General features: G+C 42.2%; 1 protein-coding gene across 1 annotated transcript; it reads left to right on the forward strand.

Moving 5' to 3' along the window:
* Positions 1-28,997: 28,997 nt before the first annotated feature.
* PRSS38 (serine protease 38) lies at positions 28,998-93,955 on the forward strand (the record flags this gene model as incomplete). The annotated part of the gene is made up of 5 exons (XM_080675485.1): positions 28,998-29,184; positions 29,514-29,676; positions 30,441-30,712; positions 93,114-93,256; positions 93,701-93,955. The coding sequence occupies 5 exons, from the start codon at positions 28,998-29,000 to the stop codon at positions 93,953-93,955; spliced, it is 1,020 nt and encodes a 339-aa protein (XP_080531611.1).
* Positions 93,956-144,179: the final 50,224 nt, after the last annotated feature.

Genomic DNA, 144,179 nt, shown 5'->3' on the forward strand with positions numbered 1-144,179 from the left:
TATCGAAGCTGCATGTATGTAAGGATCTAAACCTGGGCTCTCTTCCATTCTTGCATATGTACAACTATGCTTTAATTACTATAGCATCATAATAAAATTTGGTATTTTTCTTTATTGATTAAGGTATTACATATGTGTCCTTATCCTCCCATTGTCTCCCCACTCCCCTGCTCATGCCCTCTCCCCTCCCCCCGGTGTCTGTGTCTGCATGCATATAAATCCTTTGATTGATCTCTCTCCCTTATCCCCACCCTTCCCTACCTTCCCTCTGAGGTTTGATGGTCTGTTCGATGTTTCTCTGTCTCTGAATCTGTTTTTGTTCATCAGTTTATGTTGTTCATTATATTTCACAAATGAGTAGGATCATGTGATATTTATTTTTCTCCGGCTGACTTACTTAGCTTAGCATAATGCTCTCCAGGTCCATTCATGCTGTTGCAAATGGTAGGAGTTCCTTTCTTTTTACAGCAGTGTAGTATTCCATGTAGATGTACCACTGTTTTTAAATCCACTCATCTGCTGATGGGCATTTAGGCTGTTTCCAAATCTTAGCTATGGTAAATTGTGCTGCTATGAACATAGGAGTGCATATATCCTTTCTGACTGGTATTTCTAGTTTCTTGGGATATATTCCTAGAAGTGGGATCACTGGGTCAAATGGGAGTTCCATTTTTAGTTTTTTTGAGGAAACTCCATACTGTTCTCCACAGTGGCCGCACCAGTCTGCATTCCCACCAACAGTGCATGAGGGTTCCTTTTTCTCCGCATCCTCGCCAGCACTTGTTGTTTGTTGATTTGTTGATGATAGCCATTCTGACAGGTGTGAGATGGTACCTCATTGTCATTTTGATCTTCATCTCTCAGATGATTAGTGACTTTGAGCATGTTTTCATATGTCTCTTGGCCTTCTGTACTTCCTCTTTCAAAAAGTACCTATTTAGGTCCATTGCCCATTTTTTGATTGGGTTGTTTATCTTCCTTTTGTTAAGTTGTATGAGTTCCCTGTAAATGTTGGAGATTAAACCCTTATCGGAGGTAACATTGGCAAATACGTTCTCCTATGCAGTGGTCTGTCTTGTTTTGATGATGGTTTCTTTTGCTGTGCAGAAAAAATTTGGTATCTTGAAGGGAAAATTTATCTTCTGCATTCTCCTTATATTTTACCTTTCCATAAGAATTGTAACATTTAAAACAAGTTTTTATTGTACATTTAAAAACTATGTAAAGATTTTTAAAAAATAGTACTTTCTAGTCAATTTAAAAATCACACAAAGCTACCTTAGGAACACATGTTAAGGGCTGATTAGTGGGACAGGAATATTCCAAACTTAGCATACAGGCTTAGCTCTTATATTTTCTTATTCAGTTTCTATTCTAAATAATGAAAATTGAGATATAGATTGTTGCCAGCCATATGGGTGGGTCAGTATGGCTTTGCAATTTTCGTCCTGTCTGCCAGCTGCACCCAACCCAAAGAGAATGCAGGTCTTGGCACTGCAGGCAAGCTCAGCCTCTGGAGACAGCACTTCCCTCTTCATCAAGAATTGAGAGGCTCACCCACCTCCCTCATGACCCTCATTCCGGAGCCACTTTACCACCCATTTTCTCCTCACCTTTTCAAAGGACAGCTTTCTTCTCCAAGCACTCTTTACCTTCTGCCAGTTACATACACTATCTGAGGGCCATCCACAGGCATGAGGCTCCAGCCAGGGGGTTTAGGAGGGTTCAGCAAGCAAGTTCAGGGTGTCAGAGCTGCAGAGGGCAAGACATGGGTGTGACAAGCCTCAAAGGGCAGTGGTCCTAAAGTCTGTTGATGGGATGCAAGACATTCAAGGGTTGCATGCAAAGAGAACAGTCTTACTGGACAGTGGTTACCTTTGAAATACTGATAGAATCCTGCATAGTTTATGAAATGAGAGACCCTAGGAATTTTGCATTTGACCTGCACCAACAGGACACCATGGGTCTCTGCATATATGAGTGGAGCCACAGGAGCCATGTGAGAACTGAACAATGCATCTTGAGATAAGAAGAGGGCTCTAAATGACACCACAGTGTGTTAGAATGGCAGCACTGGCTTTCTCTCTTGACTTAAAAGGAGGAACCAGAGATGATTTTCTCTCACATTGAAAGGGTGAAAGAATAAATACCAACCAAAGCTAATCACTATAGAAATAAAGATAATGAGACACTGCATCAAATGCACAATCCATTTCTCATTAAAACACTTAAAATAGGAATTTATAGATGCATAATATTTGTGATGAATATATACATTCCACCCCCAATTCATCATTCTCCATGAGCAACTAAGCCTCTGTATCAGCCAGTATTGAAATTATTAGCCCAACATCAGGAGAAAATAACCTGAAGAAATGAGAAAGAATTATATTGAACTATCATTTGCTGTTTTTTAAAAAATATATTTTTATTGATTTCAGAGAGAGGGAGAGAGAGATAGAAACATAAATTATGAGAGAGAATCATTGATTGGCTGCCTCTTGCATGCTCCACACTGGGGATTGAGCCTGCAACCCATGCATGTGCCTTGACTGGGAATCGAACCTTGACCTCCTGGTTCATAGGTCAATGCTCAACCACTGAGCCAAAATGGCCCAGGTGAACTTTCATTTGTTGATGCTTTAAATATATAGTTCAATCCTAAGGAATCAATGTGGTTTAACTGGACTGGCAAAACAAACAAACAAACAACAACAACAACAAAACCACCAAAAAACAAAATAAAGAACATTCAAATTACTAAATGCAGAATGAAAGTGGAGTTACCACTATTAACTCTAACAATAAAAAGGATGAAAGAGAAACTAAAAGCAACTACACCAACAAATGAGATAACTTAGATACACTGGACAAATTCTTAAAATTGACTAAAAATGAAATACAAAATATTAATAGACCCACAACAAGTAAAGAAATTTAATTAATACTTTAGAAACTTCCCATTAATAAATGCCCAGGCCCAGATGGCTTTGATGGTAAATTCACCAGGCACCTAAAGAAAAAATACCAACACTTCACAAGCTCTTCATAAGAATACAAGAGAAGGGAATACCTCTCACCTTATTCTTTGAGACTAGTATTTCCATGACACCAAACCAGAAAAAAAAAACAACACAAGAAAACTATAGATATTATCTTTTATAATACAGACACAAAAATCCTCAACAAAATACTATCAAAGTGAATCCCATAAAATACTAACATGACCAAGTAGGGGATTTGTTCTAGGAATGCAAGGTTGAGTTAACATCCAAAAATTAACCAATGTAGTTAACTATATTAATGGGCAAAACCCACACATGATTATCTCACTGATGCAGAAAAAGTATTTGAAAAAATCTAACACCCTTTCATGATTGAAAATAAAAAACCTTCCAATGAATTAGGAATATAATAAAATTCCCTCAACCTGATAAAAAGCATGTAGGAAAAACCCACAGTTCACATCATAGTTAATGATAAAATATTGGAAGCTTTCAAACTAAGATCAGGAATAAGACATGGATGCCTGTTCTTATTAGATGAGGAAAAGCAATGAAAGAAAGTTAAGGACTTTCAAGATGGCGGTGGAGTAGGTGGATCTTGTACTCACCTCCCCTCAGGACAAAACTGGAAGCACAACTAAATTGGGGAATAATCACCCTGAATAACCAACTGAGGCTAGCTGAAGAGGAGTCTTATAATCAAGGATTTGCAGAACAAGCCATGTTAAGACTAGTAAGGGTGGAGATGCAATGAGCTGGGAGCAGTCCCATGGGTGGCAGCTGAGGTGCCAGAGGGATATCTCAGCTATAGAAGGTTTCTCCTGAAAGGTGGGACCTAAACACCAGGCCGGGCTCCCCATCCCAGAGCACCAGAGCAAGGAAGAGATGTCTACATAGCCTCCGGATGTGAAAAGTGACAAGATTTTTCTGTCCACCAAGGAGAGGTGGAGTCTGCTGGAGACACAGCCACCCTCTTAGAGGGCTATCATGCAAAATTTTGTTCACAGACACTCACCCTAAACGTCAGTGGAAGGAGACCAGTGCAGGCTGGAGTAACTTGAGGAGACTCTGGGATTTGTGGCTCTGGGGAGAAACATGGGTGGACAGCTGCCAGGATCCCTGTACTGAGTCATTCTTGGATACTAAAGTTGCCATCTTTCTTGGGTGGTGCAATCTCCTCTGAGCAGCATCAGCCTGGGGGAAAACAATTATCCCATCTTCAGGAATCCCTCTGGCCCCACCCTGCAGATCTTAAGTCCTGCTGAGTAGTCAGCAGCATAGGCTGTAGTGTTGAAGTTTTGGCATACTCAAGGGGTATCAGTGACTGGCTTTGGGGTGGGGTCATTCCCCCCACTTTTCTGTGAACCCAATTGATTCTTCTCCCTCACAGGAGATATGATAGAAACACCCTCCCAGCTTCTGGCAGACCCAACCTCTGGGCTCGAGAGGCCCCATCTACCTGACTATTAGGGGTTCTGCCTGCTGAGGTCAGGGCAAAACCTAGGACAGACTCAATTGTGTGGCTCTGGGGCAAGAGATCACATCCACCATCTTCCCTGAAGTCTGGATGGCACTGTCCCTTTACAGGAGATCAACTAGCCCCATCCTCCCAATTCTGCCAGAGGCTCTTTCAATGACTGAGCCTAATATGCAGCCAGCAAGCAGAGGCAGGTGGAGGCAGATCCTGGGGTACCTTATGACATTTTTTACCTGCCCTGGGCCTGGTGCTAATAAAACCCAGTCTTGGCACGCTAACCGGTTTGGCTCAGTGGATAGAGCATCGGCCTGCAGACTGAAAGGTCCCAGGTTTGATTCTGGTCAAGGGCATGTACCTTGGTTGTGGGCACATCCCCAGTAGGAGGTGTTCAGGAGGTGGCTAATCAATGTTTCTCTCTAATTGATGTTTCTGACTCTCTGTCCCTCTCCCTTCCACTCTGTAAAAAATCTGTAAAATATATTAAAAAACAAACAAATAAACAAACAAAAACCCCAGTCTTGGAGTGTAGCTTGGTCCTTCTTGTGCACAGCCAACCCCAGCAGAGGCAGCTACAAACTGTGGCTCACTTGTAGCTTCACACAGGTTGCTGAGAGCCAGGCACAGACAGCATCTGACATTGGCCTGCACCAGAGTTCCTCCAAAGAGGCCCAAAACCAGCACACCAAGTGGCCAGTTTCAAACAACATTGAAGCAGGATCCAACAAACTTCACAAACAACATATCCAATGGGAGATTGCAGCAGGCACTAAACTGATGAGGGAAATTCCTCCTTATTCTTTTTTAATATTTAAATTTTTTTTTATTTAATTTACTTACTAGAGGCCTAGTGCATGAAATTCTTTTTTCTTTTCTTTTTTTTAATTTTTTTTCTTTTTTATTTTTTTATTTTAATAAATCTTTATTCAGATTATTACAATTGTTTCTCCTTTTTCCCCCCATAGCTCCCCTCCACCCAGTTCCCATCCCTCCTTCTGCCCTTACCTCCCCCCCCCCCCACTGTCCTCATCCATAGGTGTATGATTTTTGTCCAGTCTCTTTATGAACCCCCAATACCCCTTTCCCCCTGAGAATTATCAATCCACTCCCTTTCTATGCCCCTGATTCTATTATATTCACCAGATTATTCTGTTCCTCAGGTTTTTAATTCACTTGATTTTTAGGTTCACTTGTTGATAGATATGTATTTGTTGTTCATAATTTTTATCTTTACTTTTTTCTTCTTCCTCTTCTTTAAGAATACCTTTCAGCATTTCATATAATACTGGTTTGGTGGTGATGAACTCCTTTAGCTTTTTCTTGTCTGTGAAGCTCTTTATCTGCCCTTCAATTCTGAATGATAGCTTTGCTGGGTAGAGTAATCTTGGTTGTAGGTTCTTGCTATTCATCACTTTGAAAATTTCTTGCCACTCCCGTCTGGCCTGCATAGTTTCTGTTGAGAAATCAACTGACAGTCGTATGGGTGCTCCCTTGTAGGTAACTAACTGTTTTTCTCTTGCTGCTTTTAATATTTTCTCTTTGTCTTTTGCTCTTGGCATTTTAATTATGATGTGTCTTGGTGTGGTCCTCTTTGGATTCCTTTTGTTTGGGGTTCTGTGTGCTTCCTGGACTTGTAAGTCTATTTCTTTCACCAGGTGGGGGAAGTTTACGGTCATTATTTCTTCAAATAGGTTTTCAGTATCTTGCTCTCTCTCTTTTTCTGGCACCCCCATAATTCTGATGTTGGTACGCTTGAAGTTGTCCCAGAGTCTTCTTACACTATCTTCAACTTTTTGGATTTTTTTTTTTTTGCTTTTTGCTTTTTCGGTTGAGTGTTTTTTGCTTCTTTGTATTTCAATTCTTTGACTTGATTTTTGTGTTCCTCTAGTCTGTTTTTGGGTCTCTGTATAATATTTTTTATTTCAGTCAGTGTATGTTTAATTTCTAGTTGGTCCTTTTTCATATCTTCGAGGGTCTCGTTATATTTATCGGCCTTTTCTAGGATATTCTTGAAAAGCCTTATAACCATGGTTTTGAATTCTATATCCAGTCGTTTGTTTTCCTCCATTTCTTTCGTTTGTGATCTGATTCTTTGACGCCGCATTTTCACTGCTTCCCTGAGTTGGTAAGGTAGATTTGTGTGCTAGGTTTCCAATACGGCCCAGTGGGTCGGCCTCCCCAGTTAACCTGAGGTGGACACTCTTGGTGCACCCCTTTGTGGACTGTGTGTACAGCCTTGTTGTAATTATGTCTTTGTTGTTGTTGGTATCACTGGGAAGAATTGACCTCCAGGCCAGTTGGCTATAAGGATCAGCTGTGTCTACGCTGGCAGAAGTTCGGTGCTGGAGACAGCCTTATAGGATTAGACTTGCCAAATTGCAAAAGCCTCTGTGCTCAGCTTGGATGGGGTGGAGTCTCAGTCTTGGCTTCCAGTCAGCCTTGCCCTTGCGTGCACGTGTGTGCCCTCAGACCTCTGCCTTCCCGGCTCCCGAGTCTCCACCCTAGAGTCCAGACTCCCCCCACAAGAGCGTGGGTCCCCAGGGGCTTGCCTGGAACTGGGGTTCACCGCAGTCAGAACTGGGGCTCAGTGCAGTCAGGAGCCTCCGACTCCCTTCCACTAGGGAAAGCCTGTGGCAACCTCCACAGCCTTTGTGCGCACTGGCACATGCGCACCTTCAGACCTCTGCCTTCCCCGGCTCCCGAGTCTCCGCCTGAGATTCCAGACTTCCCCCACAAGAGCGTGGGTCCCCAGGGGCTCGCCTGGAACCGGGGTTCAGTGCAGTCAGAACTGGGGCCCAGTGCAGTCAGGAGCCTCCGACTCCCTTCCACCAGGAAAGCCTGTGGCAACCTCCGCAGCCTTTGTGCGCACTGGCGCGCGCGTGCCTTCAGACTTCTGCCTTCCCCAGCTCCCGAGTCTCCACCCGAGAGTCCAGACTCCCCCCGTAAGAGCGTGGGTCCCCAGGGGCTCGCCCGGAGCTGGGGTTCAGTGCAGTCAGAACTGGGGTTCAGTGCGGTTGGGGGCTTCCTTCCCCCTCCTGCCAGAGAAAGTCAGCCAGGCACTCAGCCGCCCTTCCTCTCTGCGCGCACAAAGACCCTTTGCCGTACCTCCAATTCTCTGTGAGCTTTTCTCTTTTCTTCTAGTTGTAGAATTTTCACTCAGCCAGCTTTCCTGTGGTTCTGGATGGTGTCCGTTCTGTCTTTTAGTTGTAGTTTTGAAATTGTTGTGCAAGGCAGCAGTTTAGGTGCTTACCTATGCCACCATCTTGGTTTCCCCCCCCCCCTTTTTTTTTTAGAAAGATGGAGTTACATTTACTATGCATGGGTCCAGAGGAAAATGTCTCTGAAATTCTGGGCCCCAACATGGAGGAATTTTCCCTATTTATATGTTTTTACCTTCTTTGTCTCCCAAATATGGGGTGTTTCCAGCCCCCTTTTGCAAGTTCTTAAAGAGCCCCTATGTGCTGGGGCCTTGAGACCTCAACCAAAGGCCTGGCCTGGTGCCAGCACTGATAATTTTGTCCGGGGAAGGTTTAATCGCCTCTCTGAAGTGGGAGTAGTCTTATTTTCCTTATTATTTAAGCAAGCAAGCATTTACAGAAACCAACTAGCAGGTCTAAAATTTCAAACAGCAGTTTTTATATAAGATGGATGCTTCATTCCCCACTGGTTTTATGTACATGAGTCAAATCATTGACTCTTAGTCATTGTCAGGGATGGAGTTATATTTACCCCTGAGGACTATAATCTTAATTTTCTGCCTAATAAAGTTAGTGCTTATAAGATAAAGGCCTGGAATGAGGGCCAGGAGTAATCTTTAGAGAGTCTGAAAAGTCCTGGACTCTCTATTTTTCCTGGGCTGTCTTAAGCCGGGTGTGATGAAACTACATTGGGATTTCGTCGACCTTGACTGCTGTGGAGGTGGTCCTTTCCAGGTAGGAGTCAGTCCTTAGGTGGCAAATTTCTTTATCCAAAGAGAGTCACCAGGGTGGAAGGGATGAACCGGATCAGAAGTTGGTACAGGCAGAGCATCTCAGATGTGCTTCTGGATTGCTTCCTGGGTAGACTGTAAAGCAGGGGTCCTCAAACTTTTTAAACAGGGGGCCAGTTCACTGTCCCTCAGACCGTTGGAGGGCCGGACTATAGTTAAATAAAAACAAAAAAAAACTATGAAAAAATTCCTATGCGCACTGCGGGCCCGGGACGAGTCGGCTGCTAAGCAGGACAGGCAGCAGCACCCGGCGGGCCGGATAAATGTCCTCAGCGGGCTGCTTGTGGCCCATGAGCCATAGTTTGAGGACGTCTGCTGTAAAGCCTGTAAGAACTTGAATAAAGACTGGTTATGGATTTCAGCTTTTCTAGATTGGATAGATCAGGGTCTGGAAGAGTCAATAGAATCTGTAGAGGCCCCACTGGTTTTAGGGCAGCCTCCCGGGCAGCTTCATCTGTGGCCCAGTTCTCTCTTGCTTCTGTGGAGACCCCTTACCTTGTAAATAGCACTATGTACGTGAGCCATTGTAAATGCGTACCTGCTATCAGTATAAATTGTTACTGATTTTTCTTTTGTCCACCGGAGAGCCTGAAACTGGGTGACTCAAGTGTTTGACATCCAGCACTTCAGTGTGTTTCAGAGTAAAGCCTCGACCTCATGTGGGGCAGTTAGCATTAGTTCCTTCCCTAGGGTTAACTTATTTGCTTTTTCAATAAGCATAGCTGTGGCTGCTACAGCCTGGATGCAAGTAGGTCACCCAAATGCAAAGGGGTCCAGTCTTTTGGACAAAAAGGCTAACAGCCTTTTCTAGGGGCTGAGACTCTGGGTGAGTACCTCTTTGGCGATGCCCCTTGTCTCACATACGTAGAGGTGGAAAGACTTAGTTACATCTGGTAGCGCTAGTTGGCTCATCGTCCTTGCTCTGCTCATGTCTGTCTAACTGCCTAATATATTACCTCAAGGATCCTGGCTCTGGATTCTTTTAGGGAAAATGGACGTTGAATTTCTTCTGTAGCTGCTTCGTGCTGAGGAGGGAGGGAGTTTTCTCTCAGAGCCAAGAGATCCTTGCTGTCTGTCAGAGGGACGATGAGGCCTGGGCACAGAAGGAGGTGGGCTTGAGACCTGGCAGAGATAAACTGTAACAAATGGTCCAGTGGAAGGGAAAGAAAACATTTCAGCTTTAGTAACCTCTATTGAAATAGAATTTTTTCTCCTCAAAATTACCTCTATGTTTATTAAAAGAGCCAGATCAAGACCAATTTATCTATTGTATTTAATTTGGCCTGATGGTTTGCATAAACACAACAAGAATGGTAACTGACCCCTTTTGCTGGAATTTCATGATTGAATCTTAGTGTGCCCCATAGGGCCAGGAAGCCAAGCCATCCAGCTGCCGTCTGGCCTGCCTGCAGTATCTGCTGAGTTAGGTGAATCCCTCACCTGCAGCGACTCCACCTGGGCCCACGCCCTAGGTTTTAAAGCTCATCTCAGTAGCCCTCCTACTCATCGCGGCCTAGAGTGTGTGGGGGTTCTGCAGGGATTCAGAGGCGTCCTTATTGCTCCCCTTCTACTCTGACCAACCGCCAGTGATGGTAGGGCATGGGCCTGATGCTCCAGCACCAGCCATTTTCAGGGATCCCAAGCGGGATACCAGGCTTTTCCTTGGCACTCTTATTAGCTTCAAGTCTTCAGAGTTCAGACAGGACTCTTTAAAATATGACACTCCAGTCAAAGTTTTCAGTTATTAAAACCACTATTAGAAACCAGTCTTATTGAATTTATGCAAAGAAATGTATTGCCATGATTTATTAAGAATTGCCAAATTTCAGAGGAATTATATAAGGAGAAAAATATACTGACCTGCTTTAAGATCTTCTGCTTTTCCTTGTCAGTCCTTTCTATGGATTCTTCAGAGTAACATAACTGTCTTCAAATGGCAAGAAGAAATTCAAAATGTGTCTATATTCAAGTAGACAATTACAGCTGTCCTTGTAATAGGGTTCCCCCTACTTGACTTGTAGTCTTACGTGTCACAGGACCTCACGGGGTCTGTAATTCCTGTAAACAGGGGGATAGTACTTGCCATTTCACTACTTCCCTCTGTTCCAAACAGGCCTCCCCCAGTTTCCTAAAGTTGAGGTTTGTGCCACACCTGACATGGGCATGGTCACACAGGCCTTCAAGACAGTATACAGGCTGCCAACTGTCTTTCAATAGAGACCAAAACCAGATGGGTATTTTCCTTGCCCATTTGGGCACCTGCCCTTTTGGCAATTGCATTCAAATCTGTAAGGTTAATGCAATATTATTAACACAATGAAGTACAATATTGGCACTGTGGCCACCTTAGGTAGCCAAATCTTCTGCTATCATATATGACACATGGTAGGGCTATACAAATATCTTAGGGAGGTGACTAAAGTCTATTCTTGACCTTCCCACACAAAGCAAAATTGTCCTTGTCTTTATGGAGTCATGTCCATGAAGACGCAGGCATCATCTAAGTCTATTATACAGTAGTTTTCTGCAGGCCACTGTCAGGGCTGTGCATGGTGGCCAGTTCTTCTTTCTAGCCACAAACACAGCCTGCCTAATTTCCCTAAAATTTATTCTGGCATGGGAGAAAGTTGTTTTGCTGTATACAGGCAGCTTAACCCCTACACAACTGGGCCCGGACCTCTGCCTTCAAAGCCATAATTTATAAGTTTAACAGGTGCATGAAATTCTGACATGGGGGTGGGGATGGGGTCCCTTAGCCCAGCCTGTGCCCTCGGGGGATGTCTGACTGCTGGTTTAGGCCCGATCCCTGCATGTCGGACATCCCTCTTGCAATCTGGGATGCTGCATGCACCAGTGACCATACTGTTCATGCAGGTGAAAGGCATCTTGCTGTTGTATGGGCAGCTACATTTTTTTGCCCTGATTATAATAAATAGTACATAACATGAACCTTCTGAGGCAATAGTACCATTTTCCCCATCTTGGAAAAATTGAAGCAGAGAGAAGTTAATTGGCTTTGTCACACAGTTGTATGTGTCAGAATCAGGGCTGACCACAAAATGTGCAAACCAGAGTCCATGCATGTCATCCTGTTTTTTCATTGTTAGAGTAGCCTTGCCAGGTTTTAATTTTTAAATCTAAGAGACTGTTCCCAATATATAGGGTCCCTAGGCGTGGCTGGCGATCAGGGCTGATCTGTGGGGCAACTGGCAGGTGGGGCAATCGGGGGCCCCCGCTTGCACCTGCCTTGGCATACTACCCCCTGGTGGTCAGTGTGCATCATTGTGACTGGTCGTTCTGCCATTCGGTCGATTTGCATATTAGGGTTTTATTATATAGGATTCTTTTTTTTTCTTTCTTATCCCTTTTTCTTTTTTCTTATTCTTTAGTCCTCTTATCTTTTCTTATTCTTTCCTTCTCTCTTTTTTTGGGCAGCACCTGCAGCTAGTATGGTGTGGTTGGGGTTGAGCCTCACAGTCAGACAGCCTGAAGGTTAATTCCATGTAGGAAGGAGCCAAAGGCAATCAACACTCAATTGCAACAAGAGGACTGACATAACTCACACACAAGGGACATTCCTAGAGCACCTACCTCAGCAGATCAAGGAGACCGCAGGACTAGGTCCCCCAGGATACCTACTACATAAGACTTGGAGTCAAAGCAGATCTATATAATACATAGAAACAAATACAAAGAGACATCCCAAATGGGGAAAAAAGAAACATGTCCCAAATGAAAGGAAGAATCTCCAGAAAAAAGAGCTAAGTAAAATGGGGGCAAGCAAACGATCAGATATAGAGTTCAAAGAAATGGTTATAAGGATGATCAAGAAACTTAGTGAGAACTGCAACAGCATGTAAAAGAACATAGAAACCATGAAAAAGAACCAGTCAGAAATGAAGAATACAATATCTGACATCAAGAACACTGGAAGATCCCAGGCCAGTGTGGCTCAGTCGTTGGAGCATCAGCCCATGCACTGAAGGGTCACCATTTAATTCCCGGTCAAGGGCACATACCTGGTATACAGATTCAATATGAGGCCCTGGTCAGGGTGCATGCAGGAGGCAACCAATTGATGTGTCTCTCTCACATCAATGTTTTTCTCTCTCCCCCTTTTTCCTTCCATCCTTCCACTCTCTCTAAAAATCAATGGAAAAAATATCCTTGGATGAGGATTAATAACAACAAAAAGGAATACACTGGAAGGCAAAAAAGAATACATTGGAATGAATAAAAGTAGTTGGATGAAGCAGATGATGGAATCAACAATTTGGAATACAAGGTAGAAAAGAACACCCAATCAGAGCAGGAAAATGAAACAAAACAACGAGGATATGGAAACTTTGGGACAATATAAAGTCTAACAACATCCACATCATACAGCTACCAGAGGAGAAGAGAGAGAGCAAGGGACCAAGAACCTATTTGAAGAAATAATGACCCAAAACTTCTCTAACCTAGTGAAGAAAAAGATCCACAAGTCAGGAAGCACAGAGAGTGCCAGAAAGATGAACCCTAGAGGCCCAAACCAATAAACATCATAATTAAAATGGCAAAGGCAAATGACAAGGAGAGAATCTTAAAACTGCAAGAGAAAAGCAGTTACTTACTTAAAAGGGAGTGCCCATAACACTGCCACCTGATCTTTCAACAGAAATCTTTCAGGCCAGAAGGGATTGGCATGAAATATTCACAGTAATGATAAGCAAGCAGTAACAACCAAGAATACTTTAACCAGCAAGCCTATTATCTAAAATTAAAGGAGAAATAAAAAGTTTCCCGGACATGAAAAAGCTAAAGGAGTTTGTTACCCCAAACCAGTTTTATGAGAAATGTAAAAAAGCCTGCTTTAAGAAGGAGAAAAAACAGGGGAATGTAGTTTTTTTAAATTTTATTAAGGTATTATATGTGTACATATCTTACCATTGCCACCCCCCACCCCACTCCCATACATGCCCTCACCCCCCAATGTTTTGCATCCATTGGTTACTCTTATTTACATGCATATAAGTCCTTCAGTTGATCTCTTATTTCCCCCACCTCTCCCTAACCTTACTGCTGTAATTTGACAGTCTGTTTGATGCTTTACTGCCTCTGTATCTATCTTTTTGTTCATCAGTTTATAATGTTTTTCATTATCCCCAAATGAGTGAGATCATGTGGTATTTTTCTTTCATTGACTGGCTTATTTCACTTAGCATAATGTTCTCTAATTCCATCCAGGTGCTTACAAATGGTAGTAATTCCTTCTTTTTTATGGCAGCATAGTATTCCATTGTGTAGATGTACCATAGTTTTCTGATCCAGTCATCTGCTGACGGGCACCTAGGCTGTTTCCAAATCTTAGCTATTGTAAATTGTGCTGCTATGAACATAGGGGTGCATATATCCTTTCTGACTGGTGTTTCTGGTTTCTTAGGATATATTCCTAGGAGTGGGATTACTGGGTCAAATGGGAGTTCCATTTTCAGTTTTTTGAGGAAACTCCATACTGTTCTCCACAGTGGCTGCACCAGTCTGCATTCCCACCAGCAGTGCACGAGGGTTCCTTTTTCTCCGCATCCTCGCCAACACTTGTCGTTTGTTGATTTGTTGATGATAGCCATTCTGATAGGTGTGAGATGGTATCGCATTGTCGTTTTGATTTGCATCTCTCGGATAATTAGTGACTTTGAGCATGTTTTCATGTGTCTCTTGGCCTTCCTTTTGTCTTCTTTCGAAAAGATTCTATTTAGGTCCTTTGCCCATTTTTTTTATTGGATCATTTATCTTCCTTTTACTAAGTTGTATAAGCTGCTTGTAGATGTTGGAAATTAAACCTTTATCAGTGATGCCATTTGCAAATATGTTCTCCCATACAGTGGGGTTTCTTGTTGTTTTGTTGATGGTTTCTTTTGCTGTGCAAAAGCTTTTTATTTTGATGTAGTCCCATTTGTTTATTTTCTCTTTGGCTTCCATTGCCCTAGGGGCAGTATTGCTGAAAAAGTTCTTTTGGCATATGTCTGAGATTTTGCTGCCTGTGGATTCCTCTAATATTTTTATGGTTTCCCGTCTTATATTTAAGTCCTGTATCCATTTTGAGTTTATTTTTGTGTATGGTGTAAGTTGGTGATCTAGTTTCATTTTTTTGCATGTATCTGTCCAATTTTCCCAACACCATTTATTGAAGAGACTGTCTTGACTCCATTGTATGCTCATGCCTCCTTTGTCAAATATTAATTGCGCATAGTGGTTTGGGTCGATATCTGGGTTCTCTATTCTATTCCATTGATCTATATGTCTGTTCTTGTGCCAGTACCAGGCTGTTTTGAGGACAGTGGCTTTGAAATACAGCTTGAAATCTGGTATTGAGATCCCTCCTACTTTATTCTTCTTTCTCAGGATTGCTGTGGCTATTCGGGGTCTTTTTTTATTCCAGATGAATTTTTGGAGAGTTCTTTCTAGGTCTGTGAAATATGCTGTTGGTATTTTAATGGGGAGTGCATTGAATCTATAGATTGCTTTGGGTAGTATGGACATTTTGATGATGTTGATTCTACCAATCCATGAACATGGTATGTTCTTCCGTCTGTTTACATCTTCCTCTATCTCTTTTTTTCAGTGTCCTGTAGTTTTCCGCATATAGGTCTTTTACCTCCTTGGTTAAGTTTATTCCTAAGTATCTTAATTTTTTTGGTGCGATGGAAAATGGGGTTGCTTTTTCAGTCTCTCTTTCTGTAAGTTCACTGTTGGTGTATAGAAATGCCATAGATTTCTTGGCATTAATTTTGTATCCTGCTACATTGCAGAATTCATTTATTAAGTCTGTTAGTTTTTTGATGGAGTCTTTCGGTTTTTTTATGTACAATATCATGTCATCTGCAAATAAGGACAGCTTTACTTCTTCTTTTCCAATTTGGATGCCTTTTATTTCTTCTTCTTGTCTAATTGCAATGGCTAATACTTCCAGTACTATGTCAAACAGGAGTGGTGAGAGTGGGCATCCTTGTCTTGTTCCTGTTCTTAGGGGAAATGGTTTTAGTTTTTGCCCATTGAGTATGATGTTAGCTGTGGGTTTATCATATATAGCTTTTATTATGTTGAGGTATGATCCTTCTATTCCCACCTTGTTGAGAGTTTTTATCAAGAAAGGGTGTTGGATTTTGTCAAATGCTTTTTCTGCATCAATTGATATGACTATGTGATTTTTATCTTTCAATTTGTTTATGTGATGTATCACATTTATTGATTTTTGGATATTGTACCATCCTTGCATTCCTGGGATAAACCCTACTTGGTCATGGTGTATGATCTTTCTAATGTACTGCTGGATCCGATTTGCTAGAATTTTGTTGAGGATTTCGGCATCTACATTCATGAGGGATATTGGCCTGTAATTCTTCAGGGTGATGCTGGCTTCATAGAAGGAGCTTGGAAGTGTTCCTTCCTCTTGAATTTTTTGGAATAGTCTGAGGAGGATAGGTTTTAGTTCTTCCTTGAATGTTTGGTAAAACTCTCCTGTGAAGCCGTCTGGCCCCGGGCTTTTGTTTGCTGGAAGTTCTTTGATGACTGCTTCAATTTCTTCCATAGTTACTGGCATATTGAGCTGTTTAGATTCTTCTTGATTGAGTTTTGGAAGGTTATATTTTTCTAGGAATATGTCCATTTCCTCCAGGTTGTGAAGTTTGTTGGAATAGAGTTGTTCGTAGTAATTTTTAACAATCCTTTGTATTTCGGCGGGATCTGTTGTTATTTCACCTCTTTCATTTCTGATTTTGTTTATTTGGGTCCTTCTCTCTTTGCTTCTTGGTGAGCCTGGCTAGAGGTTCATCAATCTTGTTTATCCTTTCAAAGAACCAGCTCTTGGTTTTGTTGATCTTTTGTATTGTTTTTTTGGTCTCAATGTCGTTTATCTCTGCTCTGATCTTTATTATTTCCTTCCTTATGCTTATACTGGGCTTTTCTTGTTGCTCTTTTTCTAACTCTTTGAGTTGTTGGGTTAGGTAATTTATTACCATTGTTTCTTGTTTTTTGCAGTAGGTTTGTAGAGCTATGAACTTCCCTCTCAAGACTGCTTTCGCTGTGTTCCATAGATTTTGGATTGTAGTGTTTTCATTGTCATTTGTTGCCATGATGTTTTTTATTTCTTCTTTGATCTCTCTGGTAACCCAGTCATGGTTTAATAGCATGTTGTTTAGCCTCCATGTGTTTGATTTCTTTGGGTTGTTTTTATTTATTGTAGTTGATTTCCAGTTTTATGCCACTGTGGTCTGAGAAGATGCTTGATATGATTTCTATCTTCTTGAATTTGAAGAGACTTTGCCTATGTCCCAACATATGGTCTATCTTTGAAAATGACCCATGTGCACTTGAGAAGAATGTATATTCTGTGGCTTTGGGGTGAAATGTTCTGAAGATGTCAATTAATTCCATCTGGTCTAGTGAGTCATTTAGGATTGATGTTTCTTTGCTGATTTTTTGTTTAGAGGATTTGTCCAATGGTGATAGTGGGGTATTAAAGTCTCCTACTATGATTGTATTGCTGTCAATCTCTCCCTTGATATCCTCCAGGAGTTTTTTTTATGTATTTGGGTGCTCCTGTATTGGGTGCATATATGTTTACCAGAGTTATTTCTTCTTGTTGGATTGCTCCCTTTAGTATTATGAAGTGGCCTTCCTTATCTCTTGTTATGTCCTTCACTTTGAGATCTAATTTGTCAGATATAAGTATTGCTACCCCAGCTTTTTTTTCAGTTCCATTTGCCTGGAAAACCTTTTTCCATCCCTTCACCCTCAGTCTGTGTGCATCTTTTTTTCTGAGGTGGGTTTCTTGTAGACAGCAGATATACGGGTCGTGCTTTCTTATCCAATCTGTTACCCTATGTCTTTTGATTGGGGCATTTAATCCATTTACATTTAAAGTTATTATTGATAGGTACTTATTTGTCGCCATTCCTATTCTTTACCCCTGTGTTATTTCTTCGCTTCCTATTTCTTGGAATGTAGTTTAAAGAATAAAATGGCAATAAATACATACCTATCAATAATCATTTTAAATGTAAATAGATTAAATGCTCCAATCAAAAGACATAGAGTATGGTTTCATGACTTATATTTAAGTCTTTTATTCATTTTGAGTTTATTGTTGTGTACGGTGTAAGTTGATATCTAGTTTCGTTTTTTTGGCATGTACCTGTCCAATATTCCCAACACCATTTATTGAAGAGACTGTCTTTACTCCATTGTATGTTCTTGCCTCCTTCATAAAATACTAATTGATCATAATGGCTTGGGTCGATTTCTGGGTTCTCTGTTCTGTTCCATTGATCTATATGCCTGTTCTTGTGCCAGTACCAGGCAGTTTTATTTTTTAATCTTTATTGTTGAAAGTATTACATATGTCCCCTTTCCACCCCCCCAAATCACCCCCTTGGGGTCATCCCCTCCCCCTACCCCAGGCTTTCAACACCCTATTGTCTGTGTCCATGGGCCATGCATATATGCATACAAGTTCTTTGGTTGATCACTTTCTATCCACCCACCCTCCCCTGCCTTCCCACTGAGATTCTGCACTCTGTTTCATGCTTCCATGTCTCTAGATCCACTCTATTCATCATTTTATTTTGTTACTTAGATTCTACATATGAGTGAGATCATGTGATACTTGTCTTTCTCTGACTGACTTATTTCATTAGCATAATACTCTCCAGGTCCCTGAAGATCCTTCTTTACCACTGTGGCATATGATTCCATGGTATAAATGTACCACAGCTTGTTTATCTACTCATCTACTGATGGGCACTTGGGCTGTTTCCAGATCTTAGCTATTGTAGATAGTATTGCTATGAACATAGGGGTGAGGACTTGTTTTATCATGAAAAAATTTGAGCTAACATTTGAAAAGTTAAGTGGCCTCACTACAGATAGAGCTCCAGCCATGGTTGGCTCCCAAAAAAGGGTTAAATGAATTTGTCAAGAAAGACCTGAATCATCTCAGTCTTGATCCAAGTGATTTAATTATATGCCACTGCATCATACACCAAGAAAGTCTCTGTGCACAGTCATTGTGGCTCAACAATGGTGACAGCAATAGTGTCATGCATAAATTTTGTCAAAAGCAGAGAGTTAAATAGCTTCCAGTTTAAGGAGTTCCTGAATGATCTTTACTCTGAGTACGGTAATCTTGTTTAACAATGTGCAGTGTGGTGGCTGAGTCGTGGAAACTTGCTCATGAGGTTTTATCAACTGCAGATGAAGTCAAGCAGCTCATGGAGATGAAGGGAAAACCTGTCAGGGAACTCAGTGATAGCAAGTGGCTGTGTGATCTAGCGTTCATGGTGGACATTACCTCTCAGAGCTGAACAAGTTGCCGGGCCCCAACCAGCTTTTCAGCTCCTTGCTTTCCAATGTGAAATCATTTGAAGCTAAATTAAGGCTATGGAAAGTGCAACTTGAAAGGAATAACACAGTGCATTTCCAACTCAGGAAGGACAAAAGCCTTTTGCAACACGTGAATATGCTGATGAACGTGGGAAACTGATTGAGACATATAATGAAAGATTCAAGTATGTGAAAAGTAAACTAATGGAATTGAACATCTTTGTACACCGTTCAATGTGGAACCAGCTGATGTGGCTGATAACCTACAACATGAAATCATTCAGCTGCACAGTGATGATGAGCTGAAAGCTGGGTACAACCACTTCACTACTTGAGTTCTAAAAATGTTACACAAGCAGTGATGAATTTCACACTTTGAGGAGACATGCATTGAAATATGCATCTGTGAGCAGTTCTTTTCAAAACTTGCCAACTCAAAGAGTCAACTTCACTCCCAACGGATGGACGCAAACCTGGAAAAGCAGTCACAAGTAGCAACATCATCAATACCAGCTAACATCACACGCCTCACTAAAGAGAAGCAGTTCCAGCCATCTCATTAGGGGTAAGTTAATGAAATGTTTGACCAAATATAGCAGGCTAATTTTTAAAAAATTTTTCTTTATTGATTAATGTATTACATATGTGTCCTTATCCTCCCATTGTTGCCCCCCCCCCCCCCCATTCCCCACTCATGCTCTCACCCCCACCCCTGCCCCCGGTGTCTGCATCAATTGGTTAGGCTTATATACATGCATACAAGTCCTTTGGTTGATCTCGCCCCCTTACCCCCACCCTCCCCTACCTTCCCTCTGAGGTTTGATGGTCTGATTGATGCTTCTCTGTCTCTGGATCTATTTTTGTATCTCTCAGATGATTAGTGACTTCGAGCATGTTTTCATATGTCTCTTGGCCTTCTGCATGTCTTCTTTCAAAAAGTATCTATTTAGGTCTGTTGCCCATTTTTTGATTGGGTTGTTTATCTTCCTTTTGTTAAGTTGTATGAGTTCCCTGTAAATATTGGAGATTAAACCCTTATCAGAGATAACACTGGCAAATACGTTTTCCCATGCAGTGGGTTTTCTTGTTGTTTTGTTGATGGTTTCTTTTGCTATGCAAAAGCTTTTTATTTTGATGTAGTCCCATTTGTTTATTTTCTCTTTAGTTTCCATTGCCCTAGGAGCTGTATCGGTGAAGAAATTGTTTTCGGCATATGTCTGAGATTTTGCTGCCTATGGATTCCTCTAATATTTTTATGGTTTCCCATCTTATGTTTAAGTCCTGTATCCATTTTGAGTTTATTTTTGTGTATGGTGTAAGTTGGTGATCTAGTTTCATTTTTTTGCATGTATCTGTCCAATTTTCCCAACACCATTTATTGAAGAGACTGTCTTGATTCTATTGTATGTTCTTGCCTCCTTTTTCAAATATTAATTGAGCATACTGATTTGGGTCGATTTCTGGGTTCTCTATTCTATTCCATTGATCTATATGTCTGTTCTTGTGCCAGTACCAGGCTGTTTTGAGGACAGTGGCTTTGTAATACAGCTTGATATGTGGTGTTGAGATCCCTCCTATTTTGTTCTTCTTTCTCAGGATTGCTGCAGCTATTCGGGGTCTTTTTTTTATTCCAGATGGATTTTTGGAGAGTTTGTTCTAGGTCTGTGAAATATGCCGTTGGTATTTTAATGGGGAGTGCATTGAATCTATAGATTGCTTTGGGTAGTATGGACATTTTAATGATGTTGATTCTATCAATCCATGAACACGGTATGTTCTTCCATCTGTTTACATCTTCCTCTATCTCTTTTTTCCAGTGTCCTGTAGTTTTCCAAGTACAGATCTTTTACCTCCTTAGTTAAGTTTATTCCTAGGTATCTGAATTTTTTTGGTGTGATGGTAAATGGGATTGTTTTTTTAGTCTCTCTTTCTTTTTTTTTTTTTAAATATATTTTATTGATATTTCACAGAGAGGAAGGGATAGGGATAGAGGGTTAGAAACATCGATGAGAGAGAAACATCGATCAGCTGCCTCCTGCACACCTCCCACTGGGGATGTGCCCGCAACCAAGGTACATGCCCTTGACCGGAATCGAACCCGGGACCCTTCAGTCCGCAGGCCGACGCTCTATCCACTGAGCCAAACCGGTTTCGGCTAATCTCTCTTTCTATAAGTTCATTATTGGTGCATAGAAATGCCATAGATTTCTTGGCATTGATTTTGTATCCTGCTACCTTGCCAAATTCATTTATTAAGTCTAATAATTTTTTGATGGAGTGTTTAGGGTTTTCTATGTACAGTATCATGTCATCTGGGAATAATGACAGTTTTACGTCTTCTTTTCCAATTTGGATACCTTTTATTTCTTCTTCTTGTCTAATTGCTATGGCTAGCACTTCCAGAACTATGTTGAACAGGAGTGGTGAAAGTGGGCATCCCTGTCTCATTCCTGTTCTTAAGTGAAATGGTTTTAGTTTTTGCCCATTGAATATAATGTTTGCTGTAGGTTTGTCATATATAGCTTTTATTATGTTAAGGTATGTTCCATCTATTCCCATTTTGCTGAGGGTTTTTATCAAGAAAGTGTGTTGGATTTTGTCAAATGCTTTTTCTGCATCAATTGATATGACTATGTGATTTTTATCTCTCAAGTACAGGCCCGGTGCATGGGTTCGTGCACTGGTGGGGTCCCTCCACCTGGCCTTCTGGGATCAGGCTGAAACTGGCCAGGTGCACAGATTCATCCAGGGCATGTCCAGCCCGTCTTGGCCAGTCCTGATCGGCTAGACCCCAGCAGGAAGTTAACCTACTGGTCAGAGAATCTGCCCCCTGGTTGTCAGTGCTCATCATAGCGACTGGTCGAATGGTTGAACAAATGGTCGGACACTTAGCACATTAGGCTTTTATTATATAGGATTTGTTTATGTGATGTATCACGTTAATTGATTCGTGGATATTGTACCATCCTTGCATCCCCAGAATAAATCCTACTTGGTCATGGTGTCTGATTTTTCTGATGTAATGCTGGATCCAATTTGCTAGAATTTTGTTGAGGATTTGGCATCTATGTTCATGAGAGATATTGGCCTATAATTCTCTTTCTTTGTAGTGTCTTTATCTGGTTTTGGTATTAGGATAATGCTGGCTTCATAGAATGAGCTTGGAAGTGTTCCTTCCTCTTAAATTTTTTGGAATAGTCTGAGGAGGATTGGTTTTAGTTCTTCCTTGAATGTTTGGTAAAACTCCCCTGTGAAGCCATCTGGCCCTGGGCTTTTGTTTGCTAGAAGCTTTTTGATGACTGCTTCAATTTCTTCCATAGTTATCAGCCTACTGAGATTTTTAGATTCTTCCTGATTGAGTTTTGGAAGGTTATATTTTTCTAGGAATATGTCCATTTCCTACAGGTATCTAGTTTGTTGAAATAGAGTTGCTCATAGTATTTTTTAAACAATCCTTTGTATTTCTGTGGGGTCTGTTGTTATTTCACCTCTTTCATTTCTGATTTTGTTTATTTGGGTCCTCTCTCTTTGCTTCTTGGTGAGCCTGGCTAGAGGTTCATCAATCTTGTTTATCCTTTCAAAGAACCAGCTCTTGGTTTCATTGATCTTTTGTATTGTTTTTTTGGTCTCTATGTCATTTATTTTTAGCAGGCTAATTTTTAAGTTGATAATTCTGTATGGTCGCAAATGATGTTATAAATATCCAAATGGGCACTGGCAGGAAAAAGTTTCCCACCCCTGCCTTATAGTGTCTCTAAGTATCACCATGCCCTGTGACAAAAATCATTGGAAAACTGCAATATCCCAATTCAGGCAGGACTGCTGATGGTGCAGATCCTTCAGGAAAGAAGTAAAAACCACAATCAGCTGAGTTGCTTGCTGAGGGCAAAGGCAATATGTAATGAGTAGTGGAAGAGAAAAGCTATAAATCCCTGCTAGGATCATTTGAAGAAACTTGGACTATAATAGTTATGAGTATTTTTCCTCACTTTTCTATGAATATGTATGTGTACATGTGTATATGTGTGTGTGTGCACATGCAAGCATGTATGTGTGAATGTGTTATAGGACATCAAGAAAAAGATCACCCATCACCCAAGGAGTCTGCAGCCTCTCCTGGGGAAAGAGCTAGTGCATTTTCAGTTGTTCAGGATGGCTGTATCATAAAATACAGAAGAATGACAGTTATTGTCTTTATCTGAACATTAGGTATGGATTGGGAGACCTTGAAAAGAGAGAACTGTCATGGTTAAGTTTATGTATCAACTTGACTAGGCCATGGTGCCCAGCTGTTTTTTTAGATGTTGTTCTGAAGGTATTTTGTAGAAATGATTAACAAATACAATCAATTGACTTTAAGTAAAGGATATTCCCCTTGATTTGTGAGTGTGCACCATCCAGACAGTTGAAGGCATCAAGAGTAAAAGCTGAAGTTTCCTGGAGAAGAAGAAGGCCTCACTCAAGACTCGCACAGAAACTGTCTGAGTTTCCAGCATGCCAACCTGCCCTACCAATTTCAGACTCAAGACTGAAACCTCAACTCTTGCCAGAATTTCCAGACTACTGCCTGCCCTATAGATTTTGGACTTGTCAGACTCCATTTCTGTTACCAAAATATGTAATAGTTTCCTAGGGCTGCCATAACAAATTGCCACAAACTTGGTGACTTAAAGTCACAGAAATTTATTCTCTCACAGTTCAGGAGGCCAGAAGTCCGAAACCACGGATCACTCCAGTCCCAACAGCCACGGATTTTTCTAGGTGCAGACTTCCCCCGGTCCTCGAGCTCCTGCAGTGTGCGTTTCTCTCTCCTGCTGGGACCAGAGACCTCACTTATCCCAGGCGAAATCTGACCTTTCTGTGGTGGAGTGTAGAGCTCCTCTGAACCTGCGTGTTTGCGCCAATTGGGGACCGGTGCTCTGGGGTTCACAGCTGTTCGGTGGGTGCCGCAGTTGTAGATTTTCAGGCTTCTGATAACATCCACTTTCCCCTTCAAGATGGCGCAGTCTCCGTGTCTGAGCTGGTAGCTCTGGGAGGGAACCCAGCAGCAGTGGGGGCTGCCTGGTCAGGGGAGCCCCATCCAGCAGTCCCACCGTCTCCTGGAGTATAGCTGTCCCTCAACTCACCAACAAACACTCCCTGTGCGACCCTCAGCTGTTCTTTCTATCTGCTCCAGGACAAGGCTCAGGACAGGTCTGTCTATTCCGCTGCCATTTTTTCCTCTCCCATTATTCCAATTTCTACCTCCATCTTCATATAGTGCTCTCCATATATCTCTCTGTCTTCACAAGGCCATCTTCTCCCTGTATGCTTCTCTCTCCTTTTCTTATAAAGGTACCAGTTATATTGGATTATGGGCCCACCCTATTCCAGTTTGATTTCATCTTCAATCTAAGTATATCTAGAATGACTTTATTTGCAAATAAGTTCACATTCATAGTACTGGGATTAGGACTTCAACATATTTGTTGAGGGGACACAATCCAACCCATAGTGGATGGTAATACTCTCCAAGTTTACCTACAGATTCATTACAATCTTTTTCAAAATTTCTGCTCGATTTCCTCCAGAAATTAACAAACTGATCAAAAAGTCATGTGAAAAAGGACTCAGAAAAGTCAGAACAATCTTGAAAAAGACCAAAGTTGGAAGACTTACATTTCTGATCACACAATTATTACAAAACTATGTAACCGACACAGTGTAGAACTGGAATGAGGACAGAAACATACATCAATAGAATAGAACTAAGAGTCCAGAAATAAATCTATACCTTTATGGTCAATTGTTTTTTGACAAAGGTTCCAAGACAGTCAATAGGAAAAGATTACTCTTTTCAACAAATGATGCTGAGACAAACAGATATTCACACACAAAATTTAACTAAAAATCAATCATGGACCTAAATGTAAGCGCTAACATGATAAAACACTTAGAAGAAAACATAGGAGTAAATCTTCATGATCTTAGGTTAAGCAATGGTTCCTTAGATATAAATTCCAAAGTATAAATGGCAAAAAAGGGAGATAAATTGGACTTCTTTAAAATTAAAACTTTTGTGTGTCATAGAACACATTCAGGAAAGTAAAAAAGCAGCATACTACTGTGAGAAGATATTTGTACACCATATATCTGATGAGACTTGTATCAAGAATTTATAAAAATCTTACAACTCAATAACAAAAAGAGAATCAGTGTGAAACTATCACAAATTGAAAGAAAATTCAGTAAAGTAGCATACAAAAACAAACAATAGTCTTCACATATAAAACAATAATCAGTTAGAAGCTAACAATATTAGGAATGAAGGAGGGTCATTACTACAGGAATTGAGAGGGAATATTTACTAATAACTTTATGCCCATAAATTCAACAATTCAAGTGAAAAGGATATTTTTCTTGAAGATACAAAGTATCAAAACTCACCCAAGAAGAAATCTATAACCTGAGCACTCCTACATATGTTACAGAAGTTGAATTCATAGTTAAAAAACCCTTCAGAAAATAAAATTCCAGGCCAAGTTGGTTTTACAGGCCATTCTATAGATGAATCTCAAATGTAGTATGCTAATAGAAGAGGTCAGACTCTAAAGACTACATATATGATACTCTGGAAAAGGCAAAATTATGTGGATGGAAAACTACCTCAATTGTTTCAAGGGGCTGGAGGTAGGAGGGCTTGATTATATGGGGGGCAGAGGAGACTGGGAAGGGTAGTGGAACTCTTTTATATCTTGGCTGTCAAAACCTGCATGATTGGATCAATTTTACTGTGTGTAAGTTACACCTTAACAGAAAAGATTTTATGGCTGAATGGCAGGTCTATAAATAGTAATTGACCTAATAGAATTGAATGGGCCATAAAGAAAGCTATAAACATCATGATCTATATATTACAGAATTCTCAAAAAGAAGCAGTATGTCTAGATCTGACTATGGGATGGAATGCTAACCCTAGGGGGGAACTATTTGAAAGCAATTACTATAAAGCTAAGTCTTCTCCCCACTCCATACCTCTGGACTAATGTAGCTTACTATTGCAGAAATCTGGAATTTTGGTTTCTGCAGAGAGTAAAAGAGATAATCCACATTGGGGAATCCCAGGCACAGTTTAGGGCCCTGGATGTCAACAATGGAAGGTTAGGGGATGATGAACATACTTAATGCAGAATGTTTAGACACAGGCACCTTCTACCCAAGCTGCCAGAACCCTGCAATAAGATCCTCACCATTCAAGAAAGAATTTTTTATTATCTGTGAAGCTAACAAGCCCAAGAGAGATGTTATAAAGATACTGTTATCAGCAGCTTCCCATGACTCACCCAGTTCTCTCACTGAGAAGATCAAAGTAAATAAGCCACATCCACAGCCCAGAGTTTCCAATCACTTCTTATTCTAGCAGTCTTAATTTCAAATTGAAGACAAAGAAATACCAGACATCTAAGGAGGGCCTCTAACATGAAAAATAAACACCAAGTCAATCAAGCTGAAAACTGCAATTAGTGAGAAACAAACTCAGCTAGGAGAAGGAAAATAAAGTTATGAAGTACTTCCAGTTCTTTAAGGTTTAAGACAGAAATGATGAACACATTCCATTTTATTTCTGCCACTAATCACAACACCATAAGTCACTTACCAAAAGATTCTGTGAGGTGGACAAAAGGAGGTAGTCTAGGGATCTCAGGACTGAAAGGAGAATCCAATGGGGAGCTCCCTGGGGGTGTTTCTTTCCCCTGTGTGCCCAACTTGGGGTTATTTGTGGGGTTACACACACCAGCCATAAGAAAAGCCAAGGGCCAGGAAAGGGTGGGACAACATGACAGACACCTTCTCACCATTATGCCTGCTCTGAGGGAAGCCACACTCCTCTGTCCTCCAAAATTCACTGAAGAAGCTGGCTTCATTGATGGGAGGCTATGTGCAAGCCCTTTCCCCGGGGTAAGGTGGCCCCTGTTGAGCATATGGGCCAAGATATCTCAACTCAGCATTGCTGACATTTAGGGCTGGGAAATTCATTGTTTTGGAAGGGGTCCTGTGCATTATAGAATGTTTAGCAGCATCCCTCTCCAGAGACTTTATAAACTCAACTGCTATTGGAACTGCAGTCCACTAAAGTGAGCCAGATAAGCATTCTGACTTGACAGGTTGACTACCTGCTAAGTTAGACTTAAGTGGGAACCAGAGCCTTCAAAAGTTATACTCAAAATGCACAGGATACAGTCCCAAATTACTTGTCACATTAAGAACTAGGAAAACCTCAACTCCAATAAGAAAAGACAATCAATAGACATCACGCTAACACATTCTTTGAATTCTTGGACAAAGATTTTAAAGCAGCTATCATAAAACTTCCCCATTGAGCAATTATGAACACACTTGAAACATATTTAACATATTAAAGTGCAAGTAACCATGAAGGAAAAGAAATTATTGGCAATATATTACAGATGTTCCTCAACTTACAATGAGATTACATGTCAATAAACCCATCATAAGTTGAAAATATAAGTAAAAAATGCATTTAATATACCTAACCTACCAAACATCATAGCCTAACTTAAACATGCTCAACATGTAACACTTACATTAGCCTAGAATTGGGCAAAATCATCAAACACAGAGTCTATTTTATATTGAAGTTAAACATGCTCAACATGTAACACTTACATTAGCCTAGAATTGGGCAAAATCATCAAACACAGAGTCTATTTTATATTGAAGTGTTGAATACCTCATGTATTTATTGAATACTGTACTGAAAGTGAAAAACAGAATGTTGTATAGGTATCACTTTCACATGGCTGTAAAGTAAAAAAGTCATTAGGTCAAACCATTATAAGTCAGAGACCATCTGTGAAAGACAAAGGGTTACTATCAAGAAATATAAAGATTTCCTAATACCACACATTCATAGCTTCCCCCATTGTAGACCTCAGTACCTTCTAATTAATTTTGCTGTGATCCTAAAACTTCTTTTAAAAAAGTAAAACCTATTTAAATTTATGTATGGAGGAAAGGGGTGAGGGGAGGTAGAAGAGGGTAAATAAATAGTGACAGAAGGAGACTTGACTTGGGGTGGTAAACACACAATACAATATACAGATGATGTATTGTAGAATTGTACAAATGCAACCTATATAATTTTATTAATCAATATCACCCCAATAAATCCAATTAAAAAATAAAATCCTGGGGAAAATAATTTTATGGAAAAGGACCACATCCAAATAAAGGATTAAACAACAACAAATATACTGTATATCCCCCCCAAATGGATACACACTTTGAGTAATTATAAAGGCAGTGTTTATTAAAAAATACATTTTATTTTCAGAGTGTAATAGAATCAGCTGGTAAAGTGTGTATACATCTTTGAGGGGGGGTACCCTGTATATACATGAAACACCTAGAGACTGGCAAACTACCTGTTTCTACGTAACTCATGAACTAAGAATGATTTTTACATTTTTTTACGCTTGAGGGAAAACAAAAGAATGTTGTGAGATGTAAACTTCACAGGAAAGTCAAATTTGTATCTGGAAATGAGATTTTCTTGGAACGCAGTGCTGTTCATTTGTGCACATACTGTGACGGCAGCAGGGCTCTGAGGCCTTCAGGGGCCTAGGTGGTAAAGCGTACCTTCCCCACCCTTTCTTCGCTGATGGTAATATAACTTGCTTCGTTCAATGTCACATTAGTAAATAGGTAAGGAATTGTGCTTGCACTTTCCATAATACTGCGTCCTATGACCAAACCCGGACCTGCTGGCTAGATGTTGGGAGACACGGTATGAACTGATCCCCATTGTATCAGCCAAGAACCAGCCAGCTGACCCGGAGCGAGACCACTGGAGACCACTGACCACAGCTGCCCCTGGGGTGGGACCACTGGAGACCACAACCGCAGCTGACCCGGGTGTGAGGACACCAAGAGTCTATCACCCAGGAGGCAGGCCGCTGAGAGCTGCCTCCACGTGCAAGTAAGCGCGTGGTGACCTGCCAGGGCCCCAGGGGCGTCCAAATAGCGGGCAGAGAGGAGCACCGACTGGTGCCTGAGACGCAGGGGCAAAACCACGTGTTTAGGGTTCCAGCACGTGCGCGAGGCGCTGGCGTTGGTGCTGTCAAGTGCCGCGTGCGCTGCCGCCATCACACATCGCGCGTCCCCAGCCATGGTGAGTCCAGCGGGCTCCAGCCACTGCACCCCGGGGGCCTTCAGCCTCATGGCCACCCCGCCCTCCTGCCGTGGTGCTGGGCCTGGAGCTTCCAGTAAAGCCTCGGGCCTCCTCCTGCTGCTGCTGCTCCTTCTGCCCCACAGGCACCCCGACAGCGAAGGGATCACCTTGAGCCAGGACATGGGTAGGACCCCAGCCGGTTGGGAGTGGTTCTGGAGGCTCATCCTCCCTCCCCTTCCCTTCTGTGTTGGAGACCCCTTTCCCTTGCCTTACCTTCCCTCCTTGCCTCCTTGCCCTCCCCTGTTCTCTCCTATCCTTCTCTCCACTTCCCTATTATCCCAGCCGCCCCTACCCTCCCCCTCGACCCCCCCCTTTCTCCCTCCCCCCCCCCCCCCCCCGCAACACACACACGCACTTCTTGCGCACTGCCAGATCCTCCCTCCCTCCCCTCTGCTCATGGCCTGGCCTGCTCCTGCATAGCTGCACTCATACGCTCTGTATCTCTCCACTCAGCCTGTGGCCAGCGTCACATGCAGGGGAAGATTGTAGGGGGCATGGACGCCCCTGAGGAGAAGTGGCCGTGGCAGGTCAGCGTGCACTATGGGGGCTTCCACATCTGCGGTGGGTCCATCCTCAATGAGTACTGGATCCTGTCAGCAGCTCACTGCTTTAGCAAGTGAGTAGTGCTGGATGCCATTCCCTGGAGGTCCAGGGACCTTGAGGCTGACCATGCAAGACAGGTGGAGGGGCACTACTTGGAATTGGAGAGAGAGTGGGCCCAGCACACAGCTCCATCCTCTATAGCTTCTCCTGACACAGGGCGGGCGAGGGGAGAGGGGGGATTGTCATTAGGCCCATCTGTTCTTTGAGATAGGTGTGGAGCCAAATCATAGGATGAGAGGTGAGGAGAGGTGACACACCATAGGACAGCTGAGACACTCACAGTAGAGATGGAGGGGCCACATCATAGTATGAAAGGAGAGAAAACACATCATAGGATGGGAGGAGAGGAGATAGTCATAGGAGGAGAGGGAATGCATCACAGGATAAGATGGGAGGAGAGGAGACTCAGAGCATGAGAGGAGAGGGGACATGTCATAGGAGGGGAGGAGAAGAGGCACATCACAGGGTGAGAGCTGAGGAGAGACTTACCTCTGGACAGGCCACTTTACACCTGACAAGCTCATCCTGGGCTGTTGGTGGCCAGCAGATCCTGATGGTTTCCGTTGGGCCCAGGTCAAGACTTCTTTGGGGGGAAATTTTCCCAAACAACCAAGTCCCCATTGTCCTGCAAGGGATTACTTTTCCACATCTTGGCTGAGAGCCTGAATACCAAGCTGCCATGCTCCCAGGCCTCCCTGTGTCGGTGAGCTAATGGTGGCTCCTCTCCCCAGGTTCAAGGTGCTTGAGCCACTGTGCCTTTGTTCTCTGTCCCCACAGGGACAGGAGCACTGAGGCATTTGATATGTACGTGGGCCTTGTGGACCTCAAGCTCGCAGGCAATCATACCCAGTGGTTTGAGGTGAATAAGGTTATTATGCATCATACATATGAAGTGTACCACCCTCTTGGAGGTGACGTCGCTCTGGTGCAGCTGAAAAGTCCAATTGTATTTTCTGACTCTGTACTCCCCATCTGCATTGCAACCCCAGACATGAACCTTGAGAACCTTACCTGCTGGGTGACAGGATGGGGACTCATCTCCCAAACAGGTAAGAGAACAAAGTGCAGCATCAATCCCTTTTTTGGAGTTTGTGGAAGGATGGTGGCTCTATGGCACTAAGGAAAGAAAGTGTTCTGTCAGTTACGGAGTTGCAGGTATCTGAGAACTGCAATCCCAACCTATTTCTCTGTCAGTGTGGAGTTTTGTTTCATCCCTGGCTGACTTTGTTGTATACAAAGAAATAGTTACTTCTACTTTGAGTGTGGATTTAATATTTAGTTTATCAAGACCAAAATTTTCAAAGTAAAGTTTCCTAAGATAATAAATTTAACTTAATCTTTTTAGCCTATTAAAAAACCTACTAGTTATTCTCATTTTGTGCCTAAAAACCTTGTATTTTCTTTGTAGGTTTGTACTTAGAATTTTTATGGCTAAGTAAAAGATGCTTTTAAATTGCATTTGCTAATCAGTCATAGTTTTGATTTTTGCACATTGACCTTGTTTCTAGCCACTTCATAGAACTAATTTTTAATAGCTGGTCAATTGATTATTGGCTATTGTATATATTATTTTTCCTTTGAGATTTTTCCATTTTCTTTATTTTTAAAAAAATATTGTTGAGAGTATTATAGATGTCCCCTTCTCCCCCCTCCCCATCCCTCATTGTCCCATCCACCCAGTTCCTGCCCCAGGCCCAGGCCTTCACCACCATATTGTCTGTGTCCAAAAGTAATGCATGTATGTATACAAGTTCTTTGGTTAATCACTCTCCCCTCCCTTCCCTCTGAGATTCATTGGTCTGTTCCATATCTCTGGTTCTATTTTATTCATCAGTTTATTTTGTTCATTAGATTCCTTGTTCATTTTTTTAGATTCAATTGTTGATAGATATGTATTTATTGCCTTTTTATTGTTCATATTTTTTATCTTTTTTCTTTTGTTGCTGCTGCTTCTTTTTCTTCTTCTTCTTACTAACTGCTTTTTTCCTGCTGCTTTTAAGATTTTTCTCTTTGTTTTTAACCTTTGTCATTTTAATCATGACATGTCTTGGTGTAGGCCTCTTTGGGTTCCTCTTGTTTGGGTTCCTGGACTTGTAAGTCTATTTCTTTCATCAGTTAGGAGAAGATTACTGTCATTATTTCTTCAAATAGGTTTTCAATATCTTGCTCTCTCTCTTCTCCTGGCATCCCCATAATGTGAATGTTAGTATGCTTGAAGTTGTCCCAGAGGCTCCTTACACTATCTTCATATTTTTTAATTCTTTTTTCTTTTTGCTCTTCTGATTGGGTGTTTTTTGCTTCCTCATATTTTAAATCATTGATTTGATTTTCAAAATCCTCTACTCTATTGTTGAATCCCTGTAAATTATTCTTTATTTCAGTTAGTGTATGCTTAATATTTGACTGGTCCTTTTTCACGTCTCGAAATTCTCACTAAGATCCTTGAAATTCTCACTAAGTCCCTTGAAACTCTCATTATTAAGATCTTTGAGCAACCTTATAACCATGGTTTTGAATTCTGTATCTAGTAGTTTGCTTGCTTCCATTTCATTTAGTTATTTTTCTGGAGATTTCTTTTGTTCTTTCATTTGTGGCATGTTTCTTTTTCCCTGCATTTTGACTGCTTCCATGTGTTTGTTTCTATGTATAAGGTAGAGCTGCTGTGTCTCCTGGAATTGGTAGAGTGGCTTTGTGTAATAGGTGTCCTGTAGAGCCCAGTGGTTCAGTCTCCTCAGTAACCTGAGCTGGGCACTCTAGATACACCCCTGTATGGGCTGTGTGCACAGTCTTGTTGTAGTTGAGCCTTGATTGCTATTGGGTCACTGGGAGAAGTTGACCCCTCAGGCCAATTGGCTGTGAGGACCAGCCCTATGCAGGAGACACCCCTATGGAGCAGGACTTGCTTCAGTGGGGCTTTGGTGCTCACTGAGTTTGCCCCTTGAGTGTGTCACTTGTGGATGTGAAGAGTTGTAATCTGGTGTGATCTGAAGCTGTCCACCAGGTGCACTGGCTCTGGGGCCTCCCAGTAGGTGCAAAGTTAGTCACTACCTGAGGCCACCCATCAGGAGCTACAGAGCAATCTGCATATGGCTGTTACTTGTGTTGGGCTTGGAAGTGCCCAGGCGAGGCCAAGCCGTCTTGGACCTTTTATTGATAGGTATGGGACATGCTGACGCCAGCTTGTTTGAGAGATTTTAGAAAAGCCTGAAGCCTGAGCCAGGATAGGTCATTCAAATGGAAAAGCCTCTGAAAACAGCTTGGGTGGGGCTGCAAATTGAATGGGACAGGGCCTCAGGGAATAACTAGGGCTGAGCAGACAGTATGAATCAGGCAGATGGAAACTCAATATGGCTGCCAGTAAGCTCTTCGATAGGGGAGGCCTTTGCATAGGAACAATCACCCCTGAAAGCACCTCTGTATGGAAGAACGCTGCTCCTGAGTTCTTGCTCTGATGCCAGACAGTCCAGTTCCTCCCCATATGTACATAGATCCTAAGCCATTGCCCCAGTGCTAGAGCTCAGAGGGAGCAGGACTGTGTAAGTTCATGCACTGGCCCTTTAAGAGGAACTGCCTGGGACTTCAGCAGCCTCCATATCACTGAACCACAATCCCCACTGGTTTTCACAGCCTGAAGTTACAGGGGCTTCTCTTCCCAGCACTGGGACCCTAGGCTGAGGGGTCTGGTGTGGTGCTGAAACCCCTTACTCCTCATGGGAGGAGCTTAGATATACCTCCAAATTAAAAGCATGCCACACATGAGTGTAGGACCAGCCCATTCCATGCCTTCACCCCTCCTACAAGTCTTGGCATGCTTTCTTCTTTACTTCTCTAGTTGCAAGACTCCCATTCAGCCAGATTTCAGGTGGTTCTGAATGATGGTCATTCTGTATTTTAGTTGTAATTTTGATGTGTTTGTGGAAGGCTAGGAGTACCAGCATTTACCTACACTGCCATCTTGGTTCTCTGTCCTATGTATATATTTTAAAGCTTTTTTAAAAAATTAAGATTGCTTCATCTCTAGTTTTCCTATCTTTTGTCTTTTTCTTTTTTCTTATTGCAGTGGCTGGAAACTTCAGTAGAAATTATGCTAGGTCTCATTTTATTTTAATGGAAATGCTTAGTTTACTATTAAGTTTATGGTTTGGTCTGGAAATTTTAGATTGATATCTTATATGAGGTTAAGAAAGTTCAAAATCTGATATATATATATTAAGCTGCTATAAAGTATAAATTAAAATTAGAATGTTTTAACATTAAAATTAAATGTGATCCCCATGGCTACCACAAAAAATAGATGTAGAATATACACAAAAGGAAATTAACATTTCACTACAAAAAAATCAACTAAACACAACATAAAACAGAATGCTAAAAATGAGGGACAAAAAAGTTTTAGAGCATATAGAAAACAAATTTCATAATGACAGGAGTAAGTCCCTCTTTGTCAGTAATTACTTTAAATGCAAATGGATTAAAGTCTCCAGTCAGAAAACAGAGACTGGCAGAACAAACTATATCCTGTCTACAAGAGACTCAATTGAGATCCAAAGACACAAAAACATTGAAAGAGAAGGATGGAAAAAGTTATTTCATGCAAATTATAACCAAAAGAGAGCAGGAGTGGCTATACTAATATCAGACAAAACAGACTTTAAATAAAAAAGAGGTTACAAGAGACAAAGACATTATATATTAATAAAGGGCTTACTACATAAAGAATATATGACAATTACAAACATTTACACACGTAATAGCAGACCATTAAAATATATGAAAGAAAAACTGACAGAATTGGAGAGAACTTTCTAGAAAAACAATTGAAGACTTAAATACCCCATTCATAAGAATAAATAGAACAGAAGATAAATAAGGATGGCAAGAATTTAAACATCACAATAAACCAGTTAGTATAACACACATATACAGAACACTTCGCCCAAAACCAACAGCATACAAATTATCTCAAGTGCATATGGGGCATTATCCAAAATAGATCATGTTAGGTCACAGAGTAAGTTTCAATATATTTTAAAAGATAGGTATACAGAGTATTTTCTCTGATCACAATGGGATGAAGTTATAAATCAACTAGAGGCCTAGTGCACGAATTCGTGCACCAGTGGGGTCCCTTGGTCTGGCCTGCAGGATCAGGCCAAAACTGGCTCTCCGACATCCCCTAAGGGGTCCCGGATTGCGAGAAGGTGCAGGCCAGGCCAAGGGACCCCATCGGTGCATGATAGGGGCCAGGGAGGGACGTGAGAGGTTGGCCAGCCAGGGAGGGACCACGGGAAGGCTCCAGGGCATGTCTGGCCAGTCTCGCTCAGTCCCAATTGGCTGGCCAGATCCCAGCAGCAAACTAACCTACCAGTTGGAGTGTCTTCCCCCAGTGGTCAGTGCACATCATTGCAAGCAGTTGAGCAGCTTTAGCATATCATTAGCATATTACGATAACATAAAACTGGAAAATTCACAAAATTGTGGAAACTAAACAACAAACTTTTAAAAATATATATTTTTCCCTAGCTGTTTTGGCTCAGTGGATAGAGCATTGGCCTGTAGACTGAAGAGTCCTGGGTTAGATTCAGGTCAAGGGCACATGCCCGGGTTGCGGGCTGAATCCCCAGTAGGGATTGATGTTTCTATTTCTTCCTTCCTCTCCCTTCCTCTCTGAAATCAATAAATATATATTTAAAAGGAGCAAGAGATGGAAACATCAGTGATGAGAGAGAATCATTGATCAGCTGCTTTTTGCATGCCCCATATTGGGGATCAAGCCCACAACCCTGGCATGTGCCCCTACTAGGAATTGAACCATTATTTCCTGGTTCATAGGTTGACGCTCAACCACTGAGCCACACTGGATGAGCTAACCAATACACTTTTAAACAACCAATGTATCAAAGAAAAATATCACAAGGGAAATTGTAAGATACTTAGAGGTAAATAACAATGAAAACACAATATGCCATAATTTATAGGACACAGTAAAAGTGGTGCTAACAAGAAAATTTATAACTATAAATGTTTACATTGAAAAATAAGAAATAACTTGCCCTGACTGGTTTGGCTCAGTGGATGGAGCATCGGCCTGCAGACTGAAGGGACCCAGGTTTGATTCCGGTCAAGGACATGTGCCTTGGTTGCGGGCACATCCCCAGTGGGAGGTGTGCAGGAGGCAGCTGATTGATGTTTCTCTCCCATCAATGTTTCTAGCTCTCTGTCCCTCTGCCTTCCTCTCTGTAAAAAAAATCAATAAAATATATTTTAAAAAAAAATAAGAAATAACTTAAACCAGTAATCTAACTTTACAACTTAAGAAGCTAGAAAAAGAAGAAACTAAACTCAAAGTTAGCAGAAGGAAACAAATAATAGAGATTAGAGTAGAGATAAATGAAATAATGAATAGAAAACAATGGAGAAAATCAATGAAATAAAAAGTTGGTTCTTTGAAAAGATCAACAAAATTGACAAACATTTAGCTAGATGGACTAATTAAAAAAGATAAAATTCAAATTACTAAAATCAGAAATGAAAGTGGGGCACTATTACCAATTCTACAGAAATAGAAATTATTTTAGAGAGGACTATGAACAATTGTACTTCAACAAGTTGGACAAATTCCAACTAGTTGAAGTGGACAAATTTCTAGAAACATAAAACATAAAGCCAAGACTAAATTATGAAGAAATAGAAAATCTGACTAGACCTGTAACTAGTAAGGAGTTTGAGTAAGCAATCAAAAATCTTTCAACAAAAGGAAGCCCTGGACCTAATGGCTTCACTGGTGAATTCTACCAAACATTTAGAGAAGAACTGATCCCAATCTTTTTCAGATTTTTCCAAAAAATGAAGAGGAAGGAACACTTCCTAACACATTCTATAAGACCAGCATTACCTTGAAACCAAAGCCAGACAAAGAGACTACCAGAGAAGAAAACTTCAAATCAATATATTTTATGAACATTGATGCAAAAATTCTCCACAAAATACTAACAAATTCAGCAACATATTAAAAGGATTATATACCATGACCAAGTGAGTTTTATTCCTGGAATGCAAAGATTGTTCAATATATGAAAATTTATCAATGGAACACACCACATTAACAAAACGAAGAGTTAAAAACCACACGCTCATTTCAATTGTTGCAGAAGAAGTAGGTGACAAAATTCAGTACCTTACACACACACACTCAACAAAATTGGAATAGAAAGAAACTACTTCCACATAATTAAAAGCCATATATGAAAACCTACAGCAAACATAAAATTCATGGTGAAAGACTGAAAGCTTTTCCTTTAAGATCAGGAACAAGGCAAAGATGCCTGCTTTTACTGCTTCTATTCAATGTAGTACTAGAAGTTCTAGCCAGAGCCTTTAGGCAAGAAAAAGAAATAAAATACATCACATTGGAAATGAGGAAGTAAAATTATCTCTGTTTGCAGTTAATATGATCATATATGTATAAAATCCTAAAGACTCCTAAAAAAAACCCAAAAAACAAAAAAACAACAACACCATAAGAACTAATAAATGAATTCAGCAAAATAGTAGGATACAAAGTCAACACACAAAAGTCAGCTGCATTTCCATACATCAATGATGAAGCATCTGAAAAGAAAATATCAAAAACAATTTTAGGAGGAACCAAGATGGTGGCATAGTAAACGCCTGTACTTGCCGCCTCCCACATCCACATCAAAATTACAACTAAACCACAGAAAAACCATCATTCAGAACTGCCTGAAATCTGGTTCCATGAAAGTCCTACAACTAGGCAATTGAAGAATAAACCACTGACACTGGTAAGAGGGGCAGGGATGCAGGGCAGAGTCATGGAACTGGCTGGTCCCACATCCAAGTGTGGCAGTTTAAAATCAGAAGGGGTATCTTGTCTGTGGAGGTTTCCCCTGAGGATCGAGGGCTCCCAGCCGAACACCAGACCCCAAAGCTCAGGGTTCCAGTTCTGGGAAGATAAGTCTTTGGGTAGTAAAAACCAGCAGGGATTGTGGCTGAGTGATAAGGAGGCTGCTGGAGTCCCAGGTGTTCCTCTTAAAGGGCCTGCACATGGACTTACTCAGAATCACTCTCAGCTTCAGCTTCAGCTTTGGGGCAGCAGCTTGAAAAGGACCAGGGACATTCACAGAGGAACTAATTTATCTAGAATCAGGGTGAGAGCTGGAGGGGCAGCTTTATTTTAGACAGAAGTGCTAGCAGAGACCATTGTTCCTTTGGTGAGCCACCCCACCACCAACAGAGCCATATCTGACTCTCCATCAACCTGCCTCACACTTTTCACCCCACCCTGATGATTCCCTGAGAATCCTCCACCCCTCCCTATTTGTAGGTTCACTCAAGCCATTTCCAGTGGCTTTTCCATACAGCTGGCCTCTGTTGCCTCATGATTCGGACTTTCCTAAAGTCAAATAAGAAGCAGCTGGCCCATACCATTCAGTAAGTGACCACAGGCCTGGAACTAGTGGCAGGCTGCTTTAGTTCACATCTTGGCCTCTCCTGGGCACCTCCAAACCCAACACAAGTAGCAGCCATCTGCCAATGTTTCTGTAGCTTATTCCGGGTGGCCTGAGGGAGGGCACAGGCACTGACTGACTTTGCACCTCCAGGACATCCCCAGAGCCAGTACACCCAGTGGTCAGCTTCAGACCATGCAGGATTACAACCATACCACCTCCACAAGCAACACACTCAAGGGGCAGACTCAGTAAGCACCCATGTCTCATTGAAGCAAGTCCTGCTCCATAGGGTCAGCTCCTGCACAGCAGCTCTTTCTCTGTAGTCACAGCCAATCCTCACAACCAATTGGCCTGGGAGTAAATCCCTCCCAGTGATACCAATCAAGGCTCAACTACAATAGGACAGTACACACAGTTCACACAGAGACACACCTGGAGTGCCCAGCTCGGGTGACTGGGGAGGCTGAGTCACTGGGTCCTACAGGACACCATCTACACAAGTCCAGGAGACACAGCAGCTCTACATAATACATAGAAACAAACACAGGGAAGCAGCCAAATTGGGGAGATAAAGCAACATGTTACAAAGGAAAGAACAGGAGGAATCTCCAGAAAAAGAACTGGAAGTGAAAGGACCTGAGACCAAGATTGCTATATCCAGCAAGGCTATCATTCAAAAGAGACAGTAAAATAAAGAGCTTCCCAGACAACAACAACAACAACAAAAACGCTAAAGGAGTTAATCACCACCAAGCCAGCATTACAAGAAATGCTAAAGGGAATGCTTTTAAAAGCGTAATGTTTTTTCTATTATATCTTTAAGTGAAATGGAAGCAAGAAAACTACCAGAGTTCAAAACAATGGTTATGAGGATTACTGAGAACTTAAAGGAACTTAGTCAGAACTTCAAGGATATAGTGAATAACTTCAAGGAAATTAAAACATCAACAGCATAAAAAAGGACAGTCAGAAATGGAGGATACACTAACTGAAATGAAGAATTTACAAGGAAGCAGCAGTAGAGTAGAGGACACCAAGAATCATATCAATGATTTGGAATATAAGGGAGCAAAAAATACCCAATCAGAAGAGCAAAAAGAAAAAGAAATCCAAAAATATGGAGATAGTGTAAGGTGCCTCTGGGACAACTTCAAGCATACAAACATTCACATCATGGGGGTGCTGGAAGGAGAGGAGAGGGAGCAAGAAATTGAAAACCTACTTAAAAAAATAATGACAGAAAACTTCCCTGACCTGGTGAAAGAAATGGACATATAAGTTCAGGAAGCACAGAGAGTCCCAAATGATATGAACCCAAAGAGGCCCACATCATTATTAAAATGCCAAAGGTTAAAGACAAAGAGAGAATATTAAAAGCAGCAAGAGAAAATCAGAGTTACGTACAAGAGAGTGCCCTTAAGACTGTCAGCTAATTTCTCAACAGAAACCTTGCAGGCCGTAAGGGGGTGGCAAGAAATATTCAAAGTGATAAAAAAAAAAAAGCAAGGACTTTAACCAAGATCACTCTACCCAGCAAAGCTATCATTTAGAATTAAAGATTCAGATAAAGATCTTCACAGACAAGAAAAAGCTAAAGGAGTTTATCACCACCAAACCAGTATTACATAAAATGTTGGAGGATATCTTGAAGAAGAGGAAGAAGAAGAAGAGGAAGAGGAAGAAGAAGAAGAGGAGGAAGAAGAAGGAGGAGGAGGAGGAGGAGGAGGAGGAGAAAGGATTAAAAATGAACAATAAAATGGCAATAAATACATACTATCAATGAATTTAAAAATCAAAATAAGCTCAGCTGGCATGGCTCAGTGGTTAAGCATCAACCTATGAACCAGGAGATCACGGTTCTATTCCTGGTCAGGGCACATGCCCAGGTCGCAGGCTTGATCCCCAGTGTGGGGTGTGTGGGAGGCAGCTGATTAATGGTTCTCTCTCATCATTGATGTCTCTCTCTCTCTCCTTTCCTCTTTAAAATCAATACAAATATATATTTTTATTTTTTTCAGTTTTTTATTTAAAGAAAAATGATTTTAAATATAATAATGCTACATGCAGTAAACCTTAATATTTCAAGAAAAACTATCTTAAATATAATAATGTTACATGCAACAAACATTAATATCTCAAGAAAAACGATTTTAAATATAATAGTATTATATGCAATTAACATTAATAAAAGGATTTTAAGTATAATTATATCACCAAAACTGTACTTAGTATGATATCACAAAAGTTGTAGGAAATATTAAAAATCTATAAATAACAGGAATAGTTCTATTATATTCTAGAAGATTTTCCCCCCTCTGGCTCCATTTTTGTTCATGAGTTTATGTTGTTCATTATATTCCACAAATGAGTGAGATCATATGATATTTATCTTTTTCCAACTTGCTTATTTCACTTAGCATGATGCTTTTAAAGTCTATTTTGTCAGATATGAGTATTGCTACTCCAGCTTTTTTTTTTTTCTTTTTCATTTGCATGGAAAATTTTTTTTCATCCCTTCACTTTCATCCTGTGTGTGTCTTATGATTTGAGGTGGGTCTCTTGTAGACAACATATAGTTGGGTCCTGTTTTTGTATTCATTCTGCTACCCTACACCTTTGATTGGAGCATTTAATCCATTTACATTTAGGGTTATTATTGAGAGGTACTTATTTACAGACATTTTAATTCTGTATGGCTAGGTTTCTCTCTCTGTTTCTTCTCAGCAATCCCTTACAGCAGTGGTCAGCAAACTCATTAGTCAACAGAGCCAAATATCAACAGTACAACGATTGAAATTTCTTTTGAGAGCCGAAAACCGACTTCTGCACATGGGCCACGAAGTTTCAATCGCACTGTATGTGCGCGCCTGCACGTGGTATTTTGTGGAAGAGCCACACTCAAGGGGCCAAAGAGCTGCATGTGGCTCACGAGCCCCCGTTTGCCGACCACTGCCTTATAGCATTCCCTTTAGCATTTCTTGTAATGCTGGCTTGGTGGTGATGAACTTCTTTAGCCTTTTTGTTGTTGTTGTCTGGGAAGCTCTTTATTTTACTGTCTCTTTTGAATGATAGCCTTGCTGGATATAGCAATCTTGGTCTCAGGTCCTTGCTTTTCATTACCTTGAGTACTTCATGCCATTCCCTTCTGTCTGTAGAGTTTTTGATGAGAAATCAGGTGTCAGCCTTATGGGAACTCCTTTGTAGGTAACAGTTTTCTTTTCTCTTGTTGCCTTTAAGATTCTCTCTTTGTCTTTAATTTTTGGCATTTTAATTATGATGTGTCTGGGCATGGGCCTGTTTGGGTTCTTGTTTTGGGTTCTCTGTGCCTCCTGAACTTGTGTGACTTTTTCCTTTACCAGGTTAGGGAAGTTTTCTACCATTATTTCTTCAAACACCTCCTCTATTCCTTTCTCCCTTTCTGCCTCTTCTGGCTCACCTACTATTCTAATATTGTTACATTTCACATTGTCCCACAGCTCCCTTAAGCTTTCCTCCTGTTTTTTAATTGTTTTTTCTTTTTGGTTCTCTAACTGAGTGGTATTTTCAACTCTGTCTTCTAATTCACTGATTCAATCCTCATTTTCCCCTAATCTGCAGTGTATTCCTTCCAAAGTGTTCTTTATTTCTGTTATGTTATTCTTTATCTCAGACTATTCTTTTTCATAGTTACTATATCTTCCTTCATACTGTTGAGCATTTTTAACATCATTACTCTGAACTCTGTTTCAGATACATTTCTTATCTCTGCTTCATTTATCTCTTCTTTTGGAGAATTCATTAGTTCTTTCATTTGGGGGTTATTTCTTTGTTTCCTCATTTTGGTTGTCTGAGTTTGTGACTATATTTTAGGTAGATCCTCTATACCTCTCAATCTCTAGAGCAGGACATTGTTAAAGGCTGTTTCTGACTAATTGGATCAGGCAAAGACTCAAAGCCTCCAGAGACCTCCTCTGTCTACAGACTAATAGGATTCCAACCTGAATTGCCCCCAGGCAATCATTCTGAGGTGTGGTGAGAGTTTTTTTCAACAGGATGGGGCAGTTGCTTCTGCCTGGAGACTAATTGTTACTTTTAATCTCTTAAGTGGCCTCAGGGCAAGGTGTTTTCCAATAGGGTGTGTTTTCTCCCCAGGCAAGGCAGATGTCTATGTGGGAAAGATGTCCTCCAGTGTTTGAGGGAATGACTCAGCCCAGGAAACTTGGGGTGTCTGCCTTCTGAGCTCTATCCCCTGACTCCCTAGTCCTGAGTTCTGCTCTCACAGCTCCAGTCCACTTCACCCACCCTCTGCCAGAGCACAAGGTGGGTGGCTCCACAGGGAGTTTTTGTGCATTGGCCCTTTAAGAGGGTGTCCAAACTTTCAGCTGCCACTCCCTGGCAGACAGCACCCCACTGCTTTTCACAGCTATATATTATATGGGTACCCTCCTCATTTTGGTGCTCTATGCTCAGGAGCCCAGCTTTGGGATTCAATCCCAGAGTTCTCAGTGACCCCTCCCAGCTGAGATATCTCTCTGGAACTTCAGTTCTGTCTGTGGGTGTCCAGCCAGCCCTTTCACACCTTTGCCCCTCCTACTAGTCTCTATGTGGTCTCCACCTTCAGTCCTTGGGTATCAGGGTTCTCTCCTGTGAGTTTTCCATTGGTTATTCAGGAAGCCTTTCCATATTTCAGTTGTAATTCCAGCTTGTTCCTGGGAGCATGTCTGTGCAGCATCCTCCTACTCTGCTGCCATTCCAAATATATACATTTTAAATCAAAATAAACAAACAAGCAGAAAAGAAACAGACTCATCAATACAGAGAACATATTCATGGCTGCCAGATAAGAGGGGATATTGGGGGAATGGGTGAAAAAGGTGAACGGATTTAGAAGTACAAATTAGTTATAATGTAGTCTTGGGGATGTAAAATACAACATAGGGAATATAATAAAAATATTCTAATAACTACGTATGGTGTCAGATGGGTATGAGATTTTTTGAGATGATCACTTAATACTATATAATAAAAGGCTAATATGCAAATTGTTCCCTCGACCAGGAGTTTGACCAGGAGTTCAACTGGGAGTTCAACTGGGAGTTTGACCAGGAGGTGAGGCCAGCTGGCCAACCACCCATAGCCCCTCCCCCTGGTCAGCCCCACCCCCCATTGACCCTCTGACCCTAATTGGGGGCAGGGCCAGTCTGCCAACCACCCACGGCCCCTCCCCTGGCTGGCCCCTCCCCTGATCAGCGCCTCCCACCCCGATTGGGGCCGGGGCCAGCCAGCCAACCACCCACAGCTCCTCTCCCCAGCCAGCCCAGCCCGACTGGCCTGATTTGGGAGGATCAGCTGGACCCCACCCGTGCACGAATTTGTGCACTAAGCCTCTAGTAAGTTTTATAATGTCTAATTATAGGGATGTACACCTGAAACTAATATAATATTGGATGTCAACTTTAATTGAAAAATTTTGAAGTGCTTTTAAAAAAGAGGTACAAGGTACACAGAGGCCAGATGCCTGTTTGAGAGATTTTAGGAAAGTTCGAAGCATGAGACAAGAGAGGCCATTTCTATGGAAAAACCACAGGAAACAGCTTGAGTGAGCCCACAATTTGGGTAGGGTGGGATCTCAAGTAGTCACCAGGGCAGGTCACACAAGTGTGAGCCAGATTGAGGAAGATTCAGATATGGTGCCTGCCAGCTCTGTAGGGGTGGGGTCTCAGAAAAGAAACAATGGCCTCTACCAGCACTTTTGTCTGGCAGAAAGCTGCCCCTCCAGCTTTCTAATGCCAGATAATTCAGTTCCTCCTCATATGTCCCTGGTTCCTTTCAAGCTGCTGCCCCACTGCTGGAGCTCAGAGGGAATGAGTCTGAGTAAGTTCTTCTGTGGGACCTTTAAGATAAACTGCTCACTCACCCACAATCCCTACTGGTTTTTATAGTCATACTAGAGGCCCAGTGCATGGGATCCATGCACTGGAGGGGGGCATGGCCTGCGGGGATCGGCCGCTGTGGGAGTGCTGCTCATCCCAGGCAGCCGAGTGGCAGTGGACCTGCCCTCTGAGCGGCTGCTCCCTGGTCTGGCATCTTCCATGGAGCTGGAGCACTCACCTCTCCAGGGGACCCAGTTGGGGCCGGGTCCAGGGACAATAGCACTGAGAGGCGGCAGAGTAGGCCTCAGTCCCATGGTGGCCAGGAACCTACCTCCCAGCCTCTAGGGTCAGCTCTGTGAGAAGTGGCAGTGGTGGCGCTGTGTAGCCTGCGGGTGTCTGGAGGAGGTGGCAGGGAGTGAGGAGGAGGAGCCTGGGGTGAGTAGGCGATGATTGCAGCCAGGGTTCCTGCCCATTGGCCTGGAGTTCGCAGCAGGAGCAGCCATTCATCCCAGTCACCTGAATGGCACTCCCAATGTGGTAGCATACTGACCACCAGGGGGAAGTTCCTGCATTGAGTGTCTGCCCCCTGGTAGTCAGTGCTCATCATAGTGACTGGCCGACCAGTCATTCTGATTGTTCCGCCATTTGGTTGCTGGGCTTTTATTATATAGGAAGTTATGGGGACTTCTCTTCCTGGCTCCGGAGCCCTAGTCTGGGAGACTTCGCTCCTCAGGGAGTACCTCCACAGCTGAGATATCCCTCCCGATGAGATAAACCACCACATGTGGATGTGGGACCATCCAGTTCCACATCTATTCCCCTCCTACCTCTTGATGCGGCTTCTTTAAATCCCTAATTTCAATCCATTCATCCAGATTTTAGGAAGTTCTGAATGATGGTTGTTCTGTAATTTAATTGTAATTTTGATGTGGTTGTGGGAGGATTCCAGTACCACGTTTACCTACACCGCCATAGCTTGGAAGAAGCAGCAGAGCTTGCATCTGTGCTCACTGGGCTCAACTCCGACATTGGTTTCTTTTTGCCATTATACATTATGCTGCAGGGGACATTAATAAATGTTTCTCTTTATTTACATCTGTGAGGGTATTTTTAATGCAGTGGCTCTTCAGGGAGTTGGGGGAAATACACAGGATAATTCAGAATTGAGTGGTGCATTCCCGGGTTTTTGGATCATTTAGTATCCCATGTCCCCTCCATTAAATTCCAGTCATTGTCACAATGCAAATATACCAGCATGCATTTGCAAATACACCTTGACATGCCTTTCTTACCTCCAAATCTCTGAGGAGAATTTTTGCATAGATTACATATCTAGGAGTAGAATTTTTAGGTTGTACAAACTAGCATATATGAATTTACTAAAATTTTTAATTGATCTTCAATGTTCACTAATTTGTATTACTAATTAATAGTCCCATCAACAGGCATGAGTATTTCCATTATGCCATACTATTAACACTTGGTATTATCATGTTGTTTAAGTTTGCCAATTTGATTTATGTAAAATTAATTTGTAAGTCCCTAATTACCAGAACATTTTGACATCTTTCCATGTATTTATTGGCCATTTGTGATTCCAATTTGGTGAATTTACTGTTTATATTCATTATTATTTGTTTTTTGTATTTTTTTGTTATTTTCTAATCATTCTAGTTAAGGTAAAGGCCAAGCTATTATAACAAAGAAACCCAAAATTGCAGTAGATCAAACAAGATGGAGGTTTATTTCTTATGAAACGATTGCGTAGAAGGCTCAGCTACCCATGGTCAACTTTTCAACTTATATTTTAAAAAGCTGAGACTTTAGAGATTTACTAAAGAACTTATGTGCATATATGCATAACCCATGAACTCAGAAGTGTGGTGAATACCTGGGGGTTGGCAATGTGGAGGGGCCAATGTGGGGGAAAAGGGGGGCATCTATAATACTTTCAACAATAAAGATAATTTTTTTAAAGCTGAGACTTTTTATTGTAGAGATTAAATTATGATCTAGATATACATATATACTTTGACATTTTGACTACTTTTAGTGTATAATTCAGTGGCAATAATTACATTCATAATCTTGTACAACAATCATCACCTGTCTCCAAAATGTTTTCATAACACCAACAGAAGCTCTGTAACCATTAGGCAATAACATTTTTCTCTTCCCAAGCCTCTCTATTCTAATTTACATCAGTATGAATTTTCCTGTTCTAGATATTTCATATAAGTGGAATCAAAAATTGTCATTTTGTGTCTGGCTTATTTCACTTGGCATGTTTTCATAGTTAAACGAGGTTGTAGCATGTGCAGAATTTTACTCTTTAATGGATAAATACTCCATTATATAGATACATCATATTTTGTTTATCCACTCACCCATTGATGGACACTTCAATCTTTGAGGTTTGATTGGAGAGTTAACCCATTTTGTTTAAAGTAATTACTGATAGGAAAAACGTCTACCATTTTGCCATTTGTTTTCTTCATGTCATAAAACTTTTTGTGCTTTGAGGAGATTGAAAATGGCAGCAGAATAAGTGGATGCTACACATCCACCTTTAAGAAGGTGACTGCATTTCCAGCCATCTCTCCCTGGAAGATAGCCATCCTGCTGCTTTTCACAGCCAGATGTTATGTGGACACCTTTCTCAGTTCTGGTACTCTCTGCTTGGGGGCCCAGCTTGAGGTTTAGACCCCAGAGTTCTCAGTGACAAACCCCAATAGCTGAGGTATATCTCTGGAACTTCAGCTGCTGTCTGTGGGAGCCCAGCCAGCCCTTCTATGCCTCCACCCTCTCCTATCAGTGCCTAGGTGGTCTTTGCTTTCCATCCTTGGTTATCAATGTTCTCTCCAGCTAGTCTTCAGCTGATTATTCAGGATGTTTTTTGTTTGTTTCTTTGTTTGTTTGTATTTTAGTTGTAATTCCAGTTTGGTCCTGGCAGAGTGGAGTAGAGCTGTGTGAGCAGAAGCCAGTGTTGAGGGCTCTGGAGTTAGAGCTTGGAAAGAAGACACCCCAGTTTCCTGTGCTGAATCATTCCCTCACACTGCAGAGGTCATCTTTCTCATGCAGACATCAGCAGATTTTTGCCTGGGGGGAATGCAGTTGCCCCACCCTATTGGAAAACTCCTTGCCCCACAGTGGGGAGTTTCTGAGGCCCATTATGAGACTGAGAATAACAATTAGCGTCTAGGCAGAAGCAATTGCTCATCCTGTTGGAAAACCTCTCACCCCACCTGTGGACAATTGCCTGAGGGCTACACAAAACTAAATCCAATCAGTCTGAAGGCAGAGGCATGTCTCTGGAGGCTTTGAGTGTTTGCCTGATCTAATTAGTCAGAAATAGCATTTGACACTCTGCACTAGAGATTGGGAGGTTGTGGTAGCAATACTCATATCTGACAAAATAGACTTCATAGTGAAGGCCATCACCAGAGGCAATAAAGTTCAATATATAATACTAAAGGGATCGATCCAACAAGAGGATATAACTCTGGTAAACATATATGCACCCAATATAGGAGCACCTAAAAATATTTTTTAAAACTTCTGGAGATCAACAGCAATACAGTCATACTAGGGGACTTTAACACACCACTGACTTCAATGGTTAGGTCTTCAGACAAAAAATTAACAACAACAACAACAACAAAACCCAGAGACTTTAATGACACACTGAACAGATGGATTTAATTAAGATTTATAGAACATTTCACCCCAAAGCTGCAGAAAATATATAGTAACTGTGAAAAATGAAATAGCACTAAGAATATACATTCTTCTCCAGTGCACATGAGTCATTCACAAAGATAGACCACATGTTAGGGCACATCAAAAGTCTCTACAAGTTCAAGGAGACTGAAATCATATCAAGCATCTTCTCAGATCATAGTGGAATGAAATTAGAAATCAAGTACAGTAAAAACACCCAAAAACTTTCAAACACATGGAGGCTAAATAGCATGTTATTAAATAATGAATGGTTTACCAATGAGATCAAGAAAAAAAAATAAACTTTTTGTAAACAAATTAAAATGAATACACAACCATGCCAAATATCTGGTACACAGCAAAAGCAGTCCTGAGAGGGAAGTTCATAGCACTACAGGCCTACCTTGAAAACAAGAAAAATTAACAATAAAATATTTAAACTTGCAACTTAAAGAACTAGAAAGAGAACAATAAGAAAAGCCCAGCGTAAGTAGAAGGCAGGAAATAATAAAGATTAGAGCAGAAACAAATCACATAGATACTTAAAAACCAGTACAAAAAAAATCAATGAAACCAAGAGATGGTTCTTTGAAAGGATAAGCAAGATTGATGAACCATTAGCCAGACTCAACAAGAAACAGAGAGGACCCTGATACATAAAATCAGAAATGAAAGCAGAGAAGTAACATATGACACCACAGAAAAGAAAGGACTGTAAGAAAATACTAAGAACAACTATATGTCTACAAGCTGGACAATGTGGATGAAATGGACAAATATCTAGAAAAATACAATCTCCCAAAACTGAATCAGGAAGAATCAGAAAACCTGAATAGGCCAATAACAACTGATGAAATAGAAGAAGTAATCAAAACACTCCCAGCAAACAAAACCCTGGGTCTGGACGGCTACACAAGGCAGTTTTATCAAGCATTGAAAGAAGAACTATCACCTGTACTCCTCAAACTATTCCAAAAAAATCCAAGAGGAAGGAACACTTCCAAGCTCTTTTTACAAGGCCAGCATTATCCTAATTCCAAAACTAGATAAAGACACTACAAAGAAAGAGAATTACAGGCTAATATCCCTAATGAACAAAGATCCTAAAATCCTCAACAAAATATTAGCAAATTGGGTCCAGCAATATGTTAAAAAGATCATACACTATGACCAACTGAGATTTATACCAGGGATGGAAGGTTGGTACAATATTCACAAATCAATAAATGTGACACCAATTTTTGATAAAAACTCTCAGCAATTTGGGAACAGAGGGAGCATATCTTAATAAAGGCCATCTAAGACAAACCTACAGCCAACATCATACTCAATGGGCAAAAACTAAAACCATTTCCCCTAATAACAGGAACAAGACAGGGATGTCCACTTTCACCACTCTTATGCAACATAGAACTGGAAGTGCTAGCCACAGCAATCAGACAAGAAGAAGCAATAAAAGGCATCCAAATTGAAAAGGAGGAAGTAAAACTCTCTTTATTTGCAAATGACATGATATTGTACATAGAAAACCCTAAAGACTCCACCAAAAAAACTACTAGATTTAATAAATGAATTTGGCAATGTAGCAGGATACAAAATCAACACCCCAAAATTGATGGCTTTTTTACACATTAATAAGGAATTCTCAGAAAGAGAATCTAAACAAATAATTCCATTTATCATTTCAACAAAAAATTAATATACTTAGGAATAAACTTAACCAAGGAGGTAAAGACCTGTATTCAGAAAATGATAGGACATTGAAAAAAGAGATAGAGGAAGATATAAACAAGTGGAAGAATATATGTGTTCATGGAATGGTAGAATTAACATCATTAAAATATTCATACTACGCAAGGCGAACTACAGATTCAATGCCATCCCTATAAAAATACCAACAGCATATTTCACAGATCTAGGATAAATACTCCAAAATTTATATGGAACCATAAAAGACCCAGAATAGCTGCAGCAATCTTGAGAAAGAAGAACAAAGTTGGAGGAATCACAATACCAGATATCAAGTTATACTACAAAGCCACCATAATCAAAGCAGCCTGGTACTGGCACAAGAACAGACATATAGACAAATGGAATAGAACAGAGACCCCAGAAATCAACCCAAGACATTACACTCCATTGATATTTGACAAAAGGCAAGAGCATACAATGGAGTCAAGACAGAGTCTTTAATAAATGGTGCTGGGAAAATTTGACAGACACGTGCAAAAAAATAAAACTAGACCACCAACTTACACCATACACAAGAATAAACTCAAAATGGATGAAAGACTTAAATGTAAGTCGGGAAACCATAAAAATCCTACATGAAACCATAGGCATCAAAATATCAGACATCTCTCATAGTAAAATGTGTACAGATACATCTCCTAGGGCAAAGGAAACTAAGGAGAAAATAAATAAATGGGTCTACATCAAAATAAAAAGCCTCTGTACAGCAAAAGAAACTATCAAAAAAATGAAAATAGAGCACACTGTATGGGAGAACATATTTGGCAATGATACATCTGATAAAGGGTTAATATCCAGCCAAAACCGGTTTGGCTCAGTGGATAGAGCGTCGGCCTGTGGACTGAGGGGTCCCAGGTTCGATTCCGGTCAAGGGCACGTAACTTGGTTGCGGGCACATCCCCGGTGGGGGGTGTGCAGGAGGCAGCTGATCGATGTTTCTCTCTCATTGATGTTTCTAACTCTCTATCCCTCTTCCTTCCTCTCTGTAAAAAATCAATAAAATGTATTTTTAAAAAAAGGGTTAATATCCAAAATATATAAGGAACTCATACAACTTAACAAAAGGAAGACAAACAATCTAATTAAAAAATGCGCAAAGGACCTAAATAGACACTTCTCCAAAGAGGACATACAGATGGCCAAGGGACATATGAAATAATGCTCAAAGTCACTGATCTTCAGTGACATGCAAATCAAAACTACAATGAGGTATCACCTCACACCTGTCAGAATGGCTACCATCAACAAATGGCTAGTGCTGGTGAGGATGTGGAGAAAGGGGAACCCTAGTGCACTGCTGGTGGGAATGCAACTGGTACAGCCATTATGGAAAACAATGTGGAGTTTCCTCAAAAATTAAACATGGAACTTCCATTTGACCCAGTGATCCCATTTCTAGGAATATATCCTAACAAACCTGAAATACCAATCAGAAAGAATGTATGCACCCCTATGTTCATAGCACAATTTAGAATATCTAAGATCTGGAAACAGCCCAGTGCCCATCAGTAGATGAGTGGATAAAAAAAGCTGTGGTACATTTACACCATGGAATACTATGCAGCAGTAAAAAAGAAGAATCTCTTACCTTTGAGACAGCATGGAGAGACCTGCTAAGTGAAATAAGCCAGTCAGTTTGATTATAATGAGTCTCAGTGGGGACTTCCTTTGAGTTTATTCTACTGGAAGTTTGTTGAACTTCTTGAATTAGTAAATTTATGTCTTTCACCAAATTAGGAAGTTTGGAGCTATCATTTCTTGAAATATTTTTTCTGACACTTTATCTTTGTCTTCTCCTTCTAGGACTCCCATAAAACATATGGTGACTCATTTGATGCTCTTCCACAGTTCTCTTGGGCTCTATTCAGTTTTTCTTTTTTCCTTTCTGTTTCTTAGGTTTTTATAATTTCAGTTGTCCTATCTTCAAGTTTACTGATTCTCTCATCTGCCTGCTAAGATGTGCTGCTTTGCCCTTCTAGTGAAGTTTTCATTTCAATTATAAGACTTTTCAATGCCAATTTTTCTGTTTGGTTCATTTTATAATGTATGTTTATTGATAGCCTCATTTTGTTCATGTATCATTTTTCTGATTTAATTTAATTCTTTGTCCATGCTTCTCTTGAGCTCTTTGAGAATATTTAAGACAGTTATAAAATCCTCAGGGACAGGTTTTACTGACTTATTTTGTTCCCTTAATAAGCCATACCTCTCTATTTCTCTGTATGCCATATGTTTTTTGTTGTTGAAAACTGGAATACTGAGTTTTGTGCCTTTGAGTAGATAATGACTATTGTATGTGGTTACATTTTTAGTATTATAGTGTGGTAACTCTGGAAATCCAATTCTGTCCCTTCCCAGGTTTTGGGGTTTTTTTAAATCATTAATAGCTGTAGTAGTCTGTTCCACAACTATTTTGCAAGGGCTGTATTTCTTATCATGTGTGATCACTGAAGTAATTCAGCTACTTTTTTTGACAAATATTTTCTTGAATGACAGGAGCAAAAACAAAGAAAACAAGCAAATCTCTTCTGGTCTTTGCAGATTGATTCTGTGCCATGCCACTTCTTCAGCACTTAGCCAGACTTGCACTGAACCGGGATCAGCACAAGATATCACCTTATAGTCTTTCTCATGTCTTTTCTCAGTATTTGTCATACCTTGGGCACATATATGACCTTCTCAATTCTCTCAAGTACAAGGGTGCTTTTGAATATCCTAATTTCTGAAAGAAATTCTCCCCAGCCCTTCTCCTAGGCTTTAGGCTATTGTATGGCTTGACAATAACGTTTGCCCTGGATCTCTGTACATTGCTAGCTTGGCTTGCAGAGTTTTTGAGAACCATCCACTTTCCCAGCCTGAGTTCTGAACTAGGCTAAACAGAGATGAGTGCCTGTGCCAGTCTTTCAGGTAGTCCTCCGACCAATTAAGGCAGACGGACAATAATTTGCAAATAATGTCTACTTTGCACCTTCTGGAACCAGGCTCCCATACTATACTAAGCCTCTACCTAGGCTTCCCTCTTCAGCACTGCCACTACATTGAGGTTGGAGGTAGGGAAAAGAGAGGTAAAAAGGACATAAAGCTTTTCTACCATCTTGAAGATGCTTTTTCTTGAGTCAGAGTTTGCTTGATTGCTGTGAACCTTTGACTGTTTTCCCAGATTCTGACAACGTTGATTTTTACACTTTCTGCTTGCTTTTCAATGTGCCTGTGGGCAGCAAAAGCTTGAGGCTGCCTTCTGCTGTTTACCTGATGATATTTTGATAGAGAAGATGTTGAAGCTATAAATAAATTGAGGAATATTGCCATACTGAAAATATTGAGTCTTCTAATCCATGAATATTGAATGGCTCTATATTTATTAGATCATCTTAATCTCAGTAACATTTTACAGTGTTTGCTTGTATAGATCTTGTACGTGTTTTGTTAAATGTATTCCTAAGTATTTTATTTTATTTTATTTTTTTTTATTTTTTTAAATAAATCTTTATTGTTCAGATTATTACAGGTGTTCCTCTTTTTTTCCCCCATAGCTTCCCTCCACCTGATTCCCCACCCCACCCCACCCCATGCCCTTACCCCCCGCCACTGTCTTCATCCATAGGTGTAAGCTTTTTGTCCAATCTCTTCCCACACCCCTCACACCCCCTCCCCCCTGAGAATTGTCAGTCCACTCCCTTTCTATGCCCCTGATTCTATTATATTCACCAGTCCATTCTGTTCTTCAGATTTTTTATTCACTTGATTTTTAGATTCACTTGTTGGTAGGTATGTATTTGATGTCATTTTGTTGTTCATAATTTTTATCTTTACCTTTTTCTTCTTCTTCCTCTTCTTAAAGAACACCCTTCAGCATTTCATGTAATCCTGGTTTGGTGATGATGAACTCCTTTAGCTTTTTCTTGTCTGTGAAGCTCTTTATCTGACCTTCAACTCTGAATGATAGCTTTGCTGGGTAGAGTAATCTTGGTTGTAGGTTCTTGCTGTTCATCACTTTGAATATTTCTTGCCACTCCCTTCTGGCCTGCATAGTTTCTGCCAAGAAATCAGCTGACAGTCGTATGGGCGCTCCCTTGTAGGTAACTAACCATTTTTCTCTTGCTGCTTTCAAGATTCTCTCTTTGTCTTTTGCCCTTGGCATTTTAATTATGATGTGTCTTGGTGTGGTCCTCTTTGGATTCCTCTTGTATGGGGTTCTGTGTGCTTCCTGAACTTGTAAGTCTATTTCTTTCACCAGGTAGGGAAAGTTTTCGGTCATTATTTCTTCTAATAGGTTTTCAATATTTTGCTCTCTCTCTTCTTCTGGCACCCCAAAAATTCGGATGTTGGTACGCTTAAAGTTGTCCCAGAGGCTCTTTACACTATCTTCATATTTTTGGATTTTTTCTTTTTGTTTTTCTGGTTGGGTGTTTTTTGTTTCCTCATAATTCAGATCTTTGGTTTGATTCTTGGGGTAAGTTGATCTACAGTTGAGTTTCTGTATATTCTTTATTTCAGACAGTGTATGCTTAATTTCTGACTGGTCCTTTTCCATTTTTTTGGTATTCTCATTAAGATCCTTAAAGGTCTCACTAAGATCCTCAGCGGTTTTTAGAAGATTCTTGAGTAACCTTATAAATGTGGTTCTGAACTCTATGTCGTCCATTAGTTTTCTTTCCTCCATTTCTCTCATTCGTGACATGTTTCTTGGTCTCCGCATTTTGCTGCTTCCTTGTGTTGATGGAGTGGCTTTGTGTGATAGGTGACCTATAGGAGCCAGTAGCTCAGCCTCCCCAATCACTTGAGGTGGACGCCTTTGGTACACCCCTTTGTGGGCTGAGTGCAAAGTCTTGGTGTAGTTAAGCCTTGATTGCTGTTGGTACACTGGGAGGAATTGACCTCCAGGCCAATTGGCTGTGAGGACCCGCTGTGTCTATAATGGAAGAACTGCTGTGCTGGAGACATGCTTATGGTACAGGACTTGTTTCAGTGGGGTTTTGGTGCTCACTGAGTCTGCCTCTTGAATGTGTCACTTATGGATGTGAGGAGTTGAAATCTGGTGTCTCACTCTGACCAATAGGTACACTGGCTTCTAGATCTCCAATGGGGTGCAGGTCAGCTACTGTCTGAGGCCACCCAGCAGGCGCTACAGCGAGAACTGCAGTTTTCTCCTCTTTGCTTGGGGTTTGGAGGTTTTGGAGCTGTCTGACCCGGGCTGCAAGTTTGCTAGGTTAAGCTGCAATAGGGCAGACCATTCATATGCTAAAGCCGCTGCTTGGAGCTTGGGTGGGTTCGTAGATTGTGCAGGGCGGGGTCTCAGGGTGTGACTAGGCTAGGGCGTGGCAAACAGCGATGGCTGCCAGTAAGCCAGCTCTGCGGCTCTGAGTCTCCGACTGTGTCCCTGCGTCCCTCGCCCAGCACAGTAAACAATTATTCCTGCGTGCAGCCCTGCAAGCAAGCCTCCCTCACTTTCCGTCCCCACGGCAGACAGTCCAGCTTCTCCCCGTAGGAGTTTGGGTCCCCCGAGTCTCCCCAGAAACTGGAGTTCGAAGTAATCGGGAGCTTATCTCCCTTCGGGTTGAAAACAGCAGTGCTCCCGATTCGCGCGTCTCCGTACCTCAGCTTTTCCGCGCTTGTGCACCCCTCAATGCTGTTTGCTCTTTCCTTCTAGTTGTAGAACTTCCACTCAGCCAGCTTTCCCGTGGTTCTGGGTGATAGACGTTTTGTCTTTTAGTTGTAGTTTTGAAATTGTTGTGCGAGGCAGCAGTTTAGGTGTTTACCTACGCCGCCATCTTGGATCCTCTCCTCAATAATCTATTTTATTTTTTTAACCTATTGTGAGTGTAATTGTTTTAGCAACTTCCTTTTTGATTGTTCATTGCTAGTATATTGAAATGCACATGATTTTACATATTTATCTCATATTCTGCAGCATAGTTTTAATAGTTTTTTCATAAACTCATTATGATTTTCTTCATACAATATTATAAAGAAAATCTTTGTGAACAAACATTTCTCACTTTCCAGTCTGGTTTCCTTTCTCTTTCTTGCCTCATTGTGCTGGCTATAATCTCCAGTGCAATGATAAAGAAACATGGTAAAAGTGAATATCTTTGCCTTGTTCCAGATCTTAAGAGGAAAACATTTAGTCTTTCATAATTAAGATGGATGTTAGGTGTGGGACTTTTTAGCTTCCCTTTAACAGATTGAACAAGGTTCCTTTTATTCCTGGTTTATTGAGTTTCTATCATGAATAGGAGTCAGATTTTCTCAAATGCTTGTTATGTATCTATGAGATGTTCGTGTGGTTCTTGACTTACATTTTATTGATAAGGTATATTAGATTTATTAATTTTTGGATGTTAAATGAATCTTGCATTCCTATGAGAAATCCCTCTTGGTCTTTGCATATAAACCTTTTTATAGGTTGCTGAGATCAGTTTGCTAATAATTTGTTAAAGATTATTTTTATCTCTATGTATGAGAGATATTGGCTGTATTTTTCTTGTGGTTTTTGTCTGGCTTTGGTATCACAGTAATACCACAGTATGGTATTCTTCCTTAAATATTTGATAGAATTAATTAGTGAAGCCATCTGCACCTAGGCTTTCCTTTGCGGGAGACTATCTATTAACTCATTCTATTGAAGACTTGAAGACATATCAGCCAAGATGACTATTATTAATTCATTCTTTACTGTTAATTTTTGCTTTTATACAGGTCTATTAATGGCACACAGTTGTTCATAATATTTCCTTATAATTCTTTTAATTTCTAAAGAATCAGTAGTAATGTCTCCTCTCTCCTGGTTTTGTGTATTCTCTCTTGTTTGTTTGTTTTTGGTCTTTGTAACAAAAAGTTTATCAATTTTGGGTGTTCTTTTCAAAGAACCAACTTTTGGTTATTGATTTTCCAGATTAAGTTTTCTATTTCATTGACTTTCACTTTTATATTTATTATTTATTTATTTCTGATTGCATTGAGTTTTATTGCTCTTTTTTTTTTTTTCTAGTTCCCTAAGGTGGGAGCTTAGAATGTTTTGGTACCTTTTCTTTCAACATAAGCATTTAAAGATGTAAATTACCCTCTAAGTATAGCTTTAAATGCATCCTACAAGTTTTGGTATGTTGTGTTTTTGCTTTCATTCAGTTCAAGATATTGTCTCATTCCCTTCATGATTTCTTCTTTAAAGTGTGTTAATTCTTAAGTATTAGTGAATTACCAAATGTATTTCTATTGTTAATTTCAACCTTAATTCCATTGTGCTCAGAGAATATACTTGGTATAATTTCAGACTTTTGGAACATATTGAGACTTGTTTTAGGGCCTCCTCTGTGATCTCTCTTGTGTCATGTGTATGCTTCACATGTATTTGAAAAGAATGTGTGTCTTGCTGTGGAATTTTAAAATAAATCACAGGTCATCTTGGCTGATAGTGTCTTGAAGTCTTCTATATTTTTACTGATTTTCTGTGCACTCCGTAAGTCATTTAGAGTGGAATGTTGAAATCTATACTAGTAACTATGATTGGTGAACTATCTATTTCTTTTCAAGTCTGTTCTGTTTGGTTCATGTGATTTCAGGTTCTGATTGGGTGCATATACATTTATAATTATGTCTTTGTGTTGTATTGGCTCTTTTATCTTTATGGAATGTCTTCTTTTGTCCTTAATAATATTGTTTGTTTTGAAGTTTATTTTCTCTGATACTGGTCTATCTACTTTATTGGCTCTCTTATAATTAGTGTTTGCATGGTATATTTTTCCCATCCTTTTGCTCTTCATCTATATGTGTCTTTAAATCTAAAGTGTGTCTTTTGCACACAGTATATAATTAGGTCTCCTTTTCATTTCTATCTGGAAATCTCTGCCTTTTGGTTGAAATGTTCATTCCTTCCCATTTAAAATAATTATTAATATGGTTGGATTTACAAATGTCATTTTCCTAAATGTTTTCTATGTATCTCATGTATTCTCTAGTCTCTATTTTTCTTTCCTGCCTAATTTTGTATTAATAAGCAAATGTTTCTTAGCATACCAGCTAAATTTTCTTTAGTTTTAAATTATATTTTAAAAGATATTTTCTGAGTGGTTGCTCTAGGAATTACTTAAATGATAACAATCTCCTCAGATTAATACTATCTTAATTTTGGTAAAATATAGCAGCTTTGTTTTATTATAGTTCAATTCCTCTCTTTTGTGCTAATATTGTCACATATATTGCATATTTATGTAATAAAACTCCAAAAAACAATTATAACTATTGCTTTATAAAATTCAGTTTTTAAAATAAATTAAGAGGTGAGAAAAATATATCAATGCATTTTTTCTAGTACTCTATTTTTTCTGTGGATTATAGGTAGCATCTTATTTCATCTCATTTTAGAATGAAGGTCTTATTTAATATTTCATAAAAGGTAAATATTTTAGTTTTTATTTGCCTTGGAATGTATTTTGCCTTCATTTTGAAGGTTAGTTTTGTTGGATACAGAATTTTTCTCTAAACATTTTCCTGCCCAGAACTTTGAATCTGTTCTTCCACTGCCTCTGGCTTTCAATGTTTCTGGTGGAAAGTTAGCTACTTGTTATATTGTTTATCTGTATTAATTAGTGGCTTTTCTTTTATTGTTTTCTGGATTGGTATTTGGCTTCATCAGTTTAATCATGATTTGTCTAGGTGTGGATTTGTTTCTGTTTGTCCATCCTGAGGATCAGTGAGCTCCTTAGATATAAAGATTCTTTTTGCTCCAATCAGGGCAATTTAGGCCATAATTTCTTCAACTTTTTCTTGCCCCTTCACTCTCCCTCTCCCCCCTACTCTCTTTCTGGGAGTCCTATTACACGTATGTTGATGTGCTTCATGTTGTCCGTAGGTCTCTAGGCTCTGTTAATTTTTCCTCATATTTTTTGCTCTATTCTTTAAATTTGATAACTTCCTCCAATCTATCTATAATTTTACTGATTGTGTTTTCTGCTTTCTCATATCTTCTGTTGACTTAACCTAACAAATTATTAGTATTGGTTACTGTATTTTTTAACTCTAGAATTTCCATTTTATTCTTTTTTATAGTTTTTTTTCTACTGAGATTCCCTATATGTTGACTCATTATCATGACATTTTTATTTAATTCTTTCATGTATTATATAAATAATTCTTTTAACTTATAACAGCTGTTTTGAAGTCTTTATCAACTAACCCACCTGGGTGTAAACTTACCTTTTTTTTTAATACTAACTTGGTTTTTCTGGAATATGAGTCACTCTTTCCTATTTTTTGTATAACTTATAATGTTTTTGTTGTTGAAATCTGGACATTAAGTAGTGCATTGTAGGACTTCTGGTCAAGATGGTAGAGTATATAAACTCTGTGCTCATCTCCTTTCACAATTACATCAAAACTACAACTAAATTATATAACAACCGTCACTGATAATCACCTAAAGACTAGCTAAACAGGATTCCTAAAACTGGAGGATGCACAGAGATGCAGAACAGGCAGGCCCCACACCCATACTGTGTGATTAAGAGTCAGGTGGAGGTTTTCCCTAAGGAGTATGGGACTCCATCCCCACACTGGCTTCCCAGCCCAGGGCACAAGTTCTGGGAAGAGGAACATCTGGCTGTGAAAATCAGCAAGGATTGTGTCCCATAGAGACAAGGGGCTGCAGGAAACCAAGATACACTGCTCTTTAAAGGACAAGTCACAAACTCACTCACTCAAAACTCACTCACTTTAAGCTCCAGCACAGAGAAAGCAGTTCAAAAAGTGCTAGGGACATGTGGGAGGAACTAAATTGACTAACTTCAGGACAAGTGTTACAGGGAAAGGGGCCAGAGCAGTTCTCTCCAGGGACTGAAGCACTGGCAAACACCATTTTTCCTTTGCTGTCTCCTTTCACCCGATCGGCCCAGCACAGGCCTGCGCCTAATCTGTGCTCTCCATTGAACTGGCTAACATGGTTTGCCTCACCCTGGTGATTTCCTGAGTCCCTGCCCCACCAAACTCACTTGCCTGGCCAGAGCCTCTTTCAGCATTTCTTCCACACAAGCAGCCATCCCTAAAATCTCTCAAAGGCCCACAACCCCCAAGCAAGCAGCAAACAGCTTCAATGTGCTAAGCCCTTGCTAAGTGGTTCCAAGCCCATTTATAATTGTTTCAAAAAACAAAATACCTAGGAATAATTTTTAATATGTTTTTATTGATTTCAGAGAGGAAAGGAAAGGGAGAAATAGAAACATCAATGATGAGAAAGAATCATCGATCAGCTGCCTCCAGCACGCCCCGCCTACTGGGGATTGAGCCCCAGGGCTTATGGCCTGATTGAAAATTGAACTGTGATCTCCTGGTTCAAATGTCAACACTCAACCACTGAGCCATAATGGCTGGGCACTAGAAATAATTTTAACCAAATGTAAGAGACCTGTACTTGGAAAATTATAAGACACTGAAGAAAGAAATTGAAGAAGACATAAATAAATGGAAGCATATACCGTGTTCATGGGTAGGAAGAAGTAACATTATTAAAATGTCTATACTGCCTTAACTGGTTTGGCTCAGTGGATAGAGCATCGGCCTGTAGACTGAAGGGTCACAGGTTCGATTCCGGTCAAGAGCATGTACCTTGGTTGCGGGCACATCCCCAGTAGGGGTTGTGCAGGAGGCAGCTGATCAATGTTTCTCTCTCATTGATGTTTCTAACTCTCTATCCCTCTCCCTTCCTCTCTGTAAAAAAAATCAATAAAATATATTTTTAAAAAATTAAAAATAAATAAAATGTCTATACTACCCAAAGCAATCTATAGATTCAATGCAATGCCTATCAAGATACCAATGTTGTGTTGCACAGAACTAAAACAAATATTTCAAAAATTTATATGGAACCACAAAAGCCACAATAATCTTGAGAAAGACAAACAGTGTTGGAGGAATTATGCTACCTGATATCAAACTATACTACAAGGACATAGTAATCAAAACAGCATGGTACTGGCATAAAAACAGACATAGATCAACAGAACAGAATAGAGGCTCAGAAAGAAACCTTCGTCTTTTTTGTCAATTAACATTTGACAAAGGAGGCAAAAACATACAATGGGGTAAAGATAGTCTATTCAATAAATGGTGTTGGGGAAATTGGGCAGATACATGCAAAAAAAATGAAACTAGACCACCTTCTTACACCATACACAAAAATAATCTCAAAATGGATTAAAGACTTAAATGTTAGACTCAAAACCATAAAAATTATAGAAGAAAACATAGACAGTAAAATCTCAGACATTTCTCATAGTGGAATCTATTAAATGTATCATTTAAGCCACTGTTTCCTTATTGATTTTCTGTCTCAATGATCTATCCATTGATGTCAATGTGGTGTTAAAGTTTCCTACTATTACTGTATTACTGTTAATCTCTTTATGTTCATCAATATTTATTTTGTATACTAGTATTTACTAGTAGGTGCTCTGCGTTGGATGTGTAGATGTTTATGAGTTATATTCCCTTGCTGGATTGATCCCTTTATAATTATGAAATGCCATTCTTTCTTTCTTGTCACAGCCTTTATTTTTTTATTTTTTTATTGTTGACAGTATTAGAGATGTCTCCCATCCCCCCCACCCCATTAACTCCCTCCATCCAGCCCCTGCTTCACCACGCTATTTTCTGTGTCCATGGGCTATGCATTTATGCATATATGTTTTTGGTTAATCTCTTCCTGTCCCTGCTACAACCCTCCTCTGTGAGATCTGTCAGTCTGTTCCATGCATCCATGCCTCTGGACCTATTTTGTTCACTAGATTCCACCTATAAGTGAGATCATGTAATACTTGTCTTTCTATGATTGGCTTAAATTGCTGAGCATAACAATCTCCAGGTCCATTCACTCTGTCAGAAAGGGTAAGAGATACACCTTGAATGACCCTGCTTTGAGCTAGTCTCCCTTCCCCCATAAAACTGGGCTCTGCAGGGGTATTCAGGACCTGCCTAGGTTTACACAATTCTCGTTTTGGGTGGTGTCCGTAGCTTGTAGGAGGGGAGTGGGCACTTCCTCTCCTTTCCAGGGCTGCACTGGCTAAACTCACTGGGGAACTTGGCTCTGGTTTCCTGTAATGCAGCCGAAGGCCCCATAACATGCCTGTCTGTCTCCTAGGCAGAAGCCCACCTGGAGACACAGTCACAATACCTCAGCTCCGCCCGGCTCCCCGGCACCCCCTCACAGCCGCACCAAGCAGGAGGGCATTAAAAAACAAATCAGCCCTAGTTGGCCCTCTAATCTTTCAGCGCATCCAGCCCCCACTGGGCAGGGCCTGCACTCAGGCTCCCACCAGGTCAAAAGTCCAAGTCCTCCTTACTGTCAGATCTAGCATAGATTTCCAGCCCAGAGCCATTCCCCTTTGCCTCGGGTCGCAGCCGACCCAGCCATTCCACAGGTGGTGGGAGGTGTGCTGCCTATGCATGCGAGGTGGGCAAGATCGATCCTTTTTCCCAAGCCACACTGTGGAGCCCCTGTCCAGCTCTCTGAGCAAAGTTCTTCCAGAAAATAAAGGGCCCCTCAGATTCACTGATGGGTGTATGGATCAGAACCATCCGCCAGCCCTGAGTTTTGTTTGCATGGCCCCGCCCAGTGACACAGATTGTAGTGAACTTCCCAGGCTGTGCTGTAACAAAGAAATTGCTCTTTGCCTGGGATGGTGCAGTCTGAGTCTCCCTCCCAGGTGGACAGAATTCCTACAGGTGCCCACTGTCTAATGCTACAGGGGCTTCCCTTCCCTTTTTGTTGTTCTGGATTGGGATCCCGCAAGGAGCTGGGATCCCAATCCAGAGGAGAGGGGCTCTGTGCTGAACTTTCCCTCTGGCTTCCTAGCCTCACAGGTGCATTAGTTGGCTCACCCTTTCCTGTCTCCTCCTTGTTAGGTTTGATTGAGCAATTGAATCGATACCCGCCCCCGGGGAACTGACTTTTCAGGCCATTTCACTATGGACATTCCCTTTTGCCGAGACCACACTTTACTTGCTGAGACCACATTCCATGATCTCTCCCCTCTGGACCTGCACAGAGAATTCTCCTCCCAGAAAGCCCTGCAAAAGTCCTTTAAAGCCCGCTGACTCCCCTCACTGGGGGCTGGAGCCAACCAGGCTCAGCCACCTGGTGTGTGGATGACCCAATCCTATATAATAAAAGAGTAATATGCAAATTAACCATCACTCCGCTACACCCACAAGCCAAGCCCACAAGCCACACCCACAAGCCAATCAGGAGCGAATATGCAAATAAACCCAACCAAGATGGCTACGGCCACAGAGAGCAGGAGGGAGGCTTGGGTTTCCCCAGCAATGGAGGAAGCCAAGCTTTCTGCCTGCCCTTGCTGGCCTAGGCCTCCACTCAAGGCTACAAAGTTTCAATGATAGAAGATACATAAATCCAAACAGAAATGGCAGCAGCCACGGAGCTGGAAAGAGCAGGAGGCTAGGGTTGCCCGCGGTGATGGAGGAAGCCAAGCTTTCTGCACACCCTGGCCGGCCCAGGCCTCCGCTTAAGGCTACAAAGTTTCAATTATAGAAGATACATAAATCCCCCAAAAAATGGTTGCCGCCATGGAGCAAGCAGAAGGCTTGGCTCCGCTCCAGGCTACAAAGTTTCAATTGTAGAAGATAAAGAAACCCCAGATCCCAGGGCCTCCACTTGGGTCACCAGGGGGTGTGGCCGGCCTGCAAACCACCGTCTCACGCCCCAAGGGAACCCCCACCCTGATCCGGGACACCCTTCCGGGCAAACCAGCTGGCTCCCACCCATGCACCAGGCCTCTATCCTATCTAATAAAAGAGTAATATGCAGATTGACCATCACTCCAACACACAAGATGGCTGCCCCCATGTGGTCAAAGATCTTGCCCCCATGTGGACACAAGATGGCCACCACAAGATGGCCAGCAAGGGAGGACAGTTGGGAGGGACCAGGCCTGCAAGGGAGGGCAGTTGTGGGCGATCAGGCCAGCAGGGGAGGGCAGTTAGGAGGGACCAGGCCTACAAGGGAGGGCAGTTGGGGGCGATCAACCCTGCAGAGGAGGGCAATTAGGGGTGACCAAGCCGGCAGAGGAGGGAAGTTGGGGGCGACCAGGACTGCAGGGAAAGGCAGTTGGGAGGGACCCAGGCCTGCAGGGGAGGGCAGTTAGGGGTGACCAGGCCTGCAGGGGAGGGCAGTTACAGGGGACCCAGGCCTGCAGGGGAGAGCAGTTGGGGGGGACCAGACCTGCAGGGGAGGGCAGTTAGGGGAAAACAGGCTGGCAGGGGAGCAGTTAGGCATCAATCAGGCTGGCAGTGGAGTGGTTAGGGGGTGATCAGGCTGGCAGGCAGGTGAGCAGTTGGGAGCCAGCAGTCCTGGATTGTGAGAGGGATCCCAGATTGGAGAGGGTGCAGGCTGGGCTGAGGGACACCCCCTCCCCCATGCACGAATTTCGTGCACCGGGCCTCTAGTAAATTCGTAATCCCTCACCATTCTGGCCTCCTGTGTTCCTCCTTCAGCGACCTAATACTCCTGTCCTTTCTCCACTTTCCCTGCTCACAATATTTTGGATAAGCTACACTTCACTAGTTTTTCAAGCCAAATGCTCTGCAGTTTAGCTCAAGTCCAGTCTGGTGTTGGGAGCAATCAGTGGAAACTTCCAGCTACTCTGCAGCCATTTTGGAATCGACCTCTGGGATTGTTTTCTTAGTTTCCCTTTCCAATAGTTCATTATTGGTGTATAAAAATGCAAATGATTTCTGGATATTTATTTTGTATCCTGCTACTTTACTGAATTCATTTGTCAGTTCTAGTAGATTTTTTTGTGGAATCATTAGGGTTCTCTTATGTCACAGTATCATGTCATCCAGTTTTACTTCTTCCGTTCCAATTTGAATGCCTTTTACATCTTCTTCTTGTCTGATTGCAGAGGCTAGGACTTCTGGTACTGTGGTGAATAATACCTCTGTCTTGTTCCCGATCTTAAGGAAAACACTTTGAATTTTTGCCCATTGAGTATGATGTTGGCTGTGGGTTTGTTCTATATGGCTTTTATTACCTTGAGGTATGGTTCCTCTATTCCCACTTTGCTGAGAGTATATATCATAAATGGGTGATAGGTTATATCAAATGCCTTTTCTGCATCTATTGATATGTTCATTATTTTTGCCCTTCATTTTGTTTACGTGGATATTAAACCAAACTTGCATATCAGGAATTAATCTGACTTGATCATGGTGAATGATCTTTTTAATGTATTGATGAATTTGGTTTGCAAATATTTTGTTGAGGCGTTTTACATCTATTTTATCAAGCCCTTGCTGGTTTGGCTCAGTGGATAGAGCATCAACCTGCGGATTAAAGGGCCCCAGGTTCGATTCCAGTCAAGGGCACATGCCCGGATTGCAGGCTCGATCCCCACTGGAGGGCATGCAGGAGTCAGCCAGTCAGTGATTCTCTCTCATCATTGATGTTTCTATTTCTCTCTTCCTCTCTGAAATTAATTTAAAAAAAAAAAGAATATTGGCCTATAACTTTTTTAAATTGTTTTTGGTTTGGGAATCAGGGTAATGTTGGCTTTGTGAATTGTTTGAGAAGGATAGGTGATAACTCTTCTTTGAGTGTTTGGTAAATTCACCTGTGAAGCCATCTGGTCCAGAACTTTGTTTATTGGAAGTTTCTTGATTACTGATTCAATTTCATTAGTTATTATTGTTCTGTTCAATTTCTCTGTTTCTTCTTCTTTTTAAAAATAATTCTTTATTGTTGGGAGTATTACATATGTCCCTTTTTACCCACATTGACCCTCTCCAGCCTGCGCCTACCACCCCAGGCCTTCAGCACCCTATTGTCTGTGTCCATGGGCTATGCATATATGCATACGAGGTCTTTGGTTGATTACCTCCCATCCACCCAACCTCCTCCACCTTCCCTCCAAGATTTCACACTCTGTTCCATGCTTCCATGTCTCTGGATCCATTCTGTTCACCAATTTATTTTGTTACTTAGATTCCACATATGAGTGAGATCATGTGATACTCGTCTTTCTCTGACTGGCTTATTTCGCTTAGCATGATACTTGCCAGGTCCATTCACTCTGTCACAAAGGGTAAGAGATCCTTTTTTACAGCTGCATAGTATTCCATTGTGTAATTGTACCACAGCTTTTTTTATCCACTCATCTACTGATGGGCACTTGGGATGTTTCCAGATCTTAGCTATTGTAAACTGCTATGAAGATAGAGGTGCATGCATTCTTTCTGATTGGTGTTTCGAGTTTCTTCGTTGTTGTTGTTTTTTAATTCTTTATTGTTGAAAGTTTTACATATGTCTCCTTTTTCCCACATTGACCTCTCCCCGCCCACTCCCACCCCCCAGCACATGCTCCCACCCCCCTATTGTCTGTGTCCATTGGTCATGCTCATATGCATGAATACAAGTCCTTTGGTTGATCTCTTACACCCCCTTCCCACCCTCCCCTGCCTCCCCTTTGAGGTATGACAGTCTGTTCAATGCTTCTATGTCTCTGGATCTATCTTTGTTCATCAGTTTATGTTGTTCATTATATTCCATAATTGAGTGAGATCATGTGATATTTATCTTTCTCTGATTGACTTACTTTGCTTAGCATAATGCTCTCCAGGTCCATCCATGCTGTTGCAAATGGTAAGAGTTCTTCCTTATTTACAGCAGCATAGTATTCCATTGTGTTGATGTACCACAGTTTTTAATCCACTCATCAGCTGATGGGCATTTAGGCTGTTTCCAAATCTTAGCTATTGTAAATTGTGCTGCTATGAACATAAGGGTACATATATTCTTTCTGATTGGTGTTTCTAGTTTCTTGGGATATATTCCTAGAAGTGGGATTATTGGGTCAAATGGGAGTTTCATTTTTAATTTTTTAAGGAAACTCCATACTGTTTTTCACAGTGAATGCACCAGTCTTGCATTGCCACCAGTAGTGTAGGAGGGTTCCTTTATCTCCACATCTTTACCAGCATTTGTCATTTGTTGATTTGTTGATGAGAGCCATTCTGACACATGTGAAAAGGTACCTCATTATCATTTTGATTTGCGTCTCTCAGATGATCAGTGTCTTTGAGCAGGTTTTCATGTCTCTTGGCCTTCTGTATACCCACTTTTGAAAAGTGTCTATTTAGGTTCTTTGTCCATTTTTTTTATTGGATTGTTTATCTTCCTTTTTTTAAGTTGTATGAGTTCCTGTAAATTGCGGAGATTAAACTCTTTTCAGATGTAACATTGGCAAATATGTTCTCCCATGCAGTGGGCACTCTTGTTGTTTTGTTGATGGCTTCTTTTACTGTGCAGAAGCTTTTTATTTTGATGTAGTCCCATTTGTTTATTTTCTCCTTAGTTTCCATTGTCCTAGGAGCTGTATCGGTAACGATATTGCTATGACATACTAGTATGTCTGATATTTTACTGCCTATGGATTCTTCGAAGGTTTTTATAGTTTCCCATCTTATGTTTAAGTCTTTTATCCATTTTTACTTTATTTTTGTGTATGGTGTAAGTTGGCGGTCTAGTTTCATTTTTTTGTATGTATCTGTCCAATTTTCCCAACACCATTTATTGAAGAGACTCTCTTGACTCCATTGTATGCTCTTGCCTCCTTTGTCAAATATTAATTGAGCATAATGGCTTGGGTCGATTTCTGGGGTCTCCGTTCTGTTCCATTGATCTACATGTCTGTTCTTATGCCAGTACCAGGCTATTTGATTACAGTGGTTTTGCAGTATACTTAAAATCTGGTATTGTGATTCCTCCAACTTTGTTTTCCTTTCTCAAGATTGCTGCAGCTATTCGAGGTCTTTTGTGATTCCATATACATTTTTGAAGTATTTGTTATAGATCTGTGCAATATGCTATTGGTATTTTAATAGGGATTGCATTGAATCTGTAGCTTGCTTTGGGTAGTATGGATATTTTAATGATATTAATTCTACCACTCTATGAATACGTATATTCTTCTACTTGTTTAGATCTTCCTCTATCTCTTTTTCCAATGTCCTGTAGTTTTCCGAGTACAGGTCTTTTGCCTTTTAAGTTTATTCCTAAGTATATTATTATTATTATTATTATTATTATTATTATTATTATTTTGGTGCAATGGTAAATGGGATTGTTTGTTTAGTTTGTTCAGAATTCTCTTTCTGAGAATTTCTTATTGGTGTATAAAAAAGCCATCAATTTTGGGCTATTGCTTTTGTATCCTGCTACATTTCCAAATTCATTTATTAAATCTAGTAGTTTTTTGGTGGAGTCTTTAGGATTTTCTATGTACAATATCATGTTATATGCGAATAATGAGAGTTTTACTTCCTCCTTTCCAGTTTGGATGCCTTTTATTTCTTCTTCTTGTTGTATCGCTGTGGCTAGACTTCCAGGACTATGTTTAATAAGAGTGGTGAAAGCAAACATCTCTGTCTTGTTCCTGTTCTTAGTGGAAATGGTTTTAGTTTTTGCCCATTGAGTATGATGCTGGCTGTAAGTTTGTCTTAGATGGCCTTTATTATGTTGAAATATGCTCCCTCTATTCCCACATTGCTGAGAGTTTTTATCAAAAATGGGTGCTGGATTTTGTCGAATGCTTTTTCTGTGTCTATTGATATGATTGTGTGATTTTTGTCTTTCAGTTTGTTTATGTGATGTATCATGTTTATTAATTTGTGAATATTGTACCAACCTGAATCCCTGGAATGAATCCTACTTGGTCATGGTGTATGATTTTATTCATATATTGCTGGACCCGATTTGGTAATATTTTGTTGAGGATTTTAGGATATTTGTTCATTATGGATATTAGCCTGTAGTTCTCTTTCTTTATACTGTCTTTATCCATTTGAAATTAGGATAATGTTGGCCTCATATAGAAAGCTTGGGAGTGTTCCTTCCTCTTGGATTGTTTTTGGAATAGTTTCAGGAGTAAAGGTGATAGTTCTTCTTTGAATGTTTGATAAAACTGCCCTGTGTAACCATCCAGACCCAGGCTTTTGTTTGCTGGGAGTGTTTTGATTACTGCTTCTATTTCATCAGTTATTATTGGCCTATTCAGGTTTTCTGGTTCTTCCTGATTCAGTTTGGGAGATTGTATTTTTCTAGGAATTTGTCCATTTCATCCACATTGTCCAGCTTGTTCGCATATAGCTGTTCGTAGTATTTTCTTACAATCTTTTGTATTTCCTTACAATCTTTTGTATTTCTGTGGTGTCAGATGTTACTTCAACTATTTTCTTTCTGATTTTATATGTCAGGGTCCTCTCTCTTTGTTTCTTGCTGAGTATGGCTAATTGTACACCAATCTTGCTTATCCTTTCAAAGAAAGAGCTCTTAGTTTAATTGATTTTTTTTTTTTTTTTTAGTCTCTATGTGATTTATTTCTGCTCTAATCTTAATTATTTCCTTCCTTCTACTTACTCCGGGCTTTTCTTGTTGTTCTCTTTCTAGTTCTTTAAATTGTAGGGTTAAATCTTTTATTGTTAATTTTTCTTGTTTTGGAAATAGGCCTGTAACAGTGCTATGAACTTCCCTCTCGGCTGCTTTTGCTGTGTCCCAGAGATGTTGAGTTGTTGTGTGTTCATTTATATTTGTTTCCAATAAGTTTTTTATTTCTTTCTTGATCTCGTTGGTAACCCATTCCTTGTTTAGAAACATGCTATTTAGCTTCCATGTGTTTAAATGATTTGGGGTATTTTTACTGTAGTTGATTTCTAACTTCATTCCACTATGATCTGAGAAGATGCTTGATATGATTTTAATCTTCTTGAACTTGTGGGGACTTGTTTTGTGTCCTAATATGTGGTCTATCTTTATGAATGACCCATGTGCACTTGAGAAGAATGTATATTCTGCAGATTTGGGGTGAAATGTTCTATAAATGTCAATTAAATCCATCTGATCCAGTGTGTCATTTAGAGTCACTGTTTCCTTGTTAATTTTTTTCTGGAATATCTATCCAGTGAGGTCAGTGAGGTGTTAAAGTCCTCTACTATGGCTGTATTGTTGCCAATCTCTCCCTTAAAGTCCTCTAGAAGTTTTTTTTTTTTTTTTTAATATATTTAGGTGCTCCTTTATTGGGTGCAAATATGTTTACCAGGGTTTGTTTGTTTGTTTTTGGTCTGGGAAGCTCTTTATTTGACCGTCTATTTTGAATGATAGTCTTTCTTGATATAGTAATCTTGGTCTCAGGGTTATATTCTCTTATTGGATTGATCCCATTAGTATTATGTAGTGACCTTTGTTATCTCTTGTGATAGCCTTCATTTTGAAGTCTATTTTTGTAGATATGAGTATTACTACTCCAACTTTTTTTCTTTCCCATTTGCATGGAAAATTTTTTTCCATCCCTTCACTCTCATCCTGTGTGTGCCTTTTGTTCTGAGGTGGGTCTCTTTGTAGACAGTATATAGCTGGGTCATGTTTTTGCATCCATTCAGCTATCCTATGTCTTTTGTTTGGAGCATTTAATCCATTCACATTTAAGATTAGTATTGATATGTACTTATTTATTGCCATTTTGATTCTGTATGCCTGGGTTTCTCTCTCTCTATTTCTTCTCATTATAGCAGTCCCTTTATCATTTCTTGTAATGCTGGCTTGGTGGTGATGAACTCCTTTAGCCTTTTTTTTTTTTTTTTTGGTCTGGGAAGCTCTTTATGTGACCGTCTATTTTGAATGATAGTCTTGCTTGATATAGTAATCTTGGCCTCAGATCCTTGCTTTCCATTCATGCCATTCCCTTCATGCTATTCCCTTCTGGCCTGTAGAGTTTCTGATGAGAATTCAGATGTCAGCCTTATGGGAGCTCCTTTGTAGGTAACATTTTTATTTTCTCTTGCTGCCTTTAAGATTTTCCCTTTGTCTTTAATTTTTGACATTTTAATTATGATGTGTGTGGGCATGGGCCTGTTTGGGTTCTTCTTGCTTGGGGTTCTCTGTGTCTCTTGAACTTGAGTGACTTTTTCCTTTATCAGATTAGGGAATTTTTTCTGCCGTTATTTCTTTAAACATGTTCTCTATCCCTTTCTCCCTTTCTGCCTCTTCTGGCACACCTGCTATTCAAATGTTGTTATGTTCATGATGCTTCACAGCTCCCTTAAGCTCTTCTCCTGTTTTTTTCTGTTTTTTTTTCTTTATAGTTCTCTAATTCAGTGATTTTTTTTCAACCGTATCTTCTAATTAACAATCCTCAGCTTTCCCTAATCTGCCATATATTCCTTCCAAAGTGTTCATTATTTATGCTATGTCATTCTTTATTTCTGTTTTCTATAGTTACTATATCTTTTCTCATGCTGTTGAGCATCTTTACCATTATTATTCTGAACTCTATTATCAGATAAATTTCTTATCTCCCTTTCATTTATCTCTTTTTCTGGAGAATTCTCTTGTTCTTTCATTTGGGGGTTGTTTCTTTGTCTCCTCATTTTGGCTGCCTGTTTGGGTTTGTGAGTATGTATTAGGTAGATCTGCTATGCCTCTCAGTATCTGGTGCAGACCAATATCAAACACTATTTCTGACTAATTAGATCAGGCAGAGACTCAAATCCTCCAGAGACCACCTCTGCCTACAGACTGATAGTATCTATCTTGAAATGCCCTCAGGCAATTGTCCCCAGGTGTGGCAAGAGTTTTTTTTTTTTTCCAGCTGGGTCTGGCAATTGCTTCTGTGCGGTGGTTCTCAACCTTTCTAATGCTGTGACCCTTTAATACAGTTCCTCGTGTTGTGGTTACCCCCAACCATAAAATTATTTTTGTTGTGCCAAAACCGGTTTGGCTCAGTGGATAGAGCATCGGCCTGTGGACTGAAAGGTCCCGGGTTCGATTCCGGTCAAGGGCATGTACCTTGGTTGCGGGCACATCCTCAGTGGGAGGTGTGCAGGAGGCAACTGATCGATGTTTCTCTCTCATCGATGTTTCTAGCTCTCTATCCCTCTCCCTTCCTCTCTGTGAAATATCAATAAAATATATTAAAAAATTATTTTCGTTGCTACTTCATAACTGTAATTTTGCTACTGTTAATGAATCGTAATGTAAATATCTGTGTTTTCCGATGGTCTTAGGCGACCCTGCTAGCAGTTCTCAACCTGTGGGTCGTGACACAGATATTTACATTACGATTCATTAACAGTAGCAAAATTACAGTTATGAAGTAGCAACGAAAATAATTTTATGGCTGGGGGTCACCACAACATGAGGAACTGTATTAAAAGGTCGCGGCATTAGAAAGGTTGAGAACCACTGGCCTAGAGGCTAATTGTTATTCTCAGTCTCTTAATGGGTCTCAGAAACTCCACAGCATGGGCCAAGTTGTTTTCCAATAGGGTGAGTCTGCTGTCTTTCCCTCAGGCAAAGCCACCTGTATAGAAGATGTCTGCATGAGAAAGATGACCTCTGCAGTGTGAGGGAATGACTCAGCACAGGAAACTGGGGTGTCTGCTTTCTGAGCTCTATACCTAGAGCCCCCAATCTTGGCTTCTGCTCACAAAGCTCCAGTCCACTCTGCCCTCCCTCCACCAGAGCACGAGGTGAGTGGTTGCACAGGGAATTTTGTGTCTTGGCCCTTTAAGTGGGTGCCTACATTTCTAGCCATCTCTTTCTGGCAGACAGCAACCCCGCTGCTTTTCACAGCCAGATGTTATGTGGGTACCCTTCTCAGTTCTGGTGCTCTCTGCTGGAGAGGCCCAGCTTGGGGATTAGACCCCAGAGTTCTCAGTTGCAACACTCCACTCCAGATGAGATATCTTTCTGGAATTTCAGTTGCCATCTGTGGGAGCCCAGCAAGCCCTTTCCTGCCTCCGCCCCTTTGACCAGCCTCTATGTGGTCTCCACTTTCCATCCTTAGTTATCAGGGTTCTCTCCAGCGAGTCTTCCATTGATTACTCAGGAAGTTTTTCTGTATTTTAGTTGTAATTCCAGTTTGGTCCTGGGAGCATGTCCATGCAGCATCCACTTACTCCGCCACCTTTTTTTTCTCCCTCTCTGTTTCTTCTTGACTCAGTCTTGAAACTTTGTATGTTTCTAGAAATTTATCCATTTATTCCAGATTGTCCAATTTGTTGGCACATAATTGTTCATAGAATTGCCTTATAATTCTTTGTATTTCTGTGGTGTCAGTTGTCACTTCTCATTCATTTCTGACAATAGTTATTTTGGTCCTCTCTCTTTATTTCTTGATGTATCTGGCTAAAGTTTTATCAATTTTGCTTATCTTGTCAAAGAATCAGCTCTTGGTTTCACTGATTTTTTACTCTATTTCACATATTTTTGTTGTGATCTTTTTTATTTTTTTCCTCTTACTAACTTTGAGCAGTTCTTGTTCTTCTGTTTCTGGTTCCTTAAGGTATAAGGTTAAATTGTTATTTTAGATTTTTTTAATTTTTTTTTTTTTTGGTAGGCCTGTATTGCTATAAATTTCCCTCTAAGTACTGCTTAGGATTGTGTCCCATAGATTTGGGGTTGTTGTGTCTTTATTTTTATTTGTCTCAAGGTATCTTTTGATTTCTCCCTTAAATTCATTGTTAACACATTCATTATTTAATAGCATGTTATTTAGCTTCCATGTGTTTGTATTTTTCATTTTTCTTCTTGTAATTGAATTCTACTTACATACCATTGTGATCAGAGAAGATGCTTGATCTGACTTCAGTCTTTCTAAATTTGTTGAGACTTGTTTTGTAACCTAACATGTTGTCTATCCTGGGAAATGTTACATGTATACTTGAAAACAATGTATATCTGTTGCTTATGGGTTATATGTCCTAAAAATACTAATTAAGTCCATCTGGTTTAATGTGCTATATAAGGCCACTATTTACTTATTAATTTTTTGTCTGGGTGACCCATCCATTGATGTCAATGGTGTGTTAGTCTCATACTATTACAGTACTACTGTCAGTCTCTCTCTTAATGTCCATCAGTATTTGCTTTATATATTTAGGTGCTCCTACATTGAGTGTGTAAATGTTTACAAGGGTTATATCCTCTTGTTGGATTGATCTCTTTATCATTGTGAAATGTTCTTCTTTATCTCTTGTTATAGCCTTTGTTTTAAAGTCTACTTTGTCTGATATAAGTATTACTACCCCAGCTTTTAAAATTTTTTAAATTTCCATTTATCTAAAATATCTTTTTTCATCCCTTTACTTTCAGTTTGTGTGTGTCTTTCAATCTGAAGTGGGTCTCTTGCAGGCAGCATATATATGGAACTTATTATCTTATCCACTCAGCCATCCTATATTTTATGATTAGAGCATTTAATCCACTTACATTTAAAGTGATTATTGATACATATGTAATCATTGCATTGTATTATTTCCCCTCCTCCTCCTCCTCCTTCTTCTTTTTGTCCTGTTAATATTTCTTGTAATATTGATTTGAGGTGGTGAATTCCTTTAACTTTTTCTTGTCTTGGAAGCTCTTTATTTCTCAATTCTACTAGGAAATGATAGCCTTACTGGGTAGAGCATTCTTGGTTATAGCTCCTTGCTTTTTCATCACTGAATATTTCATGTCAATCACTTATGGCCTGAAAAGATTTTGATAAGAAATCAGCACATTGTGCTTACTTCAGTAGCACATATACTAAAACTGGAACAATACAGAGAAGATTCTCATGGTCCCTGCGCAAAGATGACATGCAAATTCGTGAAGCGTTCCATATTTTAAAAAAAAGAAAAGGAAAGAAATCAGATTGCTGGGAGCTCCCTTGTATGTAACTAATTGTTTTTTTCTTGCTGTTATTAAGATTCTCTCTTTGTCTTTAACCTTTGATATGTTTAATTATGATGTGTCTTGGTGTGGACCTCTTCAGATAATTTTTGGGGGCTCTCTGTGCTTTCTGGACTTGTATGTCTATTTCCTTTCCCAGGTTAAAGAAGTTTTCAATCATTATTTATTCAAATAGGTTCTCAATTCCTTGTTCTTTCTCTTCTCCTTTCTGGTACATTTATGATGTGAATGTTGTTACACTTGATGTCTCAGAGGTCCCTTAAGATATCATCATTTTATTAATATTTTTTTCTTTTTGCTATTCTAATTGGGTGTTTTCCACTACCCTGTATTTTAAATCACTTATTTGATCTTCTATTTCATATAATCTACTGTTTATTCCATCCAATACAGTCTTCATTTCTGTTATTGTGTTCAACATTTCTGACTGGTTGATTTTTATGGTTTCTATGTCTTTTTTTTTTTTAATAAATCTTTATTCAGATTATTACAATTGTTTCTCCTTTTTCCCTCCATAGCTCCCCTCCACCCGGTTCCCACCCCACCTTCTGCCCTTACCTCCCCGCCACTGTCCTCATCCATAGGTGTATGATTTTTGTCCAGTCTCTTCCTGAACCTCCCCCCATACCCCTTTCCCCCTGAGAATTATCAGTCCACTCCCTTTCTATGCCCCTGATTCTATTATATTCACCAGATTATTCTGTTCCTCAGGTTTTTAATTCACTTGATTTTTAGGTTTACTTGTTGATAGATATGTATTTGTTGTTCATAATTTTTATCTTTACTTTTTTCTTCTTCCTCTTCTTTACGAATACCTTTCAGCATTTCATATAATACTGGTTTGGTGGTGATGAACTCCTTTAGCTTTTTCTTATCTGTGAAGCTCTTTATCTGACCTTCAATTCTGAATGATAGCTTTGCTGGGTAGAGTAATCTTGGTTGCAGGTTCTTGCTTTTCATCACTTTGAATATTTCTTGCCACTCCCTTCTGGCCTGCATACTTTATGTTGAGAAATCAGCTGACAATCGTATGGGTGCTCCCTTGTAGGTAACTAACTGTTTTTCTCTTGCTGCTTTTAATATTCTCTCTTTGTCTTTTGCTCTTGGCATTTTAATTATGATGTGTCTTGGTGTGGTCCTCTTTGGATTCCTCTTGTTTGGGGTTCTCTGCGATTCCTGGACTTGTAAGTCTATTTCTTTCACCAGGTGGGGGAAGTTTTTGGTCATTATTTCTTCAAATAGGTTTTCAGTATCTTGCTCTCTCCCTTCTTCTGGCACCCCCATAATTCTGATGTTGGTACGCTTAAAGTTGTCCCAGAGTCTTCTTACACTATCTTCAACTTTATGGATTTTTTTTTCTTTTTGCTTTTTCAGTTGAGTGTTTTTTGCTTCTTTGTATTTCAGTTCTTTGACTTGATTCTTGTGTTCCTCTAGTCTGTTGTTGGGTCTCTGTATAATATTTTTTATTTCAGTCAGTGTATGTTTAATTTCTAGTTGGTCCTTTTTCATATCTTCGAGGGTCTCGTTATATTTATCGGCCTTTTCTAGGATATTCTTGAAAAGCCTTATAACAGTGGTTTTGAATTCTATATCCAGTCGTTTGTTTTCCTCCATTTCTTTCGTTTGTGATCTGTTTCTTTGATGCCGCATTTTCACTGCTTCCCTGAGTTGGTAGGGTAGATTTGTGTGCTAGGTTTCCTATATGGCCCAGTGGGTCGGCCTCCCCAGTTAACCTGAGGTGGACACTCTTGGTGCACCCCTTTGTGGACTGTGTGTACAGCCTTGTTGTAGTTAAGTCTTGATTGTTGTTGGTATCACTGGGAGGAATTGACCTCCAGGCCAGTTGGCTGTAAGGATCAGCTGTGTCTACGCTGGGAGAAGTTCGGTGCTGGAGACAGCCTTATAGGATTAGACTTGCCAAATTGCAATAGCCTCTGTGCTCAGCTTGGATGGGGTGGAGTCTCAGGGTGGAGCAGACAGTCTCAGCTTCCCGTCAGCCTTGCCCTTGCAAGCGCGCGCCTTCAGACCTCTGCCTTCCCCGGCTCCCGAGTCTCCGCCCAAGAGTTCAGATTCCCCCCCCATAAGAGCGTGGGTCCCCAGGGGCTCGCCTGGAACTGGGGTTCAGTGCAGTCAGAACTGGGGTTCAGTGCAGTCAGGAGCTTCCGACTCCCTTCTGCTAGGGAAAGCCTGTGGCAACCTCCGCAGCCTTTGTGCACACTGGCGGCGCGCCTCCAGACCCCTGCCCGCTGGGGCTCCCCGGGTCTCCCCTGGGTCTCTGAGTCTCCGGGTGCCTTTCTCTCTACCTGACAGTCCAGACTCCCCCTGTATGAGCCTGGGTCCACAGGGTTTCGCCCAGGACTGGGGTTCAGTGCAGTCAGAACTGGGGTTCAGTGCAGTCGAGGGCTTCCTTCCCCCTTCCGCCAGAGAAAGTCAGCCAGGCTCTCAGCCGCCCTTCCTCTCTGCGCGCACAAAGACCCTTTGCCATACCTCCAATTCTCTGTGAGCTTTTCTCTTTCCTTCTAGTTGTAGAATTTTCACTCAGCCAGCTTTCCTGTGGTTCTGGATGGTGTCCGTTCTGTCTTTTAGTTGTAGATTTGAAATTGTTGTGCGAGGCAGCAGTTTAGGTGCCTACCTATGCTGCCATCTTGGTTTCTCCAGTTTATATGTCTTTTTTATGTTTACTATTTCTTTGTTGAAGTTCTCTTAGTGAGTTCATCTCTTCCTCCCCTATGTTCACTGAGCATCCTTATAACCAATATTTTGAACTCTGCCTCCATTTTGTTTAGTTCTTTTTCTGGAGTTTTCTCCTGTTCTTTCTTTAGGGACATTTTTCTTTGTCCCCTAATTTTGGCTGTTTTTCTATGTTTGCTTCTATATATTAGGTAGATCTTCTATAGCTCTCAGTCTTGGCATAGTGGTTTGTAGTAGGTGTCCTATGAGGCCCAGTGATCACCTGAGCCAGGTTTTCTAAAAGTGTTCCTTCTGTTGATTGTGTGTGCTCTCTTCTTGTATTTGAGCCTTGATTGCATATCATTTAGTGGGGTAACCCTCAGGCTAACTGGGTGTGAGAACTGACCATGACCACAGTGGAAGAGCTGCTAAGCTGGGGCTTGTCCCATGGAGCAAGATTTACTCCAGCATGACTCTGGTGCCTGCCAAGACCACCTTTTGGGTGTGCCACTTAAGGACTTAATCATGTGGTGCTCTGTTGTGGTCTGAAGCTGACCACCTGGTGTGTTGGTTCTGAAGCCTCTTGGGAGGGACTCTGGTGCAGTCCAAAGTCAGCCAATGTCTGCACCCAGCCCATGGGCACCTGGTAGGAGCTACAAAATGATTGATTTGCAATTTTTAGCTGCCTGTGCTGGGCCTAGAGGCATATGGGAGAGGCTACACTGTGAACCAAAGCTGGTTGCCATCAGTGCCAGGCCTGTGGATGCTCATCAGGAGGTACAGGGCACTCAGAGGCCAGGTGCCACCTGCATAGGGCTTATGGACCTTGGAGAATTTTTAGAAATGCCTGCAGCCTGGGCCACAGTCAATTGCCTTTAAGGAGCAGCTGCTGAAAGAGGCTTGGATAGTGCATGAGTTGGGTTAAGTGGGGTCTCAGGGAGTCACCAGGGCACGGGGAGTAGTGTTCTCTAAGTTAAGGCAGATTCAGATTTGGTGCCTGTTTGCACCTGCAGGCTGTGTGGCAGAAGGGCTCTTCACAGAACCAATGGCAATTTCTCCAGCCCTCACCCTGAAGCCACACAACTCAGTTCCTTCTCATATTTCCCTGGTATCTTTTGAGCTGCTGTCCCTTTGCTGGAGCTTAGGGTGAGTGTTTGTGAGTGAGTGAATCTGTATGCAGGCCCTTTAAGAGGATGCCTGGATTTCTAGCAGCCCTCTATCTCACCTGGACAGAATCCCCGCTGATTTTCACAGGCAGATGTTGTGGGGACTCATCTTCCTGGCACCGGTACTTCGGGCTGGGGAGCGTGTTGTAGGCCTGGGACCCCTTGCTCCTAAGTGGGGACCCTGCAGCCAAGATATCCTTCCTGATTCTCAACTGCCACAGGTGGGTATGGGACCAGCCTGTTTTACATATCCACCCCTCCTACCAGTCTCAGCATGGCTTTTTGTTTATATCCTTAGTTATAGGTGTTCTGTTCAGTTAGTCCTCAGGTGGTTCTCAAGGGTGGTTGTTTTATAATTTAGTTGTCATTTTGATGTGGTCATGGGAGGGAGTGAGCACAGTGTTTACCTACTCTACCATCTTGACCAGGAGTTGAGTGACTCCATTTGTATTCCATATCATACCAGACTCTAGACAGATAAATTAGGCAATAAAAATAAATAAAAGGCTTCCAAATTGATAAGAAGAGCTATCTATCTTCACAGATGACAGAATCCTATAAATAGAAAATCCCAATGAATCATCAAAAATATCTAGAGACAATAATAAATTCAGCAAAGTTAGAGGGTACAAGATTACACAAAAATCAGTTGTGTTTCTATACACCTTAATGAGCAATTGAAAAAGTAAATCAATTAAACAATATCATATCATCCAAAAGAAAAATTACTTATGAATAAGTTTAGCCAAGGAGGTGAATGACTTGTATACTAAAAACTACAAAACATTGCAGAAAAGAATTTTAAAAGACCTAAATAAATGTAAAGATAGCTCATATTCCTGGATTTTGAAGACTTAATGTTTTTAAGATGTCAACACTACCCAAAGTGATCATGATTGCATTTGATGTAGATTGCATTAAGTGGTATGTAATGCAATCTCTATCAAAATTCCAAAATTGTACAGAAATAGAAAAGCTGGTTCTCAAAATCTTATGGACTCAGAAGGGGCCCTGAATAGCCAAGTATGTTGGTTATAAGGTGGGGATAAATTTAACTTTATTAGAAAAATCTCAACAGCATTCTAAACTGGCTGTGTATTTTACATTCCCATTGTCAGTGTGTGCAATGCATGAAACCACTAGTTGCTCTACATCCTTGCCCAAATTGGCAGTGTTAGTCTTTTTCACTTTAGCTATGCTGATCATTGTGTAGTGATAGCCTCTTGAGGTTTTATGATTTGTTGGAATTCTTTATATATCTGGATACGTGTACTTTGTTTGATAGCTATGCAAAATTCTCCACCATACTATGGCTTGCTTTTTAAATTCCTTAATATGTCTTTTAATTGGAAAAGGTTTTTAATTTTGACAAAGTCCAATTTATCATTTTCCTTTTAAATGTAGGACCTTTTGTATCATGTTTATGACAATTAACCTCTTGTAAGGTCATGAAGATAATTGTCTTCATTTATTCTAGAAGCATTATGAATTAAATTTTTACACTTATAGGATCTATCAAAATTAATTTTTCACATGTGATGTGAGAAAAAGATTAAGGATCACTTTTTCCACCCATATTGATACCCACTTGCTCCAGCACTATTCGTAAGACCTCCTTTCCCCACTGAATTATATTAGCACCTTTGTCAAACATTGTGTAATGATATGTGTGGGGGTTTACTTCTGGGTTTCCTGTTCTGCCACTGGAGTCTCTACTGTGCAACAGTGCTGCAATATCATCCTATATAATAAAAGGCTAATATGCAAATCGACCAAATGGTGGAACGACCGGTCACTATGACACACACTGACCACCAGGGGGCAGATGCTCAATGCAGGAGCTGCCCCCTGGTGGTCAGTGCGCTCCCACGGCGGGAGAGGGGGGGCGCGCGGGGGGGAGGGCGGGCACGCTGCTCAGCCAGAAGCAGGGCTCACAGCTGGTGAGTGTAACAGCGGTGGTGGGAGCCTCTCTTGCCTCCACAGCAGCACTAAGGATGTTCTACTGCCAGCTTAGGCCTGCTTCCCTTGGAGTACAGGCCTAAGCTGTCAGTCGACATCCCCCAAGGGCTCCTGGACTGCAAGAGGGTACAGGCCAGGCTGAGGGACCCCCCCACCCGAGTGCACGAATTTCGTGCACCGGGCCTCTAGTAACTGCATAATGAGTTTGCTGGTACATGTCCTCTACAGCTGTTTCTCTGCCTCAGGATCATCACAGCACTTGGGGTTCTTTGCATTTTCATATGAATTTTAGAATCAACTCCCCAGTCTCTACAATATGCCTGCCAGGATTTCAAATGACTCACTGTTTTCCATGCCTCCTGCATGCCCCCTCTCTGGGCACATTAGGGCGCCTTAGGATTTCTAGAGTCCTGCTTGTTCAGCAGGGAACATCTGGGCGCAATCTTAATTCTTTCAAGATTTCAACAAAGGCGTGGACAGCCAAGCCCTGGATTGAGAGCAAAGCAGTTTCATTTCCAATCCAGAGGACTCAGCCCACCAGTAAAATCCCGCCCACTGCTTCCTGTGTTGCTGGCAATCTTGGGATGGTTTTTACATTTTTAAATAGTTGATATAAAACCAAAAGAAGAAGATTTATGGAACATGAAAATTTTATAAACTTCAAAGTTCCATGTCCATAATACATTTTTATTTGAACACACACACGCTCATTCACATCAGTATTGTCTATGGCCGCTCTCCTGCTCCAGTGGCAGAGTGAGTACCTGTTACAGATCTGGTTTGGCCTCCAAAGCCTCAAACATTCACTTATGGTCACTTCCAAGAAGTTTTGTGACTCCTTCTTTATCTTATACCTTCTAGTCTCTGCTTGAGAATTGGTGTGTTCTATTGTGAGTTCATCTTTTTTTGTAGTAACTTATACTCAGCCAGAAGCAACCTCTTTATAAAAAAAAATGTTTTTATTGATTTTAGAGAGAAAGGGAGAGTGATAAAGAGATAGAAACATCAATGAGAGAGAAACATCAATTGGCTTCCTTCTGCATGCCACCTACTGGGGATCAAGCCTACAACACGGGCATGTGCCCTGACTGGGAATCAACCAGCAACCTCTTGGTTCATGGGTTGACACTCCACCACTGAGCCATACCACCAGGTCAGAAGCAACCTCTTGACTCATAATTCTGCCTGGAAGTCATCTTGCCAAGTTTCTTAAGTTCATTAAGTACATTTTCTATCTTCCAAATTACCCTTGGCAAGAGTTTTGCCACTTCAGAACACAGGCCACCATTTTCCCAACCTTTCTGATTCATTTTCTTTTCATTTTTCCAGATTATACTGTAGGAACCTTTTTCCATCTACTAGGTCCCAAAACCAATGCCACATTTTTTGTTATTTTTATGGCAACCTCCAATTCCTAGGTACCAATTTTGTGGTATGTATATACTAGTATTGCCACAATAACACTGCATTACAATGAGCTGTAAAAGCCTGCTGTGCATGGTGGTAGGCATTCATTTAGCTCACCTGGCTGTGGGTGGCTTGTGATAGACTAGCTGGAGCATGGGACTCTGATCTAGGCACCTTTCATTGTAAATTTTTTAAAATATATTTTATTGATTTCAGAGAGAAAGGAGAGGGAGAGAGAAATAGAAACATCAACAATGAGAGAATCATTGATCAGCTGCCTCCTCCATACACCCTACTGGGGATTGAGCCCACAACCTGGGCATGCGCACTGACCTGAAATTGAAACTTGATTTCCTGGTTCATAGATCAATGTTCAACCACTGAGTCACATTGGCCAGGCAGCAAACATTTTTTAAACATACAGTACTGGAGCCCTAGCCGGTTTGACTCAGTGGATAGAGCGTTGGCCTGTGAACTGAAGGGTCCCAGGTTCAGTTCCAGTCAAGGGCACATGCCCAGGTTGTGGGCTCGATCCCTAGTAGGGGACATTCAGGAGGCAGCTGGTCAATGATTCTCTCTCACCATTGATGTTTCTTTCTCTCTCTCTCTCTCTCTCTCCCCTTTACTCTCTGAACTCAATAAAAAATTTTTAAAAGAGGTTAAAAACATACACAAAAACAAACAAACAGTACTGGACTATTCAGTCAGGGGCACTGACCTCTTTTTCCTTTTAGATTGTCAGATTTAAAAAAAAATGCCAACAGCCAACACAACAGGAACCATCAGGAGTGAATGAATCAAAATTATACCTATTTGTTTTGTCAAATTGGAAAAAAATATATTTTTTTGTTGTGCTGCAGAATTTTAATAATTAGTTTATGTGTGCCTTGAGATGAAAAAGGTTGAAAATTGCTGGTCCAGCAGTCTTGCTGGTGGAGAAACACAACACTTTCCCAAGTGTCGGCTTGTAACAAGTGTGCCCAAACCCCACTAACAAAGCATGTCATGTGGCAAAATTCAGATCTGAGACCTGGGAAATGCATCATACCTACCAATGGGAGTGACCACAGAGACACCAGGCAAAGAGCATAGACACAGGAAAGGATAGAGAACTGGATCAATGAATGCAGTTCATGTCCCCTGACTTTGTAGTGTACTACTTAACAGATGCTATAAGCACTTTACATAGTAGAACTCCCTTCCCTCTTCAATTCCTTATGCTATCGTCTGTATTTTACTTCTGCACATTATGTTGGCATTATTGTTGCTTAAACCTTTAATAATCCTTGAACATAGTTTTCAATAGTCTCATTTTTAACCACATCCAAAAAATGATTGACCCAAAGCCCAAATTCAGGTTACTCTAAAATCAGGACTACTTACCTCCCAGCCATGACACTCCTCCCCCAATGTGATCTTATAATGATGTGCACTCCAGCACCTGCAGGGGGATGTGGTGGTGGGGAGATACACACCCACCATCTCTGTAGACCTGTAACATAACCACCCTCCAAGGGGTGCTTACCCCAGCATCCCTTCCCCAAATTGATCCCACCCTCTCTCCATGCTCAGACATTAGCATCATTTCACATGTCTGCTTTCTGTCTCTTTCTTTGGCTCTTAGGAGCACAGCATTGGATTCATCCTAATCCTTGGTTCAAAAACATTCTTGAATAGTTCATGCAGGGTCCTCTTTTATGTTTGTTTATAATAATACTAGAGGCCCAATGCACAAAGATTTGTGCAAGAATGGGCCTTCCTTCCCCTGGCTGCTGGCACCGCCTTTGCTCTGGCCTGGAGCCACCTTTCTGCCTTCCCACGCTGCCCAGAGGCATGGAGCGGCTGGGGCAGTGTGGAACACCTGGGTCATTGCCATGGCGATGATGCAAGCGTCCTACCCCACCCCTGGCCACTGGGCACCCGAATATGCAAATTAACCCGCCATCTTTGTTGGGTTGATTTGCATACTCACTCCTGATTGGCTGATGGGTGTCACAAAGGTACAGTCAATTTGCATCTTACTCTTTTATTAGTGTAGATGACAGAATAAAGTGAGAAGTCCCCTCCTCATTTGAGGGAACTTCTGACTAAAAATCTTTTTTTTAATCTTTATTGTTGTGAGTATTAAAGATGTCCCTCTTTTCTCCCTTCCCCCGCTCCACCCAGTTCCCAACCTACCCCAGTTCTTCACCACACTATTGCTTGTGTCCATAGGTAATGCGAATATGCATATAACTTCTTTAGTTAATCTCTTCCTGCCCCCTCCCCTCTTCCCTCTGAGGTTCAGTAGTCTGTCCCATGTTTTCATGCCTCTGGTTCTATTTTATTCATCAGTTAATTTTGTTTATTAGATTCCTTGTTCATTTATTTTAGATTCAATTATTGATAGATATGTATTTATTGCCATTTTATTATCTCTTCTCCTCCTCCATCTCCTCCTTCTCCTCATTATTCTTAGTAGTAGTACTAGTAGTAATAGTACTAAAGAATACCCTTCAGCATCCTATCTAATAAAAGAGTAATATGCAAATTGACCATCACTCCAACACACAAGATGGCCGCCCCATGTGGTCAAAGATGGCTGCCCCCATGTGGACACAAGATGGCCACCACAAGATGGCCTGCAGGGGAGGTCAGTTGTGGGCGATCAGGCCAGCAGGGGAGGGCAGTTAGGGTTGACAGGGCCGGCAGAGGAGGGCAGTTGGGAGGGACCAGGCCTGCAAGGGAGGGCAGTTGGGAGGAACCAGGTCTTCAGGGGAGGACAGTTGCAGGGGACCAGGCCTGCAGGGGAGGGCAGTTTTGGGTGATCAGGCCAGCAGGGAGGACAGTTAGGGGTGACTAGGCCAGCAGAGGAGGGCAGTTGGGGGAGACCGGGCCAGCAGGAGAGGGCAGTTGGGAGGGACCAGGCCAGCAGGGAAGGGCAGTTGCGGGGGACCAGGCCAGCAGGGGAGGGTAGTTGGAGGGAACCAGGACAGCAGGGGAGGGCAGTTGGGGGGAACCAGGCCAGCAGGGGAGGGCAGTTGGGAGTAACCAGGCCAGCAGGGGAGGGCAGTTGGGAGGAACCAGGCCAGCAGGGGAGGGCAGTTGGAGGGAACCAGGCCAGCAGAGGAGGGCAGTTGGGGGGAACCAGGTTACAGGGGAAGACAGTTTCAGGGGACCAGGCCTGCAGGGGAGAGCAGTTAGGGGTGACCAGGCCAGCAGAGGAGAGCAGTTGGGGGAGACCATGCCTACAGGGGAGGGTAGTTAGGGGGGACCAGGCCTGCAGGGGAGGGCAGTTGGGGGGAACCAGGTCTTCAGGGGAGGACAGTTGCGGGGGACCAGGCCAGCAGGGGAGGGTAGTTGGAGGGAAACAGGCCAGCAGGGGAGGGCAGTTGGGGGGAACTAGGCCAGCAGGGGAGGGCAGTTGGAGGGAACCAGGCCAGCAGGGGAGGGCAGTTGGGGGGAGCCAGGCCAGCAGGGGAGGGCAGTTGGAGGGAACCAGGCCGGCAGAGGAGGGCAGTTTGGGAGAACCAGGTTGCAGGGGATCAGGCCTGCAGGGGAGAGCAGTTAGGGGTGACCAGGCCAGCAGGCGAGGGTAGTTAGGGGAGACCAGGCCTGCAGGGGAGGGCAGTTGGGGGGAAGCAGGACAGCAGGGAAGGGCAGTTAGGGGCAATCAGGTTGGCAGGAGAGCAGTTAGGTGTCGATAAAGCTGGCAGGGGAGTGGTTAGGGGGTGATCAGTCTGGCAGGCAGAAGTGGTTAGGGGCAATCAGGCAGGTAGGCAGGTGAGCGGTTGGGAGCCAGCAGTTCTGGAGGGCAGTTGGGGAGAACCAGGCCAGCAGAGAAGGGCCTAAACAGGCAGTCGGACATCCCTCAAGGGGTCCCAGGTTGGAGAGGGTGCAGGCTGGGCTGAGGGACACCCCTCCCATGCATGAATTTCATGCACTGGGCCTCTAGTTTCATATAATACTGGTTTGGTGGTGATGGAACTCTAACTCATGCTTGTCTGAGAAACTCTGACCTTCAATTCTAAATGATAGCTTTGCTGGGTAGACTAATCTTGGTTGTAAGTCCTTCCTATTCATCGCTTTGAATATTTCTTGCCACTCCCTCTGGCCTACAATGTTTTTATTGAGAAATCAACTGACAGTTGTATAGGCATTCCCTTGTAGGTAACTAACTACTTTTCTCTTGCAGATTTTAAGATTCTCTCTTTGTTTTTAACATTTGGCATTTTAATTATGATGTGTCTTGGTGTGGGCCTCTGGGTTCCTCTTGTTTGGGACTCTGTACTTTCTGGACTTGTAAGTCTATTTCTTTCACCAGGTAGGGGAAGTTTTCTGTCATTATTTCTTCAAATAGCTTTTCAATATCTTGCTCTCTCTCTTCTCCTTTTGGCACCCCCATAATGCAAATTATGGTATGCTTGAAGTTGTCCCAGAGGCTCCTTACACTATCTTCATATACATATTTTTGGATTATTTTTGCTCTTCTGATTGGGTGTTTTTTGCTTCCTCATATTCCAGGTTAATGGATACTCAGATTTGGCCTCTGCCAGTCAGCTCTGCAACAGGGGAGGTCTTAGCAAAGGAACAATGACCACTGCGAACACCCCTGTCTGAGAGAATCCTCAGAATCCTCTACTCTACTATGTGATTCTCAGAATCCTCTACTCTACTGTTGAATCCCTATAAATTACTCTTTATTTCAGTTAGTGTATGCTTAATTCTGGCTGGTCCTTTTTTACATCTTGGGTGTTCTCACTAAGGTTCTTGAGAGTCTCACTAAGTTCCTTGAAGCTCTCTTTGAGTCCCTTGAAGCTCTCATTAAGACCCATGAGTAACCTTATTACCATTGTTTTGAACTCTGTATCTAGCAGTTTGCTTGCTTCCATTTCATTTAGTTATTTTTCTGGAGATTTCTTCTGTTCTTTCATTTGTGACATGTTTTTTTGCCTCTGCATTTTGGTGACTTCTCTGTGTTTGTTTCTATGTATTATGTAGAGCTTCTATGTCTCCTGGAATTGGTAGAGTGGCCTTGTGTAATAGGTATCCTGTAGGGGGCAGTGGCTCAGCCTCCCCAGTCACCTGAGCTGGGCACTCTAGGTGCGCCCCCATGTGGGCTGTGTGCACAGTCTTGCTATAGTTGAGCATTGATTGCTATTGGGTCACTGGGAGGAGTTGACCTCCAAGCCAATTGGCTGTGAGAACCAGCTGTGACTACAGTGGAAAAGTTGCTATGCAGGAGACACCCCTATGGAGCAGGACTTGCTTCAGTGGGGCTTTGGTGCTCATTGAGTCTGCCCCTTGAGTGTGTCACTCATAGATGTGTAGAGTTGTAATCTGGAGTGGGCTAAATCTGTCCACCATATGTACTGGCTCTAGGGCCCCTCTGGAGATGCAAAGTCATCCAATCCTGTGCTCTGCCTGGGGCCACCCATCAGGAGCTACAGAACAATCTGCAGATGGCTGCTACATGTGTTGGGCTTGGAAGTGCCCGGGAGAGGCTAAGTTGTGAAGCAAGGCAGACTGCTGCTAGTGCCAGGCCTGGGGCCTCTTATTGAGTGGTATGGGGCACACTGATGCCAGCTGCTGCTAGTTTGAGAGATTTTAGGAAAGTCTGAAGCCTGAGCCAGGACAGGCCATTCATATGGAAAAGCTGCTGCAAACAAATTGGGTGGGGCTGCAAATTGGGTGGTGTGGGGTCTTAGGGAATCACCAGGGCATACGGAACAGTGTGTGCCAGGTTAATGGATACTCAGATTTGGCCTCTGCCAGTCAGCTCTGCAACAGGGGAGGTCTTAGCAAAGGAACAATGACCACTGTGAACACCCCTGTCTGAGAGAAAGCCATCCTTGAGTTCTTTCTCTGATGTCAGACAATCCAGTTCCTCCCTGTATGTCCCTGGATCCACCCAAGCAGCTGTCTCAGCACTGGAGCTCAGAGGGAACAAGTTCAAGTAAGTACATGGGCCAGCCCTTTAAGAGAAACAATCAGGACTCCAGCAGGCTCCATGTCACTCAACTACCATCCCCGCTGGTTTTTATAGCCCGAAATTATCTTCCCAGCTCTGGAACTCTGTGCTTAGGGGTCTGGTGTGGGGCTGGAACCCCTTGTTCCTCATGGGAGGTCTCCTCAGCTTAGATAACCCTCCTGATTAAAAAAGATTTCAGCCAAAACCGGTTTGGCTCAGTGGATAGAGCATCGGCCTGCGGACTGAGGGGTCCCGGGTTCGATTCCGGTCAAGGGCATGTACCTTGGTTGCGGGCACATCCCCAGTGGGGGGTGTGCAGGAGGCAGCTGATCGATGTTTCTCTCTCATCGATGTTTCTAGCTCTCTATCCCTCTCCCTTCCTCTCTGTAAAATTTCAATAAAATATATTTTTAAAAAAATAATAAAAATAAATAAATAAATAATAAAAAAGATTTCACACGTGGGTGTCAGACTAGCCTGATCTACATCTCCGCCCCTCCTACCAAACTCAATGTGCTTTCTTCTTTAATTCTCCAGTTGTAGGACATCCATTCAGCCAGATTTCAGGCAGTTCTGAATGATGGTTGTTCTGTTGTTTAGTTGTCATTTTTATGTGGTTATGGGAGGCAGTGAGTACTGCATTTACCTATGCCACCATCTTGGTTTCTGGCCCATATATATAACCAGAAATATTTATTGTGTTAAAATACACATAACAAAATATACCATCCTAACAATTTTTAAGTGTACAGTTCACTGGTATTAAATACATTCACATCATTATACAGCCATCGCCAATGATAATCACTAGAATTCTGTTTATCCTGTAAATCTGAAATGTATACTCATTAAACAATAAATCCTCATTTTCCCCTTTCACCAGCTACTGGCAACCACCATTACACTTTCTGTATTTATTATTTTGACAAGCTACTTCATAAAGTGGACTCATACAATATTTGTCCTTTTGTGACTGGCTAATTGCACTTAGCACAGTGTCCTCAAGGTTTGTTCATGTTGTAGTATGTGTCAGAATTTTCTTCCTTTGGTAGGCTAAATAATATTCCATTGTATGTGTATGCCATATTTTAATATGTCGTGGACACTTGGTTTGCTATTGTTAGTAATGCTTCTATGAACATGGTTATGCAAATATCTCTTCAAGACCCTGCTTTCAAATATTTGGGGTATATGCCCAGAAGTGGAATTGCTGGGTCAAATGGTAATCCTATTTTTAATTTTTTGAGGACCCTCCATACTGTTTTCCCAAGTGGCTGTACTATTTTTATTCCCACCAACAGTGCACAAGAGTTTCAATTTCTCCACATCCTTGTTTTCTGTTTTTGATAGTAGCCATTTTAATGGGTGTGAGGTGATACCTCATAGTACTAATTTGCTTTTCCCTTATGATTAGTAATGTTGAGCATATTCTCATGTGCTTATTGGCTCTTTGTATCTCCTCTTTGGAGAAATGTCTATTACAGTCTTTTGAATCAGGTTGGTGGTTTTGTTGTTGAATTTTAGGAGTTCTCCATATATTCTGGAATTAACCCCTGATCAGATATATGATTTGAAAATATTTTCTCCCATTCTGAGGGGTTGTCTTTTTACTCTAGAAGTGTCTTTTCACATACATTTTAAATTTCTCATGAAGTCCAATTTGTCTATTTTTCTTTTGTGGCCTGTGCCTTTGGTGTTATAATAAGGAAATCACTGCCAAGTCCAATGTTATGAAGCTTTTGTCCTATCTTTTAAAATCTACAGAGACTTAATTTGTGTCCAAATATATGATCTATCCTGGAAAATGCCCCGTGTGCCCTTGAGATGATGTATATGTTGTTGTTGGGTGAAGTGTTCAGTATGTGTCTGTTATATCTAGCCAGTTTACTGTGATGTTTAAGTCCTTTACCTCTTCCATGTCTGGTTGTTCTTTCCATTATTGAAGGTGAGGTTTTGAAGTCTCCAACTATTATTATAGAACTGTCTGCTTTACCCTTCAATTTTATGGGGTTCTGCTTCATATATTTTAATGGTGTGTCATTAGTTCAGTAAATTGTTTATAATTGTTCTATTTTCTTGTACTCATGATAGCAGATCCCTGTGCCTGTGGTAGCAAGTAGAACAGGCAAAACTATGGTGTTACTGGTGTAGTTCTTAAACCCAGAGGATTTTCAAAGACATGGGCCTTGTTTCTGTCCTTCCTCCATATAATACTGGTTTGGCAGTGATGAACTCCTTTAGCTTTTTCTTATCTGTGAAGCTCTTTATCTGACCTTCAATTTTGAATGATAGCTTTGCTGGGTAGAGTAATCTTGGTTGTAAGTTCTCGCTTTTCATCACTTTGAATATTTCTTGCCACTCCCTTCTGGCCTGCATACTTTATGTTGAGAAATCAGCTGACAATCGTATGGGTGCTCCCTTGTAGGTAACTAACTGTTTTTCTCTTGCTGCTTTTAATATTCTCTCTTTGTCTTTTGCCCTTGGCATTTTAATTATGATGTGTCTTGGTGTGGTCCTCTTTGGATTCCTTTGTTCAGGGTTCTCTGTGCTTTCTGGACTTGTAAGTCTATTTCTTTCACCAGGTGGGAGAAGTTTTCAGTCATTATTTCTTCAAATAGGTTTTCAATATCTTGCTCTCTCTCTTCTTCTGGCACCCCCATAATTCGGATGTTGGTACACCTGAAGTTGTCCCAGAGGCTCCTTATACTATCTTCATATTTTTGGATTCTTTTTTCTTTTTGCTTTTCCGGTTGGGTGTTTTTTGCTTCTTTGTATTTCAAATCTTTGACTTGATTCTTGCATTCCTCTAGTCTGCTATTGGATCTCTGTATATTATTCTTTACTTCAGTCAGTGTATGCTTAATTTCTAATTGGTCCTTTTTCATATCCTCGAGGGTCTCACTAAATTTATTGGCGGTTTCTTGAAAATTCTTGAAAAACCTTATAACCGTGGTTTTGAACTCTATATCCAGTAGTTTGCTTTCCTCCATTTCTGTCATTTGTGACCTGTTTCTTTGTCTCCGCATTTTGGCTGCTTCCCTGTGTTGATAGATTGGCTTTGTGTGCTAGGTGTCCTATAGGGCCCAATGGCTAAGCCTCCCCAGTTACCTGAGGTGGACTCTCTTGGTGCACCCCTTTGTGGGCTGTATGCACAGTCTTGTTGTAGTTAAGCCTTGATTGTTGTTATCACTGGGAGGAATTGACCTCCAGGCCAATTGGCTGTGAGAATCAGCTGTGTCTATGATGGGAGAACTTCTGTGCTGGAGACACCCAATGGGCAAGACTTACTTCAGTGGGGCTTTGGTGCTCACTGAGTCTGCCCCCTGAGTGTGTCCCTTATGGATCTGAGGAGTTGTAATCTGGATGGTCCCACTCCAACCATTGGGTACACTGGCTCTTGGATCTCTAAGGAGGTGCTAATTTAGCCTCTGCCTGAGGCCACCCAGCAGGAGCTACGGAGAGATCTGCAGATTCCTCTTCTTTGTTTGGGGTTTGGAGGTGCCCAGATGAGGCCCAGCTGTGAAGCAATGCAAGCTGCTGTGGAGCCTTGGGCCTTCTTTTGGATGTTCTGGGTCTCTCTGACTCAGCTGCAATTTGTTAGGTAATTTTAGATTGCAAAGGGCCAAGCCATTAATATGCAAAGCCTCTGCACACAGCTTGGGTGGGGCGGGGTCTCAGGGGATCCACAGGGCGGAGCAGCCCTGCCCTAAGAGGCCCCCAGGTCTCAGTGTCCCTCGGTAATCACTGCAAGCACCTCTGAGAGAAAGCTGCCCTCGAGTTCCGGCAATGCCAGACAGTCCAGTTTCTCCCCATATGAGTCTGGGTCCCCAGAGTCTCGCCCGAAACTGGAGTTCAGAGCAGTCGGGAGCTTGTGTCTCCCTCCGATTGAAAAAGACAGCCACGTACTCAGTTGCCAGCCTTTCCAAGCAAGCATGCCTCCGTACCTCTGCACTTTACTTCCGCACCTCCTCTGAGCCTCAGTGTGCTTTTCTCTTCCCTTCTAGTTGTAGAATTTCCACTCAGCCAGCCTTCCTGTGGTTCTGGATGATGTCCGTTTTGTCTTTTAGTTGTAGTTTTGAAGTGGTTGTGCGAGGCAGCAATTTCAGGTGTCTACCTATGCCGCCATCTTGGTTTCTCTGTCCTTCCTCCAGAGTAGTGTACCTGTGCCACACCCTGGGGCAAGAGTATATGATGAACCCCTCACTGGTGGAAGGGTTCTGCTCTGCATGCGAGAAGGGAAGCAAGCTGTGTTTAGTGGCAGCTGGTTGTCTCCTGCACACCTGCACTGAGGAACCTTCTCTCTGGTCCTTACCCTGTCCCCCGTATTTCTCATAAGCTCCCACTGGAGACCCAGAGAAAAACCTACCCATTGGTGCAAACCTCTGTCCTCTGTTTTTCTGTTTCCTGAGCTGGCACACTGCCAGCATTGAAGAACTCATTGAATTTACAGCTGACTTCTTCCCACTCATGTCTGTGTTGTACTTCTCCTTTTGTGCCCTGTGAAAGGTGAAACGGTCTGTGCCCAGCTCATCATTGTGGTCCTCTGCCTAGTTCTGTGTGGCCTCAGCATCCCTGTGAGCATGATTGGGATATTTTCTCCCACCTCAACACTGTCTCCCTCAATGTCCTTGATATCCCATGAGACTCTTCATTCTTGGCCCATTGGAACTCAGCTTCCCAGCCCCATTGAGCTCTGAGCACTGTGAAGTCCAACCTGGCCACTCTCTGCCCTCTGTGGAGATGTACCCTCTGCATTCCTGGCTCAGGGTCCTGCAGCAGACCATGGTAAACCAGTTCCCTGTGCGGCCTCTGGGGCTCTATTCCTCTGGAGCACCCTCCTTCTGGCATCCATCTGCCTTGCAGATTCCAGCTGCCTGTGTTCTTTATATTTCTGGCCTGGAAAGTACTCCAGGCAGGAGGTGGGGCCCTTGTAGACCTTGTCTCCTCTGTTCTCTCTTCTCAGTGGCCATAGCAAAAGTCCTTAGAGTTTTAGCTGGCTTGGGAGTTTCAAAGTAGTTTCCTAACTGCATTTTTCTGGGTGGCCTCTTCTATCATTATACCCTAAGTCTGTGAACTCTCTATTGCTCTGCATTCTATGTGCACCAGCTAATTCTTCTGTGCCTCTTTTCCTGATATTAATTACCTCACCAACACAGCAGCAATGACCACAGACACTGGTGACATTCTGCTTTCTATCTCTTCCCCTCGAGGTCCACGTGCATCAGCCCCAAATACAGGTCCCCTTTAACCCTAGTCAGAGGGTCTTTAGTCTGGGAGCAGTTCCATCCAGTCAGGCTGGCATGGAGCCTTGGGACCCACTCACACATTGGTCAGGAAAGCTTAAAGTTTCTGGGACCAATTTCTATATCCCTCAGCACAAAGAGGACACAGGGGTGATGCACCACAAAACTCGAAGCTTCCTTTCTTGTATACACAGTGCCACCCTACAGTCCCCACCCCTACAGCCAACAGGGACAGAGCTGATAAACTCCGTGCACTCACACTATAGCAGTGGGAAGACATGCTGCATGCCTCGATGGGCCTGGCTCTGATGGTTCTTTTATAAAGTTTCATGTGACATTTATATTCACATTTCATTGACCAACGCCTGAATCCCAGTGCAGAGAAGGGAGCCATTGGAGGGCAGGAGCAAGAGAAAAAGCCACTGGTTGAGTCCACGGGGCCTTGGATTGGGCTGGGCATGTCTTGAGGAACAGGGTGGGGAGGACCTCTCACTGGACCTGCCCTTCTTTCTTATTTCTGATAGGTGACACCTCAGACCACCTGCAGGAGGTGCAGGTGTCTCTGATCCCATTCGCCTTATGCCAGATTCTCTATGGACACACATCATACGTTCTGCCAGACATGATATGTGCCGGGGACCTTGGGAACCTGAAGACAGCCTGTGAGGTGCATTCTACCTCAGGGACAGGGGCCAAACCCATGACTTTCATGTGTTCATCTGCTTAAAGCCACAGGGGATATTTGTACTGAATGGGTGGGTGGCCCCCAAAAGCCTGGCCCCGTGGGGTTCAGAGCACATCGCCATGTGGCCACAGGCTGGACAGAACTGTAAGGTGGCCTGGGTATAGATGGGACATAGCCCAGTCAGTGCCCAGTGCCCTGTGGACCCCAATGTTGGCTAAAGGGGCCTTGCCTGGGACCCTTGCCTGCTGACTATCACCCTGGGCATCTGTTCTGCCTTCCCACAGCAGGGCCTGGCACTGGCCAGGTGGGGCTGTGGTGTGAAGGGGCTCTGGACTGGCCCCAGAGGGTTGGGCTCTGGGCCACCCCCATGCAGGGGGCAGCAGGCCCCAGTCTCTGGGTTCACAGGAAACTCCTCTTTTCTTCCAGGGTGATTCTGGGGGCCCACTCGTCTGTGAATTCAACCACGTCTGGGTGCAAATTGGAATAGTGAGCTGGGGCCGTGGTTGCATGTTCCCCATGTATCCTGCAGTTTTTGCTCGAGTCTCCCATTTCTCCGTATGGATCCATCATCAGATAGCATTCACACCCCTACCTCCTCAGCCACTCCCCACCCTCTCCTCCTCTCTAGGGACCTCCGTCCTTGTACTTATGACCATGATGGTCTTCCTGACAATGTTGTGAGGGCAAGACCCCTAACCTGGCTTCCTCATGCTGCATGCCTCGGTCCCTGCCCATCTCAGCCCGTCAAGTCTCCAGGCATCTGAGTGAGGTCAGGGCAGCCAGCCAGGCCAATTCTGGGTCAGAAAGGGGCTGAGCCAGGGCCACACCCCAAGAAGCAGACCCAGTCTCACCACAGAAGGGTCAGGGTGCCCAGGGAGAGCGAGGTGCCTTGGCTGAGTGCTCTGGTACCCGAGATTTGGTCATTTATTAAATATTTACAAAGTGAGCATCCTGGAATTCCTGTGTCTGTCTTTCCACCCGAGTGCTGGCTCCCTCATGCGGACAAGTGGCCTTGTCAGGATGACAGGTGGCAGAGTGAGAGGAGAATTACAAACCAACGCAGAATCTCTAGAAGGACAGCCACACAGATACATGTCTGAGTCTAGATCCAGGCCCCAGAGAAAGTTGTTGTTTTAATACAACTACCAGTATCACAGCATTAAGTACTTAAAGTTACAAATTGAAAATTGGGAAACATGAACTGAGAGCAAGCACATGGAAGGAATTAAAAGGATAAAATCAGAAATCAATGAACCAAGCAGCAGGAAAACACGTAAGCTAATATTTTTAAAATCTGATTTAAAAAAAAAATAGGAAAAGAAATCACTAACCTAATCAAGATATACTAGTAAAATGAGACAAAAAAAAAAAAACAAAAAAACCCACACACGCGCACACACACACACACAAAACAAGAAATAACAAGGGGGAATAGCCTTTAAACACAGAAATTTTAAGAAATCATAAGACATATTGTACAACTCTCAATGTAAATTTAAGATGAAACATTTCACTTTGTAGGAGAAAAAGAATTGAGTGAAACTCCAGTAGAGAGAGATGGTTACTAGATCAAACTCCATGTAAGAAATGGAGAAATTTAAGAGCTTTCCCCTCCCAGTAAAAGGCCTTGACTGAGATGGTTTCCTTGGAAATCACACCCCACCTTCCACTACAGGACACCCCCCCCCCCCCCCCGCCGCTTAGTGCTGCCCCCACTGTCCAGACGCTGACAGGGAGGAGCACATCCAGATGCTCCTTAGCAGCACATGTATATAAGGATATAAATATGATCACACAGGGAAGATTGAGACAATCCAACTTAAGAATTAAGAAATCCCTAGTGAGTTATTAGCAAACATAATCCAACTTTATTTTTAAGTAGTACATTGTAATCAAGTAGGATTTATTCCAGTAATGGAAGGATGATTAATTAGACAATCCCCAGATATAATTCATCATATTTTTGCTTTGCTAAAGAGAATAATACTAATGAAAAGTCTTTTTTTAGTTTATTTTTTATAGTGACATTATCACAGATGTCACCCTTCCCCCCCCCACTTAAGTCTTTTAACAAATCCCAACTGCCCTCCCTCCCTCCAGCCTGATTGCCCCCAACCGGCAGTTGGACATCCCTCTCACAATCCGGGACTGCTGGCTCCTAACCACTCACCTGCCTGCCTGCCTGATGGCCCCTAACCACTCTGCATGCCAGCCTGATCACCCCTAAATGCCCCCCCTGCCGGCCTGCTCACCCCTAACTGCCCCCCCTGCTCACCCCCAACTGACACCCCTGCCAGCCAGCTCACCCCCAAATGCCCCCCTGCTGGCCTGATTGCCCCTAACCACCTCTGCCTTGGCCCTGTCTCCATGGCTTTGTCTGGAAGGACATCTGGAAAGTCTCCCAGAAGGTCTCCTGGTCTAATTAGCATATTATCCTTTTATTAGTATAGATAGGAGTCAATAGGTAATCTATATATATAAAAGGCCAATATGCCAAGTGTCTCCTCTGGAGTTTGACCGGGAGACTGGGAGTTTGATTGCTCACTATGACGTGCACTGACCACCAGGGGGTGGCACAGAAAGAAGGAAGGCCCCGGCAGCAGCTGGCAGCTGGGGAAGGGAAACCCTGGGCCAGCAGCTGGAAGGCCCTGATCGGCCCTGATCACCGGCCAGGCCTAGGGAGCCTACCCGTGCATGAATGTTGTGCACTGGGCCTCTAGTCTATATATATAAAAGCCTAAGCAACCATTATGATGGAACGACCAGAACAACCAGTTACTATGACTGTGCAGTTACTATGCACTGACCACCAGGGGGGCAGATGCTCAATGAAGGAGCTGTGCCCAGCCTGCAGGCCCTGATTGCCAGATGGGGCCTGCCAGCCAACCTCCCGGTCCCTCCCCGAGGCCAGCAGGCCCTAATCGTCCCACCGCCTGCCCACTGCAGTGACGGTTGGCCCCTCCCCCAGCCAGCAGGCCCTGATCACCCAATCAGGGCCAGGCCCTCGGCTGGAACGGGGAACTGGGGGTGGGTGGCGGTGACCAACCTCCCATGGCGCCCGGGCAGGGGGCTGTGACTTCTCGCTGGCTACCTGGGGGCAAGGGTGATGGGGACAGAGATACGGTGAGAATGCAGGGCGTCTGCCAAGCTCACTCTCACTCCCCCAGCTACCCTCCCCGGAGGCTCCAGGGCTTACGTACCAGGGAAGCCCTCACACTCAGGTGCCGGGTGCCCACGAGGAGCCTGCCCTGCACCCGTGCAGCCTCTTGCGGGTGAGCCAGGCCACAGCCACTGGGACCACAGGGGCCGGTCAGGCTCCCTGTGGGTTCACGCAGGAGCCAGTCTGCGAGGGTGGCCAGGAGAGAACATGCTGCCCGCCCGGCTTCCATGTGGCGCTGCTGGGCAGCCCAGAGGCCCACGCTGTGCCCGGCCTGCAGTGTCCAGCCGTGCTCACCGCATCTCCCCATGGGGACTTGGGCACTATGACTCAGGCAGAGGGGGGCACATGGGAGCCCAGCGACCCAGGTACTGCCCCGGGTCCAGAGGTCAGCTGGGACCTACCCTTCCATGCCAGACACTGGCGCTTTGATCGCTGGCCAAGCCAAGGAGTTGCACCCCTGCACGAATTTTGTGCACCAGGCCTCTAGTAAGATATATACACCTCATCCTAAAGGTAGCCTTTCTTTAAAAAAATAAATAAATATTGTTTTTATTGATTTTTTACAGAGAGGAAGGGAGAGGGACAGAGAGTTAGAAACATCGATGAGAGAGAAACATCAATCAGCTGCCTCCTGCACACCCCCTACTGGGGATGTGCTCACAACCAAGGTACAAGGCCTTGACCAGAATTGAACCTGGGACCCTTCAGTCTGCAGGCCAATGCTCTATCCACTGAGCCAAACCGGTCAGGGCAAGGTAGCCTTTCTTTAGTGGGTAACATGGAGTGCATTTCTGCTAGAATTATGGTCAAGGGCAAGCTGCCCCTTTATATCCTGCTCCTTCCCACAGAAGATAAGCCACTACAGCTGCACAAGAGAAGAGAACCATCCAGGAAAATGAAAAGGAGCCTTTGAAACTCTCTTGTGAAAGAGACTTGGAGTGCCCTGGCTGGTGTCACTCAGTGGTTACAGCACAGGCCCATGCACCAAAGGGTCACAGGTTCAATTCCGGATCCAGGGCACATACCTGGGTTATAGGTTCAATCTTGGCCCCGGTCAGGGCATGTTCAGGGGACAACCAATCTATGTCTCTCTCTCTGTCTCTCTCTCTCTTTCTTCCTACCTACTCTGCCTCCCTCCCTCTCTCTCTTCCACTCTCTCTAAAAATCAATGGAAAAAATATCCTTGGGTGAAGATTAACAACAAAAAAGACTTGAAGCATATCTAGGACCCCCAAGAGAAAAATATGAAACTGACACAAATAGTAAGAAAATTCAGTACAGTCACAAGATAAAACATGACAAAAATCACTGTATATTCCAATTAGAAGACATACATCTGAAAAGAAGACACCAATTATAATAGCAACAAAAAAGATAAGGTACCTGTAGCCTTAACAAGGGATGTGAAAATAGATATGGAAAATCTTTAAAATATTTATGGGGGGAGATTTGAATGACTGATAAGAAAGTTTATACTCTCAAACAGATGAAGTCAAAATGTGTTAGTTTTTTCTGGAGCTGGATAAATTGATTTCAAAGTTTATATCAAAACACAAGTGAGAAAACCCAGGAATAAAACTATGTGGTGGGAACTAATCTAGCAGATATTCAAAACTCCCATAAAAGTTCCATCATTCCAACAAGCCATATAGACTTGACAATTTGTGTCTGTGTAGACAGACCAGTAGGTAAAACCCTCAGAACTGGGACCAAGTATATGTGGAAAATTTGTGCATGATAAATGTGTCCATTTAAATCAGAAGTGCAATTTGGCATGAGCAAAAGATTTGGTCCCAGAAACAGTATTCATTCTGATCAAGCAACTTTATCACAGGAATTTAAGAATGAGTGGACACTAGAATTCTTTCAATAGTTCAAAACATAACTGCAGTTATCTATGCACTAAGCATGCATGTGATATGCATGGAGTATTTGTTAAGTCTTGCTTTGTATCAGGCCCTGTCAGGGTCCCACAGTGAAAGAAAGGCACCAGCCCTAACTGGTTTGGCTTAGTGGATAGAGCATCAGTCTGCGGATTGAGGGGTCCCAGGTTCAATTCCGGTCAAGGGCATGTACCTTGGTTGCGGGCACATCCCCAGTGGGGGGTGTGCAGGAGGCGGCTGATCAATGTTTCTCTGTCATCGATGTTTCTAACTCTCTATCCCTCTCCCTTCCTCTCTGTAAACAATCAATAAAATATATTTAAAAAAAATAATAATAATAAAAAGAAAGGCACCAAAGTGGCTGTCCCGAAAGCCATGGGCCCATATTCCAACATGCGGCTGAGGAGGACCTGCACATAAGGCCAGAGCAATACATTCCCATTGCTGTGGTCGTAATATTGGCAACACTTGAGTGTTTTAACAGCAATTGGATAAGACCAACTTGCACTGCATTTGGTGGCTTTCCCCACCTGTCCTCAGTCATTCTTCATTCGCATCCGGGTTCACTGGGTACCCAGCTAAGGTGAAGTCAGCGTGAGGTGCATCTCCCCCAGTTTACATGGTATACGTCCCTCCACGAAGAGATAAGTAATTGCCAAGCCTCTGGGGACAGCAGCACTGGCGGAGCACTCGGGCCCCGCACTGTGCAGTACCGGGCATGAGCCAGAAGCTATGCCACAAGGGAAGGTTTAGTTCTTAATTTGTGGATCAAGATGGAAGCCCTCTGCTGCCAGGAATGCACCAGATAAAGTAGCGTGTGCATGGTAAACACAGCACACATGTCCCTGTGTGGCTGGAATCACATTACAGAACTTCTTTGAGCCCCTATTCATTGGCAGAAAACTGTTAGAGCACTGACCATGGGGAACTGGCGGCCGCTTCATGCATTCCAGCTGCCCTTCCTACCTCAGCTCCTCCTCTGCGCCTGCCTCAGCCAAGTCGGCTGTAGCAACACAGAGAATTTTTGCACAGGCAGTCGACCCCCAACACTCGGCCGTGAGACGGAGAACAGCATTTCAGAGAATGAAGCAGCAACTTCAAACACATGTGAATGGTTCTAGTGGATATCTTTAATGTCAGGTTAATGTGTACATTTTTTTTCAGTATTCTTGATCGTACTAAAATTCAAATAATAACAGGCAGGGAGTAACCTAGTCAAACAACAAAGGAAAAGAAGCCAAAAATACAAACTAGGAAAAAAAAGACTTCAGAGACCAAACCTCTCTTATTATATCACAATGGAGACTAACCCTCTGATGGTGGAAAGCATGAGGAAAATCAGGACAGCTGTCAGAATCGATAGATAGGGTGCAAATGACGACAGAAGGGCTGAGGCAGGTGTGAGGTCATGACACTCCAAGCAACGCCCAAGGGCCACCAAGGGTGCATGCAGGCCACCCCACTGACCTTGTCCATTAGTGTGACTGTTACTGTGAAACAGTTGGTCAGGTAGGAATCAAACAGAACACAATGACAAGCTTCTCCAAACAATGTTTAAAAATCTCTTAAGTGGTCAAACTTTATGGTGCCTTGGTTATATTCTCCAAGATTAAAGTTTTTCACTTACTGTTTTGTTTATTCTTTTTTTTAATATATTTTTATTGATTTCAGAGAGGAAAGGAGAGGGAGAGAGATAGAAACATCAGTGATGAAAGAGAATCATTGATCGCTGCCTCCTGCACACCCCCTACTGGGGATCGAGCCTGCAACCCGGACATGTGCCCTTGACCAGAATCAAACCTGGGACCCTTCAGTCTGCAGGCCAACACTCTATCCACTGAGCCAAACCGGCTAGGGCTGTTTAAACTATTCTTATTGTGATAAATATATATAACAAAATTTACCATTTCAATCATTTTTTTATAGTTGACAGTATTACAAATGTCCCCCATTTTTCCTCCTTGGGCCCCCTTCATTCACCCCTGCCCCTCCCCAGGGCTTCACCACACTGTTGTTTGTGTTCATGGGCTATGCATATATGCATGTAAGCTCTTTGATTAGTATACACTTACTTCCGTGGCATTAAGTACATTCACACTATTACCACTGCTATTCTGGAACTTTTTCTTCTTCCCAAACTCTTTCCCCACTAAATACTCCCTCTTATTCTCTCCTCCCTCAGCCCCTGGCACCCACATTCTGCCTCTGTCTCTGTGAATCTGACTCCTCTAGGAACCTCATAGAAGTGGGATGATGCAGTATGCGTCCTTTGGTGACTGGCTTATTTCACTCGGCATGATGTTTTCAAAGTTCATCCATGTTGTAAACATGAATCAGAATGTGCTTCTTTTTTAAGAGTGAATGTTTTATCATGTGCATATGCTCATTTTATTTATTCACTTATCCATTGATGGACATGTGGGGCTATTTTCACATTTTAGAGATTATAGATATGCTGCTATGCACATTAAGTATGTTTCATATCAAATCTCAAGTCTTTTATGTATATACCCAGAAGTAGAATTATTGGATAATATGGGAATTCTATATTTAATTTTTTGAGGAACCACTATACTGTTTTGATGCAGCTGCACCAATTTACATTCTCAACAGCAATGCACAAGGGGTCCAATTTCTCTACATCATTATCAACATTTGTTCTTTTCTTTGTTTTTTTAATAGCCATTCTAATGTGTGTGTGTAATACCTCATTGTGTTTTTATTTGAATTTTCCTAATGATTAGTGATGTTGAATATCTTTGCATGTGCTTATTGAACATTTCTTTAGAGAAATGTCTATTCAAATCCCTTGCCCATTTTTTTGGTTATTTTTTGTTTCAGAGTTTTAGGAGCACATTATATATTCTGGATATTAATCCATGTGATTTGCAAATATTTTCTCCAATTCTGTGTAGTTTGCCTTTTTACTCATTTTTATTATTTTTTTTATTGTGGTAAAATACACATAACATAAAACTTAACATTTTTAACCATTTTAGTGCACATTTCAGTGATTAAGTATATTCATATTATTGTGCAACCAGTACCACAATCCATTTCTAGAACTTTTCATATTGAGAAACTGAAAATCAATATCAATTAAACAATAACTCCCAGTGCTCTTTTCCCCCAGCCTCACAATCTCCATTCTATTTTCTGTCTCTATAATTTGACTGCTCTAGGCTCATTTTGGTGAAATCACTCAGTATTTGTCCTATTGTCTCTGGCTTATTCCCCTGAGCATAATGTCCTCAGATTTCATCCATACTGTAGCATGTGTCAGAATTCCCTTTTTTTTGTTTAATCCTCACCCTAGCATATGTTCATTTAAAAAAAAAAAATTATTGATTGAGAGAGAGAGGAACATCGATGTGAGAGAAATATCGATCGGTTGCCTCCCATACAAGCCCCAATGGGGATCAAACCCGAAACTCAGGTATGTGTCCTGACCTGGAATCTAACCTGCAACCTTTTGGTGTATAGGATGATGCTCCAACCAACTGAGCCACCTGATCAAGGAAGAATTTCCTTTCTTTTTAAGGCTAATATTCCATTTTACAGACAGACCACATTTTGTATATTCATTTATCCACTGATGAACATTTGGGTTACTTCGATGGACCCTTGGTGATTGTGAATATTGCTGCTATGAATGTGGGTATGCCAATATTTTTTGAAACACTGCTTTAAAGTCTTTTGGGTATATATTAGTAATTTAGGGATTGCTAGTTCACATGGTAGTCCTATTTTTAATTATTTGAAGAGCCACTATACTGTTTTTCACAGCAGCTGAATAAAGGTTCCAAATTTCTCTACATGCTTACCCACATTTATTTTATATTTTTTAATTTTTTTCAATTACAGTTCACATATATTATTATAGTGGTCAGACATTTATATAACTTACTAGAGGCCCAGTGCATGAAATTCGTGCACTTGGGGGTGGGGGACAGTCCCTCAGCCCAGCCTGTGCCCTCTCACAGTCCAGGAGCCCCGTGATCGATGGCCCCAAAGAGATAGGCCCCTCCCACCTGGCCAGGGCTCCTCAATGGATCGCCACTGCAGAGGGAGGCCCCACCTACCTGCTGCAGCCTGCCGGTCGGTGGCCTGGGCCTCCCTCTGCAGGGCGATGGCCAGGTCCCCGACCAATCGCATTGCACCTGCCTTGGCTGGCCTGGTGCCAGTGGTGTCATAGCATGGTAGTCCAGAAGGTCGTTCTGCTGTTTGGTCGTTTGGTCAATTTGCATATTACGCTTTTATTATTATAGATGAACTGATCCCACTGAAGAGTCTAGTTACCACCTGATACCATACATAGTTATTACAAAATTATTTACTGTATTCCCTATGCTGTACTTGACATCTCCAAACTATTTCGTAATTGACAATGTGTACTTCTTAATCCCTACACCTATTGCACCCAGCCCTGCAACCCCCTAGCCATCTGGCAACCATCAGTTTCTTCTTTGTATCTATGGGTTTGTTTTTGTTTTATTTATTTTGTTTTTTAGATTCCACAAATAAGGAAAATTATATGGTATTTATCTTTCTCTGACTTACTTCATTTAGCATAATACCTTCTAGGTCCATCCATGTTGTCACAAATGGTAAGATTTAATTTTTACTGCCAAGAAATACTTCATTGTAAATATATACACTGAGTGGCCAAATTATTATGACCACCTGAAGTTTGTAGGCAAATTAGCCATTCACTGCATCATATGGGATATGGAAGCCGAAGGCCTGTTCGAACACCTTTGCTGTCTGCAGTTACCAAGATAAAACATCTCCAATTCCCACAGGAACACAAGGATTGGACAGTCGAGCATTGGAAAAAAGTCATGTGGTCCGAAGAATCATGTTTCTAGTTGCATCATGCAGATGGCAGAGTGAGACTTTCGTGGAAACAGCAGGAAAGCATGCACCCCACATGCATGAGTACAACCTTTCAAGCTGGTGGGGACAGTGTTATGGTTTGGGGCATGTTTTCCTGGCATTATGTGGGCCCTTTAATTCTTGTGGAACAATGTCTGAATAGCACAACATACCTAAGTATCCTTGCTGATCAAGTTCATCCTATCATGTTGATGGCGTATCCCAATGGAGATGGCTTCTTCCAACAAGACAATGCGCCATGCCATGGTGCTCATATTCTGCAAGAGTGATTTCAAGAACATGAGGTAGAGGAGGATCCAAGATGGCGGCGTAGGTAAACACCTAAACTGCTGCCTCGCACAACAATTTCAAAACTCCATCTAAAAGACAAAACGTGTATCACCCAGAACCATGGGAAAGCTGGCTGAGTGGAAGTTCTACAACTAGAAGGAAAGAGAAAAGAGCATTGAGACGTGCACAAGCACTGAAAAGCTGAGGTACGGAGGCACGCAATCCGGGCTGGCGGCAGGCGTTGCTTTTTTTCAACCTGAAGGGAGACAAGACCCCAATTACTCTGAAATCCAGTTTCTGGGGAGACGCTGGGGACCCAAACTCCTACGGGGAGAAGCTGGACTGTCTGCCATCGGGTCGGAACGTGAGGGTGGCTTGCTTGCAGAGCTGCGCACAGGAATAATTGTTTACTGTGCTGGGGTGCGGGACACGGGGACACGGTCGGCAGAGCCGGCTAACTGGCAGTCATCACTGTTTGCCACGCCCTAGCCTAGTGACGCCTTGAGACCCCGCCCCACATAACCTACAAACCCACCCAAGCTCCAAGCAGTGGCTTTAGCATATGAATGGCCTGCCCTATAGCAGCTTAACCTAGCAAACTTGCAGCCCGGGTCAGACAGCTCCAAAACCTCCAAACCCCAAGCAAAGAGGAGAAAACTGTAGTTCTCGCTATAGCTCCTGCTGGGTGGCCTCAAACAGTAGCTGACCTGCACCCCATTGGAGATCCAGAAGCCAGTGTACCTAGTGGTCAGTGTGACACACCAGATTTCAACTCCTCACATCCATAAGTGACACATTCAAGAGGCAGACTCAGTGAGCACCAAAGCCCCACTGAAACAAGTCCTGCCCCATAAGCGTGTCTCCAGCGCAGCAGTTCTTCCATTATAGACACAGCGGGTCCTCACAGCCAATTGGCCTGAAGGTCAATTCCTCCCAGTGTACCAACAGCAATCAAGGCTTAACTACACCAAGACTTTGCACTCAGCCCACAAAGGGGTGTACCAAGAGCGTCCACCTCAGGTGATTGGGGAGGCTGAGCTACTGGCCCCTATAGGTCACCTACCACACAAAGCCACTCCATCCACACAGGGAAGCAGCCAAAATGCAAAGACAAAGAAACATGTCACGAATGAAAGAAATGGAGGAAAGCAAAATACTGGACGACATAGAGTTCAGAACCACATTTATAAGGTTACTCAAGAATCTTCTAAAAACCTCTGAGGAACTTAGTGAGACCTTTAAGGATCTTAATGAGAATGCCAAAAAAATGAAAAAGGACCAGTCAGAAATTAAGCATACACTGTCTGAAATAAAGAATATACAGAAACTCAACTGTAGATCAACGTACCCCAAGAATCAAACCAAAGATCTGAAATATGAGGAAACAAAAAACACCCAACCAGAAAAACAAAAAGAAAAAAGAATCCAAAAATATGAAGATAGTGTAAGGAGCCTCTGGGACAACTTTAAGCGTACCAACATCTGAATTTTTGGGGTGCCAGAAGAAGAGAGAGAGCAAAATATTGAAAACCTATTAGAAGAAATAATGACCGAAAACTTTCCCTACCTGGTGAAAGAAATAGACTTACAAGTTCAGGAAGCGCACAGAACCCCATACAAGAGGAATCCAAAGAGGACCACACCAAGACACATCATAATTAAAATGCCAAGGGCAAAAGACAAAGAGAGAATCTTGAAAGCAGCAAGAGAAAAACAGTTAGTTACCTACAGGGAGTACCCATACGACTGTCAGCTGATTTCTCGGCAGAAACTATGCAGGCCAGAAGGGAGTGGCAAGAAATATTCAAAGTGATGAATAGCAAGAACCTACAATCAAGATTACTCTACCCAGCAAAGCTATCATTCAGAGTTGAAGGTAAGATAAAGAGCTTCACAGACAAGAAAAAGCTAAAGGAGTTCATCACCACCAAACCAGTATTATATGAAATGCTAAAGGGTATTCTTTAAGAAGAGGAAGAAGAAGAAAAAGGTAAAGATAAAAATTATGAACAACAAATACATATCTATCAACAAGTGAATCTAAAAATCAAGGGAATAAAAAAATCTGATGAACAGAATAAACTGGTGAATATAATAGAATCCGGGGCATAGAAAGGGAGTGGACTGACAATTCTCGGGGGGAAAAGGATGTGGGGGGGGGGGGGGTGCTGGAAGAAACCGTACAAAAATCATACACCTATGGATGAGGACAGTGTAGGGGGTGGGCGCAGGTAAGGGCAGAGGGTGGGGTGGGAACTAGGTGGAGGGGAGCTATGGGGGAAAAAAGAGGAACAATTGTAATAATCTGAACAATAAAGATTTTTTTTAAATATGTTTTATTGATTTTTTACAGAGTGGAAGGGAGAGGAGGGATAGAGAGTTAGAAACATCGATGAGAGAGAAACATCAATCAGCTGCCTCTTGCATGCCCCCTACTGGGGATGTGCCCACAACCAAGGTACATGCCCTTGACCGGAATCGAACCTGGGACCCTTGAGTCCGCAGGCCGACGCTCTATCCACTGAGCCAAACCGGTTTTGGCTGAACAATAAAGATTTATTAAAATTTTTAAAAATGTTCTCTGTAAGACATATGAAAACATGCTCAAAGTCACTAATCATCTGAGAGCTGCAAATCAAAACAACAATGAGGTACCATCTCACACCTGTCAGGATTGCTATCATCAACAAACGACAAATGCTGGAGAGGATGTGGAGAAAAAGGAACCCTCTTGCACTGCTGGTGGGAATGCAGACTGGTGCAGCCACTGTGGAAAACAGTATGGTGTTTCCTCAAAAAATTAAAAAAGGAATTTCCATTTGACCCAGTAATCACACTTCTAGTAATATATCCCAAGAAATCAGAAACACCAATCAGAAAGGATATATGCACCCCTATGTTCATAGCAGCACAATTTACAATAGCTAAGGTTTAGAAACAACCTAAATGCCCATCAGCAGATGAGTGAATTAGAAAACTGTGGTACATCTAAACAATGGAATACTACACTGCTATAAAAAAGAAGGAATTCTTAACATTTGCAACAGCATGGATGGAACTAGAGAGCATTATGCTAAGCAAAATAAGCCAGTCAGAGAAAGATAAATATCACATGATCTCACTCGTTTGTGGAATATAAAGAACATCATAAACTGATGAACAAAAATAGATACAGAGACAAAGAAGCATCGAACAGACTGTCAAACTACAGCGGGAAGGCAGGGGAGAGTTGTGGATGGGTAAGAGATCAACTGAAGGACTTGTATGCATGCATATAAGCATAATCAATAGACACAGACACAGACCCTGGAGGACACGTGCTGGGGTTAGGGGAGGCCGGGAAGAGGTCAATGGGGGAAAAGGATATATATGTACTACTATTTGTGATACTTTAAACAATTTAAAAAATAATAATAATAAATAAGTAATTAAGTCATGGGGATATAATGTACAACACACAGAATATAACCAATAATATTGTAATAACTATGTATGATGACAGATGGTTACTAGACTTACCATGGTGATCACTTCATAAGGTATATAAATGTAGAATCACTATGTTGTACACCTGAAACTAATATAATATTGCATGTCAACTATACTTTAACTTAAAAATAAAATAATTTTTTAAAAAGTGTTCTCTGTATCTATGAGTCTGTTTCTGTTCTGCTTGTTCATTTGTTTTGTTTTTTACATTCAATTGTTGATAGAATGTATTTATTGTCATTTTATTATTCATATTTTTTATCCTTTTTTTCTTCTTTTTAAAAAAGATGCTTTAACATTTCATATAATAATGGTTTGGTGGGGATGAACTCCTTTAGCTTTTTCTTGTCTGGGAAGCTCTTTATCTAATCTTCTATTCTAAATGAGAGCTTTGCTAGGTAGAGGAATCTTGGTTGTAGGTCCTTGCTTTTCATCACTTTGAATATTTCTTGCCAATCCATTCTGGCCTGCAAAGTTTCTGCTAAGAAATCAGCTGACAGTCTTATGGGAGTTTCCTTCTAGGTAACTCTGTGCTTTTCTCTTGCTGCTTTTAAGATTCTCTCCTTGTCTTTAACTTTTGGCATTTTAATAATGACGTGTCTTGGTGTGGGCCTCTTTGGGTTCATCTTGTTTGGAACTCTGTGTCCTGGACTTGTACGTCTATTCCCTTTACCAAGTTAGAGAAGTTGCCAATTATTATTTTTCAAATAGGTTTTCAATTTCTTGCTCTCTCTCTTCTCCTTCTGGCACACCCAATATGTGAATATTGGTATGCTTGAAGTTGTTCCAGAGGCTCCTTACACTAGCCCTTATTTATTTATTTATTTATTTATTTATTTATTTATTTATTGGATTGATTTTTTTTTTTTTTTTTTTTTTTTTTTTGCTGTTCTGATTGGGTGTTTTTTGCTTCCTCACATTCCAAATTGCTGATTTGATTCTCATCTTCATCTACTCTAGTGTTGATTCCATGTAAATTATTCTTTATTTCAGTTAGTGTATCCTTCATTTCTGGCTAGTCCTTTTTTATGTTGCTGAGGTTCTCACGAATTTCATTGAGTATCCTTATAGCCAGTGTTTTGAACTCTGAATCTAAGAGATTGCTTTCTCTATATTGTTTAGGTGTTTTCTGGACATTTGTTCTGTTCTTTCACTTGGGACTTGTTTTTGTTTTGTTTGTTTGTTTGTTTGTTTGTTTTTGTCTCCTCAATTTGTCAGCCTCCGTGTGTTTGTTTCTATGTATTAGTTAGAATTGCTACACCTCCTTTGCTTGGTAGAGTGGCCTAATGCAGTAGGTGTTCTGTAGGGCCCAGTGCCACAGTCTCCCCGATCACCCAAGCTGGACACTCAAGGTGTGCCTCCATATGGATTATGTACACCTTCCTTTTGTAGTCAAGCCTTTATTACTGTTGAAACGTCATCCCTCAATACCCCTCCCATATGGCAACTCTCAAAATGTTCTCTATTTCCATGAGTCTGTTTCCATTCTTGTTGTTTGTTTATTTTGCTTTTTAGATTCCACAGTAAGTGAAATCATCTGGCATTTGTCTTTCTCTGTCTGACTTATTTCACTCAGCACAATACCCTCCAAGTCCATCCATGTTGTTGTAGATGGCAAGGTTTTACTCTTTTTCTTTATGGCTGGGTCATATTACATTGTATATATGCACCACATCTTTATTCATTCATCAATAAGGGACACTTAGGTTGCTTCCATATTTTGACTATTGTAAATAAATGCTTCAATGAACAAGTGTTTTGTTATCCATTCAGCCACCATATGTCTTTGGATTAACCATTTAATTCATTTGCATTTAAAGTAATTGTTAATAGATATGTATTTATTGCCATTTTATTATTTATATTTTTAATCTTTTTTTCCCTTCTTTTTAAAGAAGACCCTTTATCATTTCTTGTAATACTGGTTTGGTGGTGATGAACTCCTTTAGCTTTTTCTTGTCTAGGAAGCTCTTTATCTAACCTACATTTCTACATGATAGCTTTGCTGGGTAGAGGAATCTTAGTTTTAGGTCCTTGCTTTTCATCACTTTGAATATTTTTTGCCAATTCCTTCTGGCCTGCAAAGTTTTTGCCGAGAAATCAGCTGATAGTCTTATGGGAGCTCCCTTCCAGGTAACTCTCTGCTTTTCTCTTGCTGCTTTAAGATTCTCTCCTAATCTTTACTTTAACCTTTGGCATTTTAATTACAGTGTCTTGGTGTGGGCCTCTTTGGGTTCATTTTGTTGGGGATTCTCTGTACTTCCTGGACTTGTATGTCTATTTTGATCACCAGGTTAGGGAAGTTTTTTGTCATTATTTTTTAAAATAGGTTTCAATCTCTCTCTCTCCTTTTTTCTGGCACACCCACGATGCAAATGTTGGTACTATTTTTCTTTTTTCTTTCATTCCTCCTCTGAGGATATTTTTCTATTGATTTTTAGACAGCGTGTAAAGGAGGGGGAGAGACAGAGAGAGATAAACATCAATGTGAGAGAGACACATCGATTGACTGCCTCCCACACATAACCCAACCAGGGTCAGGGGTCGAGTCCACAACTGAGGTATGCCTTTGACTGGAATTGAAACCAGGACCCTTCAGTTCACAGGCTGATGCTCTATCCACTGAGCCAAACTGGCTAGATCAAATGTTGGTACTCTTGAAGTTGTCCCAGACACTCCTTAAACTATCCTCATTTTTTGGATTATTTTTTCTTTTTGCTATTCTGATTGGGTGTTTTCTGCTTTCTTATCTTCCAAATTGCTGATCTGAACCTTGGCTTCATCTACTCTACTGCTGATTCCTTGTAAATTATTCTTTATTTCAGCTATTGTATTCTTCATTTCTGACTGATTCTCTTTTATGTTTCCTATCTCTTTGTTGAAGTTCTCACCAAGTTCATCTATTCTTTCCCTAAGTCAACTATTTTCAACTAGTGTGCTGCAAGGATTTTTAAAACATGCAATACCTCTTTTTCCTTAGATTGTCAAATTTAGAAATTAAAATATCCCTGGCCAGGTAGCTCAGTTGGTTAGAGTATTGTCCCAATAGGCCAAGGATATGGGTTTGATCCCTGGTCATGGCACATACAAGAGTCAACCAATCAATGCAAAAATAAGTGAAACAACAAATCAATGTTTTTCTTTCTTTTTTTTGTCTCTAAAATCAACAAATAAATTTTAAAATGACAACATCCAATACAACAGTGTGACTGAAGCAAATTATACCTATTTTTATCAGAGTGGCAAAAAATACATTTTTTGGTGTGCTGCAGAATTTTAGGAATCAGTTTATGTGTGCTATGGGATGATAAGGTTGAAAATACCTGCCATAATTTCATTGAGCTGCCCTTATAACTAGTATTTTGAACTTTGCACTGCTTATCTCTGTTTTTTTTTTATGTGTGTGTGTGTGTTTTTTGTTGTTGTTTTGTGTGTTTTTTAAAATTTGTATGGAGTATTGTTCTGCTCTTTCATTTGGGACATGTTTCATTGTCTCCTAATTTTCACTGCCTCCCTGTACTTGTTTCTTTGTATTAGGTAAAGCTGCTACATCTTCTGGCCTAATGTAGTAGATGCCCTGTAGGACCCAGTAGCACAGCCTCCTCAGTCACCAGATCTGGACACTCCAGGTGTGCCCCCCATGTGGGCTGTGTGCACCCTCCTGTTGTAGTTGAGCCCTGATTACTGTTGGCATGAAAATAGTATGGATTTACTATCAGGCTGGTTAGCAATAAGGACTGACCAAGACCACAGCAGAGGAGCTGCTATGCAGGGGCTGACCCTATAGAGCAGGACTCACTTCAGCAGGGCTTTGATGCCCGCTATGTCCATCCCTTGAATGTACTGCTTGTGGAGGTGGTTAAGTGATGCTCCTGCTTGGTCTGATGCTGTCCACCAGGTGTGCTCACTTCTAGAGCCTTCTGGGAGGTGCAGGCCAAGGTCAGCTGTTGCCTGTGCCCTGCTCAGGGCCATATGGCATGAGCTATAAAACAATCTGCAGATGGCTGCTACTTGAGCTGGGCTTGGAGGTGCCCAGAAGAGATCCAGCTGCAAACCAAAGCTGGCTGCCACTGGTGCCAGGCTTGGGTCCACTTAGCAAGAGCTATGGGGCATGCTGAGGCCAGATGCTGCTTGTTTAAGAGATTTTAGGAAAGTCTGCAGCATGAGCCAAGAAAGACCATTTTTATGGAAAGGCACTAGTTATGCCTTGGGTGGGCCTGAAAGTTAGGTGGAACAGGGCCTCAGGGAATTACCAGGGCTGGGAGAACAGTGTGAGCCAGGTTGATTGAGACTCAGATATGGCGCCTGCCTGCAAGCTCTGTGGGGGAAAGGTCTCAGCAAAGAAACAATAGCCCCTGCCAGCACTCTGGGAGGAAGCTGCCCCTCCAGCCCTCACCCTGATTCCAGACAATTCAGTTCCTCCTCATATGTCTCTGGTGCCTTTCAAGCTGCTACCCCAACCCTGAAACTCAGAACTACTCTGAGTAAGTCCAGGTTCTGGCCCTTTAAGAGGAACACCTGGTCCCTAGCTGGTTTGGCTCAGTGGATAGAGCATTGGCCTGTGGACTGAAGCATCCTGGATTCTATTCCAGTCAAGGGCATGTACCTCAGTTGCAGGCTCCTCCCTGGCCCCGGCCCTGGTCAGGGTGCGTGCAGGAGGCAACCAATTAATGTGTTTCCCTCTTTCTTCCATTCTCTCTCTTAAAAAAACCCAAAAAACAAAACAAAACAAAACAAAAACAATGGAAGAAATATCCTCAGGTGAAGATTTGAGAGAAAGAGAGAGAGAGAGAGAGAGAGAGAGAGAGAGAGAGAGAGAGAGAGAGAGAGAGAGAGAGAGAGAGGAACACCTGTGTCTCCAGCTGACCTCTGTCTCACTTAGCTACTATCCCTGCTGGTTTTCATAGCCAGAAATTATGGGAATTTCTCTTGCCAACACTAGAACCCTGGGCTGAGGGCATTTGGTGTGGGGCTGGCACCCCTCACTCCACATGGGAGGACTTTCACAGTCCAGATATCCCTTCTGATGTTTAACCAATACACATAGATGTGGAACCAGCCAACTCCCCATCTTCATCCCTCCTACCAGTCTCAGTGTAGCTTCTTTCTATCTTTATAAGACTTCTGTTCAGCTATATTTCTGGCAGTTGTGAATGATGGTTGTTCTGTAGTTTAGTTGTAATTTTGATGTGGTTGTGGGAGGATGTGAGTAACCACATTTACCTACTCTGTCATCTTGACCAGAACTTCCAATGTCTTATAATTTTCTAAGTACAGGTCTTTTACCTCCTTGGTAAATTTATTTCTGGATATTTTTTTTTACTCAATTGTAAATGGGAGTGTTGCCTTAATTTCTCTTTCTAATAGTTCATTATTGGTGTATAAAATGCAATCGAGTTCTGAATATTAATTTTGCATCCTGCTACATTACTGAATTCATTTAGCAGTTCTAAGAGTTTTTTAGTGGAATCTTTAGTATCATGTTATCAACAAATAATGATAGTTTTCCTTCTTCCTTTCCAATTTGGATACTATCTGTATGATTTTCTTGTCTGCATGCTGTGGGTTTGACTTTCAATACTATGTTGAATAAAAGTGCTGAAAGTGGACATCCTTGTCTTTTCTCTGATTTTAAGGAAAATGCTTCTAGCTTTTCCCTCTGAGTATAATGTTAGCTGTGGGTTTGTATGTATAGTCTGCTTTTTGGCCTTTATCATAGTAAGGTATATTCCCTCTATTCCCATTTTGCTGAGAGTTTTTATGCAAAGTGGAACCTGGATTTTGTCAAATGCTTTTTCTGCATCTATGGATATGACTGGGTGATTTTTATCCTGCAGTTTATTTATGTGGTGTATCCCATTAAGTGATTTGTGGGAATTGAACCAACCTTGCATCCCAGGAGTAAATCCCACTTAATTATGATGTATGACATTTTTAATATATTGCTGATTTTGGTTTGCTACTGAGGCTTTTTGCATCTATGTTGATCAGAGATATTGGCCTATAATTTTCTTTACTTGTATATCTTTATCAGGTTTTGGAATCATTGTAATGTTGGCCTCGTAAAATAAGCTTGGGAGCCTTTCTTCCTCTTCCATTTTTTTTTTTTTTTTGAAATAATTTGAGAAGGATAGTCGTTAATTCTTTGAATATTTGGCAAAATTTACCTGTGAAGCCATCTGGTTCAGGACATTTGTTTGTTGTTTGTTGGATTCGGTTTTGTTAGTAGTTATTGGTCAGTTCTGATTTTCTGTTTCTTCTTTATTCATTCTTAGAAAATTGTATGTTTCTAGGAATCTATCCATTTCTTCCATCTTGTCCAATTTGCTGGCATATAATTGTTAATAGCATTTTCTTATAAATCATTTGTATTTCTGTGGTGTCAGTTGTCACTTCTCTTTCATTTCTGACTTTACTTATTTGGGTCCTCTTGATGAGTTTGGCAAAAGGTTTATCAATTTTATTTTTTTAAAGAACCAGCTCTTGGTTTCATTAATCTTTTGTAATTTTTTTGCTCTGATTCATTTATTTCCACTCTGATCTTTATTATTTCCTCACTTTTACATACTTCAGGAACTGTTTGTTTTTCTTTCTTTCTTTCTTTCCTTTTCTTTGTCTTTTGGTTCCTTAAGGTATAAGGTTAGATTATTTATTTGAGATTATTCTTGTTAGGTTCTTTTTTAAGGTATAGCTGTATTACTACAAATTTCCCCCAAGCACTGCTTAGGGCTATTTCCCATAGATTTTGGGTCATTGCATCTTCATTTTCACTTGTCTCAAGGTATCTTTTTTAAAAATATTTTTCTATTGATTTCAGAGAAGAAGGGAGAGGGAGAGAGAGACAGAAACATCAACAATGAGAGATCATCACTGATTGGCTGCCTCCCGCGTGCCCCCCCCCCCCACCACCACTGGGGATCAAGCCCGCAACCCAGGCATGTGCCCTTGACCAGAACTGAACCCGGGACCCTTCAGTCCCCAGGCTGACACTCCTATCCACTGAGCCAAACCAGCCAGGGCTCAAGGTATCTTGATCCTTGATCTTATTATTACATTCATTATTTAATAGCATGTTATTAGCCTCCAGATATTTGTGTTTTTCATTTTTCTTCTTGTGTTTTCTACTTCCACACCATTGTGATCAAAGAAGATGCTTGATATAATTTCAATCTTCTTAAATTTATTGAGACTTTTTTTGTTGCCTAGTATGTGGTCTGTCCTGGAAAATGTTCTGTGTGTGCTTGAAAAGAATGTATATTCTGCTGCTTTTCAGTGAAATGTTATAAAAATATCAATTAAATTTCTCTACTTTAATATGTCATTTAAAGTTACTGTTTCTGAAGATGGCGGCTGGCAGGACGGAGGTGAGGGAGAGAATGTGAGTGAGTGAGGGGGTGAAAGGAGAGTGTGTGGATGTGTGTGGTGTGTGTATGAATGAGGGAGGGACAGTTAACTCTGGCAGGAGTAGCAGGGGCTAGCAGACTAGACTCTCCTGGACAGGAAGCAACTATCACCGCTGTGGACACTCCCCAGGCTGCGAGACTCAGGCATGAAGCCCACGCCATCTTGAAGGGGAGAGCAGCCTCTTCTAGGAACTCATCAGCACCACCACCCAGACTGGCCTTGGACACTGCCCACAACCCTGCAGCCACTCCAGCCACAATCCCGCTGTCCTACCCACAGAACCGCGCACCCTAGGAACTCCACCTCCAAAAGTGCATGGCTCCCACAGCAGTAAGTGCAACCTCCCCCCTCCCCAGCTGCAGTTCTCCGGACACTACAGTCATGCTTTTCCAGCGTGCAGGCCTCCTGAGCCCACCACTCCACAGGCCGCTCTTGGGTGCCTCTGTGAGCCCCCGCTGGGCACGCTCTTATACAAACAAGGATGCACTGCCCGGGCAGTAGAAATTCAGAATTCCCCCTTCCTGGATACCTGCCCACAAACACCTTGGTCTCGTGGCTTCAGCGCCAGGGCCCCTCAGAGAGCGTGAGTGCACCGCACTGGCAAACACGCCGCCGGTGCCTCTGTGAGCTGCCACTGGGCGCGCACAAATCCAACCAAGGGAACAAGGACCCTGGCAGCAGAACTTCGGACTTGCCCCACTCCCAGCTGCCTGCCCACAGACACCTCAGTCACATGGCTTCAGCGCAAGGGCCTCTCTGAGTACAGTGGCGTGGCAAATGGCCCCGGGGTACATCTGTGAGCTGCCACTGCGTGCGTGTGTATCCAACCACAGGTACAGCAGCAAAAACTGAGTTTTCCCACCCCACAGCTGCAGAACTCTGGACACCACAGTTGCACCTTTCCGGAGTGCAGGCCTCCAGAGCCCCACCACTTGACAGACAGCTCCTGGGTGCCTCTGTGAGGCCCCTATGGGCACGCATGATTTCAACCAAGGGTGCAAAGAAGCAAAAATTGGGACATCCCCCTCCCTGGCTGCTGACCTCTGGACACCACAGTTGCATCATTCCAGCACACAAGCCTACTGAGCCTGCTGCCCCTATAGGCAGCTCCTGGGAGCCTCCTTGAGCCCCAGCTGGGTGTGCTCATATTCAAACAAGGGTGCACAGCCCCGGCAGTATAAATTTGGACTTCCCCCTTCCTCGCTGCCTACCCACAGACACCACAGTCACGTGGTTTCAGCACGCCGGCCTCCTGAGGCCACCGCCCCAGCAGGTGACTCCCAGGTGCCTCTGTGAGCTGCCACTAGGCACACTGTATCCAACCAAGGGCTCAAGGCCCCAGCAGCAGAAACTTGGACTTCCTCCTCCTCAGCTGCTGACCTCCAGTCACTGCAGTCGCACCGATCCAGCACACAAGCCCCCTGAGCCCACTGCCCCGGCAGGCGACCCTTGGGTGCTTCTTTGAGCCACCACAAGGCACAACCCTGGCCACTGGCATCCAGTCCCCGTGGTAGCACCACTCCAGCACAAGGGCCCCCTGAGCCCACTGCCCCAGCAGGCAGCTCCTGGGCACCTCTGTAAGCAGCCATTGGGTGTGCATATCCAAACAAGGGTGCACATCTCCCAAAGCAGAAACTGAGACTTCTCCCTCCACAGGGCTGGTGACACACCACAATCACTCTGATCTAGGTGTAGTCCCCACAAGCACACACCCCTTGCAGACAGCTTCTGGGCCCCTTTGTGTGCTTCCACTAGGTGTGTGCCTCTCCAACCAAGGGTGCACAGCTCCCTCAGTAGGATCCATGACATCCCACTCCCGGCTACCTATCTCTGGACAACCTGGTGTGTTACTGAAGACTTGCCTCCCTGGACAAGGTCACATTGTTCCAGCCACAGACCTTGAGATTCCCACACACCCAGCTGCTGGATCCTAAACCCCTTCATGATTCAAAGAGGGAAATCACTTTGTCCAGAGTCCCACTGCCTCAACCACAGACTACGAGACACCCACCCCCCACTGTCATAGGCTCCAGGCCCCTCGTAGTGAAATCAGAGTGACACTACAGCGAGAGATACACCACACTGGCCAAAGTCACAGTACCTGAGCCTCAGACCCGGAGACTCCTTCATCCCAGGCCGTGGACTCTGGGAACCCACAGTGAGCACATACCAGTGAGACCTCAGACAACCTTTTCCACAAGAGCCGGAATCACAATCACATCCAAAACAGCTTGCACAACGAAGCTGGGGGTGAGTCACATTGCCCACCCGTGACGAGATTTCATCCACGAATAAGAAACTAACATTCAAGATCCAACTATATCTAGAGAACCCAAATAGCTCAAGTAGGAAGCTCTGCTAGATTACCAAGCCCAGGAGACCAGAGAGATCACACCAGTAGCACCAACCCCAAAAGAACCTAGTTAGCAAAGCAGTTGGATCTAGGACACAGAAACAATTAAAACGTTACAGCAAAATATGGGAAGATAAAAAAAAAAAAGCAATCCCCAAAGGAAAGAAAAAGAAGAATCACCAGAAAGGGAGTTAAATGAAATGTAGGCAAGTAACATGTCAGAGAAAGAATTCAGAGTAATGGTTATAAGGATGCTCAAATGGCTGGATGACAAATACACACAACTCAATGAGAATTATAAGGAGCTGAATGAGAATGTCACCAACATGAAAAGGAACCGAGAGAAAATGAAGAATGACATAGCTGCAATAAAGAACACAATGGAAGGCTTAAATAGTAGACTAGAAGAGGCTGAGGACCGCATCAGCGAATTAGAAGACAAGGTAGGAAAAAACACACAAACACAGCAGCAACTGGAAAGAAAACTTAAAAGCAACAGAAAAGCCTAAGAGCTTTGGGACAACATAAAACAAAACAACATCCACATAATAGGATAACAGAAGGAGAGGAAGCAGAGCAAGGAATAGAAAACCTGTTTGAAGAAATAATGACAGAAAACTTCCCTGATGTTGGCAAGAAAAAAACTACACAAGTTCAAGAAGCACATAGAGTCTCAAACAAGATGAACCCAAAAAGACCAACACCAAGACACATCATAATTAAATTGGCAAACACCAGCGACAAAGTAAGAATCATAAAGGCTGCCAGAGAGAGACAGAAAGTTACCTACAAGGACTCTCCCATTAGAACATCAACTGATTTCTCAACAGAAACACAACAGCCCAGAAGGGAATGGAATGAAATATACAAAGTGATGCAAAGCAAGGGTCTGAATCCAAGAATACTATACCCAGCAAGGCTATCATTCAAAAATGTAGGTGGAATCAGGAGCTTCACAGAAAAAAAGGGCTAAGAGAGTTTATTACCACCAAGCCAGCAATGCAAGAAATGCTAAAGGGACTGCTGTATAAAGAAGAAACAGAAAGGCAAGAAGAAACACAAACATTAAAAATAAAAATGACAACAAACAAGCACTTATCAATAATAACATTAAATTTAAATGGATTAAATGCTCCAATCAAAAGACATAGTGTAGCTGAATGGATAAGAAAACATACCCATATATTTGCTGTCTACAAGAGACTCACCTCAGAACAAAGGATTCATACAGACTGATAGTGAAGGGATGAAAAATTATTTTTCAGGCAAATGGAAATGAGAAAAAAAGCTGGGGTTGCAATACTTATATCTGACAAGATAGGCCTCAAAGTAAAGGTCATAACAAGAGATAAGGAAAGCCTCTACATAATACTAAAGGGAGCAATTCAACAACAAGATATAACTCTGGTAAACATATATGCACCCAATATAGGAGCACCCAAATATATAAAACAATTTCTGGAAGATATCAAGGGAGAGATCAATAGCAATACAGTCATAGTAGGGGACTTTCATACCCCACTGACACCACTGGATAAATCCTCTAAACAAAAAATCAGCAAAAAAACAGCAATCCTAAATGACTCACTAGATCCGATGGACTTAATTGACATCTTCAGAACATTTCACCCCAAAGCTACAGAATATACATTCTTCTCAAGTGCACACAGGACATTTTCAAAGATAGACCACATATTAGGACACAGGCAAAGTCTCTTCAAATTCAAGAAGATAGAAATCATAACAAGCATCTTCTCAGATCACAATGGCATAAAACTAGAAATCAACTACAATAAAAACAATGAAAATAATCAAACACTTGGAAGCTAAATAGCATGCTATTAAACAATGATTGGGTTACCAAAGAGATCAAAAAAGAAATAAAAAGCATCCTTGAAACAAATGACAATGAAAACACAACAATCCAAAAGCTATGGGACACAATGAAAGCAATCCTGAGAGGGAAGTTCATAGCTCTACAGGCCTACCTCACAAAACAAAGAAAAATGGTAATAAATTATCTAACCTCGCAACATAAAAGAATTAGAAAGAGAGCAACAAGAAAAGCCCACAGTAACCAGAAGGAAGGAGGTAATAAAGATCAGAGCAGAAATAAATGACATAGAGACCAAAAAAAAAACAAAACACTATACAAAAGATCAATGAAACCAAGGGCTGGTTCTTTGAAAGGATAAACAAGATTAATGAACCTCTAGCCAGGCTGACCAAGAAACAAAGAGAGAGGACCCAAATAAACAAAATCAGAAATGAGAGAGGTGAAGTAACAAGTGACCCCACAGAAATACAAAGGATTGGAAAAAAAAATACTACGAACAACTCTACTCCAACAAACTGGAAAACCTCGACAAAATGGACACATTCCTAGAAAAATACAAGCTTCCAAAACTCAATCAGGAAAAATCAAAAAACCTGAATAGGCCAATAACTACTAATGAAATTGAAACAGTAATCAAAAAGCTTCCAGCAAACAAAAGCCCTGGGCTTCACAGGGGAATTTTACCAAACATTCAAAAAGAACTAAAACAAATCCTTCTCAGACCACTCCAAAAAGTCCAAGAGGAAGGCACACTTCCAAGCTCTTTCTATGCAACCAGAATTACCCTAATCCTAAAACCAGATAAAGACACTACAAAGAAAGAGAATTACAGGCCAATATCCCTGATGAACATAGATGCTAAAATCCTCAACAAAATTCTAGCAAAACGGATCCAGCATTACATTAGAAAGATCATACACCATGACCAAGTGGGATTTATTCCAGGGATGCAAGGCTGGTACAATATCCGCAAATCAATAAACATGATACATTACATAAACAAATTGAGAGACAAAAATCACATAATCCTATCAATTGATGCAGAAAAGGTATTTGACAAAGTCAAAAACCCTTTTCTGATAAAAACGCTCAGCAAAGTGGGAATAGAAAAAACTTATATGACAAACCTACAGCCAAGATTATACTCAATGGGCAAAAACTAAAACTATTTCCCCTAAGAACAGGAACAAGACAGGGATGCCTACTTTCACCACTCCTGTTCAACATAGTACTGGAAGTGCTAGCCACAGTGACCAGACAAAAAGAAGAAATAAATGGCATCCAAATTGGAAAATAAGAAGTAAAATTGTCATTATTCACAGATGACATGATACTGTACATAGAAAACCCTAAAGACTCCATCAAAAAATTATTAGACTAATAAAGGAATTCAGCAATGTAGCAGGATACAAAATTAACACCAAGAAATCTATGGCATTTTTATACACCAATAGTGAACTTACAGAAAGAGAGACTTAAAAAGCAATCCCATTTACCATCGCACCAAAAAAATTAAGATACCTATACGCGGAAAAACTACAAGATGTTGAAAAAAGAGATAGAGGAAGACATAAGCAGATGGAAGAACATACCGTGTTCATGGGTTGGTAGAATCAACATCATTAAAATGTCCATACTACCCAAAGCAATCTATAGATTCAATGCACTCCCCATTAAAAATGCCAACAGCATATTTCACAGACCTAGAACAAACTCTCCAAAAATTCATCTGGAATAAAAAAAAAAGACCCTGAATAGCTGCAGTGATCCTGAGAAAGAAGAACAAAGTAGGAGGGATCTCAATACCACATATCAAGCTGTATTACAAAGCCACTGTTCTCAAAACTGCCTAGTACTGGCACAAGAACAGACATATAGACCAATGGAATAGAATAGAGAACCCAGAAATCAACCCAAACCACTATGCTCAATTAATATTTGACAAAGGAGGCATGAACATACAATGGAGTCAAGACAGTCTCTTCAACAAAGGGTGTTGGGAAAATTGGACAGATACATGCAAAAAAAAAAATGAAACTAGACTACCAACTTAAACCATACACAAAAATAAACTCAAAATGGATACAGGACTTGAACGTATGACAGGAAACCATAAAAATATTAGAGAAATCATCAGGCAGCAAAATCTCAGTTATATGCCGAAGCAATATCTTCACTGATACAGCTCCTAGGGCAATGGAAACTAAAGAGAAAATAAACAAATGGGACTACAACAAAATAAAAAGCTTCTGCACAGCAAAAGAAACCATCATCAAAACAATAAGAAAGTTCACTGCATGGGAGAATATATTTGCCAATGTTATCTCTGATAAGGGTTTAATCTCCAACATTTACCGGGAACTCATACAACTTAACAAAAGGAAGATAAACAACCCAATCAAAAAGTGGGCAATGGACCTAAATAGACACTTTTCCAAAGAAGACAGAAGTAAGGCCAAGAGATATATGAAAACATGCTCATAGTCACTAATCATCAGAGAGATGCAAATCAAAACGACCATGAGGTACCATCTCACACCTTTCAGAATGGCTATCATCAACAAATCAACAAACGACAAGTGCTGGCAAGGATGCAGAGAAAAAGGAACCCTCATGTACTGCTGATAGGAATGCAGACTGGTGCAGCCACTGTGGAGAATAGTATGGAGTTTCTTCAAAAAACTAAAAATGGAACTCCCATTTGACCCAGTGATTCCACTTCTAGGAATATCCTATCTAATAAAAGAGAAACATGCAAATTGACCGTACCTCTGCTACGCCCACCAGCTAATCAGAGTGAGTATGCAAATTAACCCAACTAAGATGGCGGCCACCACGGAGCTGGAGCAAGCAGGAGGCTTGGGTTGCCCCTGGCGATGGAGGAAGCCAAGCTTCCTGCCCGCCCTGGCCAGTCCTGGCCTCTGCTCAAGGCTACAAAGTTTCAATTATAGAAGATACATAAATCCCAACAAAGATGGTGGCAGCCACAGAGCTGGAGTGAGCCAGAGGCTTGGGTTGCCCCCAGCGATGGAGGAAGCCAAGCTTCCCACCCACCCAGGCCTGCCCTGGCCTCCATTCAAGGCTACAAAGTTTCAATTATAGAAAATAAATAAATCCCAGATACCAGGGCCTTTGCTTGGGTCACCGGGGGGCGTGGCCAGCCTGCAAACCACCACAGGCCCCTTGCCCAGGCCACCCCATGCCCCAAGGGAACCCCCACCCTGATCTAGGACACCCTTCAGGGCAAACCAGCTGGCCCCCACCCATGTACCAGGCCTCTATCCTATCTAATAAAAGAATAATATACAAATTGACCGTCACTCCAACACACAAGATGGCTGCCCCCATGTGGTCAAAGATGGCTGCCCCCATGTGGACACAAGATGGCTGCCACAAGATGGCCAGCAGGGGAGGACAGTTGGGAGCGACCAGGCCTGCAAGGGAGGGCAGTTGTAGGTGATCAGGCCAGCAGGGGCAGGCAGTTGGGAGGGACCAGGCCTGCAAAAGAGGGCAGTTGGGGGTGATCAAGCCTGCAGGGGAGGGCAGTTCGGGGGGACCCAGGCCTGCAGGGGAGAGCAGTTGGGGGGGACCAGGCCTGCAGGGGAGGGAAGTTAGGGGTGACTAGGCCTTCAGGGGAGGGCAGTAGGGGGGGGGGGAACCAGACCAGCAGGGGAGAGTAGTTAGGGGCAATGAGGCTGGCAGGGGAGGGCAGTTATGGGTGACTGGGTCAGCAGGGGAGGGCAGTTGGGGGGGACCAGGCCTGCAGGGGAGGGCAGTTGTGGGGGGACCAGGACGGCAGGGGAGGGCAGTTAGGGTCAATCAGGCTGGCAGGAGAGCAGTTAGACATCAATCAGGCTGGCAGGGGAGTGGTTGGGGGTGATCAGGCTGGCAGGCAGAAGCGGTTAGGGGCAATCAGGAAGGCAGGCAGGCGAGCAGTTGGGAGCCAGCAGTCCTGGATTGTGAGAGGGATGTCCGACTGCCCGTTTAGGCCCAATCATAAACGGGCAGTCGGACATCCCTCGAGGGGTCCCAGATTGGAGAGGGTGCAGGCTGGACTGACGGACACACACACCCATGCATGTGCACCGGGCCTCTAGTATCCCAAGAAACTAGAAACACCAATCAGAAAGGATATATGCACCCCTATGTTCATAGCAGCACAATTTACCGTAGCTAAGATTTGGAAGCAGCCTAAATGTCCATCAGCAGATGACTGGATTAAAAAACTGTGGTACATCTACACAATGGAATACTATGCTGCTGTAAAAAGGAAGGAACTCCTACCATTTGCAACAGCATGGATGGAGTTGGAGAGCATTATGCTAAGCAAAATAAGTCAGTCAGAGAAAGATAAATATCACATGATCTCACTCATTTATGGACTATAATGAACAACATAAACTGATGAATAAAAACAGATCCAGAGACAAAGAAGCATCAATCAGGCCATCAAACCTCAGAGGGAAGGTAGGGGAGGGGAGGGGTAAGGGGGAGAGATCAACCAAAGGACTTGTATGCATGCATATAAGCATATCCAATGAACTCAGACACCAGGGGCATGAGGGCATGAATGGGCGTGGGGGGGGGGCAATGGGGGCATAAGGACACATATGTAATACCTTAATCAATAAAGAAAAAACATTAGTTAATAAATAAATAAATAAATATTAATTTTTTTAAAAAAATAAATGAAGTTACTGTTTCCTTGTTGACTTTCTGGCTGGATGATCTGTCCACTCCTGTCAATGGGATATAAAGTGCCCTAGTCTACTGTATTACTGTTAATCTCTCCTTTTTATGTCTGTCATTATTTACTTTATATATTTAGGTTCTCCTACATTGGGTACATAAATATTTATAAGGGTTATATCCTCTTGTTAGATTGATTCCTTTATCATTATGAAGTGTCTTTCTTTGTATCTTGTTATAACTTTTGTTTTAAAGTCTATTTTGTATGATAAATATTGCTGCCCTACTTTTCATTTCCATTTGTATGAAATATTTTTTCTTTTTTTAAAATATATTTTTATTGATTTCAGAGAGGAGGGGAGAGGGAGAGAGAGATAGAAACATCCATGATGAGAGAATCATTGGTCAGCTACCTCCTGCATGCCCCCTACTGGGGACTGAGACCACAACTTGAGCATGTGCCCTGACTGGGAACTGAACCGTGACCTCCTGGTTCATATGTTGATGCTAAAACACTGAGTAACACCAGCTGGGCTAAAATATCTTTTTCTATACCTTTACTTTCAGTCTGTGTGTGTCTTTTGCTCTGAAGTGGGTCTCTTGCAGGCAGCATATGTACAGGTGTTGTTTTCTTATCCATTCAGCCACCCTATGTCTTTTGATTGGAGCATTTAATCCATTTATATTTAAAGTAATTATTGATAAGTATGTAGTTATTGTCACTTTATTATTCATATTTTTTATCTTTTCTTTTTTTCTCCTTTAAGAAATCTTGCTTAAAGAAATATTTATTTCTTGTAATACTGGTTTGGTGATAATGAACTCCTTTAGCTTTTTCTTTCTGGGAAGCTCTTTATCTCTTTTTCTGTTCTAAATTATAGCCTTGCTGGATAGAGTAGTCTTGGTCGAAGATTTGCTTTTCATCACTTTATATATTTTATGCTAATCCCTTCTAGCCTGAAAAGTTTCCTTTGAGAAATCAGCTAACAGCTTCTGGGAGCTCCCTTTTATATAACTAATTACTTTTCTCTTGCTGCTTTGGGTTTTGTTTTTTTTTTTCTTTTTCCATTTTTATACCACATAAGTACTTTAATTTTTTTCAATTACAGTTTACATTCAACACTGTTTTGTATAAGTCTTAAGGACACAGCATTCTCTTACTGTTTTTAAGTTTCTCTCTTAGTTTTTAAACTTTAGCATTTTAACTATGAAAAATATGGACTTCTTTGAGTTTCTATTGTTTGGGACTCACTGTGACACCTGTACTTGTATGTCTATTTCTTTTGCCAGATTAGGAAAGTTTTCAGTCATTCTTTCTTTTTTATTTATCCTCACCCAAGGATATGTATATTGATTTTTTTAGAAATAGAAGGAGAAGGAGAAGGAGAAGAAGAAGAAGAAGAAGAAGAAGAAGAAGAAGAAGAAGAAGAAGAAGAAGAAGGAAGAGAGAGAGAGAGAGAGGGGTGGGGGGGGGAAACATTGATCTGTTGCCTCCTGTATGTACCTCAACTAGGGATTGAACCTGCAACCTACATATGTGCCCTCACCAGGACTCAAACCTGCAGACTTTTGGTGTACAGGACAGTACTCCAACCCACTGAGCCATCTGACCAGGGCCATTATTTCATTTTTATTATTATTCATTTCAGAGAGGAAGGGAGAGAGATAGAAACATCAATGATGAGAGAGAATCATTGGCTGCCTCTTGCACACCCCACACTAGAGATGGAGCCTGCAACCCAGGCATGAGCTCTGACTGGGAATTGAACCATGACCTCCTGGTTCATAGGTCGATGCTCAACCACTGAACCACGCCAGCCAAGCACAGCCATTATTTCTTTCAATAGGTTTTCAATTCCTTGTTCTCTCTATTCTCTTTCTGGTACCCCTATGATGCAAATGTTGGTATGCTTGATGTTGTCCCAGAGGTCCCTTAAACTGCCCTAACATTTTGAAATTTTTTTTACTTTTTGTTATTCTGATTAGATGTTTTCTAACTTGCCTTCCAAATTGCTGATTCAGTCCTCTGCTTCATCTAATCTGCTGTTGATTCCATCTAATGGAGTCTTCATTCCAATTATTGTATTATTAGAGGCCTGGTGCATGGATTCATGCACCGGTGGGGTCCCTAGGTGGCCTGCGGGGATCGGGCTGAAACCGGCATCCAACATCCCCTGTGGGATGTAGTAGTGCATGAAGTGGTAGGCGGCAGGAGAGAAGCTGCTCCTGCTCAAACCTGCCCCATTCATCCCAGTTAGCTGAGCATCTGCCCCTGTCTTCTTACACCGCCCCTTGCATCTCCTGGTCTGCTGCACCCAGCTATGGAGAAGTGGGTCCCTCGGGCGGAGCTCCCGTGGCCTCGCTAGGGGTGCAAACTGAGGCTCAGAGAAGTGGAGTGAGTGCCCAAGGGGCACCCGGGGCAGACCAGGGAGTCGCAGTAGCTGCATGGCGAGGCCGCCCACTTCACTTGCTGTCCTGCAAGTCCTGGGGTGACTCCAGTCTGATAGGAGGCGGGCGCTAGGGACAGAGTTCATGGTCTCTTTTTTCCCTCCCTTCGTCCCTTGGTCCCGGCTGCCCAGGGAGGATGCAGCTGGAGGGGTTGACAGGGGTCAGGGGCACTGTACCTCCAAAGTGGTGCCTGGGGAATTTGGGCCAATGGCCCGGCCTCCCAATGCAAACTGCAGCTCAGCCCCACCTGCTTGCAATCTTTTGTAGACTCAATTGCCTGTTTCTATTTTCATCTGTCCAAGCTGACTGCCCCCTGGTGGTAAGTGCATGTCATAGCAACCATTCAACCAGTTGCTTAGACTTTTATATATATAGATTCATTTCTGACTAGTTCTTTTTTATGGTTTCTTCACAATGAGTTGATCTATCCTTTTAAATTCTGTATATGGTAGATAGTTTGCCTCCATTTATTTTTGTTCTATCCTTTAATTTGGGACGTTTCTTTGTCTTTTCATTTTGACTGCCTCCCTGTGTTTGTTTCTATGTATTAGATAAATCAGGTACATTTTCCAAACTTGGTAGAGTGGCCTTATGTGATATGAATTTTCTGGGGGTCCAGTGGCACAGTCTCCATGATCTCCTGAGATGAGTACTACAGAGGTGTTCCTTGTTTAGGTTGTGTGTGCCCTCTTGTAGTTGAATCTTGATTTCTGTTTTACATCAGTGAATGGGATTAACCCTCCTGCTGACTCCCAGGGAGGACTGGCCATGGCTATAGTGGACAAATGGTGGTGCAGGGGCTAATCTCACAGATTCACTTTGGTAGGGCTTGGTTGTGATTTGTGGAACTAATTGAGTGGTGCCGTGGTGTGGTCTGAAGCTGGCCACCAAGTGTGTTGTTTCTGGGTTATTTTCTACTTTTTTACAGTAGCCATCCTAGTTGTTGTGAGATGATATCTCATTGTTTTTAATTTACATTTTTCTAATGATTAATAATGTCCATTTGTTCTTATGCTGGTTGGCCATTTGTACATAGTCTTCAGAGAAATGTCTATTTAAGTCCTTTGCTGTTTTAAAATCAGGTTATTTGTTTCCTCATTGTTGCATTATAGGAGTTATTTCTATATTGTGGATATTAATTACTTATCTATATATATATGCCAAATATGCAAATTGTCCCCTCAGGAGTTCAACCGGGAGACCGGGAGTTCGATTGATCGCTCGCTATGATGTACGCTGACCACCAGGGGGCAGCACGGAATGAAGGAAAGTCCTGGCCAGCAGCTGGCAGGTGGGGAAGGAAGGCCCCTGCTGGCAGCCAGAAGGAAGGCCCTAGCTGGCAGCCAGAAGGCCTCAATCGGCCCTGATTGCCAGCCAGGCCTAGGGACCCTACCCATGCATGAATTTCATACACTGGGCCTCTAGTTAGATATATAATTTGCAAATATTTCCTCCCATTCTGTTGTTTGTCTTCTAACTCTGCTGGTTCTGTCCTTTCATGCAAAGTTTGTAAGTTTGATGTAGTCCTATTTGTTTATTGTCACTTTTGTTACATGTATATTTCTTGCAATATCCAAGAAATCATTGCCAAATCCAATATTATGAAACTTTTCTCTTATGTTTTCTCCCAGGACTTTAATAGTTTTAGATTTTATGTTAGGTCTTAATCCATTTTGAGTTAAATTTTGTATATGGGGTAAGAGAAGGGTTCAACTTCATTCTTTTGCATGTAGATATTAAATTCTCCCACTTCTTCCCACATTGGGTAGTCTTTGCATCATTTTCAAATGTCATCCTATATAATAAAGAGGTAATATGCAAATTGACCATCACTCCAACACACAAGATAGCCGCCCCCAGGTGGACACAAGATGGCCACCACAAGATGGCCAGCAGGGGAGGGCAGTTGTGGGCGATCAGGCCAGCAGGGGAGGGCAGTTGGGAGGGACCAGGCCTGAAAGGGAGGGCAGTTGGAGGTGATAAGGCCTGCAGGGGAGGGCAGTTAGGGGGGACCCAGAGCTGCAGGGGAGGACAGTTGGGAGCGACGAGGCCTGCAGGGAAGGGCAGTTGGGATCAATGAGGCCTGTAGGGGAGGACAGTTGAGGGGGGGACCCAGGCTTGCAGGGGAGGACAGTTGGGGGGAGACCCAGGCCAGCAGGGGAGGGAAGTTGGGGGTGACCAGGCCTGCAGGGGAGGACAGTTAGGGGTGACCAGGCCTGCAGGTGAGGGCAGTTGGGGGGTACCATCCCTGCAGGGAAGGGCAGTTAGGGGCAACCAGGCCTGCAGGGAAGGGCAGTTGGGAGTGACCAGGCCTGCAGGGGAGGGCAGTTGGGGAGGACCAGGCCTGCAGGGGAGGACAGTTAGGGGTGACCAGGCCTGCAGAGGAGGACAGTTAGGGGTAATAGGGCCAGCAGGGGAGCAGTTAGGCATCGGTCAGGCTGGCAGCGGAGTGGTTAGGGCCAGGCAGGCAGGCGAGCATTTGGGAGCAAGCAGTCCTGGATTTTGAGAGGGATGTTCGACTGCCAGTTCAGGCCTAAATGGGCAGTCGGACATTCCTTGAGGGGTCCCAGATTGGAGAGGGTGCAGGCTGGGCTGAGGGACACACACACACACCCATGCATGAATTTCATGCACCGGGCCTCTAGTTTTACCATATATACAAGAGATTATTTCTGGGTATGTTATTCTGTTTCATTGGTCTACTTGTCTATCTTTATACCAGTACCAAACTGCTTTGATTATTGTAGTTTGTAATACATTTTAAAATCAGGAGGTGAGCCCTAGCTGGTTTGGCTCAGTGGATAGAGTTCTGGCTTGCAACTAAAGGGTCCCAGGTTTGATTCTGGTCAGGGGCACATGCCTGGGTTGTAGGCTCAATCCCCAGTGGGAGGTGTGCAGGAGGCAGCTAATCAGTGATTCTCTCTCATCATTGATGTTTCTCTCACTCTCTCCCTTCCTCTCTGAAATCAATAAAAATCTATTTTAAACAAATTAAGGAAGTGTGAGTCCTCTAGCATTATTCTCCTTTTTCAAGATTGTTAGGCTATTCAGGGTCCCTTGAGATTCCATATTTAATTTATGATTAGTTTTTAATTTCCACAACAAACATCTTAGGGATTTTGATAATAGGAATTGCATTGAATCTGTAGATAACTAATAAATGAACATGGTATGTCTTTAATTTCCATCAGCAGTGTGTTATAATTTTCAGTGTACAAGTCTTTCACCTTCTTGAATAAGTTAATTTAAAGTAGTTTATTTTTTGTTGATGCTATTATAAATGGAATTGTTTTGTTAATTTCATCTTTGTATTATTTATTGTTAGTGTATAGAAATGCAACTGATTTTTGTATGTTGATTTTGTATCTGGAAACTTTCCTGATCTGTTTATTAATTCTAACAGTTTTTTTATAGAATCTTTAGAGTTTTTTACATGTAGGATCACGTCAAACAGAGATAGTTTTACATCTTCATTTTCAGTTTGAATACCTTTGATTTCCTTTCCTTGCCTAATTGCCCCAGCTAGGACTTCCAGTACTAGGTAGAATAGAAGTAGCAAAAGCAGGCATCCTTGTCTGTTTCTGATCGTAGAGGAACAGTTTTCAGTCTTTCACCATTGAGTGCTATGTTTGGTGTGGGTTTTCCATAGATCATTGAGTAATTTCCTCCTATTCCTAATTTGTTGAATGTTTTCATCATGAAAGGGTACTGAGTTTTCTCAAAAGCTTCTTGTGTATCAATTGAGATGATCATGTGGTTTTTGACCCACATTCTGTTAATGTTATTATTATACTAGAGGCACGGTGCACAAAATTCATGCACGGGTGTGTGTGTCCCTCAGCCCAGCCTGCACCTTCTCCAATCTGGGACATCGCTCTCACAATCCAGGACTGCTGGCTCCCAACTGCTCGCCTGCCTGCCTTCCTGATTGCCCCTAACCACTTCTGCCTGCCAGCCTGATCACCCCAACCACTCCCCTGCCAGCCTGATTGATGCCTAACTGCTCCCCTACCAGCCTGATTGCCCCTAATTGCCCTCCCCTGCAGGCCTGGTCGCCCCCAACTTCCTTCCTCTGCCAGCCTGGTCACCCCCAACTGCCCTCTCCTGCTGGCCTGATCGCCCACAACTGCCCTCCCTTGCAGGCCTGGTCCCTCCCAACTGCCCTCTCCTGCTGGCCATCTTGTGGTGGCCATCTTGTGTCCACATGAGGGCAGCCATCTTTGACCAAATGGGGGCAGCCATCTTGTGTGTTGGAGTGACAGTCAATTTGCATATTACTCTTTTATTAGATAGGATTCATTGATTTTTGTATATTGAACTATCTCTTTTTTTCTTTGCTATCTAAAATGGGATCTTTTTATTGTTGACTAGAGGCCCAGTGCACAAAACTCATGCACTGGAGGTGGGGGTGTCCCCTAAGCCCAACCTATGCCCTCTCACAGTCTGGTTCCCCTTGCTACTTACCTCCCGCCTTCTCACTGCTCCTTACCACTTGGCTCACTGCTCCTTAGCGCTGCCATGGAGGCAGGAGAGGCTCCTGCCATCGCCACTGCACTCGCCAGCCATGAGCCCAGCTTCTGGCTGAACAGTGCTTCCCCTGTAGGAGCGCACTGACCACAAGGGGGCAGCTCCTGCATTGAGCGTCTGCCCCATGGTGATCAGTGCGCATCATAGCGACCAGTCGTTCTGGTTGTTCTGCTATAATGGTTGCTTAGGCTTTTATTATATAGACTAGAGGCCTGGTGCATGGCCCAGCAGGGGAGGGCAGTTGGAGGTGACCCCCAACTGCCCTCCCCTGCAGGCCTGGTCACCCCTAACTGCTCTCCCCTGCTGGCCTGGCTTTTATTATATAGACTAGAGGCCTGGTACATGGGCCAGCAGGGGAGGGCAGTTGGGGGTGACCCCCAACTGCCCTCCCCTGCAGGCCTGGTCACCCCTAACTGCTCTCCCCTGCTGGCCTGGCTTTTATTATATAGACTAGAGGCCCGATGCACAAAATTTGTGTAAGGGGCTTGGCCCCTGCAGCTGCAGTGGCTGCCTTGACCCCCACCACCATGGCTTCATCTGGAAGGTTATCTGAAAAGATGTCCAGAAGGACGTCTGGTCTAATTAGCATATTACACTTTTATTATTATAGATAGTATTACAGATATCTCCCATTTTCCCTCCCTTTACCCCCCTCCTCCTAGCCCCTACCCACCACTATCTGGGTCTTCACTACCCTATTTTCTGTGTTCATGGGCTATGCATATAAGTGTTTTGGTTTTTCTCCTCTCATCGCCCCAACCCCACATCGAGATATGTCAGTCTGTTCCATGCCTCCCTGCTTCAGGTCATATTTTGTTGGTCAATTCATTTTGTTAGTTAGATTCCACCAATAAGTGATATTTGTGATAGTTCTCTTTCTCAGTTTGGCTTATTTCACTTAGCATAATATTTTCCAGATCCAGCCATGCTGTCTCAAAGGGTAAGAGATCCCTCCTTTTTTACAGCTGCATAGTATTTCCCTAGTGTAAATGTTTCACAGCTTTTTTATCCATTCATCTACTGATGGACACTTGAGCTGTTTCCAAGTTTTAGTTAGCTATCTTACCTAATAATAGAGAAACATGTAAATTGACCGTACCTCCACAGCCAATCAGAGTGAGTATGCAAATTAACCCAACAAAAATGGTTAATTTGCATACATACCTGTGTCCCAGGAACCTTCTCGGCACCCAGGTCACTTCCAGCTGGCCATCGGAGGGGCCAAGCCTGTGATTGGAGGGGCAGGGCAGGGTGGGGGTAGGGGGGTGCTTCCCAAGCCTAAAGCCTGGGGCTTGGGAAGGGGCTGAGCCTGCGACCAAAGGCAGACCATCCAGAAGTCAGCGCTGGGTTGCCCAGCTGCAGCCTGGCAACCCAACACTGACTGCTCAGGTGGCTGAGACCCAGAAAGTGAGTCAGGGTCTGATCTGCAGCCTCAGTGGAAGCTGTTGATCAGTGTACTTACCTCTCTCTTTCTCTCTCTCTTTCTTTCTGATCTTCGCCAGCAGCCAGGCTTTTCTTTCTCTCCTGGCCTCCTGGGGTTACAGTTAAGGCCCACCTCTTTGATCAGGCCCAGAGATAGGCCTGGAGATACTGACTGGCATATGAACCAACCAATCAGAAACAAAGGTGGGTGCTGTGGGGAGCCAATGGCTGCCTAGGAGGCACAGCTTCTGACGCTGACTGGCATAGGAACTGACCAATGAGAAACAAAGGTGGGTGCTGTGGGGAGCCAATGGCTGCCTAGGAGGCGGAGCTTCTGATGCTGACTGGCATAGGAACCAACCAATGAGAACCAAATCTGGGTGCTGTGGGGAGCCAATGGCTGTCTAGGAGGCACAGCTTCTGACGCTGACTGGCATAGGAACTGACCAATGAGAAACAAAGGTGGGTGCTGTGGGGAGCCAATGGCTGCCTAGGAGGCGGAGCTTCTGATGCTGACTGGCATAGGAACCAACCAATGAGAACCAAATCTGGGTGCTGTGGGGAGCCAATGGCTGCCTAGGAGGTGAAGCTTTTGATGCTGGCATAGGAACTGACCAATCAGAACCAAATTGGCCAGCAGAGGAGGGCAGTTGGGGGCCACATCAGGCCTGCAGGAGAGGGCAGTTAGGGGTGATCAGGCTGGCAGGCAGAAGCAGTTAGGGGCAATCAGGCAGGCAGGCAGGTGAGCAGTTAGGAGCCAGTGGTCCCAGATTGTGAGAGGGATGTCTGACTGCTGGTTTAGGCCTGATCCCTGGGATCGGGCCTAAAATGGCAGTCAGACATCCCGTAAGGGGTCCTCAATTGGAGAGGGTGCAATCTGAGTTGAGGGAATCCCCCCTCTGTGCACAAATTTCATGCACCGGGCCTCTAGTTATAAATAATGCTGCTATGAACATAGGGGTGTATATATTCTTTCTGAAGGGTTTTTTTTTGGGGGGGGGGGCGGGGGGCGGTGGGTTAGGACATATTCCCAGAACTGGGATTGCTGGGTCAAATGGGAGTTCCATTTTTAATATTTTGAAGAAACTCCATACTGTTTTTCATAGTAGCTGCACCAATCTGCATTCCCACCAGCAGTGAACTAGGGTTCCGTTTTCTCCACACCTTCACCAGCACTCGTTGTTTGTTGATTTTTTTCTACTTCACATTTTTTTTATTATTAAGGTATAATTCACATACCTATATTACTTTCCGGGTTTGTTTAAAAAAAAAAAAAAAAACAACACCACAAGTTAGTTAATGCAACCTAGCCAGGTGTTTACAAAAAATGGCTTCAGCCAGCCTCATTGTGTTTCTTGTCCAACCCAGTACATATATAATTATATACATATGTAAGATATATATTTAGAAACCATTCATTTTGAAATGCCGCATTGGTTGGTTCCTATTACTGCCTAGGAAGCTACTGTACACTTCACATGTATCCAGGTGTCTGTCTGCAACAGTCCCAGGGAAGAGTGGCTTCTCCTAGTCTACTTTCCAAATCACATGTGAGTGGTTTTCATTGGCGCACTTTAAATTTGAACCATATGGGGAACAGCATTCTAGAAAATGAATTTGCTGCTTGTCCTCTACCTTCATTAGAAAAGAACACATTTGAAGGGGGTAGTGGTGATGCATACTTGATAAAGGACAATTTAATACAGACACGCAGACCAAACACATTAAATAGAATATAACTTATCCTTTGCTTTGCAGCATCTCCCTCATACACCACCATACTTAACTCATAGGCTTTTGTAAGCACACAGGTGTCTTATTATCCAGAGCTGCAGAAATGTCAACTCTGCCTCTAGTCATTGGTGCAGCCACATGGAATGCTCATCCTAACAGTTCTTTAAATTGCAAACTCTTGTCTCCAATATTTAAGACACTCAGGATCTTTCAAGACACAGGGTTCTGACACCATCTCCAGTCAGTGGCACATGTCCCAGAGTCTCCAAAAGCCCTGTGGCAGACACCCTGGGACCTCCCCTGACAGTACAGCAGACATTCTGGACCTCTGTGGTCCACTGTAGTGGTGCTGACCTTTTTCAGTGTCGAGTGGTGGAGCCACAGGTGACGGTTCCCAGGTTACTTCTGCAAGCACACTGGACACTGACACACCCTCTCACTATGATGCAAACAAGCCTAATATATGCCCAAAGACAACCACAATCATCCCAAAAGAAGGCTAAAAATACACGCTCTTCATCCAGTGCTTGGGACCAACCAGTCTCATCCCTAACAATGACACAGGGAGCTAGAACTCCTTTCCATGGTGCTAGACACACCGTGGCCTTGGTCATCCCATGCTGCAGACTCTCCATCTCCTTTTTTTTTTCATTTTATTTTATTTTATTGTTTAAAGTATTACAAATAGTAGTACATATGTCTCCTTTTTTTCCCCCATTGACCTCCCCCCGGCCTCCCTACCCCCCAGTACATGCCTTTACCTGCCCCCCCTCAGTGTCTTGTATCCATTGGTTATGCTTATATGCATGCATACAAGTCCTTCGGTTGATCTCTTACAGCCCCCCGCCCCATCCCCGCAAGCTCCCCTGCCTTCCCGCTGTAGTTTGACAGTCTGTTCAATGCTTCTTTGCCTCTGTACCTATTTTTTCCCCATTTCTTTCCTTTAAAAAATCTTGCCTCTGCAGACTAGAAATAAACATATAATAACAAAAACTGTTTGAGTCCCAATTTCCATGTCCAACAGTTCTGAGTCCCCGTTTCAATGTCAAACAGTTCCTTATGTGTACATGTCAGCAATGATATCTGGATGGTGGGCACATGGTGGCAATGCAGGTCCGACCCTCTCTGGTTTGGTCCTAGGCAACCTGCTGAGATGCACAGCTGCTGACTGTTAGCGTGGCAAGGCATCGTCAGCGTCTTCCATCTCTGGACTGTTTCTCCTCTTGTCTTCGTGGTTGGAGCAGACCTGTCAATTCCTCTCTGTTGCAGGAATCCACATGGTCTTGCAGTTGTTTTCTGAAAATATACAAACATATTCTCGACCAAAAGTTAATAAAGGAATTTTTTCTATGTAATTGATTTGGAATCCTTTTTATTTTTGCCCAAACGATTTTCCTTTGTCTTATTTAGACACCATGTGTGTTTTTCATGGGTGTCTTGCTGTTAGCATTACAAATGAAAATTAATTTTGTAAAGTAAAAATTTTCTGAATGTAATTTACTTATAGTATATTTTTCCTTACATGATATTACCCTACTATCCCCCCTTTTTTTGATTAATGGAGGCTTTTGTAAATTTTATAATGCAGTCTTGATACTTTAAACTTACAACTTTAAATTTTACAACTTTAAATTTTAATTTTTTGCACAAAAATATGACTGCTTTAGGTTCTTTGCATGTTCAGGAATTTTACCATGAGATGAACTACCAATAGAAATTTTAGTTACCACTTTAGGAACAGCTTTTTGTCCAGTACAATTAAATTTTCTTGAATATTCACTTATTTCAATTAGCCTATTTAAATTAATCTGAAAACTTGATTATTATTTTACTGTCAAATTTAATACTCTACCAACAATCTTAGTTTACCCTGTAAATATTAGTGGAAAGGCTTATTTGCATTCTTGAGTAGGCCCTGAGCATTCCTGGTGCTAGGCTGGATTTAGATATAGGGCAGCTGCTGTTGGCCAAGTTTCTGTCTGTTACCTGGGTCCCAATCTGAGCTGGGCCAAGTCACTGTCTGTCACCTGTGTCCCGATCTAAGCTGGGTGTGGGAAGCAAAGCAGCCATGGGGGCAGGAGACCTCCCTCAGACGGGGTGAGGGTTCAGGCCCCTGCAAGGTTGGGGGGGTGAGGGTCTGTGCCCCACCTCTGTTGACCCCCAAGTTCTCTCCTGATGGCCCCTCTGCGACTGTGCCTGTCTTAGGTTGTTCTTTCCCTGAGGAATCTTACCCATCTCTGGCTAACCAGTCATCCTCCGGGGCCAAGCAGGGTGATGTGAGGTTCAGTTCTGTCTCCTTGGTAGCCTATGCCCCCGTGGCCTCCACGCCCAGCACCTGCCTTGGGATCCCCTGGCCTGCTGGCGGGGCCCCAGCACTGATCACATATCTCGGGGAACTCAGGATTCTTCTCCAGGGAGGGCCCAGCTCACATGATTGGGCGAGAGACAGATCCATGGTACCAGCCACTACGAGGCTTCAAGCTCAGCATGAACAGAAAGCTCAGGCAACAGCTGAGGGCAATTGGATTGTGAGAAGAGGGTCCCTCTTGGCACAAGAGGCAAGAGGGGCCAATATAGAATGCTCAAGTGCCTTCCCAGTGCCTTAATTCCTACTGAAAGGGATTAAATCCTTCCATGTCCTTTTTTTAAAAATTGCTGCCAAACATTCAAAGAATTAGTTTGTAAGTTTGTTTGGGATAATAGTACAATATGCTGTTGTAAAATATCTAAAATTATAATGACATTGTAGAATAATATCATGTAAGGATATTCTTTGCTCTAGGCCATGGCAATTCAATTTCAAACTGGCTGTCAATTTCTTTTTGTAACTTTATATAAACTTTGTCAGGGAGGCAAAGACACAAATTACTTACTTTAGTTCAGGAGGCCAAATATATTGACTTTCAATTACAATCCTTACGACTTTTGAAGGAAACTTCTCTTTGTTTCCTTCCAAAATAATTTTCGGGCTACAGAGAGTTTCATTTAAAAATCTTTGTCACATAAAACAATTTCTCTTAAGGTTATGGTGACCACTAGTATGGATTAGATTTAATATTTTATTTTTATTTTATTTTATTTTTTTATAATTTTTTTTAATTTTTATTTTTTACATATGTGTCCTTATTCCCCCATAACCCCCCACCCCCCACTTATGCCCCACCCCCTTGTTGTCTGTGTCCATTGATTAGGCTCATATGCATGCACACAAGTCCCTTGGTTGATCTCTCCACCTTACCCTCACCCTCCCTTACCTTCCCTGAGGTATGACGTGCTGATCAACGTTTCTCAGCCTCTGGATCTGTGCTTGTTTATCAGTCTATGCCGTTCATTATATTCCACAAATGAGTGAGATCATGTGATATTTATCTTTCTCTGCTCAGCTTATTTCACTTAACATAATACTCTCCATCTCCACCCATGTTGTTGCAAATGGTAGGAACTCCTTTTTTACCGCAGCATAGTATTCCATTGTGTAGATATACCACAGTTTTTTAATCCACTCATCTGCTGATGGGCACTTAGGCTGTTTCCAAATCTTAGCTATGGTGAATTGTGCTGCTATGAACATAGGGGTGCATATATCCTTTCTGATTCGTGTTTCTAGTTTATTGGGATATATTCCTAGAAGTGGGATCACTGGGTCAAATGGGAGTTCCATTTTTAGTTTTTGGAGGAAACTCCATACCGTTCTCCACAGTGGCTGCACCAGTCTGCATTCCCACCAGCAGTGCACCAGGGTTCCTTTTTCTCACCAGTACTCATCATTTGTTGATTTGTTGATAATAGCCATTCTGACAGGTGTGAGATGGTACCGCATTGTTGTTTTGATTTGCATCTCTCTGATGATTAGTGACGTTGAGCAGGTTTTCATGTCTCTTGGCCTTCTGTCTTCTTTCGAAAAGTGTCTATTTAGATCAGTTGCCCATTTTTTGATGGGGTTGTTTATCTTCTTTTTGTTAAGTTGTATGAGTTCTCCGTAAATGGTGGAGATTAAACCCTTATCGTTGATATCATTGGCAAATATGTTCTCCCATGCAGTGGGCTTTCTTGTTGTTTTATTGATGATCTCCTTTGCTGTGCAAAAGCTTTTTATTTTCATGTAGTCCCATTGGTTTATTTTCTCTTTAGTTTCCATTGCCCTAGGGGCAGTATCAGTGAAGAAGTTCCTTTGGCATATGTCTTGAGATTTTTCTGCCTGTGGATTACTCTAGTATTTTTATGGTTTCCCATCTTATGTGTAAGTCCTTTATCCATTTTGAGTTTATTTTTGTGTATGGTGTTAGTTGGTGATATAGCTTCATTTTTTTTGCATGTATCTGTCCAATTTTCCCAACACCATTTGTTGAAGAGACTGTCTTGACTCCATTGTATGTTCATGCCTCCTTTGTCAAATATTAATTAAGCATAGTGATTTGGGTCAATTTCTGGGTTCTCTATTCTATTCCATTGATCTATATGTCTGTTCTTGTGCCAGTACCAGGCTGTTTTAAGAACAGTGGCTTTGTAATACAGCTTGATATCTGGTATTGAGATCCCACCTACTTTGTTCTTCTTTGTCAGGATTGCTGCAGCTCTTCAGGGTCTTTTTTTAGTCCAGATAAATTTTTGGAAAGTTTGTTCTAGGTCTTTGAAATATGCTGTTGGCATTTTTAATGGGGAGTGCATTGAATCTATAGATTGCTTTGGGTAGTATGGACATTTTGATGATGTTGAGTCTACCAATCCATGAACATGGTATGTTCTTCCATCTGTTTATGTCTTCCTCTATCTCTTTTTTCAGTGTCGTGTAGTTTTCCACGTATAGGTCTTTTACCTCCTTAGTTAAGTTTATTCCTAGGTATCTTAATTTTTTTGGTGTTGTGGTAAATGGGATTGCTTTTTTAGTCTCTCTTTCTGTAAGTTCATTCTTGGTGTATAGAAATGCCATAGATTTCTTGGCATTAATTTTGTATCCTGCTACATTGCCAAATTCATTTATTAAGTCTAGTAATTTTTTGATGGAGTCTTTAGGGTTTTCTATGTACAGTATCATGTCATCTGTGAATAAGGACAGTTTTACTTCTTTTCCAATTTGGATGCCTTTTTTTCTTCTTCTTGTCTGATCACAATGGCTAGTACTTCCAGCACTATATTGAACAGGAGTGGTGAGAGCGGGCATCCCTGTCTTGTTCCTGTTCTTAGGGGAAATGGTTTTAGTTTTTGCCCATTGAGTATGATGTTGGCTGTGGGTTTGTCATATATGACTTTTATTATGTTCAGGTATGATCCTTCTATTCCCACCTTGCTGAGAGTTTTTATCAAGAAAGGGTGTTGGATTTTGTCAAATGCTTTTTCTGCATCAATTGTTATGACTATGTGGTTTTTATCTCTCAATTTGTTTATGTGATGTATCACGTTTATTGATTTGTGAATATTGTACCATCCTTGCATCCCCAGGATTAATCCTACTTGGTCATGGTGTATGATCTTTCTGATGTACTGCTGGATTCAATTTGCTAGAATTTTGTTGAGGATTTTGGCATCTATATTCATGCAGGATATTGACCTGTAATTCTCTTTCATTGTGTTATCTTTATCTGGTTTTGGTATTAGGGTGATGCTGGCTTCATAGAAGGAGCTTGGAAGTGTTCATTCCTCTTGAATTTTTTTGAATAGTCTGAGGAGGATAGGTTTTAGTTCTTCCTTGAATGTTTGGTAAAACTCCCCTGTGAAGCCATCTGGCCCTGGGCTTTTGTTTGCTGAAAGCTTTTTGATGACTGCTTCAATTTCTTCCATAGTTATCATCCTATTGAGATTTTTAAAATCTTCCTGAGTTTTGGAACGTTGTATTTTTCTAGGAATGTGTCCATTTCCTCCAGGTTGTGTAGTTTGTTAGAATAGAGTTGTTCATAGTATTTTTTAACAATCCTTTGTATTTCTGTGGGGTCTGTTGTTATTTCACCTCTTTCATTCCTGATTTTGTTTATTTGGGTCCTCTCTCTTTGCTTCTTGGTGAGCCTGGCTAGAGGTTCATCAATCTTGTTTATCCTTTCAAAGAACCAGCTCTTGGTTTTGTTGATCTTTTGTATTGTTTTTTTGGTCTCTATGTCATTCATTTCTGCCCTGATCTTTATTATGTCCTTCCTTCTGCTCACTGTGGGCTTTTCTTGTTGCTCTCTTTCTAATTCTTTGAGTTGTTGAGTTAGATGATTTATTACCATTTTTTCTTGTTTATTTAGGTAGGCCTATAGAGCTATAAACTTCCCTCTCAGGACTGCTTTCATTGTGTCCCATAGCATTTGCATTGTTGTGTTTTTATTGTCATTAGTCTCCAGGATGTTTTTAATTTCTTCTTTGATCTCGTTGATCACCCAATCATTGTTTAATAGCATGCTATTTGGCTTCCAAGTGTTGGAATTTTTTTGGAATTTTTTTATTATAGTTTATTTCTAATATTATGCCATTGTGGTCTGAGAAAATGCTTGATATGATTTCAATCTTTTTGAATTTGGGGAAACTTTGCTTGTGACCCAATATGTGGTCTATTTTTGAAAATGTTTCATGTGCACTTGAGAAGAACATATATTCCGTGGCTTTGGGGTTAAATGCTCTGAAGATGTCAATTAGGTCCATTTGATCTAGTGTGTCATTTAGAATTGCTGTCTTTGCTGATTTTTTTGTCTAGAGGATTTATCCAGTGATGTCAGTGGTGTATTAAAGTCTCTTACTATGATTGTATTGTTGTCTATCTCTCCCTTGATATCTTCCAGGAGTTTTTTTATGTATTTGGGTGCTCCTGCATTGGGTGCATATATGTTTACCAGAGTTATATCTTCTTGTTGAATTGTTCCCTTTAGTATTATGTAGTGGCCTTCCTTATCTCTTGTTATGACCTTTACTTTGAGGTCTATTTTATCAGATATAAGTATCGCAACCCCAGCTTTTTTCTCATTTCCATTTGCCTGAAAGATGTTTTTCCATCCCTTCACTCTCAGTCTGTGTGAATCCTTTGTTCTGAGGTGGGTCTCTTGTAGACAGCAAATATATGGGTCATGTTTTCTTATCCATTCAGCTACCCTATGTCTTTTGATTGGTGCATTTAATCCATTTACATTTAATGTTATTATTGACAAGTACATGTTTGTTGTCATATTTTTCCTTAGTGTTTGTGTTTCTTTTTGCCTTTGTCTTCTTTTTACAGCAGTCCCTTTAGCATTTCTTGCATTGCTGGCTTGGTAGTGATAAACTCTCTTAGCCCTTTTTTGTCTGTGAAGCTCCTGATTCCACCTTCAATTTTGTATGATAGTCTTGCTGGGTATAGTATTCTTGGATTCAGACCCTTGCTTTGCATCACTTTGTATATTTCATTCCATTCCCTTCTGGGCTGTTGTGTTTCTGTTGAGAAATCAGTTGATATTCTAATAGGAGATCCCTTGTAGGTAACTTTCTGTCTCTCTCTCTCTGGCAGCCTTTAAGATTCTTACTTTGTCGTTAGTGTTCGCCAATTTAATTATGATGTGTCTTTGTGTCGGTCTTTTGGGGTTCAACTTGTTTGGGACTCTATGTACTTCTTGGACTTGCATAGTTTTTCTCTTGCCAATATCAGGGAAGTTTTCTGTCATTATTTCTTCAGACAGGTTTTCTATTCCTTGCTTCTCTTCCTCTCCTCTGGTATCCCTATTATTCGAATATTGTTTCGTTTTGTTTTGTCCCAAAGCTCCCTTAGGCTCTCCTCTTGCTTTTTAAGTCTTCTTTACAGTTGCTGCTGTGTTTGTGTGTTTTTTCCTACCTTGTCTTCTAATTCGCTGATGCGGTCCTCAGCCTCCTCTAGTCTACTGTTTAAGCCTTCCAATGTGTTCTTTATTGCAGCTATGTCGTTCTTCATCTCCTCTTGGTTTCTTTTCATGTTGGTGACATTCCCATTCAGCTCCTTATAATTCTCATTGAGTTGTGTGTATTTGTCATCCATCCGTTTAAACATCCTTATAACCATTAATCTGAATTCTTTCTCTGTTAAGCTGCTAGCCTCAATTTCATTTAACTCCCTTTCTGGTGATTCTTCTTTTTCTTTCCTTTGGAGATTGCTTTTTTGTCTCCCCATATTTTCCTGTAATGTTTTAATTGTAGATCCAATTGCTTTGCTACCCAGGTTCTTTTGGTGATGGTGCTACTGGTGTAATCTCTCAGTTCTCCTGGGCTTGGTAATCTAGTGTAGCTCCCTACTTGAGCTATTTGGGTTCTCTTGATGAAGGCCTGCGAGCTTGAGAGGCACAACTGTGGTGTCTAGAAGTCAGCAGCCATGGAGGGGAGTATCCCAATTTTGCTGTCTTGCATCCTTAATTGAAATCACGTGTGCCCAGTGGGGACTCACAGTGGCACCAAGGAACTGTCGGTTGGAGTGATGTGGCTCAGGGGGCCTGCACTCTGGAAAGGTGTGACTCTGGTGCCCAGAGTTTCTGTAGTTATGGGGTGGGCAGACTCAGCTTTCACTGCTGCACCTGTGGTGGATAGGTGCTTACTCCCAGTGGTGGCTCATAAGAGCACCCGTGGTAAGTTTGCCAGCAAGGCACACTGAAGCACTCTGAAGGGCCCTGGCAGTGTAGCCATGTAATTGAGGTGCCTAGCTTCTAAAGATTTCTCTTTAGGGCAGATCCTATGGCCTCAGGGAGTATTCAGATTCCATGGTGTTATTCAGGGTGGGATCTGGGTGTGGCTATATTGGTTGCCTGGAGACTGGAGGGAGGGGCTATCTCTCAGGAGAAAATGGTGACCAGGGCTTAGATATGACTCAGCACCAGACTCGCTACTCCCTCTCCTGGACCGTCCGCTGCCTACTCTCCCCAGATTCCACAACTCCACCCCTTGTTCTGCACCTCAGCCACAGGTAAGTGTCTGTATCCAAAAGGTCCTACGAACTAGGTTCAGTGGAGAAAGGCACAGGCCTGAGTGCAAGGAGGGACCGCGTCTCTGCAAGTTCCTCTCATGCCCACACTGCGCGGTCTGGCAGCTCTTCAGGGCTGCCTTTGAGCTCAGATCCCAAATCCAGACTCCAAGATCTAAAATCCACTACCTCCCGCAGTCCCGTGGACCCTTTTTTTTTTTTTTTTCCCAGTTAGACGCTTTGCCTGTCCTCAGGAACGCGGCTTGGCACCATGTTGTTTCTCCCTGACCTTCTGGGCACAGAGGTCCAGCAGATTCTACTGCCTAGATCTTTGATTTTACCTTTATCGGGGGGATCTCTGCCCTTCCCGGCTGCAAACTGTCTCACCAGCTGCACCTCCTTCACCAATTCGGGCTGGATTCCACTTGTTTCAGCTGCTCCCTCTATTTGCTCCGGACAAGGCTCAGGACACGTCCGTCTATTGCGCCGCTATTTTGTCTCTCCTGTTTGTTGATTTTTTGATGATATTTATCATGTCATTCTGACAGGTGTGAGGTGATATCTCATTGTGGCTTTAATTTGCATTTCTCTGATGATTAGTGACTGAGCATTTTTTTTGTGTCTCTTGGCCATTTGTATGTCCTCTTTGGAAAAATGTCTATTCAGGTCTTCTGCCCATCTTTTAATTGGATTGTTTGTCTTCCTTTTGTTGAGTTTGTATGAATACTTTACATAGTGTGGATATTAACCCCTTATCAGATGTATTATTGACAAATATGTTCTCTCATATAGGGGGTTCCCTTTTCATTTTGATAGTAATTTCTTCTGCTTTGCAGAAGCTTTTTACTTTGGTGTAGTCCCATTTGTTTATTTTCTCCTCAGTTTCTTTTGCCCTAAGACAGTGGTTGGCTTGCGAGCCACATGCAGCTCACGAGCCATGGTTTGCCACTCTGTTGACTAATGAGTTTGCTGACCACTGACCTAGACTCTAGATTCCAATAATTACAGGCTGTTGTTGTTCCTTGTGATTAAAGCCCCTATCCCAGTGGTCGGCAAATTCATTAGTCAACAGAGCGGCAAACCGCGGCTCACGAGCCGCAGTTTGCCAACCACTGCCCTAAGAGATGTATCTGTAAGCATATTGGTACGTGAAATGTATGAGATTTTACTGCCTATGTTCTCTAAGATTTTTATGGTTTCACGCCTTACATTTAAGTATTTTATTCATTTTGAGTTTATTCTTGTGTATGGAATAAGTTGGTGGTCTAGTTTCATCTTTTTGCATGTTTCTGTCCAGTTTTCCCAGTGCCATTTGTTGAACGGACTGTCTTTACTCCATTGTATGCTCTTGCCTCCTTTGTCAAATATTAATTGATTGTAATGGCATGGGTCAATTTCTGGGAACTCTGTTCTGATCCATTGGACTATATGCCTATTCTTATGCCAGTACCAGGCTGTTTTGTTTATAATGGGTTTATGGTATAGTTTGATATCTGGTATTGTGATCCCTCCTACTTTGTTCTTCTTTCTCAAGATTGCTGCAGCTATTTGGACTCTTTTATGGTTCCATACACATTTTTGGAGTATTTGTTTTAACTCTATGAAGTATGCCATTGGTATTTTAATAGAGATTGCAATGAATCTATAGATTGCTTTGAGTAATATAGACATTTAATTGTGTTAATTCTTCCAATCCATGAAGATGGTATACACTCCCATTTATTTTTGACCTTCCTATATTTCTTTTTTCAATGTCCTATAGTTTTCCAAGTATAGGTCTTTTACTTCCTTGGTTAAGTTTATTCCTAGGTATCTTATTTTTTTTTTATTGTTGTAATGGTAAATGGGATTACTTTTTTAGTTTCTCTTTTTGAGAGTTCATTATTGGTTTATAAAAATGACATCAATTTCTGAATGTTGATTTTGTATC

This window comes from Plecotus auritus, assembly GCF_963455305.1.
Source record: "Plecotus auritus genome assembly, chromosome: 6".
Taxonomy (NCBI): Eukaryota; Metazoa; Chordata; class Mammalia; order Chiroptera; family Vespertilionidae; genus Plecotus; species Plecotus auritus.